This window comes from Lytechinus pictus, chromosome 4 (genome assembly GCF_037042905.1).
Source record: "Lytechinus pictus isolate F3 Inbred chromosome 4, Lp3.0, whole genome shotgun sequence".
Lineage (NCBI taxonomy): Eukaryota > Metazoa > Echinodermata > Echinoidea > Temnopleuroida > Toxopneustidae > Lytechinus > Lytechinus pictus.
The window spans coordinates 24,728,979-24,849,080 of NC_087248.1; the positions used below are offsets into that span (position 1 = coordinate 24,728,979).

At 34.6% G+C, this 120,102-nt stretch overlaps 2 protein-coding genes across 4 annotated transcripts; both read left to right on the plus strand.

Moving 5' to 3' along the window:
* Positions 1-18,916: 18,916 nt before the first annotated feature.
* On the plus strand, positions 18,917-21,599 carry LOC135153903 (uncharacterized). The gene is made up of 2 exons (XM_064098709.1): positions 18,917-19,043; positions 19,220-21,599. The coding sequence occupies exons 1-2, from the start codon at positions 18,993-18,995 to the stop codon at positions 20,069-20,071; spliced, it is 903 nt and encodes a 300-aa protein (XP_063954779.1). The 5' UTR covers positions 18,917-18,992; the 3' UTR covers positions 20,072-21,599.
* A 4,742-nt stretch (positions 21,600-26,341) lies between these two features.
* LOC129259285 (uncharacterized) lies at positions 26,342-102,994 on the plus strand. Of its 3 annotated transcripts, XM_064098706.1 has the most exons (18): positions 26,342-26,518; positions 43,530-44,327; positions 62,901-63,668; positions 63,927-64,084; positions 64,994-65,259; positions 65,708-67,341; positions 71,822-71,995; positions 79,619-79,807; positions 81,856-82,038; positions 84,569-84,751; positions 87,220-87,402; positions 91,508-91,672; positions 92,391-92,555; positions 93,304-93,468; positions 94,198-94,362; positions 96,976-97,352; positions 98,524-98,625; positions 102,442-102,994. In XM_064098706.1, the coding sequence occupies exons 2-18, from the start codon at positions 43,545-43,547 to the stop codon at positions 102,452-102,454; spliced, it is 5,673 nt and encodes a 1,890-aa protein (XP_063954776.1). In that variant the 5' UTR covers positions 26,342-26,518; positions 43,530-43,544; the 3' UTR covers positions 102,455-102,994. The 3 variants fall into 3 exon arrangements, with proteins under 3 accessions (XP_063954776.1, XP_063954777.1, XP_063954778.1); XM_064098707.1 differs by lacking the exons at positions 26,342-26,518; positions 43,530-44,327; positions 79,619-79,807; positions 84,569-84,751 and adding an exon at positions 54,707-55,003 and having other exon boundaries at positions 102,442-102,992; XM_064098708.1 differs by lacking the exons at positions 26,342-26,518; positions 43,530-44,327; positions 79,619-79,807; positions 84,569-84,751 and adding an exon at positions 62,590-62,711 and having other exon boundaries at positions 102,442-102,992.
* The last annotated feature ends 17,108 nt before the right edge of the window (positions 102,995-120,102 follow it).

Below are 120,102 nucleotides of genomic sequence, written 5' to 3' on the forward strand. Positions count from 1 at the left end.
CAATGTGTTTTATATATCTTTTCCTTTTTCTGACAAAACATTTTATGACCAAGGCTGGATTTCCCTTTAAGGACAGAAAAAAATGATTGTATGCTTCACTGAAGAACTTTAAAAGTCACTAAATAATACGCAACAAAGAGATCTTGATTTCACAAAATTCTTCACGAAATTATAAAAGTAGGCCTACGCGTATATTACGAAATTGTTTTCAAGTTAAAAAATGGATTATGTTTTAAGAATGGATAACCAAGCACGTAAAATAAACATATAATACATGTTATACTCAAAATGCTGACATGGCAATATAATGTTTGCTTACAATATAAACGCCTCATAACGTGTCTCAACCATTGATCTCATTTGCTGGAAAGAGCAACAACACAACCTTTTGAAGCTACCGGAAACACTTAGAAACGCATCGCCAATAGAGTCACAACGCTGTATTCATAATGGAAGACGAGAAGTAAATTATTGTAGATAGAAGTAAGACTGTGGAGATTACCAAGTCTCAAAAGGAACACATTCAATAATTATTACGTCTAAACACCTTTAGGGATTGCTCATTAATGATAATAATAGCTATATAGTGACAAGACTCAATTGCTAGGAATACTCCATATAGGCTTTCGCATCCTACCGGGTACCCATTTAGCATCTTGGGTCGGCAGTGGCAAAGTTGGATTGACGCCTTGCCAAAAGGGACGCTAGACCGTGGTGGGATTCGAACACACGATCGTATGTTTTCAAGGCTAGAGTCAGAACAAGTACACTACGGCCCTTCCACAAAAAAAATACAATATGTGACTTGAAAATCTACAAATCCTAGTCTTGGCCAATGAATTCAAACTAAAGAGGGATGACCAAATACAATACAATATTGGGAAAATAAATTTGGATAGAGCGACATCGCGCTTTTAAGGCCACTTAAAAGTGATCCAAAGGTCAAGGGTGCACAAAGTTCTCTAAACTTTTTTCTCTTGCTTGTGCGTGCGCATGCGTTTTTTAAGTGTTAGTACGATTCAATGTTCTGTTACTGGAGTGCTCTTTCTGAAGATTCAGTTTAAGGGTATGCGGCAACAAGCACCGAGCTCTATGTCTATCCAGCTATTTGTTCTCGATACATGTAGTCTCGACGCGTACTTGAAGACCGGACATTTACCTTGGATTCTTCACTGAGAGTTTAAGATTCTGGACCAGGTATAATCTTAGCTTTTGTTCGCTCTTGCACCTAATTTATGTACGTTCGATAAAACTGACAACCTGGAACTCTTCAAAGCTGTTTACAGTTATGTAAGACCATATTTTTTGTCGGACAGTTTGTTACTAACTCTTATGTAGGGGTATGCCTCTTTGAGTTTTCACAGCGAGATATTGATTCATGTCGCAAGTCATCGTCACGACAGACAGGTATCTTACATAGTCAGCTTTTTCTTCATGGTGTTATTATGAAGTTTGAAAAAGAATCGGGTGAATATTTGTTATGGTGTTTAAAGACAATAATCGTGTTTGATTAGATCGATTTTCATTATATCCTTCTTGAAAAAATATAGACCCCGTTTTTCCTAACTTTTAGAAGAAAACAAAATGTAGATCTCCATGTAGGGCTAGCCTAGACTTTTTTCATATCATATTCTTTTTCGTCAAATATTGTATATTTAGAATGTTCCATCAGTTTGAAATTCTCTTGTCAGGTTTATGAATATTAAACCATTGGTTTGATGAAATACCCCGGCAGAGTTACCCCCTGCATATTTTCGTAACGTTCTATATAAAATTTTCCATATCTGACTGACTATGGGACATTTTATGTTTGTTATCAAAATGTTTAGTCAACCTAATATACGTTTCTCAAACATCTAGAAAAATATGATAAAGGTTTGTACTTTTAGAGAAAAAATTCCCAGTCTTAAAACCAGGAGTCACTTGGGGATACTTTACAATAATGTATCGGCTTTGCAGAAGAGAGACTGAAAGTTTAGAACATATTTCGATTTTAAAATTAAATTTAGTCATTACTTTTTATGCTGTAATGCTTGTTTGATATTCTCAGTTTTCATCTGAATCAACTTGTTGGAGATAAATTTGTTTGCTCGGTTATATTACTGAATAGATTAAACTGTTTTAATGAAAAATATATATGAATTTATTAATGAGGGTGAGCATAGCGATTGGAGCAGCAAATCCAACAAATGACTGTTTATCATAGAACAAGTATGTTTTATCCGACGGTTACCATAGGAACTGTGTTTCTTAGCAAATTAAAGTCTTATAAAGTTGTTGGATCTGATAATTTTTATCTGGAACTGACTACTGACTAAGGGTGCAATAGGAGAGAATAGAGACAAGATGTTGAAAGAGGTCAGAAATAAAGATTAAGATAAAGAGTGCTTAAAGAGAAATTCCAGTAGTTGCAGTAAACACTGATTTCATGAGAAAGTCTGTAAAACCAGGCTTAATTGTCAGTATACATGTATCATCGTGGAACTAGATCTGGCACAGTTACATAAACTGAACTTTGTGAAATCTTGAAATCTACGCTGAAAAATGTTCAGACTGAACTTCCCCTACACAGATAAGCGCACGTGGGACAGTGTATAATTATTGATTTGAGCGTCGGGCCCAACGCTCTACCCGAATCCTGTGCTTATTTGCTGATTTCTAAGCAATTACACAATTTCTTCCAGAATCCTTTGGCACATGCGTTTTATTTATACAAACAGACACTTTGGTGGTCATTTCATTGGATTCTGTACGAACTCATTTTGATATCGTTACCAAAACTAGCATTTACCTTTAACGACCTTTTTCTTTTCTTTTGTAAACAAAACATGTGTTTGTAGACAACACACATTCTTTTTGCTCTTTACATGATAAAAATGTCAACTTTATGTACTATTTAAGACTTTCAAAACGCCTTGGCATGCGAAGCCCCTGGGCTTAGGCCTAAACTGTTAATGAATTAATATCTGTGCGAAGTACTTTTGCACCCCAATGAAAGAGATGATTTCATTACAACAGCATTATTAGACGGGTCAATATACAAACAAAAATACTCTTACGCGGAACAAATTGTGACAAACGGTTTTTCAAAGGTTTTTGTTATTTCTTGACCTCAGGAATAACATATTTAAAAAATTTGTACCGAAATCCGCATCCGGGAAGGAAGTTATTTTTCCATATGGCGTCCAAGATGGCCTCCATTCACTGAAAATGGATATAATCCAGTCATTCTGATGGATTTCGAAATTCCGAGTCTAAAATTACAATTTTTCCTTAAAAAAAAAAATCACATAGTTCATTTAAAATCCACTAAGGAAATATGATTTCGTTGTCCACGCTACGGTATCAAATTCAAAGTTAAAATGATGCGTTTGGACTTGCTGCAAAGATATGCAGTTGACCATTTTGCCAAAAAATCCAAGAGGGTTTTCAATATGGCATATAAAATGATTCTTTTTAATCAATAATGGTGAGAGTTCATACAATATCAATCTGTGAGAAATATTTTTCGGTGTCTGCACTATATATATTATTAAAGGTCAAATAATACATTCAGACAAGCAGCAAAGATGGTCAGCTTTCCAGTAATCCAAGGTAGATTCTAAAATGACATCAGATGGGGCTGTTAGCAATTCATGAAACAATAATGGTAACTTATCCGCATGCATTTAAGGGTACACACGAATAAAAAAGTTTCAATTTTGCATCCAAGGGGTACACTCGGCTGATACGATACCCTATCCCAGGGTGCACCCCAGGGGTTCAAAATAGAACCATTTCCTTAGTGTGTAGGCACCAAAATTATTTATCGCAGGTGGATAGTGACTGAATTGTGTCCACTCTTAAGTATAAACAACAGTAATTTTAGTACCCATTTTCGGAAGCCACCTTGGGTTTTAAGGCAAAATGGATGACTGAGTATGATTATAACCAGATCCATTTGTTTACCCTTGAAACCCTAGCATAGACACCAAACATTATCCCCAGGTCTATTGATTATGTTCTATGTCCACATTAAAAATAAAACTTGTGCTCTTAAAAAAAGCTTAAGGCATTTGTGTTAATGCCGATTTGTCAATTGCTTTGAAGTTATTTAGCCTAGGGTCTTAATCCAAAAATGCTGTTTGCCAAACTTGATTCCGCCGTTTCCATCCTCCAATCGACAAAAAATGGTGGCATTTTATTGCAGTTTCTCATATTAAACGATTTATATGGGTGATTGTATTTCAGAAATAGGGGTGAATGCTTTGTCTATGATATCGAGGGTTCCAAACATTAGGCATAAATTTATCAGCCATCTTTAATTCCAAGATTGTGATTTACAGCTGCTGATTGATAAATAATATGGCTAAATGTTTGATGATTTTTGGCCGATGCTGGTATAATCACATTGGGATAGCTTTGACGTGTCCCTCATTTTTTCCTCGCCTATCTGCAAAGCAGAAGCATGGACGTCACTTTTCCGTCGGCGGCGTAGTCAACATCAAATCTTAACGAAATTTAGTGTTTAAAATGTCATAACTTTAATGGTATAAATATCTATTTCATGAAACTTAGGATTAAACAAAGTATATTGAGACAGGTTATATCATGTATATAACCTTACAGAAGATCGTCCGGGGTATCTGGAATTCCAAGATGGCGGCCAAAACGGCAGTTATTCTACTATCAACTCTAAAAATTAAAGTAAATCATCAAAAAGTTTTCAAGGCAAATAACGCATGAAGACATGTTTGCAAGATAGGCAGTGAGTGTGTAAAAGGAGTACAAGATGACCTTCTAAATTGGCGTTTATAACTTTGAAATGGTCCAAATTCATAAAATATCCACCTGATAGAAACAAATTTTGGGTCTAAAACAGCCATTCTCAATTACTTTTTTTGAAGCGCCACATTTCTTGTTGAGAATCTGTAATGCTCCACTATCCCCCGCACTATACATTATGCAAACCAGCAATGTATCAGCGGAGGGGGTCCAGAGGCCCCTGGTGGGGGTCGAGGGGGCAGAGCCCCCAGAAGTTTTTGAATATGAGGCCTTTTAAATTGCCCAGAGGGGCTCTAATTAATATCAACAGAAGAAATACAAATGCCAACAAACTACACAATATGAATATTAAAAGAAAAATTACCAGTGACTTTTTCACAACATACCAATGATACCACTAGTTCAAACTGTTTTGCACCAGACCTATTGGCTGAAGAAAGTGGCGTAATGATTAAAAAAAATAAGGGGGCAAGATATGGCAGCTGAAGCAAAAATATTGAATTTTTCAATACAAAAATCTATATTTTGACATAATATTAAGAAAATAATACAATGTTCCACTCATTCTCTTTCCTTTTCTCCTTTTTTTTTTCTTGGCCGTGAAACACTTGGGGGGCCCCCAATCCCCACCCCCATCTGTACGCCAGTGGCTGAAGTTACGTTCCCCGATTTTGCAAGGGCTGAAAATTAGGCGTTGCACTGCACTAACGCCCCAAACTGCCCCTCTCGATAGATCTCTCTCTCTACAACTCGTGTTAAGCAAGAGTGCATGCAGGCAATCACAGCAGGCAATACATCTGACCATACATGTATTTCACTTTTACAACTTCGGATTTTAATCGGCTCCGGAAACAAAGTTTCTGCTTGTTATGTCCCAAACTCATAATCTTTTATGATCAGGATGTACTTTGAATATCATATTATTTGATGTTTAACGCTTAACCAAAACGTATACTCTGGAAATGGAAAATTTCTCGCCGTTGAAAGAGAAATCCTACAAACGGGGTTTTTAAATCAATTGTGTGGAACATTAACTTTGTACAGCATAGAATAAATAAAAAGGAGAACACCATCGACCCTCCATAATAGGGGTTATCGAGTGCTAAATTGGACAAAATTTGAGGAAATCAATTAGCAATTAAGTGTCAAGTAAAGAGTTTTTGTTTTCTATTTGTATTAAAATGATCACCAAATCCTTATTTCCAGGTTACTGGTAGATACATTTTTTCTCACCAATTTTTTCCTTATTTTTACGTTCTTTTTTTTTATACCTGCTCCCAAGCGCCACTCCGCAAGGCTCGGTGCGCCACAAGTGGCGCGCGCGCCAGTATTTGAGAATCCCTGTTCTAAAAAGAAGAAAAATGATGGTTCCAAGAAAAAAAATACATCGGAAAAGTTTCAAGGTTTGCCAATGGTGCAATTTGGCCCAAAATAAATTCACGATGGCTTAAAAAATGGTTGCTGTGCTGCAGAGTGCACACCATCTTCCTACAGACATTTTATTGTGTCTCTCCCATGATCTTATGGGAAAAAAATATAGGTTAAGATGAATTGCAGAGATACGCTGTTATCCATTCTGTCCAAAAATCGAAGGCCCCCAAATTTAATTTAAATTGGCCACATTGATGCAAAAAGTGGCGATACTTCTTGTTATCCCATGTAGAGTCATTATTTGTGACTGCTATGTTTTAAGGCTCCTAAAAATATGTTAAATTACGAGAGTTACTGACATAATTAGATGGTGGTCCAACAATATGTAAACACCCGAAAAAACACACTAAAATGGGGTACACTGTTTAGAAATATCATAATTCGCTGATCAGTTTTTCAAGACGCGTTATTTTAGTGCTTAGGAGTATCCTATTTTTTAATGATTAGGGACAGCAGTCATTACGCAATTTTAAAAGTCTTTTTCGATTTTTTTACGACGAAAGGGAAAACTTATCTTCCTTGTTCCTTTTCCTAATGTATTATTTCAGCCTTTAAACCATATTGGTAGAGATTTTGTTCACAAAGCTATTACTCTTTTTAAGTAATGTCAGTCTGTTTAGACGCATTTTGAAAGCCATCTTTGAAACTTTTAGGCAAAATGGACACCTTCATAACATTGTAATTATTCCAAATGGTAGTATTCAAACATTGAAACTATAGTGTAGACTCTAACTTATATCTCCAAGGTGGATTCTAAATTAACTTTGTCCATTTTGAAGTAACAACATCCATCTTAGACTCCTTTATTGGAAGCCATCTTGGATATTTTTTTTTAGACATGCAGGACCTTTGATTGCCCTTTTACATGTTGTAACTTATCCTTATTTACAACTTGACCTTTTAAATCAAGGGTTAGACAACACAATCTTACCCCAGGTGGATATTAAACAAATTATGTCAATTTTTAGGTAACAAAAGCCATTTAAGACTCCCTCTTTTAAAAGCCATCTTTGATTTTTGGACCGCAGACTTTACTTGTCCCAGCATATTACTTGACCAAATAACCCAAGAGTAACACACTAATTCATGTCGAGTTTTAGGGCTTTTCAGTTAAGCCTAAGTTATTTCATGTTATTCACAGCTCAGTGTAAAGCAAATATCGTCATGATGGCCTCGGTGTGTAGGGGAGTGGTGCTGGGCGCAATGCACTCTTCGAAGGGTTTTGGGAAAGGAAACAAGTTAAAAAAAAGAATAAAGAGATCTTCAAATCAATTTTACTAGCTAAATTCCACGTGTTCTTCATGATTAAGGTCTACTTTTATTTGCATAACTATTTCAAAGTTCTGCGCAAATCATTTTCACCAGCTTTTCAAAAGTAAGTGGTGCTAACTCAAGCAGAAACATTTTTCGACAGTTATCGTCATTTGATTAAAGGAGAATGAAACTCTTGGAGCAAGTTAGCTTTTGTGAAAGCAGAAAAATCAAAGAATAAGATCAACAAAACTTTGAGTAAAATAGGACTAGCAATAAAAGAGTTATGAGCATTTGAATGTCGAGATCACTAATGCTATGGAGATCCTCCCATTGGCAATTCGACCAAGATCTGTGATGTCACACACGTACAACTCTCCCATTTGGACACTGAAAATATACCCCAAAACATCTCTTTTTGCTTATTCTAATCATATGACAAACGATTCATCAATGGTATAATGTTGTGAAACCTCTGTACTTGTCATCTCATAAAGAGAACACCTCACCTTGTGATAGACTCTATAAAAGTGAGAATATAAGTGAAATAAGTACTAGAGTAATGAGGGAGTTGTACGTGTGTGATATCACAGATCTTGGTCGCATTGCCGATGGGAGGATCTACATGGCACTAGTGATCTCAATATTTAAATGCTCATAACTTTCTTATTATTCATTCAATCTTCCTCAAACTTTCAACAATATGTTTCTTTGATTTTTCTCTTTGATATGGATTCAGCTGGTTTCAAGGGTTTCATTCTCCTTTAAAATGTGGAAAAATCTTCAGGATATCACAAATGTATAATTTTACAGGATTTTTTCTAAGTGTAAACTTTTTTTTGATATATATATATATATATATATATATATATGCATTTCGGTATACATTTTGGGAGAGAAAACCAAGACAGTTGGTTGGGAAATCATGAGCTGTAAGACCCACCTGTATTACCGTATAGCACATACCATAAAAGGGGTTATTGTATCATTACCGCTCACCAATATCACTGTTTATTTTAGTATATATTTTTATCTTGAATAAACTTTCCATGTCATAAGAATGATAAGCCAGCTAGATGTTAATAAGTAAACGGATAAGTATAGCATTCAGACGTTGATATATAAATATGGCATGTCAATAATGATAAACTTGAACTCAAGAAACACTGAAATTAAAATGTTTAACAAGACCATTCACATTAACAGTTAAATGTAAAAATGACAGAGGTACAAATTTGACCCCTGTTGCACCCACAAATGTAATAACGCCCACAAATGTAATAACACTTTACCCACAAATGTAATAACGCCCACAAATGTAATAACACTTTACCCACAAATGTAATAATTTCACCCACTAATGTAATAATGCACTTTACCCACAAATGTAATAATTTTTGATCGCCCACAAATGTAATAATGACTTTACCCACAAATGTAATAATTTTGAAGGGATTTTTGGCGAATCCGTTCTAAACTAAAATCCTATAGTAATGCGTTCATATAGCACAAAAGTGCAAAGTCTTTTTTCCAGACCCAGTTAATTAAACATTATAGTACAAGTCCAAAGTCTTTTTCCAGACCCGGTTGTTTCAAAAATTATAATATAAGTCCAAAATCTTTTTTCTAGACCCGGTTGTTTCAAAAATTATAATATAAGTCCAAAGTCTTTTTTTCAGACCCGGTTAATTCAAAAATTATAATGCAAGTCCAAAGTCTTTTTTCCAGACCCGGTTGTTTCAAAAATTTTAATATAAGTCCAAAGTCTTTTTCCAGACCCGTTTATTTCAAAAATTATAATACAAGTCCATAATAAGATACGATAATGATATTCCAGTGGAATAAAAATGAGAATCGAGCTTAGTCTTTTCTCCAGACTCAGTTAATTAAAACTAGTGGAATTAATGTCTTTGTTGTTGTTTCAACTTTTACGGCGTATATTGTGAATATATGTGCTAGAGTAAATTGAGAATCAAGCGTAGTCTTTTCTCCAGACCCGGTTACTTAAAACTAAAAACTAAACTCTATAGCAATGCGTTCATATAGCACAAAAGTGCACAAAGTCTTTTTTCCAGACCCGGATAATTAAACAATTACAATATAAGTCCAAAGTCTTTCCTCCAGACCCGGCTATTAAAAAATGAATTAAAAAACTTCAAATCTAAGACCAATTTTCCAAAGTTTCACCAAGTAAAAAAAATATGTCTTTACCCCACACCCAGTTTTTTTTTTAATAATACTACGACCCCTACAAAACATTGTAATAATGCATGGGTAAAGCAAACATCCTTTCTCCAGACTTGGTTATTATTTGAAAAAATTAAATAGTTTTTACAAATATTCTAAAACGAATACCCAATAATCTAATTACTGTGGAATAACATGAAGACCGATTGTCAAAGATCGACTTTCCTCCAGACACAATTATTTTAAGAATAAAAAATCAATAAAACCCAACCCCCAAAAACGAATCTTAGAACGAACAATCCTCCAAATTAAGACCATGCATGTAGAAAAGCACATGTTTAGAGCGTTGTCTTTATTCCAGACCCAGTAAATTAAAAATGATTTAAACAATCTTAAAAACAAAAGACTTTGTCATATTCTTATTCTTGTGGAACAACACGAGTATTATGCTTAGTCTTTCGTCTAGACCCGGTTATTTGAAAGATAAACAAATATTGAAAAAAAAATCACAGCTAAGACCAATCTTCAAAATTAAACCCACTTAAAATGCTTGGGCTTAGAGTGTTGTCTTTACCCCTCACCCAGTTCTCTTTAAAGTACAAATTAAGCGAAACATTAATATTAACACTTAGACCCCAGCATCTTCCAAACTATAAAACCCTTGTGATAACGCATACTTAATTTGACAAGACCAGTTTATAAAAAAAAAAACAGAACAAAAAAATGTTAACCCCCTTCCAGCCTAACATCCTGTAATAAATGATGCAATTAACCATTTTTTCTTCCAGGCAAAGAAATTAACAATAAAAAACAACATCAAAACTCAGAGCCCGGGGAGCATTTCATGAAAGGAGTTGTCTGACGTTTTATCCGACACTGGTAGCACTGCTTCTTAGCCAATCAACATCAAGAACAGTTGTCAGATCTGACAACTTGTCGGACATAAATGTTGATGAAATACTCCCCCAATCATCTTATTCATGTTGAACAGGCACAATAATATGATTGAGTCTTAGTTATGAGGATTTTGGTTATTTTAAAATAATTGGGTCTGGAAGAAAGACTACACCATATTTCCATGTTATTCGATGTTGATAAGATTGCAGGGTCTTTGTTTTGTTGTTGTTGTTGTTGTGTTTTAAATGACTTTTATAACTGGGTCTGGAGGAAAGACTACGCCATATTTCCATGTTTTTCAACATAAAGAGGATCGTGGGTCTTTGTTTGCTTTTTTATTATTACTAATTTATTATTATTATTATTCATTTCTTATTTGAAAGATCTGGGTCTGGAGGAAAGACTACGCTATATTTCCATGTTATTCAACATAAATAGGATCATGGGTCTTTGTTTGCTTTTTTATTATTACTAATTTATTATTATTATTATTCATTTTTTATTTGAAAGATCTGGGTCTGGATGAAAGACCACGCTATATTTCCATGTTATTCAACATAAATAGGATCGTGGGTATTTGTTTGGTTTGTTATTATTACTAATTTATTATTATTATAATTATTTATTTGTTATTTGAAAGATCTGGGTCTGGAGGAAAGACTACGCTATATTTCCATGTTATTCAACATAAATAGGATCATGGGTCTTTGTTTGCTTTTTTATTATTACTAATTTATTATTATTATTATTCATTTTTTATTTGAAAGATCTGGGTCTGGATGAAAGACCACGCTATATTTCCATGTTATTCAACATAAATAGGATCGTGGGTATTTGTTTGGTTTGTTATTATTACTAATTTATTATTATTATAATTATTTATTTGTTATTTGAAAGATCTGGGTCTGGAGGAAAGACTACGCTATATTTCCATGTTATTCAACATAAATAGGATCGTGGGTCTTTGTTTGCTTTTTTATTATTACTAGTTTATTATTATTATTATTAATTTGTTATTTGAAAGATCTGGGTCTGGATGACAGACTACGCTAAATTTCCATGTTATTTATCATTTACAAGATAGTTGGGGTCTTTGTTACTTTTCTACCAGTTTTAATTAACTGGGTCTGGGGAAAAGACTAAGCTCGATTCTCATTTTATTCCACTAGAATATCATTATCTTAGTTTGGACTTATAATAATTTTGAAACTACCGGGTCTGGAAAAAAGACTTTGTACGTATATTATAATTTTCGAAACAACCGTGTCTGGAAAAAAGACTTTGGAATTGTACTATAATGTTTTATTAACCAGGTTTGGAAAAAAAGATTTTTGACTTATATTATAATTTTTGAAACGACCGGGTCTGGAAAAAAGACTTTGGACGTATTTAATAATTTTTTAAATAACCGAGTCTGGAAAAAGACTTTGGACGTATATTATAATTTTTGAAACAACCGGGTCTGGAAAAAAGACTTTGGACTTGCATTATAAATTTTGAATTAACCGGGTCTGGAAAAAAGACTTTGGACGTATATTAAAATTTTTTAATTAATCGGGTCTGGAAAAAAGACTTTGGACGTATATTATAATTTTTGAAACAACCAGGTCTGGAAAAAAGACTTTTGACTTATATAATAATGTTTGAAACGACCGGGTCTGAAAAAAAGACTTTGGACTTGCATTATAATTTTTTTAACAACCGGGTCTGAAAAAAAAGACTTTGGACGTATATTATAATTTTTTAATTAACCGGGTCTGGAAAAAAGACTTTGGACGTATATTATAATTTTGAAACAACCGGGTCTGGAAAAAGACTTTGGAATTGTACTATAATGTTTTATTAACCGGGTCTGGAAAAAAGACTTTGCACTTTTGTGCTATATGAACGCATTACTATATGATTTTAGTTTAGAACAGATTCGCCAAAAATCCCTTCAAATGTATTACATTTGTGGGTAAAGTCATTATTACATTTGTGGGCGATCAAAAAATATTACATTTGTGGGTAAAGTGCATTATTACATTAGTGGGTGAAATTATTACATTTGTGGGTAAAGTGTTATTACATTTGTGGGCGTTATTACATTTGTGGGTAAAGTGTTATTACATTTGTGGGCGTTATTACATTTGTGGGCGATTATTACATTTGTGGGTGTAACAACCCCCCTTGCTTTTTTTTTACCTGGCACTTGTTTTGTGAGATTACACCCTCCTTGGCGCCTTTACTCTCAAAATTGTCAGAGCATATCAGGTAACAAAGTATCACATTAAATGATATCGAAGATATCGGTTGTTTTAAATAAAGCTGTTCGTAAAGTTACGCACAACTTTACGAACGACTGGAATATGTTCGTATACATAAGTCAGCTACATAGGGATATATCATACAGCACAAGAAAGGGTCACCAGTCATGCGTAAAGTCATTCGTAACTTACGAACAGCTTTATGAAACGGGCCCCTGAAGCTGTTAAAAATATATATTGGATGATGGGGGGGGGGTATTGATTGAGCATTGAATTGAACTGCCCCTTTAAATTATATTCTTATGTTGTTTTCCTTTATTGATTTATCTTGGGCTTTAGGTCTTTTGCGTTCAAAGGGGTTAAACACTGAAAGGAAGATATTGATGTATTTTGCACAAGGCCTGATAGTGATTTAGCAATATTAGTTAACAGTTTATCTGAATGAACAGCAATTTCAAAGTTCATGTTTACTTAAATAAGAAACAAACATAAATAAGTGGCGTGTATTGTTTGAATAACTTTGATAACGAGGTTAATGATTGATTGAATATCATGCTTTATTCTATAATATTTCTATAACAATTCGTCTTTAGAATCATGGGACCTTTCACACGCTGACTCAGAAACTATGATTTGAATTCGAATTCTCGAGCAAAGGCGGTATGGGTCCAAGCCAAATATTATGCTAAGACAGACAAGGCAGAATTTCAATAAATGTCATGTAAAAGTTGATAGTGGCTGAATGGTACGTGTAATGGCAGTACATACCCTGCACACGCTACATTGTTCATGGAATGATGCATATTAGATAGTCCTATTTTTTGCAGATGATGAAAATCATTACCGGTATTGGTAATAAAAACATTATTGTTATTATTCTTAGTTTATTATGACTATTTTTTCTCATTTATTTTTGCATAGCAAAAGCGTGAAATTGGTGTTGTTGGCGGCGTTAATTTGATGAGTATAAATACAGATTGTTGGTTCAAGCGTAAAGTTTTCTGTAGTTCAATTAATCCTATTAGAAATAAAATTTTGTTCATTATTTTCAAAATACTACATGTAGATCAAAATAAATGAAACTGATATGAGATTGTCATTTTAATATCAGAAAATATGTGAAATTAAAAACAGGTTTCTTAATCTCAATCGAGTTAAAAAGTCATTTAAGGTCAACAAACTTAGTACATGTTTTTCCCCTTTGTGAAAATCATTCATCTTGACTGTTTTCAAAGTCAATCGTTATCATGTAATCTCTCCCCCTCCATTTTTGAGGGGGGTCGAGGGGGCATCTCAGAAATAAATTAGTAATTAACGTTGTTCATTCCTGGACCTTAGTTTTCCCAGGTAAAGATACAAGCCAGTGCCATAGCTGCTGGTGGGATTAGTCTGCTGTGCAAACCCAGTCTGCTGGCATAGATCCTGATTGATAATTTGATTAACGAGTGGGTCTTTACGTAAAGGCTAGCACGAATAAAACTTGCTTTCTGAGCAAGAGGGCCTTCAGTACACAACCCATGAATAGGCTGCACATTCAGAACCTTAACTCGAGTGAAGGCTTTGCACTGCAGACCAGTGCCAACCCTTCACTCGAGGAAATATGGGTCTGTGCGTGCAGACTACATACATGTAGGGGGCGATGTTCTATTAACATGTTATTATGTAAATGGTGGCAGGTTCTTGCATGTAAAACCATTGACATTTAAAGAAAATATAAAAATAGTGTGATGCAAGGTTTTTTTTTCACGTTCAATTGAAAAAAAACTTCATTTTGTACATTATGCTTCATGTGCCTTACATTATGTATACTGTTAAATGTATTAATGTACAGTTATGATACGCTACAATGAGAACATAAAATTGAGTATAAAAGAAATCTACCTGTCTTCACATTTTTTAAAGATATTCTTTTCCAAAAATATTCTGTGTGGACCTAACCCCTTTTGCAACTAAACTCAAATGGACCAAACCCCTTTTGAAAAAAGTGATTTTTAGTTTACTTTTTAATAGGAATTTCAACTTTTCTTTGGTATCATCTTAAAGAGCTACTAAAAATCTATACATTAAGACATGAAAATCAAATTTGATGAAAAATGGACCTAACCCTTTTGCAAGTGAGCTCTTCATGTACTCCAATTTTGAAAACTATATTGGATTTTTGGACCGCAGACTGTATCTTGTTACTTGTCCCTACACATTATTTGACCCATTAACCCATGGGTAGGAGGACACTAATTCATTATTCCCAGTCAGACATTAAACAAACTATGTCGAATTTTAGGGCTTTTTAGGTAACAGCAGCCATTTTAGACTCCAATTTTGAAAGCTATCTTGGATTGTTTGACATAGTGGATGGCTGACCGTCCTTGAAACTTGTCTCAGTTACTATTTGACCCTTAAAATCACATCCAAATTAGATACACTTAAATAGGTAATACATAAATTGTGAATTTTCAATTTATGACAGCCATTTTTACTGCATCTTAGATTTCCAGGTAATATGTAGTGATTATGTTCACTCTTGACTGCATCAGCAGACCTTTTACGCCCTCATCCATTAATTAACCACCGAAAAAGAAATCGAAACTGGATAAAGAGTCAGTTACACTAATTTTCAGTGAGCGGCTGCCATTTTACACGCCATCTTGAAAATAAATATTTCCCTGGATGCGAATTTTGGTGTATTTTTAGTATGTTATCCCTAAGATCAATCGCTATAAAAAACATTTGACAAACATTTCTTTGCAAGTTTGGGGTGTCAAAATAGAGCAAAAACCTGTAGAATATAGCGGCCATATGTTTTTCTTTTAGCCAAATTGAGGATTATAACATCAAATTAGGACTCAGCGTCCTCAAATTATGCTAAAACACTTCTTAATTCAGCATTAACACGATTTGCCTAAATCAGGCTTGTTTTTCAAATCTGGACCTGACTCCCTTCCCATTCTGTGCCGCCGTCCCTCCCTACGCCTTATAGCGGTAGATCGATGAAATACTTTATCTTGTTATTAAATTCGTGTACGTCTCAAGAAGTAGACAACGATATCCTGCCATATAAGCGTCTTAAAGGGGAATCCAGCCTTGGCCATAAAACGTTGTGTTGGGAAGGAGAAATATAAATTAAACAGAATGGTGAAAGTTTGAAAGAAATCGGACTAGCAATAAGAAAGTTATAGCTGCTTTAAAATTGAGATCACTAATAGTATGTAGATTTCAAATTGGAAACTGTGTAAGTCAATTATGGGGCAAGGACAACTTTCCCATAGGCCATGTACTTTTTTTTATCAGGGATTAGTGTGGTTTTCTCCTTACTACCCATTCCCCTGGGGCAGTAATCTAAATATAACCCAGGTAGTATATTGTTTTATGTCCTCATGAAAGAAAAATATAATTTGAAATAAAACTTTTGGGGAAAATGACATTTTAGCCATAATATGTATTGGAGTACATGGTAGAGTAGTCCTTACCTTACATCACTATGACATCCCATATGCGGCCAATTTGAAGTCTCCATGGGTATAGTGATTACCAATATTTACAACTTTGAAAAATTAACAACGTTCTTGTTGTTTATCCAATATTGTTCAAACTTTCTACTATCAACTTGTCTGATTTTTCTTTTTCTTATAAAAACAAGTTTTTATTTGGGTTGGATTCCCCTTTAACTCTTACCGAAAATCACTACCGTTTCTACAAAAGTTCAATGAGTATAGTATGGCAACATACCCCCTTCTTTTTAGTTTAAATTCTTTTTATGAAACTGGATGGTGCAATATCATCATCATCATCATCCTCGCCATCATCATTACCATCATCCACACCACCACCACCACCACTATCGTCATAAGTTTAATCATCATTAGCCAGTTAGCAGGTGGGCTATGCAGAGTGAACAATAACATATAGGTTCCTTATAGATTCTGCATTTTGTTTGTGATAATCGGACCGATAATATTCAATAGTATTCATATTGGGGAATGGACCCAGAAGCAGGAGTGTTCGGGGCACGTTGTGGGGGGGGGGATGTGCTGCGTGTCTGCGTGTATTATTTTACATAGGCAGCACCCCAAGGAATTCTGGACGGAGTGACTAAATGGGGAAAAAAACTTTTTCTTTGTAAAATTTCTAGGGACGAAAATGACATTCAGTTTGGAGTAATGTATATATATATTTACGTATAAATATATTTATGTTACTCAAAACTGAAGGTCATTTTTGGTACGAGAAATAATGATGTTGATGATTATGATTTTTTTTTTGCTTGTCAATTTGACATCAGCAGTGGCATTCAAAAAATCATTCCCAGGGCCATGTATTTCGATTTTAGATTTATATATATTTAAAAAAATATAATCGAAGTTGTAGTACATATTCAAAACAATATCGACAGTTCAGTGATATTTTATAACACATATAAATTACCTGAACTTGCCGAGAAAAGCAATGCTTGTATAAAAGGCAAGTCCCTAAACTTAGTTTCAATACAAATGAACAAAGCTATATACGAAAATGGGGACGGAAAAAAAACAATCTACAAAAACAAATCAAAATAAAGCGACTACAAAAATTAAGAGAAAGTGATTTAAGTGATAATAATAAAAATAAATTCGAGGTATATAATTATACTAAGGAGAAACAAAAAGGCAAAGGATACATTCTGGTATACATTTCAGGAGAGAAAATAAAGACAGTTGGTAAATCAGATTAAAACATCAGCTCTAAGACCAGCCTGTATTACCGTATAGCAGATACCATAAAAAAGGGGTTATTGTATTATTGGCGCTCACCAAAATCGTTGTTTATTATAGTACATAGTTTTATCTTGAATTAACTTTCCATGTCATAAGAATGATAAGCCAGCTAGATGTTCATAAGTAAACGGATTAGTGTAGCATTCAGACGTTGATGGATATTTCCACCATTTATATTTGGGTTGATACGCATGAAAGAAATATGGCATGTCAATAATGATAAACTTGAACTCAACAAAATTAAAACTAAAATATACAACCAGACCATTCACATTAACAGTTCAATGTAAAAATGGTAGAGGTACAAATGTGACCCCCCCCCCCCCCTCTTGGCTATTTAACCTGGCACTCGTTTTGTAAGTTTACGCCCTCCTTGGCGCCTTTACTCTCAAAATTGTCAGAGCATATCAGGTAACAAAGTATCCCATTAAATGCTATCGAAGATCTGAATCTGTTAAATATATATTGGATGAGGGGGGGGGGGGGGATATTGATTGAGCATTGAATTGAATTGCCCATTTAAATCATATTCTTATGTTGCTTTCCTTTATTGATTTATCTTGGACTTTAGGCCTATTGCGTTCAAAGGGGTTAAAACACGAAAAGGAAGATATTGACGCACTTTACACAAGGCCTGATAGTGATGTAGGAATATTAGTTAACAGTTTATCTGTATTAACAACAATTTCAAAGTTCCTGTTTACTTAAATAAGAAACAAACAGAAATAAATAAATTTCAAAGTTTCTGTTTATTTAAATAAGAAACAAACATAAATAAATGATGTGTCTTGTTTGAATAACTTTGATAACGAGGTTAATGATTGATTGAATATCATGCTTTATGGTATGATAACTGTCATGACGATTGCAATTTGTCTTTATAATCATGGGCATTTCACACGCTCACTTAAAAACTATGATTTAAATCCGAATTCTCGAGCGAAGGCGGTATGGGTCTTTGGTGACTTGCCAATCAAAGCACCGCATCGAAAATACAAACTACGATTACTGAATGACAATTGTCATAATTGTTTTATCTTTGGAAGGGCTTGAAAGGTCACTTAAGTTCTGTCTCCAAGAGATGTTTTGGAGGTCAAGCCTTTCACACGCAAAATACGTACCATTATTTGAGTGAAACTTAACGGGAACTCACATCCAGAGTAAAATTTAAATTTATGATTGTGATTAGCGTTCTGTTCTAGTTTGGTTTCACACATGCTAACAATTCGTCATTAGCCTTATTTTCACTGGAATCATTGTTAAATTTACGATTTTTTTTACCGTGTGAAAAGGCGGTTTGTAGATATCTCTCTCACATACCCCAAAGCCACGCCTGCATAGACCCACGTACACCCTCACCTCTGCTGTTTCGAAGATGTGAGGACACTCGACTCACACTCCGCGAACGCGGACGGTCACCACAATCCTAATTCATTTGCGTTGCAGAACAGTCTGAAAAATTACGATGTATGTTTTCGATCCTTTTGAAGGATGTCATCATTTACATTTTTTTCAGGTATTCAGAAAATTGACTATCTCTCAAAATTAGCAAACTCTATATCAATCAATATGCTCAGTGTAAAAACAATTGAAAAAAAAGCACACAAATGTTACTTTATAAGCTTATACTAATACTTGACATAGTGAATTCATCATCTTATTACGAATGCTTTTCTATCATTTGTCATGCAGTCTCCTGATGCCACCATGCCTGTCTCTCTCAGTGTTTGGCGTGCCAGGATCGGCACGTACATGCGCCGTAAGCAGAAAGTATATGACTACTTCTACTACCTGAGGATGTATGTTTATGGTCTTAAAATAATTGAAAAGGCGAAGAAAGCAGCTGAACACTCAAAAGAAAATGAAAAAGGCAATCGCCACAAATCGTCTTTTAATGGCTCTTCAACTGGTGAAAATGGCAAAACTGGTAACGCATCATGTCGCCAACCTCCGCCTTCTAACGACGTAAACCTGAAACCCGCCCAAACTGAATCTTCAGGTGACCGTGGCGTCAATAGTGGCAAAGTTGAAGCATGTTCTCAGTCAGGTTACGTCGTGGACAATGGCTCTTCTTGTCATACCAAAGGCCCAGATCACATCGCTCAGGATAGATCTAAGTGTGCCGCTGGTCGTACACTTGCAACACATCCAACAAGTTCAACCAAGAAGAGATCCACTCCTGTCGCTGATCCTTCTAACACCAAGGTTCCAGAGCCTTGTGACATTGATGAGTTGGACATGAGATACATCACCATTCATCGCGTATCACATGCCAACCTATGCGATTCAACTCAATTAAGTGAACCGGACCAACCTGGTGTCACATCGGAGATATACTCACAAGTAGCTAGACACAACACTGGCCATCAAGACGTCTGCAAGCAGAACAAGGAGAAACCAAACCCGTTAACGTCAGAGATAGATGACCAATCTGCACCTATTTCTGAACTGGATACGTCGAGCAATACTGAACACACATTGTGTACGAGGGTATGTCTGAAACTAAAAAAGCGTGTCTCTCTCTATCAAACAATATTTTCCTAAGTAAGAATTGTAAGGAATACATCATTATCTTTATAATAAAAAAAGTAAATAAACGATTCCCTTAAAAAAATGTAACCATATATGAAGAGTTTAATTGCAAAAGGGTCTATCCATTGTTCATTAAATTTGATTTTCATTTGTCTCAATATATATATATTTCTAGTAGATCTATAAGTTAATTAAATGATCAAAGAAAAGTTGAAATTCCCATTATAAAGGGAACGAAAATGGCTAACAAAAATCCCTTTTTTTCGAATGGGGTTAGATCCATTTTAGTTTGTTTGCAAAAGGGGGTAGATCCACAAAGGTAATTTTTTGGGGAAAATAATTAAAAAAATATGAAGACATTCAGATTTCTTTCATACCAAATTTAAAATCACATGGTCAAGTATCATGACAGATTAGTTTCGCTTAAGAATATTGCCAAAATATGAGAGAAAAACATAAATGATGTAACCATATATAAAGAGCTAACAATCCGTTTTTCATAAAATTGTATTTTATTTTTCAGTGCATAGATTTTCAGTCCCTGTGATGATACCAAAGAAAAGTTGATATTCCCATTAAAACATGAATAGAAATGGCAAAACAAAAATCAAAAGGGGTTGGATCCATTTAAGTTTGTTTGCAAATGGGGCTAGATCCACTATGGTTTTTTTTTTTTAACATATATAAAAAAAAATATGAAGACCGTAAGAAATCTTTTCAACCTGATTTTATATTAATATGGTAGGGTAGTATATCATGACAATATAGTTTCGCAAAAGAATATTGCAATATTGTCTAAAGCGGGTCTAACTCTTTTGGCAAGCAAACTCTCCATACATTTAAATAACAAGTTTACCTAGAAGTTATTTAACGCAGCGCTTCTCAATTTTTTTTTACTCGAGGACCACTTTGACTCTCATATTGTTTTCGAGGCCCACCTACCAAAATTTTAAGAATACGCCCAATGTGATGGAAAAAAGTTTCGTGCAATTTGAACACAAAGCGCTGAACACATTCGAAACAAACAATTTGAAAACTAATCTGCATTTGCAAATGTCCGGTAAATGGGCGTTAATTAACTCCATACACAATATGCATGCACACGATGTTCACATCAAAGTTATAGATCGAAACCATCATAGTGTGCATGTGCATGCTTTGCAACATGCATGATACCTATTAAACAGGCTTCAGCTTTGTTTGACCCACGGAGACCGATGAGACATAACGTGTTCGGACAGACATATGAAATATACTACAGTTTTCCCCTATTTTTTCTTCCTCTGGAGCCCACCTAAGAGAGCTTCGCCGCCCACTGGTTGAGAAGCGCTGATTTCAAGTGTAGAGTATGTGACGATTTTGATTGCTTAAAACTGATTTTCAGGAAACAATAGTTACTAATGTACAATATTAATAAACCAATTTGATATCAGGACACTGTATTGAGTTTTCCGATAAAATTAATGTTTAATTAGGCGGAGGCGTTTTTCGAACAAAAATCTAATAAAGTTAATGTTATAATGTTTTTAAGGTAAGTACCCCTTGAAGCAGATTAAGTAGGAAATATATACATTTGATAAAAACAAAACAATAATTGATACCTATTAAACAGGCTTTAGCTTTAGTTGACCCACGGAGACCGATGAGACATAACGTGTTCGGACAGACATATGAAATATACTACAGTTTACAATGTGCCATTTTCGAGCCCCCATTGAGGCAGAAAGTGTTTCTGCTATGTAGTAAAGCCACTTTTATTTGTTTAAACTATATGGATACGAAAGAGTAGAGTTTCCTCTATCTGCTACATATAAAAAAGTGCTGGCATATTGAAGCATACCCCCTTAAGGGGGCGTCGAAATTACCCACCCTTTTTCATATTTCACCTATTTATGGGAAAATGTGCTATTTTTGAGCCCCCATTGAGGCAAAAAGTGTTGCTGCTATGTAGGTAGGCCACCTTTGTTGTTTTTAAACTATATGGAGACGAAAGAGTAGAATTTCTTCTATCTGCTACGTATAAAGAAGTGCTGGTACAGCAAAGCATATCCCCTCTGGGGACTGCTGAAGTTACCCGCCCCTTTTACGTATTTTGCCCATTAATGGGAAAATGTGCCATTTTCGAGCCCCCATTGAGGCAGAAAGTGTTTCTGTTATGTAGTAAAGCAACTTTTATTGGTTTAAAACTATATGGATACGAAAGAGTAGAGTTTCCTCTATCTGCTACATATAAAGAAGTGCTGATACAGCAAAGCCTATTCCCTCTGGGGTCTGCCGAAGTTACCCGCCCCTTTTACGTATTTTGCTAATTTATGGGAAAATATGCTATTTTCGAGCCCCCATTGAGGCAGAAAGTGTTTCTGCTATGTAGTAAAGCCACTTTTATTGGTTTAAAACTATATGGATACGAAAGAGTAGAGTTTCCTCTATCAGCTACATATTAAAAAGTGCTGGCATATTGAAGCATACCCCCTTAAGGGGGCGTAGAAATTACCCACCCTTTTTCATATTTCACCTATTTATGGGAAAATGTGCTATTTTTGAGCCCCCATTGAGGCAAAAAGTGTTGCTGCTATGTAATAAGGCCACCTTTATTGTTTTTAAACTATATGGAGACAAAAGAGGAGAATTTCCTCTATCAGCTACATATAAAGAAGTGCTGGTACAGCAAAGCCTATCCCCTTTGGGGTCTGCCGAAATTACCCGCCCGTTTTACGTATTTTGCAAATTTATGGGAAAATATGCTATTTTCGAGCCCCCATTGAGGAATAAGGTGTTTCTGCTATGATGTAAAACCACTTTTATTGCTTTTAAACTGTGTTGATACGAAAGAGTAGAATTTCCTCTATCTGCTACATATAAAGAAGTGCTGGCATATTAAAGCATACCCCCTAAGGGAGGGGGGGGTCGTCGATATCACCTACCCCTTTTCATATTTTACCTATTTATGGGAAAATGCTATTTTCGAGCCCCCATTGAGGCAAATAGTGTTGCTGCTATGTAGTAAGGCCATTTTTTTTTTATTGATTTTAAACTATATGGAGACGAAAGAGTAAAGTTTCTTCTATCTGCTACACATAAAGAAGTGTTGGCATATCTGAGCATACCCCCCTTAGGGGGTCGCCGAAACCCCCCACCCCTTTTCCATATTTTAGCTATTTATGGGAAAATATGCTATTTTCGAGCCCCCATTGAGGAAAAAAAAAATTTCTGCTATATAGTAAAGCCAGTTTTATTCTTTTGAAACTACGTGGAATCAAATGAGTAGACTTTCTTTTATCTGCTGCTAATAAGTGGTTGCACAGCAAAGCCTATTCCGCCTGGGGGTTTCCAAAGTCACCCACCCCTTTTCCATATTTTTTTCCAATATATGGGAAAATCTGCCAATCTTGGCACTCTTTTTACATGTAGCTGATAGAAAAAAGCCTATTCTTTTATTTCGAAGTGGTTTCCAAAATCAAAACTAGCTTTACTATATAGCTGAAATGCCCTTTTGTCTGAATGGGGGCTCAAACACTGCAATTTTTTTTCAATATAGAGGGAAAATAGACTTAAAAGCTGGAAGAGTTCGGCAGCCCCTGAATGGGGAAGGCTTCAGTGTGCTACCACATCTTTATATGTAACTTATAAAGAAGACCATACTTTGTCATCTTTATGTGCTTACAAAACAAAAACAAGGGCTTTACTGCAAGGCAGAAACACCTTTTGCCTCAATGGTTCTCCAAAATGACGAATTTTCCGATAAATTGGCAAAATACGAAAAAAGGATTGGCTGACTTTGGTAGCCCCCTGAGGGGTAGGCTTTGCTGTGCCCTAACTTCTTTATATGTAGATGATAGAGAAAAGCCGAAAAGCCTAATCTTTTGTCTCTAAGTGATTTAAAGGAAAAAAATACATACTCGAAACAAAATTTGGCCACATTGGGGGCTCTGAAAAGCACGATATCATAATGGTCAAGCTACGGATTAAGGGTGTGGTATGTAACCTTCTACTGCGTGACTATGCTTTAAGGTGCCCGAGAGTGATTGCATATCAAATGAAAATGCAGAGCAATGCCTCGATCCTCTATCTTTTTCAAGATATTTCATTATTATAAAAGTTGCTTTGTGTAGAAAACGTATTTTACCCTCATACACATGATACAAGTAATACATACCTTTCTATCGATCGCTAAGCACGTTACATGCATTTCTGCATGTTAGGCACATCAACAAAGGCGATGCAAGATAAAACAGATAGATGTCAATGCAAATGATTAATTTGGTTCAATTTTTGGGGGGATATTTTTTTTTTTTTTCTTCAAAATATACTAACCAGACTATTCAGAAAACAATTTCAACCGATTTCTACTATCCAAATCATAGTGAAATGCGTATTCATTTAAGATTGTCCCATTGTCACACTCTGTGCAATAAAATATGAAAATAATTGATTTTCATTAAAAAAGTCCAAGAAGACCGACAAAGATATCAATTTTGAACCCCGTTGGACACGATTTTGCAAAGGGAATATCAAGATTCATTAACTAGACACTTCAGGCAAATACAAAAACGTTGAGTGAAAAATATTTTGATGGTACGCAGGAACCCCCTTATCCGACTCGTCTACATAACGCAGTCATACATGGTATAGGTTCATTGTTGAAAACTAGGCTGAAAACGAAGCCTATATGGCCACTGGGCAATCAATCTTTGCTGAAATAATTTATTCATCAGCAGATACATAATGCAGATGAAAATATGTTGTTTGGAAGATTTAATATCATGCAAAATGTAGGAAACATCAATAACGTAGGCATATCGTTCGCACACCTCAGCTATATGGTGAAAATAGGCCCAAAACGCACGATTTCTACGCGCACACCATATTGAAAAGGGGGCTGAAATCATAGTCTATAATGTCATTTCCAATTACTGACATATATTTTCTAAAAGTAGAGATATAGATAAAGAGAATGGTATTATGCTCGAAAGGAAATATATCAAATAAAGTACACTAAAAAGACAATAAATTTCTGAATCGATTTTCGACAATAATGATGCAAGAAATCTCCCAAACTAATGATATGCAAATTTCATTACGTAATTTGCATATGTAAACAATTATTTCTGTTCGTGAAATTTTGCATATCTCTTGTGCACTATTTGAACAATATATTTAAAAAGTTTCATACAAAACAAGCATGGTTTGGCTGAGATATTCCCCATTGACTTCATGCTATGTGTAGAATGTCTAAAAAATGTCTTTAAAAATTTGTAGTGACGTCATATATTACGTCATTTCGGAGGAAAGACCACGGATAGAACCCGGCAGCAATGCATTTTTGTAAGCTTCAGGGTCCATGCCATCCAGCTATAAGGTCATTTGCTTGTCCGGCTTTCGGTTGAATGGGCTGCCGGACTAAATAGAGTCACATCACTTAAAACGCCCCTTAACGTGTCTCTATACCATTGATATCCATAGCTGGAAAGAGCAACAACACGAACTTTTGAAGCCACCGGAAACAGAAACGCATCACCAATAGAGTCACAACACTATATTCATAATGGAGGACGAGAAGTAAAATATTGTAGATAGAAGTAAGACTGTGGAGATTACCACGTCTCAAAAGGAACACATCCAATAATTATTATATCTAATCACCTTTAAGAATTGCTTATGAATGATAATGAAAGCTATTTTTCATATAGCGCTTGCTTTTCCCACAATGGCCCAAAGTGCTTTACAGCATATTATTAACCCGGTCATCAGATCCATGCATGCCCGCCTACAATGTATGCACCTTCTCCGTTGCCTGGGGAGCATTCCAGAAAGAGTTCCAAGACTCAATTGCTAGCCATAGTACAAAGTCTTTGGCATCCTACCGGGTACCCATTTAGCATCTTGGTCTGCAGTGACAAAGTGTGGATCGACGCCTTGCCAAATGAAGCTAGACCGCGATGGGATTCGCACACACGACCCTCTGTTTTCAAGGCTAGAGTCAGAACAAGTACACCACGCCCTTCCACAAAAAATACAATATGTGACTTTAAAATCTACGAATCCTAGTCTTGGCCAATGAATTCAAACTAAAGAGGGATGACCAAATACAATACAATATTGGGAACAAAAATCTGGATAGACCGACATCGCGCTTTTTAAGGCCCCTTGAAATTGCTCCAAAGGTCAAGGGTGCACAAAGTTCTCTAAACTTTTTTCTCTTGCTTGTGCGTGCGCATGCGTTTTTTAGGTGTTGGTACGACTCGATGTTCTGTTACTGGAGTGCTCTTTCTGAAGATTCAGTTAAGGGTATGCGGCAACAAGCACCGAGCTCTATGTCTATCCAGCTATTTGTTCTCGATACATGTAGTCTCGACGCGTACTTGAAGACCGGACATTTACTTTGGATTCTTCACTGAGAGTTTAAGATTCTGGACTGGGTATAATCTCAGCTTTTGTTCGCTCTTTCACCTAATTTATGTACGTTCGATAAAATTGACAACTTGAAACTCTTCAAAGCTGTTTACAGTTATGTAAGACCATATTTTTTGTCGGACAGTTTGTTACTAAATCTTATGTAGGGGTATGCCTCTTTGAGTTTTCACAGCGAGATATTGATTCATGCCGCAAGTCATCGTCACGACAGACAGGTATCTTACATTGTCAGTTTTTCTTCGTGGTATTATTATGAAGTTTGAAAGAGAATCGGGTGAATATTTCTTAGGGGGTTTAAAGACAATAACCATGTTTACTTAGATAGATTTTCATCATATCCTTCTTGGAATAAATTTTAACCCCGTTTTTCCTAACTTTTAGAAGAAAATAAAATGCAAATCTACATGTAGGGCTAGCCTAGACTTTTTCATATCACATTCTTTTTAGTCAAATATTGTATATTTAGAATGTTCCATCAGTTTGAAATTCTCTTGTCAGGTTTATGAATATGAAACCATTGGTTTGATGATATACCCCGGTAGAGTTACCCCCTGCATATTTCGTAACGTTCTATATAAATGTTTCCATACCTGACTGACTATGGGACATTTTATAATTGTTGTCAAAATGTGTAATCAACCTAATATACATTTCTCAAACGTCTAGAAAAAATATGATGAAGGTTTGTACTTTTAGAGAAAAATGCCCAGTTTTATAAACCAGGAGTAACTCGGGAGAACCTTGCAATAATGTATCGATTTTGCAGAAGAGAGCATTTGGAAGTTTAGAATATATTTCAATTTTAAAATTGAATTTAGTCATTACTTTTTAACGCTGTAATGCTTGTTTGATATTTTCAGTTTTCATCTGAATCAACTTGTTGGAGATGTAGCAGTATTTGTTTGCCGTTGATATTACTGAATAGATTAAATCGTTTTAATGAAAAATAATGTGAAAAAAGTAATATGGATAAGCATAACGATTGAAGCAGCAAATCCAACAAATGACTGTTTATCATAAAACAAGTATGTGTTAACCGACGGTTACCATAGGAACTGTGCTTCTTAGCAAATTAAGGTCTTATAAAGTTGTTGGATCTGAGCTTTTTTTATCTGGAACTGACTAAGAGAATAGAGACAAAAAGTTGAAAGAAGTCAGAAATAAAGATTAAGAAAAAGACTGCTTACCGAACTTTTTTTTTCTTTTTGTGAATTATAAAAAAAATGTGTGTTTGTAGACAACACATATTCTTTTTTTTCTTTACATGAAAAAATGTCAACCTTATGTACTATTTAAGCCTTTCAAAACGCCTTGGCATGCGCAGCCACTGGGCTTAGGCCTAAACTGTTAATGAATTAATATCTGCACGAAGTACTTTTTCACCAAAATGAAGGAGATCATTTCACTAAAATAGCATTAGTAGATGGGTCAATACGACCAAAACTACCCTTACCCGGAACAAATTTATAACCAATGGTTTTTTAACAGTTTTTATTATTTCTTGACCTCCGGAATAACATATAGAAAAAAATGTACCGAAATCCGCATCCGGGAAGGTAGTTATTTGCAAGATGGCGTCCAAGGTGTCCTCCATTCACTGAAAATGGATATAATACAGTCATTCTGATGGATTTCAAAATTCAGAGTTTAAAATGACTATTTTTACTTTAAAATAATTAACATAGTTCATTTAAAATCCACTAAGGAAATATGAATTCGTTGTCCATACTACGGTGTCAAATTCAAAGTAAAAATGAGGCGTTTGGACTTGCTCAAGGATATGCAGTTTTCCATTTTGCCTAAAATTCCAAAAGGGTTTTAAAATGGCATCTACTTAAAAATGATTCCTTTTAACCAATAATTGTGAGAGTTCATACAATGTCAATCTGTGAGAACTATTTTTCGGTGTCTCCACCATGGTATTAAGGGTCAAATAATACATTCAGACAAGTAGCAAAGATAGTCAGCTTTCCAATAATCCAAGATAGATTCTAAAATTGCATCAAAATGGGGCTGCTACCAATTCATGAAACACTAATGGTAACTTATCCGTATGCATTTAAGGGTACACACGAAGAAAAAAGGTTCAATTTTGCATCCAGGGGTGCACTCGGCTGATACGATATCCTAAAACAGGGTGCACCCCAGGGGTGCAAAATTCAACTTTTTCCTTAGTGTGTAGGCACCAAAATTATTTATCACAGGTGGATAGTGACTGAATTGTGTCCACTATTAAGTATAAACAACAGTAATTTTAGCACCCGTTTTTTAAGCCATCTTGGCTTTTAAGGCAAAATGGATGGCTTTTTAGGCAAAATGGATGACTGCATATGATTATAACCAGATCAATTTGTTTACCCTTGAAACCCTAGCATAGACACCAAACATTATCCCCAGGTCTATTGATTATGTTCTATGTCCCCTTTTAACTAGATCCAGATAAAAAAAAAAGAAACTTGTGCTCTTAAAAAAAAGCTTTAGGCATTTGTGTTAATGCCGATTTGTTAATTGCTTTGAAGTTATTTAGCCCAAGGGTCTGAATCCAAAAATGCTGTTTGCCAAACTTGATTCCGACGTTTCCATCCTCCAATCGACGAAAAAAATGGCGGCAGTTTATTGCAGGTTTTCATATTAAACGATGTCTATGGGTGATTGCATTTCAGAAATAGGGGTGTATGCTTTGTCTTTGATATGGAGGGTTGCAAACATTAAGCATCCGATCAATTTATCAGCCATCTTTAATTCCAAGATGGCTGCCAAGTTTCTGATTCACAGCTGCTGATTGATAAATAATATGGCTAAATGTTTGACGTTTCATGGGCGATGCTGGTATAATCATATTGGGATAGCTTTGACGTGTCCGTCATCTTTTCCTCGCCTATCTGCAAAGCAGAAGCATGGACGTCACTTTTCCGTCGGCGGCGTAGTCAACATCAAATCTTAACGAAATTTAGTTTTTAAAATGTCATAACTTTAATGGTATAAATATCTATTTCATGAAGCTTAGGATTAAACAAAGTATATTGAGACAGGTTATATCATGTATGTAACCTTACAAAATATCGTCCGGGGTATCTGGAATTCCAAGATGGCGTCCAAAACGGCAGTTATTGTACTATGAACTCCAAAAATTAAAGTAAATCATCAAAAAGTTTTCAAGGCAAATGCACGAAGACATGTTTGCAAGATAGACAGTGAGTGTGTAAAAGGAGTACAAGATGACCTTCTAAATTGGCGTTTATAACTTTGAAATGGTCCAAATTCATAAAATATCCACTTGATAGAAACAAATGTTGGGTCTAAAAAGAAGAAAAATGATGGTTCCAAGAAAAAAATACATCGGAAAAGTTTCAAGGTTTTCCAATGGTGCAATTTGGCCCAAAGAAATTCACGATGGCTTAAAAAATGGCTGCTGTGCTGCAGAGTGCACACACCATCTACCTACAGACATTTGTAGTGTCTCTCCCATGATCTTATGGGTAAAAAATATAGGTTAATATGAATTGCAGAGATACACTGTTATCCATTCTGTCCAAAAATCGAAGAAGCCCCCCAAATTTAATTTAAATTGGCCACATTGATGCAAAAAAATGGCGATACTTCATATTATTATATGTTATAGAGCCATTATTTGTGACTCTGCTATGTTTTAAGGCTCCTAAAATATGTTAAATTACGAGAGTTATTGACATAATTAGATGATGGTCCAACAATATGTAAAAATCCGAAAAACAAACATAAAAATAGGATACACTGTCACATTTATTCGCTGATTAGTTTTTCAAGACACGTCATTTTAGTGCTTAAGAGTATACTATGGTTTCATGATTAGGGACAGCAGTCATTACGCAATTTTAGAAGTCGCTTTCGATTTTTTTACGACGAAAGGGAAAACTCATCATCCTTGTTACTTGTCCTAATGTATTATATGAGCCTTCAGACCATAATACAGTGCGTATCAAAAAAAGTTTACACTTTGAAAAAGCCCTGGGAATTAAAAAAATATACAACATATGGGTATTTTTTTTTTTCATATATAATCTTGGGTTTGGGTCTTATCTATCCATTGAATGAAAAAGTTTTGACAGAATGTTACACTTGAGTGAGCACTGTTCATTTTTGTAAAGGTAGCAGAAATCTGTTTGCGGAGAAATGCTCGTTTTCACGCTGTGTCAAGGGGAAAGGGCGAAATGAAACTTACCCTTGCAATTTTAGTCAATTGAAATAAAACGAATAGATTCAAGCATTTTGTAACAATTTTGCCACCCAAATTGAAATTTCAACATTAGTAAGCACAACCTTCACTTTTTTTGTGCCAGCTGGATCTGAGGACATAGCTGATTCTGAACAAAAGTTTATATCAGACATCTCCAGCAATTTCTTTACTAAGTTTTTATTATTTAAAGTGGGTTTACTTTTCATTTTTCATTTAATGCTTGTTTCCCCACACTTTTCCCAAGCTTGAAATTTATTAACAAAATGAAAATCAAGCCTAAGCCATTTCATGTAAATCACAGCTCGGTGTAAAGCAAATATCGTCACGATGGCCTCGGTGTGTGGGAGAGTGGTGCAATGCACTCTTTAAATTGTTTTGGGCATGGAAACAAGTTAAAAAAGGTAAAATATATCTTCAAATCAAATTTACTAGCTAAATTCTACATGTTCTTCATGATTAAAGTCTACTTTTATTCGCATAACTACTTCAAATTTCTGCGCAAATCATTTTTCGCTTACTTTTCAAAAGTAAGTGGTGCTCACTCAAGCGGAAATAATTTTCGACAGTTATATCCTCATTTGCTTAAATGGATATGTATCAATGTTAAAATGTGACAAAATCTTCAGAATATTACAAATGTATAATTTTACAGGATTTTTTCTAAGTGTAAACTTTTTTTTGATACGCACTGTAGTGTAGATTTTGTTCACATAACTATGACTATTTGTAAGTAATGTCAGTCTGTTTAGACGCATTTTGAAGCAATCTTTGATCTTTTAGGCAAAATGGACACATTCACAACATTGCAACTAATCCAAATGGTAGTATTCAACCATTGAAACCATAGTGTAGACTCTAAAATATATCTCTCAGGTCGATTACCTAAGTCCATTTCAAAGTAACAACATCCATCTTAGACTCCTATATTGGAAGCCATCTTGGATTTTTTTGACATACAGGACCTTTGATTGTCCCTGGACATGTTGTAACTTATCCTTATGTATTACTTGATACATTAAGTCAAGGCTTAGACAACATAATTATGCCCCCAGGTAGATATTAAACAAACTATGTCAATTCTTAAGTAACGACAGCCATTTTAAACTCCATTTTTTGTAGCGGCATCTTGGATTTTTGGACATGCTGGACCACTGGCTGTCCTTGTAACTTGTCCTAATTTATTACTTGACCCCTTAAACCAGGGGTAACACACCAAAATCATATTCTTCAGGCTGATATTAAAGAAATTATGTCAGATTTTTCATTGGCAATTGTAGACTCCACTTGGAATCTATATTGGGTTTTAGGACATACTGGAACCACTGATTTTCCTTGTAGCTTGTCTAATTAATGTAACACTTGGCCCTTTAAACTTTGGAATATATAACAGAATCGTGTTCTCCAGGCGGTTATTTAACAAAGTGTGTCGGAGCGACAGACATTTTATACTCAATTTTTGAAAACCATCTTTGATGTTTGGACTGCAAACTTTAATTAGTTACTTGTCCCAACATATTGCTTGACGAAATAACCCATGGGTAACACACTAAATCATGTTTCCCAGGCAGATATTAAACAAACTATGTCGAGTTTTAGGGCTTTTAAGGTAACAACAGCCATTTTAGAATCCCAATTTTGAAAGTCATCTTGGATTGTTTGACATAGTGGATGGCCGACTGTCTTTGGAACTTGTCTCAATTACTCCTTGGCCCTTAAAACCACCAATGAATAACACCCAAATTCAATACACTCAAATAGATAATACATAAATTGTGAATTTTTAATCTATGACAGGCATTTTTACTGCATCTTAGATTTCCAGGTACTCTGTAGTGCTTATGATCACTCTTAACTGCATCAGCAGACCTTTTACGCCCTAATCCATTAAAATAACCCCCGGAAAGGAAATCTATGCCGGATAAAGCTAATTTTCAGTGAATGGCGGCCATTTTAGACGCCATCTTGAAAATAAATACCTCCCTGGATGCGGATTTTGGTGTATTTTTAGTATGTTATTCCTAAGATCAAACGCTATAAAAAACAGTTTCAAGCATTTTTGTTGCAAGTTTGGGTGTCAAAATATAGCAAAATTGTATAAAATATGGCGGCCATATTTTTTCTTTTTGCCAAATTGAGGATTTTAACATCAAATTTGGACTCAGCGTCCTCAAATTATGCTATAACACTTAATTCAGCATTACACGAATTGCCTAAATCAGTCTACTTTTCTCAAATCTGGACCTGACTACCTTTTTATTCTGTGTCGCCGTCCCCTCCTACGCCTTAAAGCGGAAGGTCGATGAAATACTTTATCTTGTTATCAAACTAGTGTACGTCTCTGATAGTAGACAACAATTTTATGCCATGTAAGCTTCTTGACCCTTGCCGAAAACCACTCCCGTTTCTGCAAAAATCCAATGAGTATGGTATGTCAACATATCCCCCTTCTTTTTTATGATACTGGATGGTGCAATATCATCATCATCATCATCATCATCATCATCATAATCAATATTATCATCATCATCATCACCATCATCATCATCATCACCATCATCACCATCATCATCCTCACCACAAGCACCACCACTACCACCACCACCACCATCATCATCATCATCATCATCATAATCAATATTATCATCATCATCATCACCATCATCATCATCATCATCATCATCACCATCATCATCCTCACCACAAGCACCACCACTACCACCACCACCACCATCATCATCATCATCATCATCATCATCAATATTATCATCATCATCATCCTCCTCACCACAAGCACTACCACCACCACCACCATCATCATCATCATCATCATCATCATCATCATCATCACCACCACTATCGTACCAAGTTTAATCATCTTTATCAGGTGGGCTATGCAGAGTGAACAATAATATATAGCTTCCTTATAAATTCGGCATTTTGCTTGTGATAGCCTGACCGATAATTTCAGCAGTTTTCATATTTCGGCATGGCCCTGGGAACTGAAGCACCTCAAGATTTTCCGTTGGGGGATGCTGCTAAATGGAGAAATGTAACCAAAATGACCCCCTTTTTTTCTTTGTAAAATTTATCGGGACGAAAATGACCTTCAGTTTGGAATAATGCACACACACACACACACCCTCACCCTCACACACACACCCACACCCACACACACACACCCCCCCCCCACACACACACACACACATATATATATATATATGTATAATTTACTTGTCAAATTGACATCAGTCGAAAAATTGTTCCCAGGGCCATGCATTTCGGTATACATTTTGGGAGAGAAAACCAAGACAGTTGGTTGGGAAATCATGAGCTGTAAGACCCACCTGTATTACCGTATAACACATACCATAAAAGGGGTTATTGTATCACTACCGCTCACCAATATCACTGTTTATTTTAGTATATATTTTTATCTTGGATAAACTTTCCATGTCATAAGAATGATAAGCCAGCTAGATGTTAATAAGTAAACGGATTAGTATAGCATTCAGACGTTGATGGATATTTCCACCATTTATATTTGGGTTGATACGCATGAAAGAAATATGGCATGTCAATAATGATAAACTTGAACTCAAGAAACACTGAAATTAAAATGTATAACAAGACCATTCACATTAACAGTTAAATGTAAAAATGACAGAGGTACAAATTTGACCCCCTTGCTATTTTACCTGGCACTCGTTTTGTAAGTTTACACCCTCCTTGGCGCCTTTACTGTCAAAATTGTCAGAGCATATCAGGTAACACACTATCCCATTAAATGCTATCAAAGATCTGAATCTGTTAAAAATATATATTGGATGATGGGGGGGGGGGGGGTATTGAGTGAGCATTTAATTGAACCGCCCCTTTAAATCATATTTTTATGTTGTTTTCCTTTATTGATTTATCTTGGGCTTTAGGTCTTTTGCGTTCAAAGGGGTTAGAACACTGAAAGGAAGATATTGATGTACTTTGCTCAAGGCCTGATAGTGATTTAGCAATATTAGTTAACAGTTTATCTGAATTAACAACAATTTCAAAGTTCTTGTTTCCTTAAATAAGAAACAAACAGAAATAAATGGTGTGTATTGTTTGAATAACTTTGATAACGAGGTTAATGATTGATTGAATATCATGCTTTATTGTATGATAATTGTCATCATGATTGCAATTCGTCGTTAGAATCAGGGGACGCTTCACACGCTCACTCAAAAACTATGATTTGAATTCGAATTCTCGAGCGAAGACGGTATGGGTCCAAGCAAAATATTATGCTAAGACAGACAAGGCAGAATTTCAATAAATGTCATGTAAAAGTTGATAGTGGCTGAATGGTACGTGCAATGGCAGTACATACCCTGCACACGCTACATTGTTCATGGAATGATGCCTATTGGATATTCTTATTTTTTGCAGATGATGAGATAATATTGATAATATAAACATTATTGTTATTATTATTAGTTTATTATAATATAATTTTTTTCTCTCATTTATTTCCGCATAGCAAAAGCGTGAAATTTGTGTTTTTGGCGGCGATAGTTAGATGAGTATAAAATACAGATTGCTGGTTCAAGCGTAGAGTTTTCTTTAGTTCAATTAACCCTATTAGAAATAGAAGTTTTGTTCATTATTTCCATAATACTAGATCAAATTAAATGAAACTGATATGAGATCGTCATTTAATACCAGAAAAGATATGAAATTGATAACAAATTTCTCAATCTCAATCAAGGTCAAAGGTCATTAAGGTCAACAAACTTAGTGCATGATTTTTCTCTCTTTGTGAAAAAATATTCATCGTGATTGTTCTCAAAGTCATTCATTATAATGTAATTCCCCCCCCCCTCCATTTTAGAGTGGGGTCGAGGGGGCATCTCATAAATAAATTAGTAATTAACGTTGTTCATTCCTGGACCTTAGTTTTCCCATGTAAAGATACAAGCCAGTGCCATAGCTGCTGGTGGGATTAGTCTGCTGTGCAAACCTAGTCTGCAGGCACAGATCCTGATTGAAACTGGTATTAACAAACGGGTCTTTACGCAAAGGCTAGCGCGAACAAAACTTGCTTCCTGAGCAAGAGGGCCTTCGGTACCCAACCCATGAATAGGCTGCACATTCAGAACCTTAACTCGAGTGAAGACTTTGCACAGCAGACCAGTGCCAACACTTCACTCGAGGAAAGTGCTCTGAATATGCAGCCCAAGCCCCCTGCCAATGAGTTGTGTACATAAGCTCCTTTTGTTCAACTGACAGTTGTAGTTGTGCTCGTCTTACGTGAAGACACACTTTAGGATCAAAGTTTCAATACGTGTCTGTGCGTGCAGACTACATACATGTAGGGGGCGATGATGTATTAACATGTTATTATGTAAATGGATGGCAGGTTCTTGCATGTAAAACCATTGACATTAAAAGAAAAAATAAAAATAGTGTGATGCAATTTTTTTTTTTCATGTTCAATTGATAAAAAACTTCATTTTGTACATTATGCTTTATGTGCCTTACATTATGTATACTGTAAAATGTATTAATGTACAATTTTAAGAATATTGCATAACCTTCGTAATTAAAAGAATGAATGATAGTTTAAATGAAAATATAAAAAAAAAATTATATTGAGGATATCAATTTATGATTTTGTATTTTAAAACACAGTTGATCACTCTTTGTGAAAAAAATGAATATTCCCTAATTTTTGGCAGCTGAGAATTCCCGAAACTTTCTCCGAAAATTTCCCAACATTTCCCGAAAGTTTCCAGCGCTTTTAACCCTAGTGTCGAGATGTAATTTACGACAGACATGTGATGAGTTTAGTTGCAAAGGGGGTTAGGTCCACTTTAGACCAGTCCAAGAAACAACTTTTTTTATTTTCACTTATTGCAATATTGAAAGTTATGAAATGAATCGAATCTCTTTTGATTAAAAACAAAGATTTTTCTTTGTCACGTCCATTCACGTTTTCATTTGAATTTCAAACAGTCTTTGGTTTCATCAGAGTGACTGAAAATTTAGAGGTTTAGAGACAGAAAACAATAAAATGTATGAAAAATGGACCTAACCCGTTTTGACAAATAAGTTCTTCAGAAGAGTTTAGGTGCAAAAGGGGTTAGGTCCACTCCAAGAAAATTATTTTTTTAATTCTCCCATATTGCAATATTCTTATGCGAAACTGAATTTTCATGATACGCTACCATGAGAACATAAAATTGAGTATAAAAGAAATCTACCTGTCTTCACATTTTTTAAAGATATTCTTTTCCTAATAATATTCTGTGTGGACCTAACCCCTTTTGCAACTAAACTGAAATGGACCGAACCCCTTTTGAAAAAAAGTGTTTTTCTTTGCCGTTTTAGTTCAATTTTTAATAGGAATTTCAACTTTTCTTTGGTATCATCTTAAAGAGCTACTAAAAATCTATACATTTAGACATAAAAATAAAATTTGATGAAAAATGGACCTAACCCTTTTGCAAGTGAGCTCTTCATGTACTCCAACTTTGAAAACTATCTTGGATTTTTGGACCGCAGAATGTACTTTGTTACTTGTTCCTACACATTATTTGACCCATTAACCCATGGGTAGGAGGACACTAATTCATAATTCCCAGTCAGACATTAAATAAACCATGTCGAATTTTAGGGCTTTTTAGGTAACAGCAGCCATTTTAGACTCCAATTTTGAAAGTCATCTTGGATTGTTTGACATAGTGGATGGCTGACTGTCCTTGGAACTTGTCTCAGTTACTATTTGACCCTTAAAACCACCAATGAATAATACCGGAATTAGATACACTCAAATAGGTAATACATAAATTGTGAATTTTTAATCTATGACAGGCAATTTTACTGCATCTTGGATTTCTGGGTACTCTGTAGTGCTTATGTTCACTCTTAACTGCATCAGCAGACCTTTTACACCCTAATCCACTGAATAAACCCGAAAAGGAAATCTAGGCCGGATAAAGCTAATTTTCAGTGAATGGCGGCCATTTTAGACGCCATCTTGAAAATAAATACTTCCCTGGATGTGGATTTTGGTGTATTTTTAGTATATTATTCCTAAGATCAAACGCTACCAAAAACAGTTTAAAGCATTTTTGTTGCAAGTTTTTGGTGTCAAAATATAGCAAAATTGTATAAAATATGGCGGCCATATTTTTTCTTTTTGGCAAATTGAGAATTTTAACATCAAATTTGGACTCAGCGTTCTCGAAAAACACTTCTTAATGAACGCGATTTGCCTAAATCAGTCTACTTTTCTCAAATCTGGACCTGACTACATTTCCATTCTGTGGCGCCGCACAGTGGGCCAGAATGAGTTGAAAGTGCGCCAAAATTATATTTCGTGTTATATTTTTACTTTAACATTTGGATTAAGGGTAATTTTGGGCGTAGAATTGGCTGAACATAATTTAAAGCCGATATGACGTCAGTTTGATGCCAAATTTTGATTGGCTACTTAAAACCTATTTGTGAAAAGACAAATTACGCTAAACAATGTGCAGTATATAAACTTTGTGTTATGTGTTACTTTAAGATTGACCAGAGTGAATGCTAGTTAATGCTTTTCACATGCCTAAAAAGTGTATATGAGATCCTGAAAATAATTTTATGGCATCAAAATGATCATTAGATTTTTAAATTATACTAAAAATCTGAAAAATATTAACCGTGCTTTATCAAGCAGCGTAGACTTGGGTAAAACGCTGAGTAGATAACACCACGAATGTTTTACTATGAGGAGTGTTTTTGGCTGAAATTATTCTACAAGTAACTTTTATCTCTGGAAGAGGGGCGGGTAGCCCTAATATGCGTTATCAACCTTCATTTTGTTTACACTTGCTCGGAATTCATGTCATTTTCATGGAATGGAAGGATAATCGTCATCGCCGTGCAAAAATGAACGGCAATGTACACCCCACACGGTGCGCTGCGATGACTGCGCGGTATAAAAATAACCGTTTTTGAACAGATTTTGGGGGTGTTGTGTCAAGTAAAATCGGCTCTAACATGAAAACGGGCAAAAACGGGCAGCTAAATTTGGTATCGACTTAAAGCTTAGACATCTAGCAAAATGATGATAATAGAATTTAGACGGAAATTCACGGAAATCTAAACTTTTCTAATGTAAATGCAAAAAAACATGGATTATCAGCCTATTTCGAGGAATAAGTATCCTATAAACCTCCTGAAATGTGTCTTTTATTTACTTTGAACCATTGCACACGATAAAAGAATATATCAGGATAATTTGGGTGCCATTTCAGATTCCTACATGAAAAAACCTCTTGTAAAATTGCTTGGTTTTCAACTAAGTTGTCATATACGCGGCATTTCGCAAAATGTCACATTTGACGATTTGAGGTAGGAAATTAACAACCTTTATGCAAATTCCTGAACGAAATATTTTGCTGAAGTATTCTTCAAAGTGTTGTCTTTCAGCTGGGCATGACAAAAATTAAATATCTGAAATTGCCCAAAATGACTTTTGGCGCACTTTGCCGTCCCTTCCTACGCCTTGTAGCGGAAATCGATGAAATAATTTATCTTGTTATCAAACTAGTGAACGTCTAATAGTAGACAACAATTTTCTGCCATGTAAAGCTTCTTGACTCTTGCCGAAAATCACTCCCGTTTCTGCAAAAATCCAATGAGTATGGTATTGTCAACATATCCCCCTTCTTTTTATCATGTTTATGATACTGGATGGTGCAATATCAACACCATCATCATAATCATCATCATCATCATCATCTTAATCATCATATTCATCATCATCCTCCTCACCACCTCCACCACCACCACCACCATCATCATCATCATCATTACCACCATCTTTATCAGGTGGGCTATGCAGAGTGAACCGGGCATGGTGGCTCAGCTGTAGAGCGTCCGCCTCATGAACGGGAGTCATACCAAAGACTTATAAAAATGGGACCTTCTGCCTTCTTGCTTGGCTCTCAGCATTTAGATTGGAGAAGGGTAATTGTTATGCAGGGCCAGGTGGAAGAGCAGTCTTATGATTGAAGTGGCTGCTCTTGGTAGATTAAACGTTATTATTATTATTATTATTCAACAATAATTTATAGCTTCCTTATAAATTCTGTATTTTGTTTGCGATAACCTGACCGATACTATTCAATAGTTTTTGTCTCACCTGGGTAGCAGAGTGAGAATATAGGCGCGGCTTTTCCGACGGCGGCGGCGGCGTCAACACCAAATCTTAACCGAAAGTTAAGTTTTTGAAACGACAGCATAACTTAGAAAGTATATGAACCTAGTTCATGAAACTGGCCATAAGGTTAATCAAGTATTACTAAACATCCTGCCTGAGTTTCATGTCACATGATAAAGGTCAAAGGTTATTTAGGGTGAATGAACTTAGACCATGTTGGGGGAATCAACATCAAAATCTTAACCTAGGTTAAGTTTTTGAAATGTCATCATAACTTAGAAATTATATGGACCTAGTTCATGAAACTTTGACACAAGGTTAATCAAATATCACTAAACATCCTGTGCAAGTTTCAGGTCACATGATTAAGGTCAAAGGTCATTTAGGGTCAATGTGACTTTGGCCAAATAGGGGTATATGTTGAATCATCATAACTTTGAAAGTATATTGGTCTAGTTAAAAAAAACTTAGACATAAGAGTAATCTAGTACCACTGAACATCCTGTGCGAGTTTCAGGTCACATGATCAAAGTCAAAGGTCATTTAAGGTCATTGAACTTTGGCGATTTTAGAGGTAATTATTAGATTGCTGTCATAACTTTCAAAGTTTACAGATATAGTGTATAAAATGTGGATATATAGGGGTAATCATGTATCACTGACAAGCTTTAGGTCACATGATCAAGGTCAAATGTCAATGAACGTAGTATTGTATCATTATATGAATGGTGTTTTTTGTGAAAAATTATTTTATAGTAGTTTTCAAAGTCAGCACTGTTGCCATATTGAATTGCGTGATGTAGGTGAGACGCCCAGAGGCATTCCACTCGTCATATTTCGGCATGGCCCTGGGAACAGAAGCACCCCAAGATTTTCCGTTGGGGGGGGGGGGGGTGCTGCATGTATTTTTTTACATAAGCAGCACCCCACACTGTTAGAAATACCGTGATTTTACAGAAAAAGAAAAGAAGATTTTGCAGAAAGCAATAACAGAATCGATCTGTAAATTCATAAAACAGGATTTTTCTGCAATTTAACAGAACAGGTCTGCTTAAAAAAGGGAAAAGTGTGTTTTATTTAAGGAAATCTGTAAGATTCCATACACCAAATACCAATTTCCTGTAAGATTACGCAATCTGGTAAGATTACAGGTTTTCTCTAGACTCTCACAACTTTTTTAATACTTGTTAATACATTTTAATGAGTTTATCCGATCTGCCATATCTAGCCCTTTCAAAATTGACTTAACATACCATTGCCATTGAAAGACATAAATCCCTTCCTGTTTGTCATGTCAAGCATATAATAAAACTTCGTCAAGGAATGAATAAACCCTTGCAAATAGGATTCATGTCTTTTAAAGGTACCATAACATAATTCCTTTCTTATAATAAAATGATTTTAACAATGGCAAGTTCTCCCAATAGTGCAAATCTTCTTCCTCGGGTTGACAAAAAGTATTGTTTTCTAACTTATGAAGGAAAATTCAAAGGTAAAAGAAGCTTAAATGAAAAAAATAATAATTCAAATAAATAATGAAATTTGACAGCATAATTTGAAAATCATCGCAAAGATAATGAAAAGGGTAAAAGGAAGTTTGCTGCCTAGCAAGAAGTCTGATCATCAAATTTCTAATTTCTGCCATTTTGGCGCAAGCCTCTTTTTGAACCCCCGACAAAAACGTTCCGTGTTCACTCAAGCATGAACAAAATTTATATTCTTTTTAAATGGCATTTCAAACATAAGATTTCAGAGCATCTATTAACATCAAAATATAGATATCATAATCATAATTTGAAACAAATTTTGAATAGACTTTTCATAACTGTCCCCGTTTTTTTATGCGCACTATATATATATATATATATATATATATATATATATTTGCTTGACAAATTGACATCAGCACCCCCAGTCGAAAAATCGTTCCCAGGGCAGTGCATTTCGGTATACATTTTGGGAGAGAAAACCAAGACAGTTTGTTGGTAAATTATGAGCCGCTGTAAGACCCACCTGTATTACCGTATAGCAGATACCATAAAAAGGGGTTATTGTATTATTGGCGCTCACCAAAATCGTTGTTTATTTTAGTATATATTTTTATCTTGAATAAACTTGACATGTCATAAGAATGATAAACCAGCTAGATGTTAATAATTAAACGGATTAGTATAGCATTCAGACGTTGATGGATATTTCCACCATTTATATTTGGGTTGATACGCTCGAAAAAACATGGTATGTCAATAATGATAAACTTGAACTCAAGAAAAACTGAAAATAAATTGTATCACAAGACCATTCACATTAATAGTTAAATGTAAAAATGACAGAGGTACAAATTTGATCCCCCCTGGCTATTTTACCTGGCACTCGTTTTGTAAGTTTACACCCTCCTTGGCGCCTTTACTGTCAAAATTGTCGGAGCATAGCAGGTAACAAAGTATCCCATTAAATGCTATCGAAGATCTGAATCTGTTAAAAATATGTATTGGATGATGGGGGGGGGGGGTGGTATTGATTGAGCATTGAATTGAACTGCCCCTTTAAATCATATATTTATATTGTTTTCCTTTATTGATTTATCTTGGACTTTAGGTCTATTGCGTTCAAAGGGGTTAGAACACGGAAATGAAGATATTGGCGCACTTTGCACAAGGCCTGATAGTGATTTAAGAATATTAGTTAACAGTTTATCTGAATTAACAACAATTTTAAAGTTCCTGTTTACTTAAATAAGAAACAAACAGAAATAAATGGTGTGTATTGTTTGAATAACTTTGATAACGAGGTTAATGATTGATTGAATATAATGCTTTATTGTATGATAATTGTCATGACGATTGCAATTCGTCTTTAGAATCATGGGACATTTCACACGCTCACTTAAAAACTATGATTTGAATCCGAATTCTCGAGCGAAGGCGGTATGGGTCCTTGGTGACTTGCCAATCAAAGCACTGCATCGAAAATACAAACTACGATTAGTTAATGACAATTGTCATGATTGTATTATCTTTGGAAGGGCTTGAAAGGTCACTTAAGTTCTGTCTCCAAGAGATGTTTTGGAGGTCAAGCCTTTCACACGCAAAATACGTACCATTATTTGAGTGAAACTTAACGGGAATTCACATCCAGAGTAAAATTTAAATTCATGATTGTGATTAGCGTTCTGTTCTAGTTTGGTTTCACACGTGCTAACAATTCGTCATTAGCCTTATTTTCACTGGAATCATTGTTAAATTTACGATTTTTTTTACCGTGTGAAAAGGCGGTTTGTAGATATCTCTCTCACATACCCCAAAGCCACGCCTGCATAGACCCACGTACACCCTCACCTCTGCTGTTTCGAAGATGTGAGGACACTCGACTCACACGGTCACCACAATCCTAATTCATTTGCGTTGCAGAACAGTCTGAAAAATTACGATGTATGTTTTCGATCCTTTTGAAGGATGTCATCATTTACATTTTTTTTCAGGTATTCAGAAAATTGACTATCTCTCAAAATTAGCAAACTCTATATCAATCAATATGCTCAGTGTAAAAACAATTGAAAAAAAGCACAAAATTGTTACTTTATAAGCTTATACTAATACTTGACATAGTGAATTCATCATCTTATTACGAATGCTTTTCTATCATTTGCCATGCAGTCTCCTGATGCCACCATGCCTATCTTTCTCAGTGTTTGGCGTGCCAGGATCGGCACGTACATGCGCCGTAAGCAGAAAGTATATGACTACTTCTACTACCTGAGGATGTATGTTTATGGTCTTAAAATAATTGAAAAGGCGAAGAAAGCAGCTGAACACTCAAAAGAAAATGAAAAAGGCAATCGCCACAAATCGTCTTTTAATGGCTCTTCAACTGGTGAAAATGGCAAAACTGGTAACGCATCATGTCGCCAACCTCCGCCTTCTAACGACGTAAACCTGAAACCCGCCCAAACTGAATCTTCAGGTGACCGTGGCGTCAATAGTGGCAAAGTTGAAGCATGTTCTCAGTCAAGTTACGTCGTGGACAATGGCTCTTCTTGTCATACCAAAGGCCCAGATCACATCGCTCAGGATAGATCTAAGTGTGCCGCTGGTCGTACACTTGCAACACATCCAACAAGTTCAACCAAGAAGAGATCCACTCCTGTCGCTGATCCTTCTAACACCAAGGTTCCAGAGCCTTGTGACATTGATGAGTTGGACATGAGATACATCACCATTCATGGCGTATCACATGCTAGCCTATGCGATTCAACTCAATTAAGTGAACCGGACCAACCTGGTGTCACATCGGAGGTATACTCACAAGTAGCTAGACACAACACTGGCCATCAAGACGTCTGCAAGCAGGACAAGGAGAAACCAAACCCGTTTACGTCAGAGATAGATGACCAATCTGCACCTATTTCTGAACTGGATACGTCTAGCAATACTGAATTCACATGGTGTACGAGGGTATGTCTGAAACTAAAAAAGCGTGTCTCTCTCTATCAAACAATATATTCTTAAGTAAGAATTGTAAGGAATACATCATTATCAGTATAATAAAAAAAAAGTAATTAACGATTCCCTTAAAAAAATGTAACCATACATGAAGAGTTTAATTGCAAAAGGGTATATCCATTGTTCATTAAATTCGATTTTCATTTGTTTCAATATATATTTATTTCTAGTATATTTAAATGATCAAAGAAAAGTTGAAATTCCCATTAAAAAGGGAACGAAAATGGCTAATAAAAATCCCTTTTTTTCGAATGGGGTTAGATCCATTTTAGTTTGTTTGCAAAAGGGGGTAGATCCACAAAGGTAATTTTTTGGGGAAAATAATTAAACAAATATGAAGACATTCGGGTTTTTTTCATACCAAATTTAAAATCACATGGTCAGGTATCATGACAGATTAGTTTCGCTTAAGAATATTGCCAAAATGTGAGAGAAAAACATAAATGGTGTAACCATATGAAGAGCTAACTTGCAAAAGGGGTTAGATCCGTTTTTCATAAAATTGTATTTTTTGTTTCAGTGCATAGATTTTCAGTCCCTGTGATGATACCAAAGAAAAGTTGATATTCCCACTAAAACATGAATAGAAATGGCAAAAACAAAAAAATCAAAAGGGGTTGGATCCATTTCAGTTTGTTTGCAAATGGGGCTAGATCCACTATGGTTTTTTTTTTAAACATATATAAAAAAAAATATGAAGACCGTAAGAAATCTTTTCAACCCGATTTCATATTAATATGGTAGGGTAGTATATCATGACAATATAGTTTCGCAAAAGAATATTGCAATATTGTCTATTAAAAGCGGGTCTAACTCTTTTGGCAAGCAAACTCTCCATACATTTAAATAACAAGTTTACCTAGAAGTTATTTAACGCAGCGCTTCTCAATTTTTTTTTACTCGAGGACCACTTTGACTCTTATATTGTTTTCGAGGCCCACCTACCAAAATTTTAAGAATACGCCCAATGTGATGGAAAAACGTTTCGTGCAATTTGAACACAAAGCGCTGAACACATTCGAAACAAACAATTTGAAAACTAATCTGCATTCGCAAATGTCCGGTAAATGGGCGTTAATTAACTCCACACACAATATGCATGCACACGAGGTTCACATCAAAGTTATAGATCGAAACCATCATAGTGTGCATGTGCATGCTTTGCAACATGCATGATACCTATTAAACAGGCTTTAGCTTTGTTTGACCCACGGAGACCGATGAGACATAACGTGTTCGGACAGACATATGAAATATACTACAGTTTACAATGTGCCATTTTCGAGCCCCCATTGAGGCAGAAAGTGTTTCTGCTATGTAGTAAAGCCACTTTTATTGGTTTAAAACTACATGAATACGAAAGAGTAGAGTTTCCTCTATCTGCTACATATAAAAAAGTGCTGGCATATTGAAGCATACCCCCTTAAGGGGGCGTCGAAATTACCCACCCTTTTTCATATTTCACCTATTTATGGGAAAATGTGCTATTTTTGAGCCCCCATTGAGGCAAAAAGTGTTGCTGCTATGTAGTTAGGCCACCTTTGTTGTTTTTAAACTATATGGAGACGAAAGAGTATAATTTCTTCTATCTGCTACGTATAAAGAAGTGCTGGTACAGCAAAGCCTATCCCCTCTGGGGACTGCTGAAGTTACCCGCCCCTTTTACGTATTTTGCCCATTAATGGGAAAATGTGCCATTTTCGAGCCCCCATTGAGGCAGAAAGTGTTTCTGCTATGTAGTAAAGCCACTTTTATTGGTTTAAAACTATATGGATACGAAAGAGCAGAGTTTCCTCTATCTGCTACATATAAAAAAAGTGCTGGCATATTGAAGCATACTCCCTTAAGGGGGCGTCGAAATTACCCACCCTTTTTCATATTTCACCTATTTATGGGAAAATGTGCTATTTTTGAGCCCCCATTGAGGCAAAAAGTGTTGCTGCTATGTAATAAGGCCACCTTTATTGTTTTTAAACTATATGGAGACAAAAAAGGAGAATTTCCTCTATCAGCTACATATAAAGAAGTGCTGGTACAGCAAAGCCTATCCCCTTTGGGGTCTGCCGAAGTTACCCGCCCCTTTTACGTATTTTGCAAATTTATGGGAAAATATGCTATTTTCGAGCCCCCATTGAGGAATAAGGTGTTTCTGCTATGATGTAAAACCACTTTTATTGCTTTTAAACTATGTTGATACGAAAGAGTAGAATTTCCTCTATCTGCTACATATAAAGAAGTGCTTGCATATTAAAGCATACCCCCTAAGGGGGGTCGTCGATATCACCTACCCCTTTTTCATATTTTACCTATTTATGGGAAAATGCTATTTTCGAGCCCCCATTGAGGCAAATAGTTTTGCTGCTATGTAGTAAGGCCATTTTTTTATATTGATTTTAAACTATATGGAGACGAAAGAGTAGAGTTTCTTCTATCTGATATAAAGAAGTGTTGGCATATCTAAGCATACCCCCCTTAGGGGGTCGCCGAAATCCCCCACCCCTTTTCCATATTTTAGCTATTTATGGGAAAATATGCTATTTTCGAGCCCCCATTGAGGAAAAAAAAATTCTGCTATATAGTAAAGCCAGTTTTATTCTTTTGAAACTACGTGGAATTAAATGAGTAGACTTTCTTTTATCTGCTGCTAATAAGTGGTTGCACAGCAAAGCCTATTCCGCCTGGGGGTTTGTTACACCCACAAATGTAATAATCGCCCACAAATGTAATAACGCCCACAAATGTAATAACACTTTACCCACAAATGTAATAACGCCCACAAATGTAATAACACTTTACCCACAAATGTAATAATTTCACCCACAAATGTAATAATGCTCTTTACCCACAAATGTAATAATTTTTGATCGCCCACAAATGTAATAACCACTTTACCCACAAATGTAATAAATTTGAAGGGATTTTTTGGCGAATCTGTTCTAAACTAAAATCCTATAGTAATGCGTTCATATAGCACAAAAGTTCAAAGTCTTTTTTCCGCCCCGGTTTATAAAACATTATAGTACAATTCCAAAGTCTTTTTCCAGACCCGGTTGTTTCAAAATTATAATATACGTCCAAAGTCTTTTTTCCAGACCCGGTTAATTAAAAAATTATAATATACGTCCAAAGTCTTTTTTCCAGACCCGGTTGTTTCAAAAATTATAATATACGTCCAAAGTCTTTTTTTCCAGACCCGGTTATTTAAAAAATTATAATATAAGTCCAAAGTCTTTTTTCCAGACCCGGTTGTTTCAAAAATTATAATATACGTCCAAAGTCTTTTTTCTAGACCCGGTTAATTCAAAAATTATAATATACGTCCAAAGTCTTTTTCCAGACCCAGTTAATTCCAAAATTATAATATAAGTGCAAAGTCTTTTTTCCAGACCCGGTTGTTTCAAACTAAGATAATGATATTCTAGTGGAATAAAATGAGAATCGAGCTTAGTCTTTTCTCCAGACCCAGTTATTTAAAACTGGTGGAAAAGTAACAAAGACCCCAACTTTTTTGTAAATGTTAAATAACATGGAAATATAGCGTAGACTTTCATCCAGACCCAGATCTTTCAAATAACAAATGAATAATAATAATAATAATAAATTAGTAATAATAAAAAAGCAAACAACGACCCACGATCCTATTTTTATTGATATATTCATATTCCACAATCATCAAAGTACATTTATAATAAATCATTTTAACACTGAAAAAAATGCATAACACACAGGATTGAAACGTTGCAATGAAATGAAAAAAGTGGAGGGGCCTACTAAAAAGCAAAGCTTGTAAAATGTAGACCCCCTATCAAAATTTTATACAAGGGTAATATGATATAAGTAGAGTAAAATAATCAGCAAAATTCTATAAAATTATATATAAACACTGTAACACAAATGTATTTACACTATATACAAAATTAAATATTGACTTTAAAATAATCAATACTACCGTGGGTAAGTATGAGGTTCACAAAATATTATGTTGAATAACATGGAAATATAGCGTTGTCTTTCCTCCAGACCCAGATCTTTCAAATAACAAATGAATAATAATAATAATAACAAATTAGTAGTAACACAAAAGCAAACAACGACCCACGATCCATTTTATGTTGAATAACATGGAAATATAGCGTAGTCTTTCCTCCAGACCCAGATCTTTCAAATAAAAAATGAATAATAATAATAATAATAAATTAGTAATAATAAAAAAAGCAAACAAAGACCCATGATCCTCTTTATGTTGAAAAACATGGAAATATAGCGTAGTCTTTCCTCCAGACCTAGTTATAAAAGTCATTTAAAACACAACAACAACAACAGCAAAACAAAGACCCTGCAATCTTATCAACATTGAATAACATGGAAATATGGTGTAGTCTTTCATCCAGACCCAATTATTTCAAAATAACCAAAATCATTAAAAAAGAATAACAGAATCTAAGGCCCAACTATCCTTCAAACTAAGAACCTTCAATAAATAAAAGTTTAGAGAGTTTTTTTTATTCCAGACCTTGTCATTTCAAAAATAAGATAAATGAAATCCTCACACAGTAACTAAGACTCAATCATATTCTTGTGCCTGTTCAACATGAATAAGATGATTGGGGGAGTATTTCATCAACATTTATGTCCGACAAGTTGTCAGATCTGACAACTGTTCTTGATGTTGATTGGCTAAGAAGCAGTGCTACTAGTGTCGGATAAAACGTCAGACAACTCCTTTCATGAAATGCTCCCCGGGCTCTAAGTTTTGATGTTGTTTTTTATTATAAATTTCTTTGCCTGGAAAAAAATGAATGTTTTAATTGCATCATTTATTACAGGATGTTAGGCTGGAAGAGGGTTTAAAAAAAATTTGTTCTGTTTTTTTTCTGGTCAAATTAAGTATGCGTTATCACAAGGGTTTTATAGTTTGGAAGATGCTGGGGTCTAAGTTTTAAGATTAATGTTTCGCTTAATTTGTATTTTAAAGAGAACTGGGTGAGGGGTAAAGACAACACTCTAAGCTCAAGCATTTTAAGTGGGTTTAATTTTGAAGATTGGTCTTAGCTGTGATTTTTTTTTCAATATTTGTTTATCTTTTAAATAACCGGGTCTAGACGAAAGACTAAGCATAATACTCGTGCTATTCCACAAGAATAAGAATATGACAAAGTCTTTTGTTTTTAAGATTGTTTAAATCATTTTTAAATTACTGGGTCTGGAATAAAGACCACGCTCTAAACATGTGCTTTCCTACATGCATGGTCTTAATTTGGAGGATTGTTGGTTTTAAGATTCGTTTTGGGGGGTTGGGTTTTATTGATATTTTATTCTTAAAATAATTGTGTCTGGAGGAAAGTCGATCTTCGACGATCGGTCTTCATGTTATTCCACAGTAATTAGATTATTGGGTATTCGTTTTAGAATATTTGTAAAAACTATTTTATTTTTTTCAAATAATAACCAAGTCTGGAGAAAGGATGATTGCTTTACCCATGCATTATTACAATGTTTTGTAGGGGTCGTAGTATTATTTAAAAAAAAACTGGGTGTGGGGTAAAGACATATTTTTTTTACTGGGTGAAACTTTGGAAAATTGGTCTTAGATTTGAGGTTTTTTAATTCATTTTTTTAATACCGGGTCTGGAGGAAAGACTTTGGACTTATATTGTAATTGTTTAATTATCCGGGTCTGGAAAAAAGACTTTGCACTTTTGTGCTATATGAACGCATTGCTATAGGGTTTACTTTTTTTTTTAAAGTAACCGGGTCTGGAGAAAAGTCTACGTTTGATTCTCAATTTACTCTTAGCGCATATATTCACAATAAATGCCATATTAGTTGAAACAACAACAAAGACATTAATTCAACCAATTTTAATTAACTGGGTCTGGAGAAAAGACTAAGCTCGATTCTCTTTTTCCACTGGAATATCATTATTTTATCTTAGTATGGACTTATATTATATTTTTTTAAATAAACGGGTCTGGAAAAAGACTTTGGACTTTTATTAAATTTTTTGAAACAACCAGGTCTGGAAAAAGGACTTTGGACTTGCATTATAATTTTTGAAACAACCGGGTCTGGAAAAAAGACTTTGGACTTAAATTATAATGTTTGAAACAACCGGGTCTGAAAAAAAGACTTATCTAAAAATCAATGTCTTTTTTTCAGACCCGGTTGTTTCAAATATTATAATTTTTGAAACAACCAGGTCTGGAAAAAGGACTTTGGACTTGCATTATAATTTTTGAAACAACCGGGTCTGGAAAAAAGACTTTTGACGTATATTATCATTTTTGAATCAACCGGGTCTGGAAAAAAGACTTTGGACTTATATTATAATTTTTTAAACAACCGGGTCTGAAAAAAGACTTTGGACATATATTATAATTTTTGAAACAACCGGGTCTGGAAAAAAGACTTTGGGCGTATATTATAATTTTTGAAACAACCGGGTCTGGAAAAAAAACTTTGGATGTATATTATAATTTTTGAAACAACCGGGTCTGGAAAAAAGACTTTGGACTTATATTATAATTTTTGAAACAACTGGGTCTGGAAAAAAGACTTTGGACATATATTATAATTTTTGAAACAACCGGGTCTGGAAAAAAGACTTTGGACGTATATTATAATTTTTTAATCAACCGGGTCTGGAAAAAAGACTTTGGACGTATATTCTAATTTTTTAATCAACCGGGTCTGGAAAAAAGTCTTTGGACTTATATTATAATTTTTGAAACAACCCGGTCTGAAAAAAGACTTTGGACATATATTATAATTTTTTAAACAACCGGGTCTGGAAAAAAGACTTTGGATGTATATTATAATTTTTGAAGCAACCGGGTCTGGAAAAAAGACTTTGGACGTATATTATAATTTTTTAATCAACCGGGTCTGGAAAAAAGACTTTGGACTTATATTATAATTTTTGAAACAACCGGGTCTGAAAAAAGACTTTGGACTTGCATTATAATTTTAAATTAACTGGGTCTGGAAAAAAGACTTTGCACTTTTGTGCTATATGAACGCATTACGAGAGGATTTTAGTTTAGAACGGATTCGCCAAAAATCCCTTCAAATTTATTACATTTGTGGGTAAAGTCATTATTACATTTGTGGGCGATCAAAAATTATTACATTTGTGGGTAAAGTGCATTATTACATTTGTGGGTGAAATTATTACATTTGTGGGTAAAGTGTTATTACATTTGTGGGCGTTATTACATTTGTGGGTAAAGTGTTATAACATTTGTGGGCGTTATTACATTTGTGGGCGTTATTACATTTGTGGGTGCAACAGGGTTTCCAAAGTCACCCACCCCTTTTCCATATTTTTTTCCAATATATGGGAAAATCTGCCAATCTTGGAGCCTCTGAAGAAGGTAGAAGTCGATATGCAAGCACTCTTTTTACATGTAGCTGATAGAAAAAAGCCGATTCTTTTATTTCGAAGTGGTTTCCAAAATCAAAACTAGCTTTACTATATAGCAGAAATGCCCTTTTGTCTGAATGGGGGCTCAAACACTGCAATTTTTTTTCAATATAGAGGGAAAATAGACTTAAAAGCTGGAAGAGTTCGGCAGCCCCTGAATGGGGAAGGCTTCAGTGTGCTACCACATCTGTATATGTAACTTATAAAGAAGACCATACTTTGTCATCTTAATGTGCTTACAAAACAAAAACAAGGGCTTTACTGCAAGGCAGAAACACCTTTTGCCTCAATGGTTCTCCAAAATGACGAATTTTCCGAGAAATTGGCAAAATACGAAAAAAGGATTGGCTGACTTTGGTAGCCCCCTGAGGGGTAGGCTTTGCTGTGCCCTAACTTCTTTATATGTAGATGATAGAGAAAAGCCGAAAAGCCTAATCTTTTGTCTCTAAGTGATTTAAAGGATAAAAATACATACCCGAAACAAAATTTGGCCACATTGGGGGCTCTGAAAAGCACGATATCATAATGGTCAAGCTACGGATTAAGGGTGTGGTATGTAACCTTCTACTGCCTCTTGCGTGACTATGCTTTAAGGTGCCCGAGAGTGATTGCATATAAAATGAAAATGCAGAGCAATGCCTCGATCCTCTATCTTTTTCAAGATATTTCATTATTATAAAAGTTGCTTTGTGTAGAAAACGTCTTTTACCCTCATACACATGATACAAGTAATACATACCTTTCTATCGATCGCTAAGCACGTTACATGCATTTCTGCATGTTAGGCACATCAACAAAGGCGATGCAAGATAAAACAGATAAATGTCAATGCAAATGATTAATTTGGTTCAATTTTTTTGGGGATAAATTCATTTTTTTTTCTTCAAAATATATTAACCAGACTATTCAGAAAACAATTTCAACCGATTTCTACTATCCAAATCATAGGGAAATGCGTATTCATTTAAGATTGTCCCATTGTCACACTCTGTGCAATAAAATATGAAAATAATTGATTTTCATTAAAACAGTCCAAGAAGGCCGACAAAGATATCAATTTTGAACCCCGTTGGACACGATTTTGCAAAGGGAACATCAAGATTCATTAACTAGACACTTCAGGCAAATACAAAAACGTTGAGTGAAAAATATTTTGATGGTACGCAGGAACCCCCTTATCCGACTCGTCTACATAACGCAGTCATACATGGTATAGGTTCATTGTTGAAAACTAGGCTGAAAACGAAGCCTATATGGCCACTGGGCAATCAATCTTTGCTGAACTAATTTATTCATCAGCAGATACATAATGGAGATGAAAATATGTTGTTTGGAAGATTTAATATCATGCAAAATGCAGGAAACATCAATAACGTAGGCATATCGTTCGCACACCTCAGCTATATGGTGAAAATAGGCCCAAAAACGCACGATTTCTATGCGCACACCATATTGAAAAGGGGGCTGAAATCATAGTCTATAATGTCATTTCCAATTACTGACATATATTTTCTAAAAGTAGAGATATAGATAAAGAGAATGGTATTATGCTCGAGAGGAAATATATCAAATAAAGTACACTAAAAAGAAAATAAATTTCTGAATCGATTTTCGACAATAATGATGCAAGAAATCTCCCAAACTAATGATATGCAAATTTCATTACGTAATTTGCATATGTAAACAATTATTTCTGTTCGTGAAATTTTGCATATCTCTTATGCACTATTTGAACAATATATTTTAAAAGTTTCATACAAAACAAGCATGGTTTGGTTGAGATATTTCCCCTTGACTTCATGCTATGTGTAGAATGTCTAAAAAATGTCTTTAAAAAATTGTAGTGACGTCATATATTACGTCATTTCGGAGGGAAGACCACGGATAGAACCCGGCAGCAATGCATTTTTGTAAGCTTCAGGGTCCATGCCATCCAGCTATAAGGTCATTTGCTTGTCCGGCTTTCGGTTGAATAAACCTCCTGGGCTGCCGGACTAAATAGAGTCACAACACTTAAAACGCCCCTTAACGTGTCTCTATACCATTGATATCCATAGCTGGAAAGAGCAACAACACGAACTTTTGAAGCCACCGGAAACAGAAACGCATCGCCAATAGAGTCACAACACTATATTCATAATGGAGGACGAGAAGTAAAATATTGTAGATAGAAGTAAGACTGTGGAGATTACCACGTCTCAAAAGGAACACATCCAATAATTATTATATCTAATCACCTTTAAGAATTGATTATGAATGATAATGATAGCTATTTTTCATACAGCGCTTGCTTTTCCCACAATGGCCCAAAGTGCTTTACAGCATATTATTAACCCGGTCATCACATCCCTGCATGCCCGCCTACAATGTATGCACATTCTCCGTTCCCTGGGGGGCATTCCAGAAAGAGTTCCAAGACTCAATTGCTAGCCATAGTACAAAGGCTTTGGCATCCTACCGGGTACCCATTTAGCATCTTGGTCTGCAGTGACAAAGTGTGGATCGACGCCTTGCCAAATGAAGCTAGACCGCGATAGGATTCGCACACACGACCCTCTGTTTTCAAGGCTAGAGTCAGAACAAGTACACCACGCCCTTCCACAAAAAATACAATATGTGACTTTAAAATCTACGAATCCTAGTCTTGGCCAATGAATTCAAACTAAAGAGGGATGACCAAATACAATACAATATTGGGAACAAAAATCTGGATAGACCGACATCGCGCTTTTTAAGGCCCCTTAAAATTGCTCCAAAGGTCAAGGGTGCACAAAGTTCTCTAAACTTTTTTCTCTTGCTTGTGCGTGCGCATGCGTTTTTTAGGTGTTGGTATGACTCGATGTTCTGTTACTGGAGTGCTCTTTCTGAAGATTCAGTTAAGGGTATGCGGCAACAAGCACCGAGCTCTATGTCTATCCAGCTATTTGTTCTCGATACATGTAGTCTCGACGCGTACTTGACGACCTGACATTTACCTAGGATTCTTCACTGAGACTGGGTATAATCTCAGCTTTTGTTCGCCCTTTCACCTAATTTATGTACGTTCGATAAAATTGACAACTTGAAACTCTTTACTGTTTACAGTTATGTTAGACCATATTTTTGGTCGGACAGTTTGTTACTAAATCTTATGTAGGGGTATGCCTCTTTGAGTTTTCACAGCGAGATATTGATTCATGCCGCAAGTCATCGTCACGACAGACAGGTATCTTACATTGTCAGTTTTTCTTCGTGGTATTATTATGAAGTTTGAAAGAGAATCGGGTGAATATTTCTTAGGGGGTTTAAAGACAATAACCATGTTTACTTAGATCGATTTTCATCATATCCTTCTTGGAATAAATTTTAACCCCGATTTTCCTAACTTTTAGAAGAAAATAAAATGCAGATCTACATGTAGGGCTAGCCTAGACTTTTTCATATCACATTCTTTTTAGTCAAATATTGTATATTTAGAATGTTCCATCAGTTTGAAATTCTCTTGTCAGGTTTATGAATATTAAACCATTGGTTTGATGATATACCCCGGTAGAGTTACCCCCTTCATATTTCGTAACGTTCTATATAAATGTTTCCATACCTGACTGACTATGGGACATTTTATAATTGTTGTCAAAATGTGTAATCAACCTAATATACGTTTCTCAAACGTCTAGAAAAAATATGATGAAGGTTTGTACTTTTAGAGAAAAATGCCCAGTTTTATAACCAGGAGTAACTCGGGAAAACCTTGCAATAATGTATCGATTTCGCAGAAGAGAGCATTTGGAAGTTTAGAACATATTTCAATTTTAAAATTGAATTTAGTCCTTACTTTTTAATGCTGTAATACTTGTTTGATATTTTCAGTTTTCATCTGAATCAACTTGTTGGAGATATAGCAGTATTTGTTTGCCGTTGATATTACTGAATATATTAAATCGTTTTAATGAAAAATAATGTGAAAAAAGTAATATGGATGAGCATAACGATTGAAGCAGCAAATCCAACAAATGACTGTTTATCATAGAACAAGTATGTTTTATCCGACGGTTACCATAGGAACTGTGCTTCTTAGCAAATTAAGGTCTTATAAAGTTGTTGGATCTGAGCTTTTTTTTTCTGGAACTGACTAAGAGAATAGAGACAAAAAGTTGAAAGAAGTCAGAAATAAAGATTAAGAAAAAGAGTGCTTACCGAACTTTTTTTTTCTTTTTGTGAATTATAAAAAAAATGTGTGTTTGTAGACAACACATATTCTTTTTTTTCTTTACATGAAAAAATGTCAACCTTATGTACTATTTAAGCCTTTCAAAACGCCTTGGCATGCGCAGCCACTGGGCTTAGGCCTAAACTGTTAATGAATGAATATCTGCACGAAGTACCTTTTCACCAAAATGAAGGAGATCATTTCACTAAAATAGCATTATTAGACGGGTCAATACGACCAAAACTACCCTTACCCGGAACAAATTTATAACCAATGGTTTTTTAACAGTTTTTATTATTTCTTGACCTCCGGAATAACATATAGAAAAAAATGTACCGAAATCCGCATCCGGGAAGGTAGTTATTTGCAAGATGGCGTCCAAGGTGGCCTCCATTCACTGAAAATGGATATAATACAGTCATTCTGATGGATTTCAAAATTCAGAGTCTAAAATGACTATTTTTACTTTAAAAAAATAAACATAGTTCATTTAAAATCCACTAAGGAAATATGAATTTGTTGTCCATACTACGGTGTCAAATTCAAAGTAAAAATGAGGCGTTTGGACTTGCTCAAGGATATGCAGTTTTCCATTTTGCCTAAAATTCCAAGAGGGTTTTAAAATGGCATCTACATGAAAAATGATTCCTTTTAATCAATAATTGTGAGAATTCATACAATGTCAATCTGTAAGAAATATATTTCGGTGTCTGCACTATGGTATGAAGGGTCAAATAATACATTCAGACAAGTAGTAAAAATGGTCAGCTTTCCAATAATCCAAGGTAGATTCTAAAATGACATCAAATGGGGCTGTTAGCAATTCATGAATGGTAACTTATCCGCATGCATTTAAGTGTACACATGAAGAAAAAAAAGGTTCAATTTTGTATCCAAGGGGTACACTCGGCTGATACGATACCCTATCCCAGGGTGCACCCCAGGGGTGCAAAATGGAGCCTTTTCCTTAGTGTGTAGGCACCATAATTATTTATCAGATAGTGACTGAATCATGTCTACTCTTGGTATGAACAACAATAATCTTAGTAATTATTTTCGGAAGCCACCTTGGGTTTTAAGACAAAATGGATAACTGCATATGATTATAACCAGATCCATTTTTTTACCCTTGAAACCCGAGCATAGACACCAAACATTATCCCCATGTCTATTTATTATGTTCTATGTCTACTTTTAAGTATATCTACAATCAATTTAGACCCTATGTTTTGAAGCCATCCTGGATTTGTTTTTACCATAGCAGACCACTGGTCCTTGTATCTTTCCCTGATACATTACTTGACCCTTTAAATCATGGTTTAGACACCAAACCCATATTCCCACTACATTAAACGAACTAAGTCAATTCATAAGTACCATCAAATATTTTTTACTCCATTTTTCGGAGCCATCTGATAATGTCGGACATACTAGACCACTGACTGTCGTTATATAATTATCTTAATGTATAATTTGACCCTTAAAACCATAGTTTCAACACCAAAATTATATAGCACAGGCAGATATGAAATGAGTCATGTCCAATTTTAGGTATCATCAGCCATTTTAGAATCATTTTTATGCCAAATTATAGTAGTATTCAAGCATTGAAACCATAGTGTAAACTCTGAATCATATCTCCCAGGTTGATTCTAAATTAACTATATCCATTTTGAAGTAATAGCATCCATCTTAGACTCCTTTATTGGAAGCCATCTTTGATTTTTCTTTTTTTTACATACAGGACCTTTGATTGTCCTTGTACATGTTGTAATTCATCCTTATGTATTACTTGACCCTTTAAATCAAGGGTTAGACAACATAATCATACCCTAGGTGGATATTAAACAAACTATGTAAATTCTTAGGTAACAAAAGCCATTTTAGACTCCGATTTGTTTTAAGCCATCTTGGATTTTTAGGCATGCTGGACAACTGGCTGTCCTTGTAACTTGTCCTAATTTATTACTTGACCCCTTAAACCAGGGGAAACACACCAAAATCATATTCTTCAGGCTGATATATATTAAAGAAATTATGTCAGATTTTTCATTGGCAATTGTAGACTCCACTTGGAATCTATATTGGGTTTTAGGACATACCGGAACCACTGATTTTCATTGTAGCTTGTCTAATTAATGTAATACTTGGCCCTTTAAACTTTGGAATATATAACAGAATCGTGTTCTCCAGGCGGTTATTTAACAAAGTGTGTCGGAGCGACAGACATTTTATACTCAATTTTTGAAAACCATCTTGGATTTTTGGACCGCAGACTTTAATTAGTTACTTGTCCCAACATATTACTTGACCAAATAACCCATGGGTAACACACTAATTCATGTTTCCCAGGCAGACATTAAACAAACTATGTCGAGTTTTAGGGCTTTTCAGGTAACAACAGCCATTTAAGACTCCAATTTTGAAAGTCATCTTGGATTGTTTGACATAGTGGATGGCCGACTGTCCTTGGAACGTGTCTCAATTACTCCTTGACCCTTTAAACCACCAATGAATAACACCCAAATTCAATACACTCAAATAGATAATACATAAATTGTGAATTTTTAATCTATGACAGGCATTTTTACTGCATCTTAGATTTCCAGGTACTCTGTAGTGCTTATGATCACTCTTAACTGCATCAGCAGACCTTTTACGCCCTAATCCATTAAAATAACCCCGGAAAGGAAATCTATGCCGGATAAAGCTAATTTTCAGTGAATGGCGGCCATTTTAGACGCCATCTTGAAAATAAATACTTCCCTGGATGCGGATTTTGGTGTATTTTTAGTATGTTATTCCTAAGATCAAACGCTATAAAAAACAGTTTCAAGCATTTTTGTTGCAAGTTTGGCTGTCAAAATATAGCAAAATTGTATAAAATATGGCGGCCATATTTTTTCTTTTTGCCAAATTGAGGATTTTAACATCAAATTTGGACTCAGTGTCCTCAAATTATGCTAAAACACTTAATTCAGCATTACACGAATTGCCTAAATCAGTCTACTTTTCTCAAATCTGGACCTGACTACCTTTTCATTCTGTGTCGCCGTCCCCTCCTACGCCTTATAGCGGAAGGTCGATGAAATACTTTATCTTGTTATCAAACTAGTGTACGTCTCTAATAGTAGACAACAATTTTATGCCATGTAAGCTCCTTGACCCTTGCCGAAAACCACTCCCGTTTCTGCAAAAATCCAATGAGTATGGTATGTCAACATATCCCCCTTCTTTTTTATGATACTGGATGGTGCAATATCATCATCATCATCATCATCATCATCATCATCATAATCAATATTATCATCATCATCATCACCATCATCATCATCACCATCATCACCATCATCATCCTCACCACAAGCACCACCACTACCACCACCACCACCATCATCATCATCATCATCATCATCATCATCATCATCATCATCATAATCAATATTATCATCATCATCATCACCATCATCATCATCATCATCATCATCACCATCATCATCCTCACCACAAGCACCACCACTACCACCACCACCACCATCATCATCATCATCATCATCATCAATATTATCATCATCATCATCCTCCTCACCACAAGCACTACCACCACCACCACCATCATCATCATCATCATCATCATCATCACCACCACTATCGTACCAAGTTTAATCATCTTTATCAGGTGGGCTATGCAGAGTGAACAATAATATATAGCTTCCTTATAAATTCGGCATTTTGCTTGTGATAGCCTGACCGATATTTTCAGCAGTTTTCATATTTCGGCATGGCTCTGGGAACTGAAGCACCTCAAGATTTTCCGTTGGGGGATGCTGCTAAATGGAGAAATGTAACCAAAATGACCCCCTTTTTTTCTTTGTAAAATTTCTCGGGACGAAAATGACCTTCAGTTTGGAATAATACACACACACACACACACCCACACACACACACACACACATATATATATATATATATATATATTTGCTTGTCAAATTGACATCAGTCGAAAAATTGTTCCCAGGGCCATGCATTTCGGTATACATTTTGGGAGAGAAAACCAAGTCAGTTGGTTGGGAAATCATGAGCTGTAAGACCCACCTGTATTACCGTATAACACATACCATAAAAGGGGTTATTGTATCATTATCGCTCACCAATATCACTGTTTATTTTAGTATATATTTTTATCTTGAATAAACTTTCCATGTCATAAGAATGATAAGCCAGCTAGATGTTAATAAGTAAACGGATTAGTATAGCATTCAGACGTTGATGGATATTTCCACCATTTATATTTGGGTTGATACGCTCGAAAAAATATGGCATGTCAATAATGATGAACTTGAACTCAAGAAACACTGAAATTAAAATGTATAACAAGACCATTCACATTAACAGTTAAATGTAAAAATGACAGAGCTACAAATTTGACCCCCCTGGCTTTTTTACCTGGCACTCGTTTTGTAAGTTTACACCCTCCTTGGCGCCTTTACTGTCAAAATTGTCAGAGCATATAAGGTAACACACTATCCCATTAAATGCTATCAAAGATCTGAATCTGTTAAAAAATATATATTTGATGATGGGGGGGGGGGGGGGGGGGTATTGAGTGAGCATTTAATTGAACCGCCCCTTTAAATCATATTTTTATGTTGTTTTCCTTTATTGATTATCTTGGACTTTAGGCCTATTGCGTTCAAAGGGGGTCAGAACAAGGAAAGGAAGATATTGACGTACTTTGCCCAAGGCCTGATAGTGATTTAGGAATATTAGTTAACAGTTTATCTGAATTAACAACAATTTCAAAGTTCATGTATACTTAAAAAGGAAACAAACATTTAGCAGGTGGGCTATGCAGAGTGAACAATAACATATAGGTTCCTTATAAATTCTGCATTTTGTTTGTGATAATCGGACCGATAATATTCAATAGTATTCATATTTGGGCATGGCCCCGGAAGCAGGAGTGTTTGGGGTACATGTACGTGGGGGGGGGGGGGGGGGGGCTGCTGCGTGTATGCGTGTGTAAGTGTTTTCCATAGACAGCACTTTTTTCCTTGTAAAACTTCTAGGGACAAAAATGACCTTCAGTTTGGAGTAATTATACTAAGGAGTAACGAAAAAGGCAAAGGAATATATTTCGGTATACATTTCAGGAGAGAAAATTAAGACAGTTGGTAAATCAAATTAAATCATGAGCTCTAAGACCCACCTGTATTACCGTATAGCATATACCATAAAAAGGGGTAATTGTATTATTGGCGCTCACCAAAATCGTTGTTTATTTTAGTATATATTTTTATCTTGAATAAACTTGACATGTCATAAGAATGATAAGCCAGCTAGATGTTAATAGGTAAGCGGATTAGTGTAGTATTCAGACGTTGATGGATATTACCACCATTTATATTTGGGTTGACACGCTTGAAAAAATATTGCATGTCGATAATGCTAAACTTGAACTCAGGAAACAATAAAAATAAAATGTATAACAAGACCATTCACATTAACAGGTAAATGTGAAAGTGGCAGAGGTACAAATTTGATTCCCCTGGCTATTTTACCTGGCACTCGTTTTTAAACACCCTCCTTGGGGCCTTTATTCTCAAAATTGTCAGAGCATATCAGGTAACAAAGTATCCCATTAAATGCCATCGGAGATCTGAATCTGTTAAAAATATATATTGGATGATGGGGGGGCGGGGGGGGGGGGGGTTGATTGCATGAGCATTGAATTGAATTTCCCCTTTAAATCATATTTTTATGTTGTTTTCCTTTATTGATTTTGGACTTTATGCCTATTGCGTTCAAAAGGGTCAGGACACGGAAAGGAATATATTGACGTACTTTGCACAAGGCCTGATAGTGATTTAGGAATATCAGTTAACAGTTTATTTGAATTAACAACAATTTTAAAGTTCATGTTTACTCAAATAAGAAACAAACAGAAATAAATGGTGTGTATTGTTTGAATAACTTTGATAACGAGGTTAATGATTGATTGAATATCATGCTTTATTGTATGATAATTGTCATGATGATTGCAATTCGTCTTTAGATTCATGGGACCTTTCACACGCTCACTTAAAAACTATGATTTGAATTTGAATTCTCGAGCGAAGGCGGTATGTGTCCTTGGTGACTTGCCAATTAAAGCACTGCATCACAAATACAAACTACGATTAGTGAATGACAATTGTTATGATTGTATTATCTTCGGAAGGGCTTGAAAGGTCACGTAAGTTCTGCCTCCAAAAGATGTTTTGGAGGTCAAGCCTTTCACACGCAAATTCGTACCATAATTTGAGTGAAACTTAACTGGAATTCACATCCAGAGTAAGAGTTGAATTCATGATTGTGATTGACGTTCGTGGTTTTGTTCTAGTTTGGTTTCACACGTGCTAATAATTCGTCATTAGCCTTATTTTTTACTGGAATCATTGTTAAATTTACGGGTTTTTTTACCGTGTGAAAAGGCGGTTTCTGGGTTGTGATGGCAACATGCGTTTGCAGATATCTCTCTCACATACCCCAAAGCCATGCCCGCATAGACCCACATACACTCTCACCTCTGTTGTTTAAATGTGTGAGGACACTCAACTCCCACTCCGCAAACGCGGACGGTCACCACAATAATTAATTTAGTTGCGTTGCAGAAAAGTCTGAAAAATTACGATGTATGTTTTCGATCCTTTTGAAGGATGTCATCATTTACATTTTATTTCAGGTATCCAGTAGATGAAAATTGATCTCTGAAAATTATCAAACTCCTATCAATCAATATCTTTAGTTTTTAAACAATAGAAACAATAAGCATACAATTGTTACATTATAAGCTTATAGTAATCATGCTAATACTTGACATAGTGAATTTATCATCTTTTTTACGAATGCGTTTTTATCATTTGTCACGCAGTCTCCTGATGCCACCATGCCTGTCTCTCTCAGTGTTTGGCGTGCCAGGATCGGCACGTACATGCGCCGTAAGCAGAAAGTATATGACTACTTCTACTACCTGAGGAGGTATGTTTATGGTCTTAAATTAATTGAAAAGGCAAAGAAAGCAGCTGAACACTCAAAAGAAAATGGCAAAGGCAATCGCCACAAATCGTCTTTCAATGGCTCTTCAACTGGTGAAAATGGCAAAACTAGTAACGCATCATGTCGCCAACCTCCGCCTTCTACCGATGTAAAACCAAATCCCACCAAAACTGAATCTCCAAGTGACCGTAAGGTTAAAGGTAGCAAAGTCGAAGCATGTTCTCAGAACAGTTACGTTGTGGACATTGGCTCTTCGTGCCATACCAAAAGTCCCGATAAGATCGCTCAAGATATGTCTTTGAGTGCTGATGACCGTACTCTTTCAACATGTTCAACCTGTTCAACAGAACAGGAATCCGTTCCTGCCCCGGAGCCTGCCACGCCCTGTGACGTAGACGACGAGCTGGACCTGAGATACATAACCATTCATAGTACATCACCTGTAAACCTCTGCAAGTCAACTCAAGCAAATAAACCAGACCAACCAGACGGCACATCGGAGGTACATGTAGCTACATCTGTCACTGGTCATGAAGATGGCAGTAATCATGAGGAGACATCAAATCTTTTACCGTCGGGAGCAGCTGCAGATGACCAATCTTTGACTAGATCTGAACCTGAACACACACCATCGAGACGCAAGGCAGGTCTTACATTTAATAACCTTTTATAAGCCCATCTTATCTATCATCAGTAAGAACGATTAGGGAGCAAAGATTTTATCCATAAACGAGTTTTAAAACATATATGTAATGTTTCCGTGCAAAAGTAATGTGTTACGATTCTTATAAAGGTAGGCCTACCTAACACGGTCTAACTAGCCAATATTCAATGGTAGAATTGAATAATGTTACCGTTGCCTCTTTGTTCTTCTTCTGTCTCCCCCTCTTCATAATCGCAGGTCGCAGAGCATCACGGAACACCAATCTTTGTAGGCAGTATATCTTATTCACTCTGTGGAGAAGCAGATGAAATCAAGAGGAAGTGCAATGCTGTTGTGACCAATGTGCTCCTACTGAGGTCTGGTGACGTGGAGCCAAACCCAGGGCCAGATACCAAGTGAGCAGATTTAATTTAGGTCCTACAGTACCATAAATCCATTGCTGGTTTCAAGAATGGACTATTACATTCTAGTGTAGTTCAATCATTACATCGGAATTCGAATGAGTCCCATCAAGGGGTTCTCAAGGCTGAAAATAGTATGATGTGAACAGATAATGTATGTGCCAAATTAGAGAAAGTAGACGCCGAACATATAAGTTAAATCACACAAGGAACACTAAATGTTTACAAGTTGAAACGTTCAATTATTTCATGAAACAGTATTCATAGATATCGAATGAGTAAGCTAATGATATCGTATTCCTATTTATTATCTTGCATATTTTTGCATGAAATTATAATTTTATTCATATTATGTCAACCAAAACTGAACAAAATTCGATCGGCAAATTATTTAATGCATTAGATAAGGAATCCAGTGACTTTCCCCCTTTTTTTAAGGAAGACATGTCAAACACCAATGAATGAAAATGTCTAAACATATAAAAAAGGGAAAGTGGGGACACCATCAAACCACCTAATAAATATTCAAGCATCTTTTAAAACATTTTGAAGAAATATTGCTTAAAATCAAAAGTCATTACCTTGGTGACTTATGAATGTGATGAAATTTTCAGCATTTGGAGTGGTGACTTTTAGTCGTTTTTATTTAACTGAAATACTCGTTTGAATATAGATAAACACTTTTCTTTTAAAACTCTCTACATCAGGCTGCAACATACGATTTTTTTTCATATTTATTATTTATATATCATTTGCTTGGTATCTTTGAAGGGGAAAACTTTATTGTAGCTAGGTGAAGTACTTTCTTGAATCTCGATAATAACAATTTCCCCCAAATCTAATGCAAAAATAAACCGGTAGCATTGGACACATTTTGACTCATTTTCTTTGAATACAATATAGCCCTGGGGATCTAACTGAGTTCGAACTCATTCTCCTTGCTGACGGTATGGATCCATCAGATTTTAGGAAGGTCGGACTAGCTCTAGGATTCACTGAGGCTCAACTAAGTCGGTTTGAGAGAGATAACATTGGCAACACAATGCAAGCTACCTATAAGATGCTTTACGAATGGCTGAAGACAGTAAAGCATCAAGAAGCGAGGGAAATACTGTCCAAGAAGTTAAAAGGCAACAATCTGGTACAACTGGCCGACAGTGTACAAAAAGGTGATTACCATTGTCAGTATTATACAACCACCTCATGTGCACTACTGTCACGTAGATAAACGATAATGATAACAATGATAGTTTGACGAAGAGTCACAGCATGACGATGAAAATATCAATGCTAATTGTAATAGTATAAACATGCAAAGAAGATATCGATCAAAATTACAATGTAGACAATACGTAGTGCAAGTAATAACAGCAATGCTAATTACGATTCGAGAACAATGGACAAGAACATATAAGATTGAACATAGTTATCATAATAATGATCACAAGAAAAATGAAGTTAGTCCTTCTCAGTCAAAGTCGGCAGCAAAACAAATAAATAGGCCTTCTTTGAAAACTTTACATGATGCATTTCCCAAATATACCACCTCCAAACAAAAAATAAATTCGAATTGTATTCTTATACAATTGACACATGTTAGTTTGTCTCTCATAACAGGCCAGGTCGGTGATCACATATTATCAATGACAGAAGAGGAAGTCCAACGGGTCATCAAAGAGGTCAAAGAATATTCTGCACTTCATCACTGTCAGATTCAAGCCGATCCACTGAACAGCAGCCTTCTGTTTCAATTAGACCGGATCTTCACCAACTTAACGTTGTTGGAAGAAGACAAAGGAACAACTTTAAAGGCACCGATACTATACGCAGACCTGCTCAAGACTAAAGTCAACGGAGTCCTTCCTAAACGTTTGTTGGTTGAAGGTGAAGGTGGTGTGGGGAAGACAACTCTCTGTGCAAAGATCGTTTGGGACTGGATTCAGGGAGCAGGTTATCAAGATTTCACATTGGTTCTTATCGTCCTTCTACGTGAATTGGAGGGTAAGACTCTTGGAGAGATAATAAAGTCTTATCTCCCAGACGACAATATGGTTACAGCCATGCAGCTAAATAAGCACGTCTTCTCCCATCAGAAAGACGTCTTTCTTGTTCTGGACGGCCTAGACGAGTTAGCTGGTGATCTTAACAACTCTCATCAAATCGCTCTTATCATCCTCAATCAGCTGTTTAAGTCGGGGAGAGTGCTAATCACATCTAGAAGATGGCGATCAGATGAGATACGGAGGAAATCGGATCTTAGAAAGGTGTATGCATTCATCGCCGTGGAGGGTTTCTCTGATGAAAATCTCTCTTCCTACGTCACAAAGTTCTTCCATCCAGACAAAACTCCAGCTGAGGGGTTGACCCAATTCATATCAAACAACGATGTCATCAGAGAGAACATGGCCCCTTACCCCATATACACAGCTATGCTATGTATCATGTGGAAAGAATTCGATGGAGCGCGTCGCATAGCAATGTCGAAATTACAAACATTTTCTCAGCTCATTAATGAGATGGTCCAATTCTTGGTCGATCATTATCTCTCAAAGCTCGGTCTGTCCGCAATAGACAAGGAATGGCGTGTACAGCGTGCAGAAATACTTCTCCATCTATCCAACATCGGTTGTCTTGCCTTCCAGGGGCTCATGGAAAGGCGATTGGTGTTCACTGAACAAGAGTTCAAGAGCTGGCCCGGGTGTGTGACAATAGGTTGTCAAGTTGGAGTACTCACTAAACAAGCACCGATCCTTCAGAGGAAAAGCAGAATGTATCATGCACATTCCGCAGACTCATCTGTGCAGTTTCCCCATAAGCTGTTTCAGGAGTATCTATCAGGGATGTATCTGGCATCTCTTCACAACTCAAACAGAAGCGAGTACGACAGGTTGATGAAGGATATAGTCGGAAATGCACGTGAATTCCGCGAGCTTCTGTACTTCACTTCTGCTCAGAAAAAGGAGGTCGGATTGGATATCGTATCTCAACTTACCTCGGATACCGGATTCGATGATAACTTCTTTGATGACTCAGATGTCGAGTTCTATGACGGATTCCACAAGCTTGATCAGAACCAACGCATCAACGAAAATTTCATTGTTGACGTAGCATATGAGAGTCAAGACCAAGCAGTGGCCAAAGCTGTGGCCGATCATCTATCAACTTCATCCAGCAACACACTTGTAATCGAGGAAGAGATGCAGGCACACACGGTATCAGGACATATCTTCATCATGAATCATCGTAAAGTGGTAAATAATTTCAACAAAAACTACACACCCTCTTAATCCGAAGATATAATTTGTAAAAGACTAGATATTATTTTTTTTTCTTATTTCTATTTTCTACCCGCAATATTCAAAACAAACGAGACCAAAGAGTACTGCTCCTCAAAAACATGAAACATTCAAAGAACATTACTCGGCCCAATTTCACTAACAGTCACTTGTTCGCTTTTTTCTCACAAAATAAATAATATAAATAATATAATATATAAATAAATAATAATCTCATATAAACTCCTCAAAATGTTTGGAAATCTGACTTTCATCGATAGTCCCTCCTTGTTTTGAGTAAATATCGATATTTAATTAAAAAATATCGATATTTAAATTAAAAAATACATTATTTCATTCTCTTTAAAATGATACCCTACAATTCAGGGGTTCTCAATCCGGCCCGCGTGACTCTGCTGGAGTTTTTCAATCACTTTTAAGTCACAATATGAAACATACCTCAATATGATTACATTATAATTTATTTCCATGTAGACCTAACCGTAATAAAGTAATGGCAGTCAAATTAATTTGACTTTTAAACAAAGTTTAGTGGAGTCTGTAGCTATCTGTCTGTTCGATCTACTTTCTTATTAGAGCGCTGTTCTCAACATGATTGGATCTTCGTACAGGTGCGAAAGTACATTTTCCACAATGAACATTTAAAAAAACTAACTCATACCGATGTACCTTGACAGGGGCCGCGGAACGGTTCTCAAAGTGGGGGGGGGGGGGGGGCTGTCCATGAAAAAAAATCACAATCATATGGTCATTACGTTTCTGTACATGGTTTGGGGAAAAAAGTGGGGGGGGGGGGGGCTTCAGCTCTCCCTCCCGCCACTTCCGCGGCCCCTGCTTGACCAGTGAACATTTGCACCAGTGCTTTCGTCTGGCAATTACACCTTTTGTGCCAAGGTTCAAGCAACTTGTTGCTGACAGACTGCCAGGTTTCCCATATTGAAAGTGACTAGGAGACTGACATCCTTGTTAGAGTCTACTACAGACATGCTCTATTAGTCAATCTACCTTGACGAAAATAAATATTGATACTTCAGAATCAAGACATCTGTCTCCCCAATACCAGGTATGTATAGGTACAATCTAGATTCCTTTTAACATGTTTAACAAAGTACCACAATCTTGTTATCATTAGTTTGGATTAAATGCTCCCCAAATAAGGGCAAGATTGCACAAGAGAGCATCTAGGACCCACTTCATCCTGGCCCTTTCAGGTTTAGTTGCAGTCTCATCTGGCCCCTTAAAGAAAAAGTTTGAGAACCCCTGCCCTATATGATTAGGGTTCACATGGAGGTGCAGTGGCTTGAAATGTGGGGCAAGGTCAAAATTCAAAAGTTGCAAAATGACACAATATGAACAGATGCAAGTCACTGTTCTTTTTTCGTGCATGGTGATGAGTGAGTTTCTCAGCAGTTTGTTTTAATTGTTTTCATGTACCTTAACATCAACATTAACATGGAATCAAACACATCTCTGCACAAGCAAACACATAACAAACAACATGCATGGATATTTCAAACCACGACTCAAACCATGTTATTTCACAGAACCATCACTACATAAACCACAATAAAACATAGCAAATGAAGAAGCAGGGGCTTGATTTGAATGGATTTTCATCTCTATTGACACAGACAAAAGAACCATGTTTTGTATTGACATTTTATGACCATTTCTGCTTGTTTTGCAGCTTTTCAGTTCAGACCTCATCCAACACTTTTGAGTCCTGCTCTTTTTGTGGTGGCTTGATCATAACAAGCATGGTATCAATTTAAAGAGAATTAAGTGATCTTTTGAATGATGATAAATATGCATTGTGTGAAATTGGAATTCGTGAGAAATAATGGCCAAACTCATAAGAGGGGTTTTATAAGCCTAGTTGAATTGTACGAGCGCGAAGTGCGAGCAAATTTTTAAAGGAAATTTTATATATTTTGTCCTGACAATTTAATATTTTGAGCAACGATTGTGATCGTGAACAAGATGTGTATGTACCTAGATAATCACTGCGAGCACGAATCGCGAGCAGAAATTTCTGATATCCGTTCTGGCCTGATGGGAAAACAGACCTACTACTGTTTGCAGTTACCATTGAAAGCGATACATATTTCAACAATTAAATAATGCGAGCGCGAAGAGCGAGCTGAAAAATTATGACATTTCGACCTAAAAAATTGACATTCTAAGCACTTTTGTCATCACAAACAGGATAGGTATACAAAAAAAAATTTAGTATAAGACCTAAAAATGTGACACACTATTCAGATTTCGTAATCACAAAAAGGATGACTAATCTTCCTACATTAATAATGCAAGCGCAGCGCGAGAAGAAAAATTTTGATATTCTGATGTGAAACTGGATAATTCAAGCACATTTTGAACAAAGAACAAACTGCGTATCTATTGTGTGCACATGTTTTTGAGATTTAGACCTACAATCTGGGAATTTATTTATTATGAAAAGCAATAATGCGCGAGCGCGAGCTGAAAAAAAACATTATAGCGATCTGAAAAGGGTCAATCTAAACACTATTTCAAGCATCGTAGGAAAATCGTGAAGTGGATATGTATCGTACTTTACAAATGATGCAAGCACGAAGCGCGAGCCAATTTAATTTAAACTATTTCTTAGACCAAGCACGCGGGGAAATTGCAAGTATATTAATTTTTTTCATCATATGAAAATTACAATTTTCCTATTCCTCTTCCTAAGCGCAAGATGAAACTTGTCGATATTGATATTACATTCTGAAAAAGGGACAATTTTATTATTAGGAATTAATGAAACTGTTGCCTTAATTATCAATCTAATATTAATGAGAGCTAGAAATCTGTTGATATTAATGCCTGAAAAACGGAAATTTTAGGCATTTTTAAAATATTGTTTTACGGCCTACTTGTGCGTATATGGTAATCCTCAAGCTGTTGATGGAATGCAGGAGACCAATGAGCAGGGGGATGTCTTGATGCACGTGCAGTTGCGGTAGCAACTGTGGGGATCGGGCCGGCTGTTACGAGGCAGTAAATTAAACATGGATATGCTAGCTCCTTTGTACTTTGTTCTGTTTTTAGCGTTTCTCTCAAGTTAAAAGGACATTTTTTTTTTTTGGGGGGGGGGGGGTTGCCAAACAATACATTACTTTGTGAACAAATCACAAATAATTCAAATATTCATGAGGAGAATGAATTATAGGGCCTATCTCCAAAAGTGATTACATTTGAGAAAACTCGGCATAATCTTTTTTTTTCTGAAATATTTGGTAGACCTTCTGCGTTGTAGTATTGACAGATAAATTGACAAACTTAAAATTATTTTTACTCTGAATATGATCAATACAACTTAATCAACAGTGAACATGATATAAATAATGGCCCCTTTGGATGAGCAACATTATCAGATCATGAGTAAATATCCTTGCTGGGCATGCTAGACTGGGAACTTAAAATTGTCTAAAGTAAAACACACCATCCCGTCGAGACAAAGAGTTGCGGATGCTCTAATTTGAATCATGTAGGTGTTGCTATATGTGTCAAGCAAGTAGTGGAGAGTAGTTACTTACTGTGAATGAATGGAGTATTTAGGGATTGCTATTTTTGTACTTTCTTAAAAAAGACGAGGTTAATAACAGATGAGTGTATGAATTAAACAATATTTTCTTGCAATTAGGGCCCATGTCCCTTTTTTATGCAAAATGGCCCCAAAGCTAGGGATAATGAGAATAATAAAATACTATTAGTCACCAATCCAGGTTCTTTGCTAGGTTGTCAAGATTTGCGTTTAACGTTTCCTATTGAGTGACTTAATCAGAAGAACTGGAAAATACAAGAAAAAAAAATCCTTGTTTGACTACATGTCATAAATTTGATTTAGGATATTGGTTAAGGAAAGTTTTAATCATCTCGAGGTTATTATGTTTATTTTTATTTTTTAATAGTAAAGTTAAATGACTGCGTCGTTATATTGAACATATGACGAATATTTGTTTTTTCTCAAGCATGCCTGGAAGTAATTGTCTATTCGTTAATTTATGAGAAGAACCGATATTGGGGAAAACACTGACGAACCCAAATAATACCAGAACATCGTGGAGTTCTTAGATTTTGATCTTAATTCCAAAGTGTTGGTAAACTCAGTCATAAAATAGTAATTATCAAGCGTATCCGTTGACATAATATGACGAAGCAAACCTTTCAGGTCTATTATTACTGTCGTTATTATTATTATCACCATTATTATTTTGTTATTATTCGGCCTTTCTGGCCACTTTTAGTTGGGTGTATATTTCATTCACATTGGTTTGGTTATACTCATGAATGACAAAAAACGAATTATATAGATTGGACGATATATCATATTAAACTATCAGATGAAACTGATGTTTAGTTGTCTCCACATACTATGGATTGATCTTTTTCTCATAAATATTGTACAAAATAGGAAAAACTGGTAATTGAAAAGCCATGTGGACGGACTGCTTCAGAGGACCTGGCTGAATTCATGTGCTCCTCAAACACCCTGAGATCTGTGACAATAAGTATCACTGGACGCCGAGGGGATGCACATATTCATGTTTTCTACTCGGTGCTTGCTCGTGACGCCAGTAAAATGAAGGTACGTTTAAAGATGATTTTATTTTCCATATAACAAATTCGTGTAATATGATGTCAATTAAAGTCATTTTTGTAATTAATATGTTTTAGTAATATATAATCATATATCATGACCAGGAATGATGGTAATCACCACTGCGTCTATCTGCATGACATAAATGGAGAACATTACTGATGAATGTTAATTGCTATTTACTATCAAAAGTATTACGATCCTCTTGCTCAGGCTACTTAAGATATATCGGTGATTTTCCGTTATTCCTTATTCTTCCCCCTTACTCTCTCCCTTCTCCCTCCCTTTCCCTCTATTCACATGATATGATTAATTTCGCTTCTTTTCTCGTCTCTGTCGCTCCCTGGCTCTATTATCGCTCTCTTTTTTTCTCGTGCAGTTCTTAATTTGTGTGCTTAATTTTACTTGTTGTGTTTTGTCCGCTGTTGTATGATTTGTCAAATGTCCCGGTCTTGCATCATGCTGTCATTCTTTTATTCATTTTATAGTTTTCTTGTATATATCTTGTCCTTGTAACGTTCTGTTGTTTTGTTTGTGTAACGTTTTGTTCAGTGCTGGCCCTTTTTATGTGTAGAAGTCAAATCATGTTGATATCCACCCCAATTTTCCTGATATCAGAGAGAATATCAAAAATAAACATTATCGATACAATTAAAAGTCATTCATTTGACAGAATATGAATAGAAATGTGATGATTTGTTATACATATTCATTTCTGTATTAATGTATCACTCATTCAATTAAGGGAGCTTTCAACAACAAGGTTTGCCTTCCGGTAGGTTTGAATTGGATACCATTCTCTGTTGAAATATCAAATGAAATAAATTATTGATCAACCAATTAATTCATTGATATATAAAAAAAATGCCGTTGCCTGGCTTTGGCCATAAAGCTATAAAAACAGTATGACTGTAACATATAAACCTGATAGTTCAGAAAATAATTAAAAATTTACGCCATTTCACTTCACCATTTCATACGCTTGTTTAAAATCTTGGTCGACGGTGGTAGATTAAAAGGAAAATATGTATCATTTTTTCCAAAATTCACTTTGTTAATTTATTATTTTTTTCAATATCATCGCCTAAATTATTTATTCATTGGTTTATTTTTAATTTGTTTATTCATTATAAATTGATGGGAGGGGGGGGGGGGTGCCCCTAAACAATGTGGTAATGGTTGTTGTGTTTTTATTTTCGGTCTTTGACTTTTCGCCTTGCATTGCTTACTTCGTTTATATAATTTCTTACATATTTAAAGGAATAAATGAACTCTAACTTTCGTACTTATACATCAAACAACTACATCACTGACTACAGTACGTATAAAAACAAGTTTGCACTTAGAAATAGTTGTGTGAAATGACATATAATACCCTGAATCTTCTTCCACATTTGATGATCGGTACAAATCTCTTTAAGCAAATGACGATATAACTATCAAAAAGTTTTCCGCCTGAGTGAGCACTACTTACTTTTGAAAAGCTCGTAAATATGGTTTGCGCAGAACTTTGAAATGATTATATGAATAGGAGTAGACGATAATCATGAAGAACACATGGAATTTAGCTAGGTAGATTGTTTGAAGATATATCTTTAGTTTTAGCGTGTTTCCATTGTTCACACAGAGCCGAGTTGGGTGTACGAGTTCCTGCGAGTTGTGGCGAGTCGATTTTTGGGGCTACTCGCGGTAACTCTTCATTCAACTCTTGATAACTCTCCGTTACTCGCAGCAACTCGGCACAGCTCTTTACAACTCTTTGCAGCTCGACGCAACTCGAGTGATGTCGCAGTAAGCTCGTGTAATTTTCAAAAATTTCAAAATTTTGTCAAGCTCTCGAGAACTCTTGAAAGACTCGATCAAACTCGAAACAACTCGAAGTAGACTCGCTAAACTCGTGAGAAACTCTTCGTAAACTTTTGGCAACTCGTGAAAAATTTAATAAATTTGCATAAATTAGCATATATTTCCATACACGAGTTCCCGCGATTCTAATACGACCAGCTGCGAGTTCTGCACGAGCTTGCCGAGTCACTTGGGAGCTGACCACGATGTTTGCAAGAGTATAGCGAGTTATGAAGCGTGTGGATAATTTTGGTTTCTATAAAGTGGTCCCTGAACATCTTGTGTGAGGTCAAAGCCTCATTTAGGGTCAACGAACTTTATAATATTCGGTGTATTTGTAGAATTTTCATCATAACTTTAAAAGTTTATGGATCTAATTCATGAAACATCTTGACATAACTATGAATGACTGTTTGCACACGTCTTAGGTCACATAATCATGGTCATTTTGGGTCAATGAATATAGTATTTTATCATGTTTTTAGGAATATTTATTCAATAATTAAAGTGCTTTCAAAGTCAACACTGTTGCTATATCGAATCGCGTAATGCAGGCAAGACTGCCAGACGCGTATATGTTGTTGTTTTTTAGCTGAAGAAAGTTTGAAATGATTTCTAACCTTATTCAAATGGCTGTACTTCCTCATAATTGTTTTATTGTCTGAATATTGCACTTATCAAAATCTTTCCCATAGTGCTTTACAACAAAAAAAAAAGGTGAAAGGAAAATTAGTCATTTAATTATGCAAATTATTTGAAAGGAAATCTTGCAATCCATATATTCTTCGAGAAGGAATTTCCATGTGAGGGTTTCAACTCGAGATCTTCAGGTATAAAATAAAAGTGTACATAACAACTCAACTATGTTGAATATCATGACATTGGTTTTAATTACATGTATATCATTCATCATACAGCAAACGGCAATTCACCTTTTTGTGTTACCTTTGACTTCATTGTTCTTTATAGAATTCTGGATGCAATTATTTACTTCAATAATTGCCTTGGTTTCAATTATTAATTGCTGCAAACTTAAAAACAGACATATTAAACTTTAAAATATAAAAGCACACGTTTTTTTATTCAAAAGAATTGACCAATATAAAAGAGTAACATTACCTTTTTTTTCTATTGTACAAAAATAACAAATTTTACTTGAGGATATGATAAAGTGGTTTTAAAAAGTCTTTGAGAAAGAAAGTCTCACAATTCACCAGATTCTGCGGGGAGATGAATTCAGCTATACGAGAGTATTTGGATATATCTTGCTCAATAGTCCAGGGTAGGACCCATAGCAAATGGACTAAACATTTTTTTTTTATATTTACAATATTTTATGATGGTTTCTTGTCAATTGGAGGGTGCTGATTACGAATCTGAATGATGCCACTCGTGTATCCTTTCTGCACATAGGCCTATGGTCGCCAGAATATGCAACTTACCTATGAAAATCATAAAATTGCCAGCACATTGGCTATAAAGTTAATGTAATTGTGTTGCACGAGTAAAACACTTATTGAAATGTGACTTTTGTCGAAAACTTTATTAACTTGATATTCAAAATGGACGCCAATACTGTACAATGTACAATATGAATGGGGAAAACTAATTTTTTACGAAAGTGACCATTTAAATGCAAGTTATTGTGATCTATGAGTGCAGCTATGAATTAAAAAAATGATTGTTAACGAAGTGTATAATTTGTTATGTCATATATGTGATAAATGATGTATTTTGATTTTTAAGATGTCCACAAAACGCCCGAACAATAAAGTGTTAATAGGACAGCAAAAAAAAATTTCACAAGAGTTATCCCTAAAATGCATATTGTTAAGTTAAATGAGTGGAATACTGACTAAAACATAGTTGTTAACAAAATATACTGTTTAACATGCCATGTACGTAATAAATGCTGTATTTTGAAATTCAAAATGGCCGCCACAGGTCCTATGTGTACAATGTGAATGGAGAAACTATTATATATACAGAGTAAGAACCAATAAAATATGTCTAATTGTGATCTACGAGTAAAATTTTGTCTGAGAACACGTTTCTAGCGAAACATGTCATATCTGTTGTCATGCATGAGATATGATTAAAAATGATCCCTATATAGGTCCTAACAGAATTATCTGCGATGTAAATAGGGACAGATAATTTTGTAAAAATTTGAATTTGCTTGTCTATGAAATCCATATTATTTTGTTCTGATTTTGTTCTGAAACATGATTTGTAGTAAATAGCATTTCTTCTGCCATATAGGTGATAAATACTGTATTTTGACATTCGAAATAGCCAATACAAACCCTAACTGAATTATGTAACATGCTGCAGGGAAACTAATTTTCACAAGAATGAGTGGAACCATAAAATGCATATAACTGTGATGTATAAGTAAAATATTGTCTTAAACACGATTTATAACTAAAAACATCACATATGGGCAAAGGGCGGCCATTTTAAAATTTTAAATATAACATTTATCACCTAAATGATATATTTCATTGGAAATCATGTTTTCAGACAATATTTTACTCATGCAACATGCATTTACTCAAGGAAAGGCAAATTCTATTTCAATTATTTGTCTCCATTCAATACCGTTATGGCCTGTAGCGGCCATTTCGACTTTCAAAATACAGTACTTATCACCAACTTAGCAGAAGAAGGGCAATCTTGTTATTTTCATGGGTAATTTGCACATTTTGGCGGCCATATTGGATTTTGAAATTTGCGGAAAATGCTCAAGGTAACACGAGTGGCACCATTCAGATTCCTAATTAGCACCCTAAAATTGATAACAAAACATAAAATAAATATTGTATATATATATATGAAAAAAATATGCCCCTTCTAGCATGGACTTGAAGGTCCATCTGGTGATCCATCTTGAAAAAAAGCAGAATGCACGAAAATTCCAACCTATCAAAGGCTGAATTATTATCTTAAAAGACTCTCAGTAAACTCTGCCAAACTCGAGAAAAGATCGCAATCACTCGAGCAGTACTCGGTACTACTCGTTGATAACTCTTCGTGACTCGTGCTGTGCTCTGGTCAATCTTCAAAACTTTGCTGTAAATGTACCATTTTGCCCCCGAGTTTCCGCGAGTTGGAACTCGCAGAAGCTCGCAGGGAGTCGTACACCCAACTCGGCTCTATAGAGCGCAATTGCACCCCAAGCTTCACATACCAAGGCCATCATGATGATCTGCTTTACACAGAGCTGTGCTACACATGGAATGACTTCATGACTTAGGCTTGATTTATACGTTAATCATTGTCAAGCTTGGGGAAAGTGTAAAGAATTTTTAACCCCCCCCCTTTTTTTAGAAAAAAAGCTTCGGAAAAAATTCTGGCGTGTCTGAGATAAGCTTTTGAGTTATGTCCTCAGATCTGACCGTGGCACAGAAAAGGTATTGGTTGTGCTTACTTGTGCAAAAGCCGTTACAAAATGATTAAATATTTATGTTTTACTTCAATTGGCTAAAAATTCCAAATACAAAAAAGTCTGTTTTCGCCTTATTTCCTTGACAGCGTGCATTTCTGCGGAAACCGGTTTCTGCGAGCTTAAAAAAATGGACAGTGCTTACTGAGGTGTAACATTCTGTCAAAATGTTTATTTTCATTTGATAGATGAGACCCAAACTCAAGAAGTATGTGCAAAAAAATATATCCCCAAGTTGTATAGTTTTCAATTCCCAGAACTTTTTCAAAGTATAAACGTTTCATTGTCAAATAATCAAACGCATTAAATTGACGAATGTTCGGTGTGATTTCCGAATATTTTAAATGGTAATTTTAGGTTCGAAAGTTCTGTATTCATATAAACTTTAAACGCACTATTTCGTACACAATCAACTGTTTAATATCCCCTTAGATATAAAAAAAAGGGTTTGTGGTATATCTGTGATTTCTTCCCATATCTTTAGGGTAAAGAACCAAGTGGCACACTTCTTTGATGAGGAAAAACAAACAAATCTTTAGCATGTTGAAATCCAGAATGTATCCGTAAAAAAAATAATGTAGAAAATAAAAATCAGTAATAACTTCGTCCATGCAACACATTTTTTGATAAAACATGTCACATTTTGTCCCTGGATCATTCCGTCCCTGAATACTATTTCTATTTTGGTAGATATCTTCAGGTAATGGTTACTTAATTATTGAAACGGACCTAAATTGTAGAAACAGTTGTTTCCTTTTCCTTTGTTGAAAAGTGTGCGTATTTGTGCCCCCTTGATATTGTTTTATCAAACAAGGACAATTCAAATAATGACAAACGTGTCCCTTTAGTAATGTGCATAATGCTTTAATACTGCATTGAAATAGTAAACTATGAACATGGAAGTGCCATTCGAATTGTTTCATCAAATCCATTCGGAGTCTTTTTTTTTTTTATTTAGAAAGCAATTTGAGCATGTTTGTACCTTCGAATGAAATCGAAATTGAAATGAATATGACTACTAAACAAAATGACCGATTAGGGTAACCTGTTTAATCTGATTTCTCATTATCGTCGTACTTCGCGCTGAATGCAATATAATAGATAGAGCAAACTTAGACAAAGAACACAATTTGATTATATAACCAGACCGGGAATAACGAAGCTTGCATTATATTTAATGAAACAGTTTGAGGCATGTCTTCAATGAATATGCAATAAACATGATAAGCAAGCTTGTGATGTCATATCCCTACTTATTTTTTATTGTTTGAAATTACATTTATTCAAATATTGTCAACGGTACCGCGAATGGACGATTTTTTTGTGTACAGCACTGCAGTAATCATGGTAATTGTAAGATATATATTATTGCAACAGATTCTGTTACAAGGGAGACATAATACAACATCCACATGCTTTTGTTTGCTTTCGTTTTTAATCTTCGCCACTACCTTCTTAATCTTTCTGGCCCAATCCTCTCTCTGTATTTTCTATATCTTCTTTTAATTAGCCTTTCCCTTTACTCACCTTTTCTCCGTCTGTCTCCCATTGCCGTCTCTATATCCTTTCCCATCTCTTCTTTTCTTATACTTTCCATTTGTGTACAATGTGCCTCTTTGTATTGGTTATAATGAGCATACTTAACATTTTTGCGTACTTAACATTTATAATGTTGAATACAAAGATGATTTTTTTCCAACAATTTATTTCCTTGTATTTTGATAAGAAGTACTAGTAATTGTATTCAATTTATATCATTTCATGTTTGTACTGTAAGTATTTTTCTGTCATTGTAAATTTGACACATGTTTTTTTTTATTCCGCCTTTGGCTGCGAGGCATGTATAAATAAAGCATTTTGAATTTAATTGAATTGAATCCATATGTTTCAATTTTGAATCGATTGGATATCAAGTTATGTCCAGGAAAAGCTGGGAACTGAAATCATCAGCACAACTATTGCATACTGCATTCATTGCAGCGTGCTTGGCCGTTTCCACAAAATAAAGCTTGATTATGGAATTCAACCAAATTTCTTTTTATTAATAAGATATAAAGGGCAAATTAACAGCCTTCGATTACATAAGCAAATATAGCATGATTAATAAATAAATTTCCTTTCATTTATCATATAGTTGTTAGAGGCTTTAGGGCAAATTACTGCGATTTTAATTACATTACGTGAACAACCAAGAGTTATTTCCAATGATTCGATGATCCATGTTTGTTCTTTAATCAATGTAGTTTAGAGTCCAATGGTTAAGTCAGACCCTTCTTTGATGACGTATTTTTCATTTCAATATTATGTCACTATTATTCCAGATTGAGCGTCTTGATATCAATTACATTGATCTCAGTCAACGTCAGTCTGCATCTTGTGATCTCGCTCAGTTCATTTGTAAGATGCCTCATCTCAGAGAACTTCGTCTCGGTGATGAATATAGAAACATCAGTCCTTCGCTTCATGACGAGTTCTATTCAACTTTGTCATCATTAGCATCGTGTGCAAAGGTATCTTTTTAGTTTCTTATTTTCTTCCAATTATAGCAGTATGAAGTGATGAGGATATTAACTTTCTTCAACTGAAATTTGTCTAATGTCACATGTTGGGGGAAAAATGTTTGTAATAAGTAGAAATCAAGCATGTTTTCATCCAACTTTTTTCTGAACCTTGCGTCGATCTTATTCTACGCGTTTGGTAAAATAATTGGAGTATGACATTTGTTTTACAAATAGATAGCAGTAAAAGCCAGAAAAACTCACTCAAAATCGCTCGTGCAAATTAAAGATCGGTAGCACCATTTTCCATTGTTTTAACTCAGTCATGCGTGCGTTATATAAATATTGAGGTGAATATCAAATGAAGTAAATCATATCATTCCATGTATGTCCATTTCATGAAGCAAATTAATGATTCTAATGGCGCAAATTACACTTAATTCCGGTGTTTACTGGAACGCACTGTACTTTACATTTTCCTTCCTGAATAATTAAGGACCATTAAGATAAATTATTTATTTTAGATATGTCATAGGTACGTAGGTAGTGGTTCATTTGATTGTTTATTGAAATGAACCATTACTTGTTACTCTTCTCCCCTGTTGACAAGTACGTATATAATAGAAACAAACGATGATAGAACAAATAACGACATATGCGTCCGTCTAGTAATGTTACATTATGTCTAAAATATTACGTTCAAATAATAAACTATGAACCTGAAGGTGCCATTGGAATATTATTTTTTGATCAAATATATTCGGAGGCTGTTTCTTCTAATTTAAAACAAGCGATTGGAATATCCTTGTGCCTTCAAATTTAATCGGCATTTAAGAGAATATGACGTATTACCTAACTGGCTCACAATAAGGGTAACCTGTATGTTCTATTCCTTCATTAAAGCCATGTTTCATGCTGAACGCAATATAATTTGAATTGATAAAGCAAACTCAGACAAATAACACATTGTTAATTTGATTGAAATTACATGGAATAACAAAGATTGCATTACGTTTGGTGAAAGAAACAGCTCAATACATGTCTTCATGAATATGCAATGACCATGATGAGGACACTTATGAAGTTATTTCACTTATAATGTTTTTTTTATTGTATTAAATTATATTGATTCAAGTATTGTCAACCGTTGATGAACAAAATACTTTTTACAACACTGGTGTAATGTGTAAGATAAACATTTTTTTGCAACCAATTTCATTACAACGAGACATATCCACATTTTTTCAATTTCGAAATGTTAGGATATCATGTCATTACAAACAAAAACTGAGAACTGAAATCATCAGAACAACTTTTGTATACTGTATTCATGGCAGCGTATTTGACTGTTTTCGCAAAATAATGTTATTTTTTTACATTCAATAATTTAATTATACATCAGTTCTTGCTGAAATTTACCGCTTTTGGTCAGTAAATTTCACGTTATCTAGATATAATTATTTTCTACCCGGGGTACCCTTTAAACTGCTTGAGAATACATTCACACTGGCAAAGGCATATTAGATGAGACAAGGGAAGAAAGGATGGTACCCTAACGATTGCCAGCTGATATAGAACTATGCATATATATATAAACAAAAAAATATCAATTTATAAAAAGGCATGATATGGGCCGAAAAATCCATTATTCTTTCGAGATAAATATGACCTTAGATGACTTTTTCATATTCTTTTTTTTTTTTTTTACAGATTTCGAATATTTTGTATAAAGAATGCATAACACCCGAATCACCATGCGGATTTAATAAATGACGCATTTACACGTAACACCGACCATATTTTTCATTAAGAAAATAGGGAAAATTATTAGCCTTTTATTAGATAAACAATAACATGATTAAGAATAATTTTCTTTTTATTCTTAGTTGTTAGAGAAAATTACTGTGATTTTCATATCATTATGTGATCAACGAAGATTAATTTCCAATGATTCGATGATCAAGGTTTGCTCATTTAGCCGAATGTAGAATAGAGTTTGCTCAATCAGACCCTTGTTTGATGTATTTTTTTATTTAAACATTATGTCACTACTATTCCAGATTGAGCGTCTTGATATCAATTACATTGATCTCAGTCAACGTCAGTTCGCATCACGTGATCTCGCTCAGTTCATTTGTAAGCTGCCTCATCTCAGGGAACTTTACCTCGGTAATCAACACCCCAGTCCCTCATTACATGACGAGTTCTATTCAACGGTATCATCCTTAGCATCGTCTGCAAAGGTATCTTTTCAGTTTCTTATTTTTGTTTTCTTCATGTTTCAAAGCATTTTCTTCCAATTAGTGCAGTATGAAGTGATGAGGATATTTACTTTCTTAAACAAAAATTTGTATAATGTTATATACCAGAGGAATGATATATCATTATAGTTTGAACATTGTGTATAGGCATAAAGCGCTTGGCCCAATTTGTATTATATTATTATTCCGTTGAACATTCTTAATTATTATCATAATTTAATTATAATCCGTTATTTATTCCAGGGAACCGAGATAAGCAGACATTGCTTTGAAGTGGATTCCCTTTTCTTTTACGTCTTTTATATTTTACTTAAGTTTGTATTGTAATTTGTGTTTGAATTGGAAGAGAAGAAGAATAAATTCAGTCAATCTATCAATCAATCATGATGATCTTGATTTCACCTTTTTATAGTCACAGACTCCAGCCCGCAAGAATAAAGTGCTTTCCTTCCCTAGCCTGAGCAGCATTCAACGTTAGCCTATAAATTTCTGCTGTTTTGGTGGGGGAAAGAAATGCTTGTTTTTTCAACCATCCGTCGAATAGCTAGAAATCAAACATGTTTTCATCCAACTTTTTATTAACCTTTGCGTCTATCATATTTTACGCTTTTGGTCTCATATTGAAGAGAAAAAAAATTATAATGGGGTATGATTTTTTTTCAAATAGATTGCAGTAAGATGCCAGAAAAACTCACCCAAAATCGCAATCTTCTCGTGCATATTAAAGATTGATAGCACCATTTTCCATTGTTTTAACTCAGTCATGCATGCGTTATATAAATATCTAGGTGAATATCAAATGAAAGAATTGAAGCATAATTATCATTCCGTTCATTTCATGAAGAAAATTTATGATTCTAATGTCAAAATTACAATTAATTTCGGTGTCCCTCTTTAATTGGACGCACTGTACTTTACATTTTCCTTCTTGAATAATTAAAGACCATTAACATTTTATTTTAGATTTGTTATAGGTCAGAAGGTAGTGCATTATTTGATTGTTTATTGAAATGAACCATTATTTGTTACTCGTTTCCCTTGTTGACAAGTACGTAAATAATATAAACAAACGATGATAGAACAAATAATGACAGATGCGTTCGTCTGGTAATGTACATAATGTCTAAAATATTACGTTTAAATATTAAACTATGAACCTGTAGGTGCCATTGGAATATTAATTGTTTCATCAAATATATTCGGAGGCTGTTTCTTTAAATTTAAAACAAGCAATTTGAATACCCTTGTACCTTCAAATTTAATCGAATTTAAATAAATATGACATATTACCTAACTGGCTCACAATACGGGTAACATAATAGCATGTATGTTCTATTCCATTGTATAAGGCCGTGCTTCACGCTGAACGCAATACTTCGAATCGATAAAGCAAACTCAGACAAATAACATATTGATAATTTGATCGAAATTACAGGGAATAACAAAGAGTGTTTTATATTTGGGGAAAGAAACAGCTCAATACATGTCTTCATGAATATGCAATGACCATGATGAGGACGCTTATGAAGTTATTTCACTTATTATGCTTTTTTATTGTATTAAATTATATTGATTCAAGTATTGTCAACCGTTGATAAACAAAATACTTTTAACAACACTGGTGTAATGTGTAAGATAAACATTTTTTTGCAACCAATTTCATTATACAAGGAGACATATCCACATTTTTTCAATTTCGAAATGTTAGGATATCATGTCATAACAAACAAAAACTGAGAACTGAAATCATCAGAACAACTATTGTATACTGTATTCATGGCAGCGTATTTGACTGTTTTCGCAAAATATTGTTATTTTTTTACATTAAATAATTTAATTATACATCAGTTCTTGCAGAAATTTACCGCTTTTGGTCAGTAAATTTCACGTTATCTAGATATAATTATTTTCTACCCGGGGTACCCTTTAAACTGCTTGAGAATACATTCACACTGGCAAAGGCATATAAGATGAGACAAGGGTAGAAAGGATGGTACCCTAACGTTTGCCAGCTGATATAGAACTATGCATATAGATATATACAAAAAAAATATCAATTTATTTAAAAGGCATGATATGGGCCGAAAAATCCATTATTCTTTCGAGATAAATATGACCTTAGATTAATTTTTCATAGTCTTTTTTTTTTTTTTTTAAGATTTCGAATATTTTGTATAAAGAATGCATAACACCCGAATCACCATGCGGATTAAATAAATTACGCATTTACACGTAACACCGACCATATTTTTCATTAAGAAAATAGGGCAAATTATTAGCCTTTTATTAGATAAACAATAACATGATTAAGAATAATTTTCTTTTTATTCTTAGTTGTTAGAGAAAATTACTGTGATTTTCATAGCATTATGTGATCAACGAAGATTAATTTCCAATGATTCGATGATGAAGGTTTGCTCATTTAACCGAATGTAGAAAAGAGTTAATTTGCTCAATCAGACCCTTGTTTAATGTATTTTTTTATTTAAACATTATGTCACTACTATTCCAGATTGAGCGTCTTGATATCAATTACATTGATCTCAGTCAACGTCAGTTTGCATCACGTGATCTCGCTCAGTTTATTTGTAAGCTGCCTCATCTCAGGGAACTTTGTCTCGGTGATGAAATCTACAGTCCCTCATTTCATGACGAGTTCTATTCAACGGTATCATCCTTAGCATCGTCTGCAAAGGTATCTTTTCAGTTTCTTATTTTCGCTTTCTTCACGTTTCAAAGCATTTTCTTCCAATAAGGGCAATATGAAGTGATGAGGATATTCACTTTCTTAAACAAAAATTTGTCTAATGTTATATACCAGAGGAATGATATATCATTATAGTTTGAACATTGTGTATAGGCATAAAGCGCTTGGCCCAATTTGTATTATTTTATTATTCCGTTGAACATTCTTATCATAAGTTCATTATAATCCGTCATTTATTCCAGGGAACCGAGATGAGCAGACATTGCTTCAAAGTGGATTCCCTTTTCTTTTACGTCTTTTATATTTTACTTAATTTTGTATTGTAATTTGTGTTTGAATTGGAAGAGAAGAAGAATAAATTCAGTCAATCTATCAATCAATCATGATGATCTTGATTTCACCTTTTTATAGTCACAGACTCCAGCCCGCAATAATAAAGTGCTTTCCTTCCCTAGCCTGAGCAGCATTCAACGTTAGCCTATAAATTTCTGCTGTTTTGGTGGGGGAAAAGAATTGCTTGTTTTTTCAACCATCCGTCGAATAGCTAGAAATCAAGCATGTTTTCATCCAACTTTTTATTAACCTTTGCGTCGATCATATTTTACGCTTTTGGTCTCATATTGAAGAGGAAAAAAATGATAATGAGGTATGATTTTTTTTCCAAATAGATAGCTGTAAAAAGCCAGAAAAACTCACTCAAAATCGCAATCTTCTCGTGCAAATTAAAGATTGATAGCACCATTTTCCATTGTTTTAACTCAGTCATGCATGCGTCATATAAATAATTAGGTGAATATCAAATGAAAGAATTGAAGCATAATTATCATTCCGTTCATTTGATGAAGAAAATTTATGATTCTAATGGCAAAATTACAATTAATTCCGGTGTCTTTCGGTGACGCACTGTACTTTATATGTTCCTTCCTGAATAATAAAATACTATAACATTTTTTTTTATAGATTTGTTATAGCCAAGTAGGTAGTGGTTTATTTTATTGTTTATTGAAATGAGCCATTATTTATCACTCTTTTCCCTTGCTGACAAGTACGCGTCCGCCTAGTAATATACATAATGTCTAAAATATTACGTTCAAATAATAAACGATGAACCTGTAGGTGCCATTAGAATATTAATTGTTTCATCAAATATATTCGGAGGCTGTTTCTTTAAATTTAAAACAAGCAATTTGAATACCTTGTACCTTCAAATTTAATCGAATTTAAATAAATATGACATATTACCTAACTGGCTCACAATACAGGTAACATAATAACATGTATGTTCTATTCCATTTTATAAGGCCGTGCTTCACGCTGAACGCAATACTTCGAATCGATAAAGCAAACTCAGACAAATAACATATTGATAATTTGATCGAAATTACAGGGAATAACAAAGAGTGTTTTATATTTGGTGAAAGAAACAGCTCAATACATGTCTTCATGAATATGCAATGACCATGATGAGGACGCTTATGAAGTTATTTCACTTATAGTGCTTTTTATTGTATTAAATTATATTGATTCAAGTATTGTCAACCGTTGATAAACAAAATACTTTTTACAACACTGGTGTAATGTGTAAGATAAACATTTTTTTGCAACCAATTTCATTACAAGGAGACATATCCACATTTTTTCAATTTCGAAATGTTAGGATATCATGTCATAACAAACAAAAACTGAGAACTGAAATCATCAGAACAACTATTGTATACTGTATTCATGGCAGCGTATTTGACTGTTTTCGCAAAATAATGTTATTTTTTGACATTCAATAATTTAATTATACATCAGTTCTTGCTGAAATTTACCGCTTTTGGTCAGTAAATTTCACGTTATCTAGATATAATTATTTTCTACCAGGGGTACCCTTTAAACTGCTTGAGAATACATTCACACTGGCAAAGGCATATAAGATGAGACAAGGGTAGAAAGGATGGTACCCTAACGATTGCCAGCTGATATAGAACTATGCATATATATATATACAAAAAAATATAGATTTATAAAAAGGCATGATATAGGCCGAAAAATCCATTATTCTTTCGAACTAAATATGACCTTAGATGACTTTTTCATATTTTTTTTTTTCAGATTTCGAATATTTTGTATAAAGAATGCAAAACACCCAAATCACCATGCGGATTTAATAAATGACGCATCTACATGTAACCACCGACCATATTTTTAATTTAAAAAAATAGGGCAAATGATTAGCCTTTGATTAGATAAACAATAACATGATTAAGAATAATTTTCTTTTCATTCTTAGTTGTTAAAGAAAATTACTGTGATTTTCATAACATTATGTGATCAACGAAGATTAATTTCCAATGATTCGATGATCAAGGTTTGCTCATTCAACCGAATGTAGAATAGAGTTAATTTGCTCAATCAGACCCTTGTTTGATGTATTTTTTTTATTTCAACATTATATGTCACTACTATTCCAGATTGAGCGTCTTGATATCAAGTACATTCATCTCAGTCAACGTCAGTTCGCATCACGTGATCTCGCTCAGTTTATTTGTAAGCTGCCTCATCTCAGGGAACTTTGTCTCGGTGGTGAACTCTACATTACCTCATTTCATGACGAGTTCTATTCAACGTTATCATCCTTAGCATCGTCTGCAAAGGTATATTTTCAGTTTCTTATTTTTGTTTTCTTCATGTTTCATAGCATTTTCTTCCAATTAGTGCAGTATGAAATGATAAGGACATTCACTTTCTTAAACTGAAATTTGTTTAATGTTATATACCAGAGGATTGATATATTATTATAGTTTCAGCATTGTGTATAGGCATAAAGCGTTTGGCCCAATTTGTATAACTTTATTATTCCGTTGAACATTCTTAATTATTATCATAATTTCATTATAATCCGTTATTTATTCCAGGGAACCGAGATGAACAAACTTTGCTTCAAAGCGGAATACCTTTTTGTTATGTATTTGTATTTCGCTTAAGTTTGTATTGTAATTTGTGTTAGAATTGAAATAGAAGCAGAATAAATTTAGTCAATTAATCAATCAATCGTGATAATCTTGATTTCACCTTGATCTTAGTCATCACAGACTCCAGCCCGCAACAAAAAAGGCCCTTTCTTCCCCATCCCGTGCAGCATTCAATGTCAGCCTACTGTCTGCTGTTTTGTTGGGGGAAAGAAATGCTTGTAATAAGTAGAAATCAAGCATGTTTTCATCCAAATTTTTCTGAACCTTGCGTCGATCTTATTTTACGCGTTTGGTAAAATAATTGGAGTATGACATTTGTTTTAGAAATAGATAGCAGTAAAAGCCAGAAAAACTCACTCAAAATTAAAGATCGGTAGCACCATTTTCCATTGTTTTAACTCAGTCATGCGTGCGTTATATAAATATTGAGGTGAATATCAAATGAAGTAAATCATATTATTCCATTTATGTCCATTTCATGAAGCAAATTAATGATTCTAATGGCGCAAATTACACTTAATTCCGGTGTCCCTCTTTACTGGAACGCACTGTATTTTACATTTTCCTTTCTGAATAATTAAGGACCATTAAAATAAATTATTTATTTTAGATATGTCATAGGTAGGTAGGTAGTGGTTTATTTGATTGTGTATTGAAATGAACCATAATTTGTTACTCTTTCCCTTGTTGACAAGTAGGTATATAATATAAACAAACGATGATAAAACAAATAATGACAGACGCGTCCGTCTAGTAATGTACATATTGTCTAAGATATTACGTTCAAATATTGAACTGTGAACCTCTAGGTGCCATTCGATTATATAATCAAAACTATTCGGTTGCTATTTCTTCTAATTTAAAACAAGCGATTTTAATATCCTTGTACCTTCAAATTTGAATAAATATGACATATTTCCTAACTGGCTCACAATAAGGGTAACCTGTATGTTCTATTCCTTTATTAAAGCGATGTTTCATGCTGAACGCAATATAATTTGAATTGGTAAAGCAAACTCAGGCAAATAACATATTGATATTTGATCGAAGTTACATAAAATAACAAAGAGCGTATCATAATTGGTGAAACAGTTTCATACATGTCTTCATGGATATTCAGTGACCATGATGAAGACGCTTATGATGACATTTTACTTATCATTTTTGTATTGTATGAAATTACAATAATTCAAGCATTGTCAACATTGAATGAACAAAACAAGATTTTTATTACAACACTGTTGTAATGTGCAAGATTGAATTGATAGGATTTCATATCATAACAAACGAAAGCCGGGAACTAAACTCATCAGCACAACAATTGCATACTGTATTCATGACAGCGTATTTGACTGTTTTCTTAAAATAAATTAATGCTAATTTTTCAATTCAGTTACATCCGAATTTGCTGGAATTTACAGCTTTTGTTCGGTGAATTTTATTTTATCTAGATACAATTATTTTACCCCTGGGTACCCTTTTAACTTCATGGAAATATATTTACACTGGCAAAGGCATTGTATAGAGAAGATGAGTCAAAGTTAGAAGGGATGGTATCTTAATATATTTCCAGCTGATATAGAAATATGAATATAAATATATACAAAAAACATCAAACATTTTTAGATGAATGTGACCTTAGATGTCTTTTTCAATGTCTTTTATTCAGATTTTGAATATTATGTATAAAGTATACATAATATCCGAGTCACCATGCGTATTTAATGAATGATGCATCTACATGTAACTCCGATCAGATTTGCTTTTATTAAGAAAATAGGGCAAATTAACATCCTTCGATTAGATAATAATTATTATGATTAAGAAAAAAATCTTTTCATTCATAGTTATTGGAGAAAATTTCTGTAATTTTCACAAAATTATGTGATCGACGAAGAGTAATTTCCAATAAGTCGATGATCCAAGTTTGTTCATTCAACTGAATATAGATTAGAGTTCAACGGTTTATTCAGGCCCTTGTTTGATGACGTATTTTGGTTTCTTCATCAAAGGTATACTTTTACCTTTTCATTTCTTTAAATTGTTGTTTTTTTCTTTCTAATTATTGCAGCATCAAGGGATAAGCATATTATAATGATAATCTTGGTTTCGTTTTAATCATGATAAATTTGATTTAATATTACCTTTAATTTTTTTTGAGTGTGTTTTGAAAAATATATTTAGTTTACAAATTAAAAGGTGTTTTGATAAAGGCAATTTTCTTTTAATACTTATTATACATGTAGAGCCATCAAGATGTATAAACTACACTATTTGAAATGACAAACATTAGTCCAGTCATTTATTATGTGAAAACAAAAACAAAACAAAACACAAATGTTTGATATAATGCTTTCGATGTAGAAGCCCCGATAATAATTAAAAACGATCGATGGAAAAGTACTTTGTTTTAGCGCATTATCTACATTATGCATCTAAACCGAAACTCTTTTGGAGTGAATAGCTCATTTCATTTACATGAAAAAAAAAATCGTATTTTGTCTCAGGTTCATTTCTTTGCATTTAATAGTTTCATTGAAACTTCACATATACATGTACATGCATTCGTTTCTTCTAAAGTTATGATGTTGTCTAGTCTTCTGCATAAGGATTCGAAATGAATGTAATTTAGACAATGACCCAAGAAGCGAAATTTGCGTCTACTGTTCAGTCAAAACTTTTATTTGTTATACTTCATATCAATTCGCCAGTATGGTTTATTTCTGTATCATAAAAACATAATGTGATAAACACATCCAGAACTGAAGTTGCTTAATAAACTCGTCCAACATTAACAATAGTCTATAGTATAGCCATCATTAATTTCAGTATGTTTTTGTGGTACTTAGATGGCGTATGAAATGAACATTCTTCGGTTTATAATTTGAATGAAAAAAGCATCGTGAGCACAGAACCCGTCTACATAATAATTATAATAATTTGCATTTATATAGCGCCATCTATCAAGACATAATCTAATCCGAGGCGCACTGTTAATTTTTATTATTATTACATCGGCTTTAGCTAGAGTTTCCTTTCAGTGCTCAGTGCGTTTAAGAAAATTAATTCTGCCGTGTATCGATTCATGTTCCTCAGTTGGGTTGGGTGCAGCTCAACGTGGATACATTTCTTGCTGAAAAAAAGTTACACCATGGCTGGGATTCGTACCCAGACCTTTTTTTTTCAAGACTAATAAATTGGGCCACAACGCTCTACATGTAAATTATTAGTACTTAAAATCCAACGATATTATTCATTGTTTCTTATTCGAATTCATTATAGTATATTATGAAAATTTATTCAATAATTAAGATATCAAATCATATGTTTTCATTGGTGCCATTATGTATACAATAAACCACTAACAGTTCTTCCAATGCTTTGAAATTAATCTATCAAAACCTTAAAACTTTGCAAGAACACTTTGAATGTTAGTAACTCAAAAAGCCCACCAAAATATTGTGCTATAACCAAACATTTGTTTCATCTGACTAAAATGACTATATATTTCACCTTATATGTTTTGACTGTGTATTTTCAGTCAATAATCAGGCCGATACTTTCAAAAATACGGAGTGTGGAATGTTAGCAGATATGAAAAAAAAAGATTTCCATTAAGATTTTCGATTATGATATCATTTTGTATTACCATGATTACAGCCATACTAGATTGGTGTGTTGTTTCGTGCATAATATTCATGCTAGATTTGATTTTTATATCCCCGTTTCTGTGTTCGTATTAATGTACATTAACCCTGTTTTCATCTTTATGTTACTATTATATCAGATTGAGATTCTTCATCACGATGATGATCTCAGTGAACGTCCGTCTGCATCACGTGATCTCGCTCTGTTCATCTGTACGATGAATCATCTGAAGAACCTCACACTCGACGATCAGTATCATGATGACTTCTACTCAACAGCATCGTCGATGGCATCAACTACAAAGGTAATATATGTTAGGAGGTTTTTACAGGTAAAAAAGTAGCACTTACAAGCAAAACATACAAGTTCTGAATTTTGTTCATGCTCATCATTCTGTTGCCATTAATTTGTCTAATGGGGCTATGATGCCTCATATAAAGCGAAATTGTACATATCTATACTGAATTTTTATTCTTGTAAATCTTATTTGATTCTTTCAAATATGTTTTGGGTAATCAAGTATCACATATATTATTCCAATTCATTATAGAGTATAATGACAATTTCATTCAACAGTTAAAATCAAATCATATTTTGGTTTCATTGGAATTCTTGAAATTAAATGAATAAATCTATTTATCAAAACCTTAAAACCATTACAAAAATTTAAATGTTAGAAACTCATAAACCCACCAAGTTAATGTGTTACAACCAAACATTTGTTTCATCTGACTAAAAGGACTATATATTTACCTTAAGTTTTTATTGCGTATTTTCAGTTAATAATCGCGCCGATACTTAAAAAAACGGAGTGTTGTATGTTAGCAGATATGCAAAACGCGATTTCGATTTCGATTTTCAATTATGATATCACTTTGTATTGCCATGATTACAGCCATACTAGATTGGTGTGCTGTTTCGTGGATGATATTCATTATAAATTTGATGTTGATACTCCAATTTCTGTGTACGGATTAATGTACAGTAACCTTAATTTCATCTTTATGTTACCATTATATCAGATTGAGACTCTTCACCACAATGATGATCTCATTCAATGTCCATCTGCATCACGTGATCTCGCTCATTTCATCTGTAAGATGAATCATCTGAAGAACGTCACTCTCTACGGTCAGTATCATGATGACTTCTACTCAACAGCATCATCGATGGCATCAACTACAAAGGTAATATCTATTAGGAGGTTTTTACATGTAAAAAAAGAAGCACTTACAAGCAAACCATACATGTTATGATTTTTATTCATGCTCCTCATTCTGATGCCATTAATTTGTCTAATGGGGCTATGATGCCTCATATAAAGCGAAATTGTACTGAATTTTTATTCTTGTAAATCTTATTTGATTCTTTCAAATATGTTTAGGGAATTCAAGTAGCACATATCTTATTCCAACTCTTTATAGAGTATTATGAAAATTTTATTTAGCAGTTGAAATATCATATTCTGGTTTCATTGGAGCTATTGTGATCAATAAACCACTTGCAATTCTTAAAATTAAATGAATAAATCTATTTATCAAAACCTAAAAAACATTAAATTTTGTTTTAAATGTTAGTAACTCATAAACCCACCAAGTTATTGTGCTATAACCAAACATTTGTTTCATCTGATATGTCTGACTAAAAGGACTATATATTTCACCTTAACTTTTTATTGTGTATTTTCAGTTAATAATCGGGCCGATACTTTCAAAAATACGGAGTCTGGAATGTTAGCAGATATGCAAAACGCGATTTCGATTGTGATTTTCTATTATGATATAATTTGTTTATTACCATGATTACAGCCATTCTATATTGGTGCGTTGTTTCGTGGATGATATTCATGATAAATTTGATGCTATTACTCCCATTTATGTGTACGTATTAATGTACATTAACCCTGTTTTCATCTTTATGTTACTATTATATCAGATTGAGATTCTTCATCACAATGATGATTTCAGTGAACGTCCGTCTGCAACACGTGATCTCGCTCTGTTCATCTGTAAGATGAATCATCTGAAGAACCTCACACTCGACGGTTATTATCATGATGACTTCTACTCAACAGCATCGTCGATGGCATCAACTACAAAGGTAATATATGTTAGGAGGTTTTTACAGGTAAAAAAGTAGCACTTACAAGCAAACCATACAAGTTCAGAATTTTGTTCATGCTCATTCTGTTGCCATTAGTTTGTCTAATGGGGCTATGATGCCTCATATAAAGCGAAATTGTACAAATCTATATCAATTTTTATTCTTGTAAATCTTGTTTGATTCTTTCAAATATGTTTTGGGTAATCAAGTATCACATATCTTATTCCAATTCATTATAGAGTATTATGACAATTTCCTTCAACAGTTAAAATCAAATCATAATTTGGTTTCATTGGAATTCTTGAAATTAAATGAATAAATCTATTTATCAAAACCTTAAAACCATTAACAAAAATCAAATGTTAATAACTCATAAACCCCCCCCAAGTTATTGTGTTACAACTAATTATTTGTTTCATCTGATTAAAAGGACTATATATTTCACCTTAAGTTTTTATTGTGTATTTTCAGTTAATAATCGCGCCGATACTTAAAAAAAAATACGGAGTGTGGAATGAAAGCAGATATGCAAAACGTGATTTCCATTAAGATTTTATATTATCATGATTATGATATCGATGTTTATTACCATGATTACAGCCATACTAGATTGGTGTGTTGTTTCGTGCATAATATTCATGCTAGATTTGATTTTATATCCCCATTTCTGTGTACGTATTAATGTACATTAACCCTGTTTTCATCTTTATGTTACTATTATATCAGATTGAGATTCTTCATCACTATGAGGATCTCAGTGAACGTCCGTCTGCATCACGTGATCTCGCTCTGTTCATCTGTAAGATGAATCATCTGAAGAACCTCACACTCTACGGTCAGTATCATGATGACTTCTACTCAACAGCATCGTCGATGGCATCAACTGCGAAGGTAATATCTGTTAGGAGGTTTTACATGAAAAAAAGTATTACAAACAAACCATACCAGTTTTAATTTTTTTATATAATCCTCATTCTCTTGACATCAAGTTGTCTAATGAGGCTATGATAAACTGTATAAAGCGAAATTGTTCATATCTATACTGCCAATTAATAGTTAATAGTAGCCATTAACCAATTGTATAAGTGATTCGGCCATTGTTTACATTTTCGTTAAAGAATCTAGGACAAATGAGTAAGGGATTAGTGCCCCTTATTTGATTCTTGAGGTCTACCAAATGATACATGATGAACTGATGATATAAGCATAAAGCAATCAGACATATGTGTTTTTTCCCAATAATTTTCGAATCGTATCGTGTTTTGATGATAACTTTTTAGTGCAATGGAAAACTTGCAATTTCGGAGGTTTGGAAAGCAATTAATCAACCCTTTTTATCAAAGCTAAATTTCTTACATCTGTACTGGGATCGGCATGTTTTTTTTTATTACAAAGGCAAACAAAATTATTCGCTGCTTTCAATCTATTGCTGTTTTTTTTTGTGGCCTCTCTTTCCACGCTCGGCCCCCTCAAAATATTTGGTTCATTCAGCCGCTGAATTTGATTGCACTGATGAATGTACTAGGGTGTGGATGTGAAATGCGTTATTTTTTCTAGCCACACCGAGCCCGCATACCATTTTACTGCACTTCGAAGTGTTACATTGAATGAAAATATAAAATTAAAAGAGCTTTCTATTTTGTTTAAAAAACCGGATGTCAAATGAGATTTTTACTCAAATTAAAAAAATAGTTATGTTCACATTTTGATTGGCATGCAGATGAGGAAACTGATGAAGTCACCCATTTACAATTGTATTTTAATATATTTCTCTTCATGTGAAACAAAGTTTGATCTGTCTCTAATCAAGGAAAATTGCCATTATTGTAACATCATTGTGATTTGAGTGTTAAAACTGATTGACCCATTAACCTCGTTTGCATTACTAGTATGATCATGATCATTATGTTTCACATGACGAATCGGCCTGTATGTTTTACCCAAAGTTGTTATTTAAATTTACTTTAGGATATATAACACTTACACCTCGTGATGCAGATTAAGGTTTAACATTTATAGCAGATTAAAAAAATGTTGTTTTGTGCGGGGTTTTTAGCAAAATGAATTTTCCCAAAGTGTGGTGCGTGACATTTTCGTTATGGTCCTACTCTATATAAATCAAATTCTCGTTTTCTTGCCTCTGCATTGAGACCTGTGAATTAGATTTGTTTAAATTTAAATTTTAAATCTAATTTTGATTTCAGATGTTATATAATTAAACTACCATCTTGATACACTAGGGGGCATATCAGGCTCAAAACAAGATGTAGATTACATTTACTTAAATTCATTTATAATTTGTCGGCATAGTAAAAAATGAATATTAGAGTACAGATTAAAATCACAACATGATTTTTTTTTCATTACAAAGGCAAACAAATTTATTCGCTGCTTTCAATCTCTCGCTGTTTTTTGTGCCTCTCTACGCTCGGCCCCCTCAAAATATTTGGTTCATTCAGCCACTGAATGACGGTACACTGATGAATGTACTAGGGTGTGGAGTAAAAATGCGTTATTTCTTCTAGCCATACCGAGCCCGCATACCATTTTACAGCACTTTGAAGGGTTACATTGAATGAAAATAGAAAATCAAATGAGCTTTCTATTTTGTTTCCAAAACTGGATGTCAAATAAGATTTTGCTCAAATTCATAAAATAGTTATGTACACATTTTGATTATCATGGAGATGAGGAAACCGATGAAGTCACCCACTTACAATTGTATTTTGATATATTTCTCCTTATGTAAAACAAAATTTGATTGGTCTCTAATCAAGGTAAATTGCCATTGTTGTAACATCATTGTGCTTTGATGTAGAGTCTCTGTACTGTAAAAATAAAAATATTGTTTAATTAAAACGAGAAATTACGAAATGGATAGTGAATTAGGAGCATCGACTCTCTCGTTTGCATATCGGTATGCTACGCATAGTGTGTTTTGTGAAACCAAAAAAAAAAATCTATGCCATAATTTTATCATTTCAAATCAAATTTTTATGAAATCATCAGTGCTATGTTATTTCTTTTATTTGTCTGACTTTATTTATGTGCAATTATTGGTTCGTTGTTCGTATTCATGAAATAATTTGCAAGACATGTTAGTTTATAAGTGAATTTAGCCTTCAAATTCGAAAGCATATTCTGAATATGGGGTGTAGGAAAAACTTACTAGGAATCAATCTTAATGCCTTTTTTTTTTTAAATTATGATTAAAATGATTTGTAATTTTCTTTAAGATTTGTTTTGGATGCTTTTTCTTCTTTAGCGTTTTAAATAATTTCTCTCTCTTTTCATTCTGTCCTTTGTGTAAATTATATTGTTCATGTTACATTACTTTGTGTATAAATAATTAATCTGTTGTCTTAATTATGTATTTGCACGGCATGTACAAAATGTCCATTTATTGTGGATGTGGATGGTGATAAATAGATATTATGTTTCCACTAGTATGATGTCGTGTAATCTCTTTGGTTAACTTTGTTATTTTTTTCTCATCTATTGTAGGATGAATGCAACACCAGCTCAACTGTGACTGATCTGACCATCAGTGATGAGACACTAGAAGGATGGCAGTGTTGTGGATCGATGTTTGACAATGTGAAGAGGATCACCATACAGGTATGGGGCAAGATGAGATGTGACGTCATCCAGAGGATCCATCTACCAGCAGCGACAGAGCTCACCATTCAAACAGATGAGTTTGGTGAGGAACCGGCTTCTCTCCACGGTGATCCCACTTCACTACCCAATGCACTTCGCAAGGTCTCATTTCAGCTTTTCAAGGTCACTTTCACAGATCTCAAACTCGGTAACGAGCAGGCCGAACGCATCATTCAAGCTTTCAGATCGACACACGATCTCAAATATCTGAGGATCCTAAGGTAAGATACATTTAGTATATTTTAATACTCTGTTGGGTCATGACGATCATTCATCGGTTGATAAGTACACCCTTTCAAATTTCAATGTTAAGTTCTTTATTGTGGAGAATTAATTTACTGCTGAAATTATACCAAGAACCTCTTTTGAAACTCCATGGACAATGCTTTATGCAAATCAATATGATATGATATCATGCGTATGCAGTCCGTGTATAACATACAATAATTGTTCCCCGTAAAAAAAAAAAAAAAAAAAAAAAAAAGCGTTATATGTATGCCATGCTGTGTTTTACCATACGTACATTAAAGCTATGAAAGTTAATTTCCCCTTTTGATATGTCTGTCTACAATGTGCAACTGCACTTTTGACATAATCACGCGTAATCTGATATGGTTTTGATTCTACTAAATATGATCCTACATGAATTACTGGATTTATTACCTTACATTTCAATTTGTTTCGATGGCAATGGGCATGCATGGAATAATGCTCTTCTCCACATTAAGAATGACAGTGCCTTGCTTTTACATTTTGTTTGAGTTTGATTTCATTTCATTCGATGTAAATCTATTTTCCTTGTAGTTATCAATGTAATCGCTTATACCTTAAAAATGCAACAAATGATATCAATATATTGTAAGTCCATGTTTAAAGTAAATATAGTTTTGTGTCCGCGTTTGCCGGTGATTTTACTTTGCTTTCCCTCGAGCCTAGCCCGCCCACCACACACCACCCTTCCCCCATATAATACTAATATACAACATTTATAAAACGCCTTATACATACGTTTCAAAACGCTAAGAAAGAAGGGGACAAAAGAATACAAGATATCTCAGTAAATTAAGAACAACGACGGAATTGAAAGTGAAAACACCATTACGACAAATTAATTATACGTACAAATAAAGAGATAATCGGCGAATACACAATGTATATAACGGGTCGATAATCATGTATGTAAATTTAAATAATCCTAATAACTAAGAACACAGTCCGACTAAAATTCGAACACAATATGATAATGTAAATTAACTAGGGGTATGATTTCATACAGAACACAATAGAAGCAAAGTATAGGAAAGTGAAACTTATTAAAAGAGGTGGGTTTTTTTCACACAAAATACTTTATTTCAACGAATGTGCGTGTTCTCTCCACGTTAATACTATTAGATTCATACGATGTGGGACTGATGAGAGATTAGATTCTTCTAGTATTGATTCCGATGATGAACATAGGATAAAGGTGGAGATAGTACATGGCAAACCAGTGGGGTAAGTCATGTGACCTCGTTTTATGAAACATTTTCATTTCAACATATGTAATTCAGATTTCCTATACAAAGGAATTGTCTAGGTGTTTTTTTTTTGTGTGTTTCTCATTTGCGAATTTTCTGTCTCCTTTTCAACAGTGATATAAGGCGAGCATCAATGTTACTTTTCGGAAGTACAACCATATATTATAAAAAAATAAATCTAATCCTTGCATTGTGCTATTCCATCTAATCTCCTCTTAATACACACGGCAAAAAAGTTCTTGGACACTTATAAAATATCAAATATTCCATATAGATATTTGATTAAAGGCAAATTATATTATGTCAACATGACCAGACAATATTCCTCTTCCAATATGACATGACATTTTCATGTGAAAAAACTTTTTTTGTCGAGTGTATATATTCATTATTCTGATAGAAAGTATGCCGTCGAATATTTGTAATGAAGAAATATATGTATTGTTATTCGAGTAGTCTTAAGCAGAGAAATCACATTGTAAATCTGCATTCAGAATGATAAAATGAAATGAAAATCAATGGCAAAACAAATACCTGAAATCAGCAAAAGAAACCGAACTCTTTCATGGCTATTGATATTTTCTCACATTATCATGATTTTTTTAGACATAGTTGAAATTTACATGAACCTAACTGACTATTCAACAAAAAACTTGACCACTTGACCATAATGATAAGGAGACCATCTGATGATGCAAAGTATACCTCGTTAGCTTACAATGCGGTACCCGAAAATCGAACATGATTTTGTACGTCATTGATAAAATATATTTATCCGATCACGTTGTGAACTTATTATTGAGTGCCTTCTCAGCATGGTACACGCTGATTTACTACACTCACTATGCACACGCTAAATCGAAAAATAACCTGTCCTAATAAATAATCCCCACTCTTCTGACTTGTCCTCCCTTTTTTTCTTATTTACTTATTATGTTCTTATCCTGTCTTGTCCTGCATCTTGTTATGTCTTGTCTTCTATGTCTTGTCATTCATTCTCTCTTCTTTTTCTCCTCTCTAATGCGCAATATATCCTTCATAGCGGAGACCCCTTTGTGTGACTAGCTTTGCATTTGGTCAGTAATTTAAAATATGTTTACATTAATCTGATTTCCATCTTTTTGTTCCTTCTCTTTTTTTCATTGCTTTGTAATATGTACGGGTATACAGTTGTATAAATAGGTCGACAATATTTTTTGAAGTCCAAGGAGGATTCACGCTGAACAAGCTTTGCCTTTAGCGGACATTTTCATTTTCATTTTCATTTTATCTGGATATGAGAACAGCCCAAGTCTATTTTTTGCGAAATTGAGTTAAATATGAGAAAGCGTTCCTTATACAATAACTCATCTTGTGTATAAATGATAAATCTAAAATCATCTCAGAAATGTCTTAAATAAAGGAGGAAAATCTGGTATGAGTGTAAGAAAAGCCCAAGTACAGGACATGGGCTTTTCTTACATTCGTATCATAGCAACCTCTCTCATTCCTTTACTACTTACTACAGAATTCTACCACGTATATGAATGTAAGGATGTTCCATGTCCATATGATTCGTAAAGCGACCCAAGTTCACCAGAAAAAAGAACCCACCCACAAATATCGTGAACATTAATGTTCATCAAAAAATATACACTTAATTTGTCATATGATACTTAAATTTGTTTTATTAAGTTTTGTAATTTTGTCAAATATAGGCCTACATTAATTGCCCAAAATAAAATATCCAGTATTTTTTTTCCCGATTTTCTCGAAATGACGTCCCAAGGACTTGGGCCTGTTTCATAATCATATGCCCAATTGAATCGAATTTAATATAAAGGTCACTGTGTCGGGTTGCAAAATTCCCGGAAATTTTCGCGGTGGAAACTTTCCATGTGAATAAACGGGAAATTATTGGGAATTTTGGGAATTCTCGGCAATTTACTGGAATATTAAAGAATGTTGGGAATTGATAAAATAGACATTTTCTGATATTTATACACATGAATTGAAATGGTTACCCTGGCAGATGAAGCTTGATTGTTCTCTTGTCAGCAAGTTTAAAGCCAAATATTATGCTAAGACAGTCAGACAATGCAGAATTTCAATGAATTTCAAGTAACAGTTGATTACTGTATTAGTGGCTGAATGCTACGTGCGATGGCAGTACATGTACACTGCAAATTCTTAACACAAGGGATATATATACACTGTTCATGCAATGATGCCTATTGGATATTCTAATCTTTTTGCAGATGAGGATAATCATTATTAATGATAATTATAAAAGTATTGTTAGTAGCATTATTAATATTGTATTATCATTTTTTTATTTCTCATTTATTTCTGCATAGCAGAAGTCAGAACTTTGTGCTGTTTGTGGCGTTAATTTGATGAGTATAAATACAAATTGCTGGTTCAAGCTTTAAGGTTATTTCAGTTCAATTAACCCTCTTAGAACAAAACATTTTGTTCGTTATTTTGAAAATACGGTAGATCAAGTATAATGAAACTGATATGAGATTGTCATTTAATATCATAAACGATATGAAATTAATAACAATTTTTTTCAATCTCAATCAAGGTCAAAGGTCATTTGAGGTCAACAATTTTATCGCATGTTTTTTCTCCCTTTGTGAAAAATTATTCATCTTAATTGCTTTCAAAGTCAGCCATTATTGTTATTTCTTGCCCCCCCCCCCATTTTTTCGGGGGTGGAGGGGGGCATTTTAGAAATAAATTAGCAATGTAACATGTTTGTTCCTGGACCTGATTCCCCAAAATAGAGACACAAGCCAGCGCCATTGCCGCTGGTGGGATAAGTATGCTGTGCATACCTAGTCTGCAGGCACAGACCATGGATGGAACTTTGATCAACAAGTGGGTCTCCACACAAAGACTAGCACATAAAAACTTGCCTGAGCGAGAGGGCCTTTAGTACACAAGGCATGAGTAGACTGCACATTCAGATCCTTAAGTCGAGTGAAGGCTTTGCACAGTAGACAAGTGCAAACCCTTCATCGAGGAAAGTGGTCTGAATATGCAGCCTACAGTTTCTACCAATGACTCCAGAAGATCATTTTGTTCAAGCAAAAGTTATATTTGTGCTAGTCTTGTGTGAAGACCCACTTGTGGATTAAAGTCTCAATAAGGGTCTGTGCGTGCAGACTATATGTAGGGGGGCAATATTGTCTTAACGTGTTATTATAAAATGGCATAAAAAAACTATTGACATTCAAAGAAAAATAAAAAATAGTGTAACGCAAAGTTTCATTTTTTCCCATGTTGAATTGAAAAGCTTTAATGCTCCATCGTGTAATGGATACATGTACTGTAATCTACAGTTTGCTAAATAATTTATACCCTGGGCAATTTAAAGAATGAAGAATAGTTTTGATACAAATGGAATATATAATATTCGAGGATATTAATTTATAATTTTGTTTTTAAAAACAGATTTTGTCACTTTTTTGTGAAACAATGAAAATTCCCGGCAGCTGAAAATTCCCGAAACTTTCCATGGAAATTTTCCAAAATCTCCGGAAAGTTTCCAGCCCTTTGCAACCCTATCACTGTGTAATACCCCCCCCCCCTCCTTGGGCAAACGCGCCCTCTCCCTTTCTATTTATTCCCTTCCCTCTCCCCTCACTTTCTGTCCAGACTCTATTATATGCAAATCTCTCTTTGTATTACTCGATAACTTCTCTTTCTCTATTTTATTATTTTATTATTAGTCCTTTTTTTGCCAATACACAACAACCTTATTAATATGTGTATATTTCTCTCTCTTCTCTCACACACTAATACACAGTGAGAACTTTTGAAGATGAGGTTGCGGCATCAAGGTCATGACGAATCAGACGAGCTTAATATTTATGGATCGTAGCCAACAAGAAGCCATGAGTTATTTTATTTCGGAGTACCATAATTGGAACAGATTTACTGATAATGAAGATCCCACACCTCAACCATTTCTTAATATGTCGGTTAAATCATGGACCTATTAGACATTCAACGCTATCATTTCTTTGATCGAACGAGATCCGCCGCCCAATGATAATGTGCATCTTAACGAGAACATACAGGTATTTTGACAATAGCGACTACCAGGGCGTATCTCATTATTTTCAAAGCACAACTTTACTGGTTTTAGTAATGTTGGCTGATGCCCTGTGTTAGAGAATGCTTTTCAGTCAACATGCTTTAGATTTGAAGCAGCAAATTTAGGAAGCAGCCGATTTTGTGAATAAAATATATTATCATCTTTATCTGCACACTTCCTTACGAACATAATGACCTCAGTAAAATTGAGAGATAAACGCTCTCAATATGAGCCATGCAAAATTTTCTTGAATATTAGGAGGAAAATTTGAAAAATGAAAGATTATAAATATAAGGCAATATATCACAGTGTTGCCTCTATCTTGAAATATGCATAGGGTAAACCTAAACTGCACATCGAATTTTAAGGATATACGTGATTTATCATCTTCTGCGCATGCAGTTTCTGTAATATCAACATGATCAATGTCTAATCACGAACTGCTTCTTTCACCTCAGTGTCTAATACGGCGGAACACGATAGGATGAAAGTAGAAAACATATGAAGAGAATGATATTCGGTAACGTTGGCCGTGGAATTATTTTGGAATTGGAAGGGGGTGGGGGTTTGGGGGCTAACAATACACAAAATCATAAGCATATGGTCCTTAATAGGTTTTTTGCACGGATTTGGAGAAAGTAAGTTACTGACCTATTTTCTCCAAGTCAGGGGCGGCGAGGGAGGGCGGGGCTTCAACCCACTAACCGTTAGTGGTCGAAGCCCCGCCCTCCCTCGCCTCCCCTCGTTACGCGTACCCTGCGTAATACTCAGGGGGGTGGGGGGGGGGGGGGGCTTTCAAATGCACAACGGATGTAAGAGAAGGCGTTAGAGAAATATGTAAAATAATAAATGAATAGGTCTACACAAATGCAACCATTATTTGATGGAATTTAGGACATCGTTTGCTGCGAAAGTTTGGAGTCAGTAGGTCAAATTCTGTCCTCCTAGCCTTCTGTTGTGTTTTCTAATACCTATAGTTTGATGACTTGTAGATTTGAGAGGATGCCTCACAGTGAAGTGAATTGTCGAAGTCAACCCTGACCAAAAGGGTAATACAAAAGAAAGAAAAAAAATCAAACAGAATGATGAAAACTGAAACTCAATCGGATGCGAAAGAAGAAAGTTGACATTTTAAAGTTTTGCTTACATTTACAGATCAGTGATTATGCGCATCCTGGTCGTTATGCAAATTGGTAATTAATAAAGTAACTGACTCATTATTCCTGTCGTATTTCATTACCAAGTATGCATGGAAATCAGCAATACTCTTTAAAAACTTTATAACTTGTTAGACTTTTAGAAGCGATGACGTCGGTTGCCACAGTGCCATGGCGACCTGGTTCCAAACAAATGAACCCGGAAATATTGCGAACTGCTCATATCACATAACAGGCGTTTCTCCGGAGAAAATGGCTGCTATCGGAATTTCATCGCTTGCAACCTTAGAATGATGGTTACATTTAGAGACAAAAACATCACAATTTTTTTCAAGTATAAATGTGAATACATAATTGTCCAATGGTTTAGAACCAGCCGGTTCGTTGTAGTAATGACATGGTAACGTCATAATTCGGTATACTTACAACATCCGATTTGGACATAATTTCCAGTGGTTACATTTTTTTTAATCCCCTATTTCATAGAAATCAATCTTCTTAGAGGTGGACGGGTCCTTGAATTATTTTGTTACTAACCGATTCAAAAGAGTCGAAGATAAAAATAAACCCAAACGTAACCACCATGACCACTGCAGCTGTAAGACCGTCCTCTACCAACAAGGGCTGTATTTGATCGAATATTGTCATTGTTATAACTTCATTTTTGTATATACTGTTCTATTAGATATTTCATTCTTACCGATCACTTATAACCTTTTTTTTTTAAAGTGCATGGACATTCGTAAGCAATTTATTTCTTATGCCTGATACGATAATCATTATGAGAAGGTTTGCGGTCAGGGAGATAATTTAAGACTAACCTATCAGACAACCTGGAGCAAGGCCGGTGAACGTAGTTTTACTGTTGCTGCGGCAAAATAATGGAACAAGCTTCCCTCTACATTAAGATTTGAAACTTCTCTTCATAGATTTAAGAAACAGTTGAAAATGTACTTGTATCCAGGATAGATGTAGCTTTTTAAGCGTTGTAAATTGATCTACAGTGTAAACGCTATGATATAGTGTACTATGTATAGCGTTTCTAAATGCCTTACTATTACTATGCTGATTTCTTAATTTAAGAGGCACTTTTCATTGAACATTTACATTGTTACAGCCTTTGTTATAAACAAGCAATCAATTATTATGTGATATGAGGTTGAATCGTATGTAAATAGGGTAGGTGTATGATTTGTACCAAACGTAGTTTAGGCAGAAAATTGTAAACTTCCTAATATTTTTATTAAAGTAACAAATTATAATGTTGTATTTCCGACTATATCATTGTTCCGATGCTTTGTTGTATAGCGTGTTATATACTGTAGATATTGATGGTCTGACCAAACAAAACCAAAATCCGATGAGCTTATTTCATCTCATAATTTAATGCACTTTTTCTTATTATTCATTCCCATTTCCCGCGATTGCATATAATGTTTTGTAAGTACATCTTGGCATAATAATCAATACAACACAAAGAAAATATATGAATACCATGCAAGCTGGTTATGAATGGAAGATGCTGCTAAAATGTTTGTAAATAGCTTGTAGAATTCATCATCAATTTAATATATCCATGTAAATCGTATAAATAATAAAAAGAAAACGAAAAGAAATACCTTATTGCCTGCAAATTGCATGCAGTTGATAAGAACTGACACAATAGATATCCAGATAATTTTTTTGTCAATACAGGACAGTAAAAATTAATGTAAAGTACGTGAAAAACATAACATTCCTTAAACGGGCCTGCTGGAAAAATGGGTAATCAGTCATAAATGGTTCGCGCTAAGGTTAAAATAAAGGATTATGTTCAACAATCTCTACAAACTCACAATATTGCCTGTTACTGTATTTGGATCAAATCACATACTATCTGGTGTAAATAGTTTGAACGTGGTGTCTGTATATTGTGTAAATACCATAGTACATAACGTCGTTATATTATTTGTCCATTGTTCTTTTTGTGCATTGTTTTGCATTACTGTAGTTACTATGCCCCACCAAACGGAGTTTGAAATGAAATGAAATGAATTAAAAAGAGTCGAAGATAAAAAGATTCCCAAACATAACCACTGCAGCTGTAAGACCGTCCTCTACCATGGAGGGTTGTATTTGATCGAATATTGTCATAGTTCTATTACATATTTCATTCCTACCGAGCAGTTACAATCTTAAAAAAAACAATGCCTGATACGATACTTTTTACTCAAATTTTTGTTTAAAGAGTTACTTTTCATTGAACTTCTACATTGTTATTATCTTGTTTAGAAACAAGCAATCATTCTAATGTGTGATATGAAGTTGAATCGTCTGTAAAAAAGGTAACTACATGATTTGTACCAAACGTAATCTAAGCAGAGAAATGCAAACATCCTAATATGTTGGTAAAAAAAAAACAAATTATAGTTTTATATCGCTCATTACATCATTGGTTCGGTGTCTTGATTTGTAGCATTTTATATACTGTAGAGATTGATGGGATGACCAAACAAAAACAAAATCCGATGAGTTTCTATCATCTCATAATTTCATTCAATTTATCATATCACTCTTTCCAATTCTCCGCGATGGCATACAATGTTTTGTTTGTTCATCTTGACATAATAAGCAAATACAGCATAAAAAAATATTTTAGTACAATCATACAAACTGGCCATGAATGGAGGATGCTGTCGAAAAAGTTTGTAGAGAGAGTGAATGCATGAGCGCTGAAAGGCAGCTCGAGCTAAAGCTGGGGTAATAATAATGACATCGCACCTCGGAATAGACTATTTCTAGATAGATGGCGCTACATGTATATAAATGCCTATTATTATTATTATTATTGTACAGTGCATCTTTCTTTAAAATATTGTTGTAAATATTATGAATAATAAAAAAAATCAGAAGAGGAAAAAAACCTTATTGCCTACAGATTACACAAAATTAAAGAGAAATGACACTAAAGAGATCAGGATAACCATTTTTGTCAATACAGGGAAGTATTAAAAATGAATGCGAAGATCGTGACAAACATGCGTGGCAAACCTTTTACTGGCGTGCAGGAAAAGATGGGTCATAAATGGTTCGCTATAACAGTATAAGGTTGAATTAAAAAACGGATTATGTTCAACAATCTCTACAAACTCGCAATATTGCTTGTTACTGTATTTGAATCAAATCACATGGTATCTGATGTAAGTTTAAAAGTGGTGTCTGTATATTGTGTAAATACTATAGTACATAACGTCGTTATATTATTTGTTCATTGTTCTTTTTGTGCATTGTTCTGCATTACTGGAGTTTTTTTTTACTATGCCCCGCCAAACGAAGTTTGAAATGAAATGAAATGTGGCTCACGCATTGGTCTCGAGGTCAAAATGTGCAGGAAATAATGTTTCCATACGTCACAAATCATGTTGCCGTGGTAACTACATATCTAAAAAATTATGCAAAAAAAAAAAATTGTACTACTTCATCAGTTTATAAACAATTATCATCATATGTATCTCACACATTAGTCTTGGGGCAAGAATAGTCAAGACATATATGTTCATGTGTTGGAAACTGTTGACATGGTAACGAAATACAGGTGGGGCATTGGTAACCTACATTGATAATTCTAGTTCTTATGTTTGAAGTCTACAAGGGCATGTGACACAATGTCGTATATATTTGTATGGTTATAACCTTACAACGTAAGTTTATTAAATTTGTATAAAGTTTGTTAAAGAAAAAAATGAGACTCTGTCTGCTCCAGGTATTATCATATATTGATCATCAGAAAGTTACATTTATCTTCCACTAAAGTGTTCTTGATTTTTAGTATGAGAATGCTTTAACGTTGAAAATTTTACTATTCCGAGGCCCAGTTCCGATGTTTAGTTTAGTTGAATACTTGAGTTCTAGCCAACATAAACAAAGATTTTTGCTGTTGAGGCAACGTGTAACATACTGCATATAAATCTAATTTGTATATGATTTGTATTCTAAGTATGCTTTTAAAGAAAATAAAAAGCCATCACAATAATATAGTTGGACGTGGTCGCATGTATACATACTGTATTTACTAACAGTTATACAATGTCATGTACTTTTTAAAGGGCAAGAAGGTGAAGAATGTTGCTTCAGAATTAGTGTGTTTATGACGTGTGTTACATATTGGTTACCAGTGCTTATTGTCCCTAACGAAAATCGTGTGTGCTGTTGACGAATTTATTGATGAGTGAAAATGACGCCAGGATTTAGCCCTGGAATAGGATTCGATCCTACGACCTGATAATTGACAAAGAAGAATCAGAAACACTTCTGTTCTCTTTTATCATCAAGGTTTATGTTGACTCACTGAAATATTTCAGTTTTGTATACTCTATATTGCTTAATGTCTTGTGATTCTTTTTAATTTGTAAGTTATGTTTATATTGCTGAGTGAAAATAACGACTGAGGCAAGATTAGATCCTACGACCCGATGATTGAGTAGGAAGAATCAGAACAACTTCTATTATCTGTTATCGTCCAGGTTTATTCTGCCTCGCTGAAATCTTGAATACTCTCTATTGTTTAATGTGTTGTGATTCTTTTTATTTGTGATTCATGTTCATTCAAACCTGTAGGCCTACTTGTAGACATGATGCTTTGGTAAGACCAAGTTCTACATAGATTGTGGATATTTTTTTTAGATCTATTCAAGGGCAGAATCATAAATGATTCATTCTGTGGAGGCATATTATAATAGTTAATATCTAAATACAATGATTAATCATTATCGTTCTATGCGTTATATCACAGTGCTACAGACGGTTTATTGCCTTAATTATCAATTTCTGCCCGTCAATCAAAATATGTATTTCTACTACATATCATAAATTAAATGATTACCGATATGTTACATAATCATTGTATATTCTTCATTTACCGAATAAGGAATAAAAGACACAAATAAATATTAAACATTTTTTTAAATTGAATTTGTAAAGATATTCTATGTAATGGGATCTCGTCTCGAATACACATATATCATAAAGGAAGAAAAAAAAAATCACGTTACATTTCTGGAAAACCTACAGCGCCATTAAATAAAGGTTTTGTTATTTACGTCATAGCGCCACCTTATCTTGCTTTGGCTTGTTAAAGTTTCTAACTGCTTGTTTTCGATGCAATTCGGTAGTGCCGCCTACCTGTTGCGACATTTGTGGTTTTACACCTGAGCGATTGGAAACATTTATTTTTTAAGGGGGAGCTTATGCAGTTTAGAGCCAGTCAAAAAAAAAGGGGGGCAGGGGTCAATAGAAACATGAAGTCCATTTTGGACCCAAGAAATTATACAAGAACAGAATTAAAGAAACTAAGAAAGAGAGGTCTCACTACAAAATGAAGGTCACTTTGCTTTTATTTCTCCATTTTGCAACACCTACCACTCAGAATTCCATGTAGTGCTGCCTGTGGGAAATAACACATAGACCAGCCCATGGAAATTTGTGAGGGTGCTTCAATGCTTCACCGCCCTGCTTGCGAGGGCTGTGGTTTATACGTGAGAGCAAATGAGATCAAAATCAGAAAGTGCATTTGGATATGACTATTAAGTACAACAATGTTAATTTGTATAAAAGAGTGAATGAATATTTATTTCAATAGGGAATAATTGCTTAATTTGCATGACAATTCATTTAGACCACTTCTCCATGATTGGATGAGTGGCATGTTTCTTGCGGTTTTTTTTTACTGTTTCTCCCATTGTGTGCTTAAATGAAGATGTCTGTAAGATTCTGCCTGAGAAAAAATCAGATACTCAGTACTACCTACATGTATATCCTCAATAATGCTTAAAGTGTATATATTCATGTTCTTAGACAAAATTAATATCCAAAGGCGTATATCACTAGCCTCTACATGTCCGTGCCCCTGAAATAATATGAATTGTAATGAAAAAAAGATATATATGTTTTTACAATAATTCAATTTTCGATTTTTTATGAAAATCTAAAAAAAAAATTAATATGGCTGTGAGTCCAAACAGCGCGGATTAGTACAATACGCGATATAATGACTGCGGAAAGACGTTCGAAAAACGGAAGCAACCACCATAAGTTCAAAATGTGACACTTAAGACGTAATTTAATTCATTTTAAGTTCCTTTTATGCAAGTAAATCATGATAATTCAATATTTCTGCTTTATTTGAAAGAAAAATCTAGAAAAATAACCATCAAATTACCGAAAATTTAGCGTTGATTCTCCCGTTGTCAGATACATGTACATCATATTGCCATGATTCAACCATAGAAACTAATCGAAGTATGTGCAGATACACCTTTTTGCCATGATATTGCTGTATGAATTGTATGATGTATCTACATATACATCATTTTGCCATAAACGTAGGACTAATGTGGACAGTTGAATAATTTGGCTATATAGTGTATCTACATAAAAACAGTTATTTTGATGAAAAACAAAAGTTAAATGTTATAAAAACTATTAAGGAAGATGAATTCAATGACATTCTTATAAATCTATCTAAATTCAACACTGGAAAATTTTCTTTTGAAGAAAGACAAAAGCTGTAACTTCAAAGTGATTTTTCTAAGAATGTGCATTTTGCAGATACATCGTTTTGCCGTGTAACGGCCGCTGTGTCAATGGAAGTACATTTAAGCATAACAAGGGGAAGACTTTTGTTTAATAAGTTTGATGTCTTTTCCCATAGACATTGTATAAACAATGAGTGCATAAGCTTGATAATAAGTAACCCCTTATTCAATATGGTGAAACTTTTTGTTTTCAAAACTGTCTTTAGCAATATTATTTGGCAGTAATGTTGATTAACCTATCGGCAGAATTCTGTGCAAAAATGAGATCGATTTATGTATTTATGGATAAGTAAACACGCATCACAGGGAAAATTACATTTTTAATGTCACAGAGTATTTTTGAGGGGTTATAAAGGGAATATTGGAGGCAAAATCAGTTTTAGATATGACTTAATTGCTGTTGTTTCTATCATCCATCACTTGTATCACCACACACTCTCTTTTTACACTTTATTGGTTGAGCGAGCACACTTGAAAACTTAGAAATGAATACTATTTATATTGCATTAATGCATTATGTTTTAGAACAATTTCTCAGGATCAGTTAAATTAATAGAGTATTCAGTGATGGATCCATAATTTAAATATAGATAGGGGCCGAGGATTTGTGAGAGAGGAACATAACTACCATTTCTCAATTCTAACTTTTTTAGTGATAGAGGATATTAACATGAACCCCTAAGATGATACGTCACCAAAAACTGTGGTCACTCAACCATGAACATACTATGATGGATAGTAAAACGACATTAGCACTCTAAAATTCACCAACAACCTTCGCCCGACATAACTTATTTACCCAATCTGAAAAACGACTCTTGTGACTTTATAAATGGTCATTTCTTATTCACAAAGCAGCTTGCATAGTTGTAAGACCCTATATCTAAATAATAATTCATAATATCATTAATCAAATCACCCATTGATATCGTTGGAACGTTGACTTCCCATAATAAATCAATTTTCATAGGAATGAAGTACTTTACCAATTTACAAAAAAGACAGGTTTTGAATATTTGATGTTAAGAATACAAACAATTTCTTAGTGTTCAACACAACTGGGTATGCACAGTTGTCAAAAATGATACTTCCATGTACATGTATGCTAACACCTCCTCCGTTTCTGCTTCTATATCTTCGGCCATGCGTTTTGAGTTTTGCCAGTTTTGTGTGACGTTTTTTTTCACTTATTACACTTGTTTAAAATGTCTATACAACTTCTGTGCGATTCACATATTAAACACTGTTGTTTACTACTGTGTTGTATTTAACGGGACCCATCTGAATCTAGCTAGCCGCTATCAAAATGATTGTCAGGACCCTGGTGTATGTAATCAAACAAAATAAGAATAAATTATTGTTTTGTTTGCTTAACATTTAGTATGGCGTAACATTTTACTCATCTATGGTTATTAAAGGTTTGATCTCCATGCTATCCAAAGTGAATAGACGGATTTAGATAAAAGTTACAAGGCGGTTGTACACATTAGGTCTCCATAACCCTCTTTTTCAAGAATGCAAAAGTTATCTACATTAAGAAGATATAATCCCCAAGTTTGGGTTTAGTACAATTATATTGCCTCTTTCATGTTTTTTTTTGTGAAGCAAGCCATCTCATTGGTACTTCCAATACTTCACATTGCCATTCCTTCAGTTACACCTACATATTTCTTTAAAAATTCAAATGTAGGACAATGATGTTAAAGGGATCTGTTGAGGGCTTCCATGTAACGAGGATTTCATTGCTGAAAATTGTCTCGTAGATGTTTGATCTCTACTCCACATATTTACTGGCTCAAATCAAAACGCATGGCCGTACTTTACTATCTTACATGTATATCAACAAATCATTAAGCCTAGACGCTTTGGCAACCAGAAATATAAAATTTTTGCATACATGTTATATATCACTAATTTCATCGAGGTTTTTCAATAAGCTGCCCCATTCAATTGAATAAATTTTAAATCGCTACCCCACAATTCCCTGAAATTACCAGAATCGTAGTGTGCTTAAAATAAGAATTATTGATAAAATTGTGTGACTGTTTTGCTTTCCGTTTTGGTTGCAAAGGTTCTTACTCAGCTGAAAAGAGTAAATGTTTAAGTACACAACGTGGACAAATCCAGTTTACAAAATGTTAAAATGGATCATTGTATCATTCCTAAGAAAGATGAGCACATAATAGGTATCCATTTAAAACGTTTCGTACATAATAGACTTTATAGTTTATTTTCACAAATTTTTGACATATATGCCACAAAGATTATCCCTACCCGAACACGAATTTATCCTTAAAACAAAACTTACGACAAAAAAAGTTCATCAAAATGAGAAAAAAGTGAGATGTATTACAAAGATGTGAATAGACCTGCAACTTGGCCCTGGGAAGCGGGGATGCCGAAGCACCCCCAATATTTTCCTTGGGGTGCTGCGTGTATCATTCCACATAAGCAGCACTCTTGGAATTCTTGAAGATGCGAAGCAATGGAGAAATATAAACCAAAATTACCTTTATTTTTCAGTGGAATACCTCTTTTGCTTACCAAATGTACGTCAGCATCCCCAGTGGAAAAAAAGTCGCTCCCAGAGCCTTGACTTACAATGATGGAAAATGCAGGAAGAAAACATAATACATGTATATGTAATATATAGCTTACATTGCCATATAGGTCTGATGTTTTTTTAACGGACGTAATGAGCTTCTTGATGGACTTTAAGGAGCTGCGAATATTTGTACATCCATTAGAGACCAAAAAAAGAAACATTTTTTATTCCCGTTCTGTGTTCAAGATTACATACTTGTGGTTTATAGCGGTGAGGTCCTCGGAAATAAATATCCCAGTTTTATTCAGTTTTCTTCTGTTAAGGATCGGCAAAGATTCTGATGCAATTTCGTCTCGAATTTTGTTCCTCTGAATTGCCATCATTTTTTTATGACTTAAATTACCAATTGATTACTTCTGACTGATCATATATATGTTTCTCTAGGTCTTTCAGCGTTGAATATTTTGAATCTCTGTCAATTTCAAGCACTAGATTGTATTTTTATGTAACCTCCGCTTTACAGATAAAACAGTCGTTTTGCCTTAATGGAAAGAAGATATACAGTCACTGACTTGTAACCAATATAAAATATAGAAATGAACAATTAGACCAGAAAATAAACATTTAGAAGACCAAAAAAATGACGGTTATGTACAAATAAACGGATTTTCCTAATACAGGTAGTGTTAAAGAGGGAAAGGTGTTGAAAAAAGTCAATAGTTTTGTATACTTTGGTCAGCAAAGAACAGAGGATGACAAATTTGAACGAAAAATTAAAAGAAGGATCTGCCTTGCAAAGAACGCTTTCTCATCAACCGGATTATAAGCTGTATCATTTAACACACGATTACGCCTCAATAAATGCTGTTTGGTTCATCTTTATGTACGAATATGATCATGCTTATGGAAAGAAAGGAAATCGAACGATGATGTCCCGAAACGAAACTCATGGATCTCACACGGAAAGATCGATTAATAGTAATCAAGGAACACAAACTGTCACACAATGGCCATGCCAGAAGACACGAATCTTTGCCAAATAAAATGATAGAGGGCATATGGGTCATATTTGAAGGAACAAGAGGGAGGGGCGAAAAAGGAAAATCTGGCTTGGGAATATTGAGGAGATGACAGGCTGAAAGATATATGTATGCTGTGAGATAGCGCTGGCCAGAGACAGATGAAACACCATGACATCCAACCTCTTTAACGAGAAGGAACAACAGTAAGGCACGGTAAGATTTTTAGATTCAATTCGTTCTGCAAGATTCGACAACTTTTACCCTTCATACATCAACTCTTGTATTTCCTCTATTATCACTTGAAATACAATATTCATTGGGTGATATCTCACGCAAACATTCACTGGTATACGAGTGCGTTATCTGTTTTTTTTCTAAGCCAGATTATGCCTATAAAAAGTCGCATTTAAACTTACTAGGTATAAAAAAAAATTAAATACGCGAAAAAACAACCGTAGGGGTCCCTTTCAGAGAGCTTATCTTGTATAAATATTTCATATTAAATAAATGAAATGAATGAATCCCCTCTCAACTTATACACACCCATAAACGCCCACAACACGACACCCTGAGGATCAGAAAATGAATTCCTCTTCCATGTATTAAGTCAACATATATCATTGGACACGGACGATAAACATTATTTCGTATTTCTCTCTCTTTTCTTCCCTCCAATTCCATCCCCATTTTTTTTCTATTATTCCCATCTACAGTATCCCTATCATGTCAATGAAAACAAGAATGCAAAATAACTTTTAGAAACACCCACTCCCAGCTGTGGAAACTATAGTTCCCTAAAAACTCCACAATACATTCGCACCAACGCGATCAAGCTACACAAAACCTCGTCCCGCGTGATCGAACTCAGATTCCAACGTCATATTAGTGGTTAAAACCCCTTTATACAATAAGCCAGTTCGTAGTTCCTTCCTGCGCATGATCAAAAGATTCTACGCATGATCAGAGGAAAGTCATTTGTACTAAAGTGACTTGGTGGTTTAAAATCTATTGAGAAAAGCACCAATTTCGATGTCTTGATTATTCATATATTCTTTTGAATTGTGGTTTTCATTTACATCCACAAAAACAACAATGCGTCCAAGAACGACTGGTATTTCACAGTTTGCCAAGTACATTGTGCAACGTGCTATGATATGCATTCAAAGTAGGAATGCAACAAATACATTAATATAAAGTGTTCATTGGTGTGCTATTCTAGTCACATGGTCTATTCAATTTCTTCATCATGCTATGTAAGGCAAGCTTACGTAATATCTTGCTTTGAAATCTGCTTATCCTAATGAAAGAAATAAAAGGTAATTTTACCAAAATTGTCCATGAATTAACTACGAACTGGTCTATTCACACACTTTGCTTGCGGGCGTTGATCATGTTGATTAAGTTCGTTGTCGGTATTGGCATTTTGCAGTGCATGAACTACGTTGCAATAATCCACCGGGAACCGAATGGCAGGACTCTAAGGGTTGTCCTAATTTTTATGATAGGCATACCTCTGAAGGAAAGGATACCAAGTGACGTCACCTACACCTACATCTATCTTGAATGTGCTTGAATGTGGAAGATAAAGTGCAATCGAGTCGTCGTGGATGGTATGATGCAACATGAAAAAAAAATGAAAAAAAAAAAAAACACAATGATAATTAACTTATAGAAACACCGACTCCCCCCCCCCCCGTTGTGATGACTGCGCAAACAATAGAACCCTAAAAAAAAAACCTCCCCAATACATTCGCACCAACACCATCAAACTGCACAAAATCTCGTCCCGCGTGATCGAACACAGATTCCAATGTCATATTCGTGGTTAAAACCTCTTTATACAATTTACACACTTTGCTTGTGGGCGTTGATGAAGTTCGCAGTTCGGGTTTGGTATTTTGCAGTACATGAACTAAGTCGCAAAAAAATCACCAGGAACCGAATGGCAGGACTCTAAGGTTTGTCCTGACATTTATGATAGGCATACCTCTGAAAGGAAGGATACCAAATGGCGTCACCTACGCCTACATCTATCTTGCATGTCCTTGAATGTGGAAGATAAAGTGCAATCGAGTCATCATGGATGGTAATATGATGCACCATGCAGGGAATTGAGATTGTTTTCATCGTTGATATTGGAAAACCCTGCTAAAGGTAAGCGCATTACAAACGTGCATTAACCACGTATATTCAATTTTGACCAAGACAAAACGACACACACCAACTTTTTGGGCGGGCAAATTATTTTGTTTGAGGAGCGTGTTTTTAATTTGCAACCTAATTGAAACACTAATGGATACATATGAACTTCTTCTCTCACCCTTCCCCTTATCTAAAATCTTGTCTTTATTTGGGTTTTCTCTTTTTTCAGTCTTCGAATCCATTTCTCTCTCTTTACTCTTATTTCTTCCCCTTCACAAACCATTAGTTTCTCTTTAGTCTGCTATGCAGACTATGAATGGTTCGTGAGATGGAATCTCAACGCGCGAAGCGCGCTGCTGTTGGTTTGCAAACCAGCCTGAAAGGGCCAACGAAGCGAGCCATTAGACCTAGTCTGCTATGCAGACTTTCTCTTCCTTTCTTTCCTCTTTTTCTTTTTCAAATTGTTCCCTTTCATTCTTCTTGCCTTTTTCTTGTTCTATGCAGACTCCTTGAATCAGCTGTGGTACACACACTGCAGATGTGGGTCTACATTTGTAGACTAGTTTCCATAGCAGTACAGGAAGCGCCGTGGTGTAGCGATTCTGACTCTCGCCTTGTAAGCAGAGGGTCATGTGTTCGAATCCCACCATGGCCTAGCGTCATTTGGCAAGGCGTAAATCCACACTTTGACACTCTCACCCAGATGATAATTGGGTACCGGTAGGAAACAACCGTCATTGCGGTTGGTTTAGCAAGTGTGCTCCTAAAAGGCTGCTTGAAATGCTATGAATCCTGTGACCGGGTAATAATAATTGTGAACAGCTTTGAACAGTCGTAGATTGATAAAGTGCTATATAAATGCCAATAATTCTTGATTGATTGAAACTGAAAAGGTTTGCACAATGGAAAAGAATACCAGTGGGGTCAAGCTTTTTGTTTTTACTCACTAAGTTACATTTAACAGAAAAAAAATTATATCATACCCCTGCTGTATAAGAAAAACAAACAAACCTGAGTTTAGGAGTGTGTGAACAGAGAATCACTTGGACAAGACAGGACGAATACTAAAAACAAAACAGAGATAAAAACAAAAACGGCACACACACATAAGAAAAAAACAGAACAGGACAAGACAGCAACAACAAAAAAGAAAAAGAAACAAAGCACACTACAAAACATAGACGGACAGAAAGATTATAAAAGCAATAGAACTAGACATTAAGATGATAGGAAGAGAGAGAGAAAAAAAAAGAAATGTGAGAGGAGAGGGAGAGAGAGAAGAAGGAAGAGAATAAGAAGGGAAGAAGAACAAAAGAGATGGTAGCTGCTTACACAGAAATGTTTGAGTTTGGGTAATAACGATAATAATTTTCTTGAACCCTCGACTGAAACCTAATTGTGATGGTTTGTTACGTAATGATTCGATAAGGGAGTTCCATAGTTTGATACCTGTAAAAATAAATGTTTTATTCAAGGGGATGGTTCGAGCTCTTGGTGGATGAAAGAGCCCGGCGGACCTAGTAGAATAATGATGAATATCGACATTTTTAGTAAACATGGAATAAAACATATTTGGAAGGTCATTTTTATCTAAATTATACATGAGTTTTCCGAGATTGTATCGATAGAAATCACCAATGTACAAAATATCATATCTATGGAAAAGCTCGTCAGTGTGTGAACGAAAATCAGCATGACAAATAATACGAATAGCCTTTTTCTGCAAAAGTTAAATTCTGTTCAGGAGGCAGTCAGCACAACTCCCTCATGCTGTTATACCATACTTTAAATGAGGCAGGATCAAAGTTGACTACAAATTAAATAGTATATGAGTGGGAAAGAAAATTTACTTTGTTTATAATACCAATATTTCTCGAAATAATTTTACAAATGTGATCTACGTGTTCTTGCCAGGAAATATTATTATCAATAGTTACCCCAAGAAATGTAATACTACCAACTCTTTGTAAAGTAGTATTTTCGAACATTATATTACCTGGAACATCATCTATGATATTACTAAAGAGCATATAATTTGTTTTTTGGAGATTAAGGGATAATTTATAATTTAGCTTTGATCCATTCAGAGACATGTACTAGTTCGTCATGAATGGTGCAAGCAATTGGCGTGGATCCTTATGGGAGAAAAATATATTGGAATCGTCAGCAAACAGAATAAAGGATAAATTATTGGAAACCTTAAAAAAAAATCATTTATGTATATAAAAAAGTAGGGGACCCGAAATAGAGCCTTGCGGAACCCCACAAGTAACAAGTTTTGTTTCGGAGTTAAATTTTTCCACAGAGACAAATTGTTTTCTAGTGTCTAGCTAGTTCCAGAACGGCTCCAATGCTATTCCCCTGACTCCATATTAATTAAGTTTGTGTAATAAAATTTCATGGTTGGTGGAGAAGTCCAGGAACACCCCAACAGTATGTTGAAACTATTGTCAGTAATGCATGTGTAGTATTATTATTTTCACGAAAACCAAATTGCAAGGGATAAAATCAATCATGCAAATTAAATAATTTAGTCGTCCGAATAAATATCAATTTTTCATATACTTTAGACAAACGGGTCAGCAGTGATATGGGTCGATAATTACTTAACGTAGTACTGTCACCCTTTTTAAATACAATTATTATCATTATTATTATCATCATTATTATTACAGTTAAAATGGGTTCGCTTACAGCACCAAACAGAGGAGTCAGTGGTTACATATAAGGGCATATTAACATTCAACGTATTCAACAAAAATGTTCACAACAAAAACGGACACAAAGAGTGCGCTGAAAATTTCAGCTTTATTGTAATCAAAGAAAATAATTATAGAAAAAAAATACTCCAGCGCTCAGTAACGGTTCTCTTAAAAAGTAAGGTACAATAAATCGTCGAATGTTTTTTGGCTACATATGGATTAATGTAAGCATCTTATACAAACACATTGTATATGATCAATGTACATCGATATTTTGTCACCATTATGAATAATTCAGTTTTCATGATGGAATGGTCACTTGCACGGCGACAGAATAAAGGCCTCGTACCAGTGTGCAAAAAATGGTTCTGATAGACTGGTCCTTTTTACTAATCGTGATACTTTTTACCATGTTTCATCAAAAAATGATTCTGATTGGGAATCAATATTCGTTGGACTGTCCAATCGCCAGTTATTCAGCATTATGGACCTATATATTTTTTTTACAATTATTGTTATGAAACTTACTGAAAATGTCCAGGCACTTTTCGTACCTTACTGCACACTAGTTAGTTGTGTTAGTCATGTTAGTCTGGGGCAAATAATAGATTATTGGCCAGACAAATTTATTCGATGTGATACATGGATTAAATATAAATGATAGATGAACGAATCAAGCACATCTCACACATCTCACTACTTTTTGTTTTCAAAGTAAAATCCTATATAGCAATGATAAAGATTCGTCAGATTTTACTTCAAACTGAAAAATAAAATATAAGCAATTAGTTTTTAAACTTTGAAGAGTACATTTCAGTTTTGCAATGTATTTTCGGATGATATGGTTGTTTATTTAGGATGGGGAAATAATGTTTACAAAAAAACAATAGTAATGAGAAACCTCGACTTCGAGAAATACAAATTAATGACGTGGACAAGAATTTGGACAAGGCGCAACTATACCAACTCATATTTGAGATTCCGAGATCGTGAAAGAGTTCTGAAATCTGCTGCGTCATGTCTGAAAGAAAAAAAAAAACAATGAAGGGTAAACTAATATTCATTACAGATGATGTTGCAAGATCAGTGAGAGATGATAGAAAGAAGCTACTTCCAGCAAAGAGAAAACTGAGAGAGCAAGGTTTCTTCGCAATTATACCCTTCAATGTACCAGCATACGTACTTTTCAAAAACTGAAGAAGGTCTCTTTGGGAAAGTATTCGTCACAGA

Excerpts from the sequence above, each read along its gene's own strand:
- LOC129259285 (XM_064098706.1), top strand. The coding sequence starts at position 43,545 with ATGCCTATCTTTCTCAGTGTTTGGCGTGCCAGGATCGGCACGTACATG. Across the intron at positions 64,085-64,993 it reads AACCCAGGGCCAGATACCAA|CCCTGGGGATCTAACTGAGT; the intron begins GTGAGCAGATTT and ends AATACAATATAG. Across the intron at positions 87,403-91,507 it reads CCTTAGCATCGTCTGCAAAG|ATTGAGATTCTTCATCACGA; the intron begins GTATATTTTCAG and ends CTATTATATCAG.
- LOC135153903 (XM_064098709.1), top strand. The coding sequence starts at position 18,993 with ATGTATGTTTTCGATCCTTTTGAAGGATGTCATCATTTACATTTTTTT. Across the intron at positions 19,044-19,219 it reads ATCATTTACATTTTTTTCAG|TCTCCTGATGCCACCATGCC; the intron begins GTATTCAGAAAA and ends TTTGTCATGCAG.